General features: G+C 44.5%; 7 protein-coding genes and 1 long non-coding RNA gene across 13 annotated transcripts; 3 read left to right on the top strand and 5 right to left on the bottom strand.

Annotated features, from left to right (window-relative positions):
* Positions 1-20,028: 20,028 nt before the first annotated feature.
* On the bottom strand, positions 20,029-21,670 carry HOXB13 (homeobox B13; the record flags this gene model as incomplete). Its single annotated transcript, XM_084496114.1, has 2 exons — positions 20,029-20,282; positions 21,070-21,670. The coding sequence occupies 2 exons, from the start codon at positions 21,668-21,670 to the stop codon at positions 20,029-20,031; spliced, it is 855 nt and encodes a 284-aa protein (XP_084352240.1).
* Positions 21,671-31,854: 10,184 nt separating this feature from the next.
* Positions 31,855-46,364, bottom strand: LOC311423147. Its single transcript, XR_014685593.1, has 5 exons — positions 45,248-46,364; positions 44,049-44,187; positions 40,285-40,541; positions 37,650-37,732; positions 31,855-32,370 (listed from the first exon to the last, which is right to left on the bottom strand). It is a non-coding gene; the product is annotated as an uncharacterized lncRNA (long non-coding RNA).
* Positions 46,365-53,512: 7,148 nt separating this feature from the next.
* Positions 53,513-65,789, bottom strand: CALCOCO2 (calcium binding and coiled-coil domain 2). The gene is made up of 13 exons (XM_084496060.1): positions 65,547-65,789; positions 62,621-62,809; positions 62,000-62,102; positions 61,500-61,633; positions 60,655-60,780; positions 60,041-60,168; positions 59,840-59,930; positions 58,943-59,065; positions 58,118-58,204; positions 56,975-57,070; positions 56,137-56,278; positions 55,701-55,738; positions 53,513-55,163 (listed from the first exon to the last, which is right to left on the bottom strand). The coding sequence occupies exons 2-13, from the start codon at positions 62,801-62,803 to the stop codon at positions 54,987-54,989; spliced, it is 1,428 nt and encodes a 475-aa protein (XP_084352186.1). The 5' UTR covers positions 62,804-62,809; positions 65,547-65,789; the 3' UTR covers positions 53,513-54,986.
* Positions 65,790-65,929: 140 nt separating this feature from the next.
* Positions 65,930-68,087, top strand: ATP5MC1 (ATP synthase membrane subunit c locus 1). Its single transcript, XM_084496061.1, is given in 6 exon segments — positions 65,930-66,134; positions 66,137-66,176; positions 66,298-66,346; positions 66,985-67,062; positions 67,339-67,514; positions 67,843-68,087. Coding segments are annotated over 6 exon segments (648 nt in total). The 5' UTR covers positions 65,930-65,944; the 3' UTR covers positions 67,958-68,087.
* A 1,566-nt stretch (positions 68,088-69,653) lies between these two features.
* Positions 69,654-80,445, top strand: UBE2Z (ubiquitin conjugating enzyme E2 Z). Its single transcript, XM_084496773.1, has 7 exons — positions 69,654-69,997; positions 71,531-71,603; positions 73,396-73,583; positions 75,468-75,579; positions 76,186-76,298; positions 76,827-76,917; positions 79,953-80,445. The coding sequence occupies exons 1-7, from the start codon at positions 69,669-69,671 to the stop codon at positions 80,121-80,123; spliced, it is 1,077 nt and encodes a 358-aa protein (XP_084352899.1). The 5' UTR covers positions 69,654-69,668; the 3' UTR covers positions 80,124-80,445.
* Positions 80,446-82,757: 2,312 nt separating this feature from the next.
* Positions 82,758-87,378, bottom strand: SNF8 (SNF8 subunit of ESCRT-II). Of its 5 annotated transcripts, XM_084496768.1 has the most exons (8): positions 87,279-87,378; positions 87,039-87,089; positions 86,481-86,619; positions 86,058-86,162; positions 84,444-84,516; positions 83,703-83,844; positions 83,418-83,492; positions 82,758-82,997 (listed from the first exon to the last, which is right to left on the bottom strand). In XM_084496768.1, the coding sequence occupies exons 1-8, from the start codon at positions 87,330-87,332 to the stop codon at positions 82,860-82,862; spliced, it is 777 nt and encodes a 258-aa protein (XP_084352894.1). In that variant the 5' UTR covers positions 87,333-87,378; the 3' UTR covers positions 82,758-82,859. The 5 variants fall into 5 exon arrangements, with proteins under 5 accessions (XP_084352894.1, XP_084352895.1, XP_084352896.1 ...); XM_084496769.1 differs by lacking the exon at positions 87,039-87,089 and having other exon boundaries at positions 87,279-87,366; XM_084496770.1 differs by lacking the exons at positions 87,039-87,089; positions 87,279-87,378 and adding an exon at positions 86,813-87,032.
* A 370-nt stretch (positions 87,379-87,748) lies between these two features.
* On the bottom strand, positions 87,749-95,737 carry GIP (gastric inhibitory polypeptide). Its single transcript, XM_084496706.1, has 6 exons — positions 95,627-95,737; positions 93,459-93,586; positions 92,267-92,413; positions 91,805-91,936; positions 88,888-88,980; positions 87,749-87,897 (listed from the first exon to the last, which is right to left on the bottom strand). The coding sequence occupies exons 2-6, from the start codon at positions 93,530-93,532 to the stop codon at positions 87,888-87,890; spliced, it is 456 nt and encodes a 151-aa protein (XP_084352832.1). The 5' UTR covers positions 93,533-93,586; positions 95,627-95,737; the 3' UTR covers positions 87,749-87,887.
* Positions 95,738-106,469: 10,732 nt separating this feature from the next.
* IGF2BP1 (insulin like growth factor 2 mRNA binding protein 1) lies at positions 106,470-136,672 on the top strand. 2 transcript variants are annotated; one of them, XM_084496083.1, is made up of 15 exons: positions 106,470-106,670; positions 107,713-107,773; positions 127,397-127,445; positions 127,959-128,010; positions 129,244-129,307; positions 131,106-131,387; positions 132,116-132,250; positions 132,517-132,639; positions 133,143-133,278; positions 133,409-133,531; positions 133,839-133,955; positions 134,154-134,228; positions 134,578-134,709; positions 134,894-135,007; positions 135,516-136,672. In XM_084496083.1, exons 1-15 carry the CDS (start codon positions 106,496-106,498, stop codon positions 135,606-135,608), a joined length of 1,731 nt encoding a protein of 576 aa, XP_084352209.1. In that variant the 5' UTR covers positions 106,470-106,495; the 3' UTR covers positions 135,609-136,672. The 2 variants fall into 2 exon arrangements, with proteins under 2 accessions (XP_084352209.1, XP_084352210.1); XM_084496084.1 differs by lacking the exons at positions 106,470-106,670; positions 107,713-107,773 and adding an exon at positions 109,245-109,371.
* Positions 136,673-140,964: the final 4,292 nt, after the last annotated feature.

Raw genomic sequence — 140,964 nt, forward strand, 5'->3', positions numbered from 1 at the left:
AAAGCTCTTCAGTAAAACGACACAGGCCAGGTCCTGCTGTGCTGCTTAAGCTCATAGAGCCTTTTCCCTTTCCAGCCCAATGGTAGGGAAGAGAGGGAGGGAGGGAGGGCGGGGGTCGGGGCCGGGAGCAGAGCCCTCGCCCCCGGGAACGGCCCCGAGCGACGCTAGAGGGAGCCATGGGCTCAATTGATTAACGGGCGCGAATTAGCTGGGGAGGATAAAAACACTGGACCTAGGAAAGGAAGTGAGAATTGGGTTACTTGTGTTTTTAGGGAAGGAGGGGTTCAATCTGCATTTATGCCAAGTTACATCAAAAATGTAACGAAAATGCAGCATGGTGCTCTGTGCATTTGTGATTCGAGGCAATTTGGGCTCTAATTGATTTAAACGGCTGTCAGTCCTGGGAAAACAGAAGGGATCAATCTGTCTCAAAAAAGCTTTTTTTTTTTTTTTTTTTTTTTTTTTTTTTTTTTTTTAATGCGGGTATTGATTATTCAAGTGCCTCTGTAGGAAGGGGAAATGTAAGGGATAAATGTGAAAGAGTGAAACATCTCCTGTCTTTGTGAGCCACAAGCTTATGCACAGGGAGGCCAGAGCAGAGCTGCTCCAGGGAGGTTCCCAGACCTGGTCCAGTCCCCAGGCCCCAGTCAGGCCACCATGGCATGGTGAATGGGAACTGTGTGTAGGATGAGATCTGGCTGGAGTTTTAGCAAAATTGAACCAAAAGGGAGTTCAGCAGAAACCAGGTCATAAAAACTGCTGTTGGGATTGTTTATTATTATTTAAATATTATTAGCATCCCATCCTTAACAGTAAAGAAAAAAAAAGGGGGGGGGGGGGGGGAGACAGTGGGGGCTCAAGCCTTCTGAAGTTTTAAATTGACTTTTTAATTAACTACTCTAATATTGTTGGAAGGGAGGGGGATGATTAGGAAGTAGCAGAGATTCTGTAAAAGGTTTCCTTTATCTGATGTCCTGAGTATAAACAATATTCCTGTTAATTTAAAACCAAGTCTGCCTATCTTTATGACTTCACTGCACTCACATTAGCTCTATCTTTATACAGTGTCATGGTTGCAAATCGATTGGGTTGAAAACTTCCCCTAGAGCCACTTTAAAGTGACGTCTAATCTTTCCCTTTAGTGGTGTTCATTCAACTTCAACTTCACAAGTGTTATTCTTCTGCCATTAGGCAGAGAAATGAGCTTTCTCTCCTGCTTATCTAAATAGTAACATTACAAAAAAACAAACAAACAATCCCTCCTCCCCCAATCCCCATTTCATATTAGGCCAACTCTGGGACTCCAGAGGGCAGATGAAATAGATGTAGGCTTCTTTTTTATGAGTCTTAAATACACAAAGGATGTATGCTTTGCATTTCTGTCTCACCGCCTGGTGAAAGTCTCCAAGCACCTTGGAAACTTCCTGGCTCACATGATGCAAGAGGAGTGGCAGTAGATGCTGAAAATGGGGACAGAAAAAGACCTGGGAACACAACCACAGAGACAAAAGCATCTACACAAACTAAACTGACAGCCAGGGCATGGTGGCATGCCACTGGGATGGATTTTCACAGTGCTATATATTCCAGTTAGAAAAGCACTGAGCACAAGTGGACAACAAAGTGCTGGGAAGCACCATGTGCTTTGTGGTAGGCCATGGCCATGTCCATATGTCTGTCTGGCATCCCACAGGTGGGTGAAGGGGGTGAGCCAAGGTCACAATATTACCTGTCATTAGTGGGAAAGTGGCTGGCCATTACCTAGAAACAGGTCTTACAAAAGCTGTGCAACCCAGAAGCATTGATGCTGCTAGGTAGAACAAGATTTGTCACGTGTTGGCTGAGAGAGTTGTTGAGCCTCACATCCTGCTTCCAGCAGAGCTTGGGAGTAGATAAGTAGGGAAAAAGAAGTATGCATGGAGTGCAACTTTGCAGCTTTGTCCCAGCCTCTGACAATCAACAGGGTAAGAAACTTTCTGACCTGGTGTCTCTGCCTGTACTGTTGTGGTTGAAAGCCAAAGGTAGATGTGTCCCTCAAATGGATCCCTTTTTGACTCTTGTTTACACATTTGGCTTCTGCAGCCTCCTGTAGCAGTGAGTTCCACGGTTTAATCACACATTATGTGAGAAACAACCTGTCCATCCCCAGAAACAGTGAAAAAATATTCCCCCGAACTCTTCCTTTTGCCTTCCAGGCTGGGACAGATCTCTATCATCCTCCGTCCTGGCTATCCTTCTATCTTTGGCAGCTTAGTCCCCAGTGGATGGTGTGGTTACCCACATTTTTGGTGGCATTAATCTTACTTTACAGGACAGCTTGCCCTGGAAGAAGCAAATTGTCCCTTAGGTCTGGCGGGTGTATGGGTTACAGCCTAAAGGGAAGGATTCCAAGGCTGTGGGATTCGACTTCCTCCTATCATCCAGGAGGGGGCAATCCCTGGCTAGAACTGAAATGAAAAACACCAGTTAAAAAGAGATACTTCAGAGGATTTTTCCTCTTTCGCTTCTCCTTTCAAGGAAAAGGTCAAATTACTGTGATGGAGTAAAGCTGTAAAATGGAAACACAGATGGGGGATCTTACAGGGATTGTGGGTTTTGGTAGCCCATGTTTCTTTACACAGTGGTATTCAATATTACAAACTGGCTCTAATTAAAAGGAAAAAAAGCAGAGTTAATAAATCGTGTTTTCTTTTAAGTCAGTCAAAACTTTATGCTGAATGATCCAATCATGAGCATAATTCACTGTTTATTTTCATTAGGCTTCTGTTTAATTAATCTTCTTTGATTTTCTGTCTTTTTAAAGACTCAGACAGAAGATGCAGGTGTATCTTTGGTGAAACAAGCAGATTTTTATAGACTTTCTCTCAACCTCCACCAAATATTTGATTTCACAGACACAATTTTATTTATGCAATACACCCTCACACTAGCAAATACATTCTTGTTCTGCCCTGTGGAGACAGGCTGGTGAGTAACACACTGGCAATTTTTATTCCAAGGTATATTCTATAACATTGTGTGAAATAGATCAAATAACTCCGTCTCTTCTCTGCTTGTTTCCTCATCTGCAAAATAAGGATCACAAAATTGGAAAATTATGCAGAATCTATGAATTAAAAAAAAAAAAAGAAGTTCATATCTCCTCTTCCCTAAGACAATGGTGAAGATCCAAGCTGATATTTGAAAAGTGCTTTATTATGAGTGGCACAGGTGTTACATATGTTTCAGTGAAATTGGTTTTGAGAATGATTATAATTTTGCACTTGAATGTGTCTAGGACCTGGCAGAAGGGGAAGATGGGAAGGGGAAAGGATTTCAAGATGCTTCTGAGTAAAAAAAGCACCCATTTGAGGAGAGCTGCTAAACACTTCGGTGACTTTCCAACTGCTTCCTGAGGGAAGGTGTGAAAAACCTAATGTATGAGCATTGGGACACAAGTGGGCATCCCACTGGGCCACTTCATCCTGGTGAGGGTGTGTGGTCATGAAAAGAATGGGTGCTCAGATAAAGAATATCTGAAACATCTGGAAAAAAAAAAATGAAAAAAGCCTGTTTAAAAAGTCCTTTGTCCATCTTGTCTCTTGCTAACTGTTGACTACATAAAGAAAGAAGAGATGAGGGGAAAAAAATCAACACAAGCCACTCAAGTCTGGGAGAACTGGAATGTGGAGCTTTTTGGCACAAGCTGAGCAGGAGAAGTTTCCAGAAGAAACAATATGAGTGAGAGTATTATTGCAAAAGGCCACAGTGTCAAGTCTGTGCTGTGAGTTAAAAGGAGCCCATAAAATCTACTCATGAGGAGTGGAGCCAGAACAAGGTCTGGAGTTAACTCCTTAAAGTCTTCAAAACAGTCGATAACCATCAGGAGTGACTTCCTTTTTGTGAGGTGCAGAGTCTGGGCAAAGTCCCCTCTTAGCCATCACCCAGAAAGCTGTAAGAAGAAAAAGGCAGATCAAGCAGGCTGATGAGTGTTTTATGCAATGCAATAAATCCTTTTTCCAGATCAGCTTTTTAATTTAAACTTCAATTTTCATAGCTATTTTTAATGTTTCTTTCAAAAATAAAGAATCATAACAATATAATCCAGTTATATTGTAACAATACAACCCATACACATCTCATTCTACCATCATTGTTAACGAAAATTATTGCACTCCAGTAGCTGCACGAAGCCAAACCCTACAATGGACTTTCAAACTGATAACAAAGTAGGAAAAAATAAATTCCAATAGCTTTATAACTTTTTTTTTTTTTTTTCCCATTCAAACACTTTGCAAACACTGAGCAGTGAATGCCTATGTTACACATCAATTTCTCCTCCTCTCTATAAGTTTAATGAGTCCTTAAAGATATATGAAGACTTACTAGTCTAAAGAAGTAAAGTAGAAAGAGAAATTTCAGACCATTGTCTAAATAACATAGGAAAGTGGCTGCAAGACTAGTGTGTGTCATGTTTGTCACTTTCATGGTGGACAGGACATGTGATAATGGTTTAGATCACAACCAAGAAGATTTATATTACATGTTTTCAAAGACTTTTTATTTACAAGGAACAGAAAGCATGGATTTGGAGTCTAAAGGCAAAGTGAGATCTCTGGCAGTAGGAGGATACGTGTCATGGTAGTAACAAGGTAAAATTGTCTGAGACCATGTAGAAAGCTGAGATGGGAACTAAGATCTTAGGCAGAGTGTATGAGTCTCATTCTCACAGTTCTCACCTTCTGCTTACCTTCCAGGGTGCCTTTTCTTTGCAGAGTGCCTCTGATCATGCAGACCAGGAGCAGCTGATCAGCAGGCTACAGACCAGCCCTGGCCTGTCCACACTTCCCCTTCTGTTTCTGTGTTTTGGACATCCCTGTTTGGATCACTGGTGTTGATAGATATTTGGGGAACAAGAAGAAAGAATATGGCAAAATTTGGGAAAGATTTTGTGTGCTTCCCCCAAATGGCAGGTGCTCAGTATCTTTTGAAAATCAATTTACTTAATGCTGACACCTAAACCAGAAAGTAATAGTAAATGAAATTAATCTTACTGTTACTTTTGCCTCATAACAACAGAAATAGCTGGTGTTTAACACACACAAGAATAAATATCATATCTCCATCTCATAGGGGCAGAGCTTAAAGGGGCAATCAAACTGAAATGCATTGGAAAGGCAGAAAGAAGTGTAACACAGAAGCAAAGGCAAACTAATGAAAGTCAGAATGAATTTATGAGGCACCTTAATGAAACAAGTGGTTATGCTGAAGATGAACCAATGGCATTTACTCTTTTAAGTCTACATGTAGTACGGAACTCACATGATTCGAAAGGTAATAAATTTCATGGCAAATGGTCATGATTATATTTGCACAGAGAAAGCCTTTGCCCAAAGCAAGTGGGTGTGGTTAGTGAAAGATTCAATTAGGCTATTTAATGCTAGTTGCACAACTGTTTTGTTCAAAGACTTGTACTATGTTCTGTCAAAGGTTACACCCCTGAAACGGTGACAAAAATGAATTGAATTTGAGCAGCTTTTCTCTGCCCAACAGATGGATCTTGTTCTTTTAAAGAGTGATATCATACAGAAAATTATAAGCAAATGAAGTCCAATTCCATATGCATTGTGACAGAACATATATAATAAATGTTACTTTTTACTTAATCACCCAGAAAATGTTCAGACAATACAGTCTCAAAACTTGACATGGAACCACTGAGCAGTGATCAGAAGTATTTATTTATTATTTATTTATTTATTAAATTAGCATTTATTAGTGGTCCTGCAGGAACACCTGTGCCTAGATGCAGCTCAGAAACCCCACCTCACTGTTAGGCAAACATGAAGCAATACTCCACCCCGGTGTCAACAGGAATTTACAGTCTTGGCATGCCAGGCAGCCTTTGCAACAAAGCTGCACAGCTCAGCTGCTGTCCAGGGCAGTGCTTGAACCCAGGGCCTGCAGCACCGTGGAGAGCTCCACACCCTACAGAGCAGCTCTGCCTCTGCCGGCCCGGAGGATCACTCATCCTGGCGGGAGATGACTGGGAGTTAGGTAGATGTCTGAAAGCCTCGTTCTGTCTGGGCATGACCAGCCACAGATTTTCTGTGACAGCACAGGCAGGTCGGACACGGCCATGCTGGCTCTCAGCACAGCTCCACCTACACCATCAAGGTTCTTTTCCAACCCAATGCTCTTAGCAAAGGAAGAAGGGGAGTCCACAGTGACAGTCTGACCTCCCTTTCCTTGGAAGGCAATTAACAGTAATAATGGATATGATCAGATGTATTGGCTGTGAGTCCTCATCAGTCCACAACTGGGAAGGGTCCTCCATGCTCTGTGTGCACCCAGCATTGTTATTCACTTTCCTGAAGCAACACGGGCATTAAATAACTCCAGTTATTTGGGTTGGTGCTTTGCTTTTATTTCCTGCATTTATTAATTAGTAGTAGTGCATGAGGTCACTATGCAACAAGACGGGAGCACCACCAAATACATTAAGAAAGTAAAATAACACAAACAGCTTGAGTTACAGAAGTAAAATGTAAAAAATAAAGCAACAATACAAATTGAACTAGCTTACCTTAAGCGATGTTTTGATGTACTGAAAGAATGACTTGTAATTCTTCTTGAAGGGTTGGAAAAGTCTAGAAAATAAGTGGTTAAAAAAAAAAAAAAAAAAGGTAACACAATGCTGCTGCATTTGTGCTTTGAATAGAAGCTATTCAGATTCATCTGCAAATAGACAGAATGAGGGAGCTGTTGCTTGGAAAGACGCTGTGTACGGGGCACAAGCAACTTTGATTCCTTGTGTTGTGCTTAGAATATAGTTTCTTGCAGCCAAGATATGAATGATTGCAAGTGTCTTTGCGAGCCAAATACATGCACAAGGAAAATTACAAAATAAACTTTGGTTTTACATGGGGAAGAAATGACCTTCTTTGTTTTATTTTGTTTTCCACAGATACAATGCCAACTTTCTCCAAAATGAGAATTGAGGATGAAGCAAAGTGGCAACAGGAGATATTACAGCGTAATTTCAGATCTGCTTCACATTTCACTTACCATCCTTGTTTTTCCTTGTGAAACTTGGGGCTGCAGGACCTCCCCTACCATGAGTTACACCTTTCTATTGTTTTTTAACTGTATGTACCCCTTTACCTTTACTCTTCTTCAGTCAGACGGCAGGCAAAGGAAAGCCTTCCACACATGGAATCAGTATGGATAATTTAATTCACACTATAGGAAGTGTAACTGCAAATAGAGACAAGGAATTATCTGTAGCCTAAAAACTCTGTATCTAATAAGAGGTTGATTTCTGGTTCTGGAAGGAAAATATTGATGATTATGTGGGAATTAGTGCAACATTTTCTACAGAGTGAGTACGATTATTTTTATGGAAATATTTTCAAGGCTGAAATATAGGAGCGTTTTGTGAAATCATTACTACTGTGAGAAGGACACGTCTCTGAGCTTCCTTTGAAATGCCTCCTTATTATTTGTTATGTGTGCATGTTAAAAAAAAAAAAAAAAAAAAAAAAAAAAAAAAAAAAAACAGAAATGAAGGGCTTTATTATTATTATTATTAGAGGATTTGCAACGGTGCACAAGAAGCAACCAGCAATGTGCCGAAGCCACACTGCTGCTTTCCGCTTCAGCCTACAGACAATTTTGGGATACAGATTTGAAGGGTATGTGAACAAAATGGCAGGATGGCAGGTGGGGCTTTAAATTGTGTTTTTCTGGGGCGGGGGTTACGCATTACACAGTTGCTATTTTCAGAAATTAAATTTAAACTGGCTCAATTTGCGAGTTTCTCTTTTATAATGAATCAGGGATTTTGCTGAAACTTGTTTGTTTTTGTTTGCCTTTATTCCTGTATTTTATTGGAAAAGAAAATGAAATCGTGTGATTTCTGTGCTTCTAAACGTTCACCAGGCTGTTTCGGAGGTGGGAGAAGACACCATCTCCCAGCCCCGTGTGCTGAGTGACTTCCACCCAGCGCGCCGACAGATCCAAGGCAAACGCTTGTATTTACGGCGATGACTTTTATCGTCTCCGAAGAGGAAAACTACCGGGAGAAAAACGACGGGCTGGGGAAGACCTCGAGCTCCGTGTCGTTTATCGCCGTCCGTGCTGCTGGAGGAAAAGCCAGAAAGAAAACCGGGCGGCCCAGTCCGGAGAACCCCAGCCCACCACCCGGCAGAGATTACACACTGCGCCTGCACCCAAATCTTTCCCGTTCATTCCTGGCCGGCTGCTGCCCTCAACCGCTTCTCCGAGGCTTTTTCAGGTCGTTTTGCCGGGGCCGCCGCTGCCCCCTCGCCCGCCAGCCCTGGCTCGGTCGTCGGACGAAGCACGGGCCGGGGACTGCACCCATGGGGCTCGGGCACGAGCATTATTTCCTTTATTAATCGGTCATATGCGGCACCCCCGCACACTTCCCCTCCCCCGGCTCCTTCCACGGCCAAAGCTCCCCCGGCTTTGCCTTTCCTCTTCTCCGAACGGGGCCGCGGACAGCAGAGCGGAGGGGGGTGGCGGCGGGGGAGCTGCTTGCCATCCTTTGGAAACCGAAATACCGGGCAGATTTACTGCAAAACGCTGCGGCGGCCTCTCCGGAAGGGACTTGAATCTGAGAATGTCGCTTAGCCAGAGGTTTTAGCCAAAAAACGGTGCTCTTGTTCAGGCAGCGATAAATTTCCCCTCTGGCACGCAGCAAATTGAACCGCGGCGGGGGGGGGGAAAGGGGGTCCGATTCGTGATGGGAAGGGCTCGCTTCTGTGGCCGGTTGTTTCTCGGCAGCTTTGTCCTTGCGGGTGGGACCCCGGCTCCCCCTGGAGCACACACACACACACCCCGGCAAAAGGGTTGCCCCGGTGCTGTCAAACCCCCCTTCTGTCAATCCCTGCACACGCGGGCTCTCTGACGGGGAAAGGATCCTGATTTATACCCAAAGCATTATTGGATTGAATTACGCTTCCTGAGAGCACCACCGGCCTGGGAGGAGGCACGAGCCTTTGGAGTGGGTTTGGGAGAACTCGGCCCAGATCCACCCCTCCCTTTGGGGCTCTTATGCTGTGCCTGAGGCCCTTCTGCTCTCAATGGGTGATGAAGGGCTTGATGGTGAAGTGAGCAGCCAGTGTGAGAAGTGTCCCAGAGTGGTAGAGACTTATAGAAGTATGAAGGGAGAGAACAGAGAACTGGTGTCCACAAATTTCTTGAGAGAATTTTGACATCCGCATATTCTCCCACCTGCATCTGACATTGCAGCAAAGGGAAAAAAAAAAAAAAAAGAGAGAGAGAGAAATAAGGAGGAAAAGGGGTAACTCCCTTTGGTTATGCTGTGTTTCTCTATTTTTCAACACCAAATAGGGAGATAAAAGGCAAAACAAAACGAAACAAATGAACAAAGAGTTCTGGCTAAGCAGAGATCTCTAATTAGATTCTCCCTCTTTTCATGCAAAGCTGCTCTTGGAGGTGGACAGATGCTTCAGTGGAGAACTAGAGCCCTGAGGAATGTGACAGACCTGTACTTGCCACCTCTGTACTGCTCAGCACCAGCAATGCAGCTCTGCTCAGAGCAAGGGCTAAAGGCAGCAAAGCAAGAAATGCTCCTGCCCAAATTTGTGTGGCAGAAGTACGAATAAACTGCTCTTTTCATAGAAACTTTCTAGAAATTCCACTTACTGAATCGGTCTTGTTCTTCTCTGGGGTTTTGCTGAAGTCTGGGTTTGTTGCTCAGGTATCACTGACCTTGCCAGGCATGGCTGGCATATCCCCACTTTGACCTGGAAGAAAAAGAAGAGCCCTGTGTAACTGGCCTTTTCTTCTTGAAATCTGAGAGAGGAGGATTTGAGAAAAATGGATTTTGGGATTGCTTAAAGGTAACAATTAATGGTGCAAAGATTTATATTTTGGGAGTGTGCAGCCCTCTAAGGTGGATGACATTCAAGGCTCTTAGTGGCCTGGTTTGTTGTGCAGCCATTCTCCATGCTCCAGCCAGCATAACTGAAATGCTGCCTGTTCACACAGCATCTTTTCAGACTTTTTTATGAACTCTGCTGTCAGACAAACTGGAGGACCCTACAGGTTTGCCAAAGTTTGTTGTGATTCTGGCCTGCTGCTGGCAGTCAAGATAGACACTGGGCAGATTTGGGAGGTCCTCTTTGCAACTTAGACTATAATAGATATTGGCCCTTATATAGCTGAGTTCCATGGAGATCTCTGAGTATTTTACAATGGCTGTAAGAACTGGGAATAAATTTAGAGGTCATGGTAAAGCCCAAAGTACAACTCAAATCTCTCGAGTAGCCAGGATAGTACCCCAACCACTGGCTTCTTGGGTCTTCAGAAATACATGAATTCCTTTCAAGCAAAAGCTGTAAACCAAATGCAAACCAAATCTTGGGATACATCTTTTAAGAGCATTCAGCCTTAGAGTTTGAATTCATACTGAGAACAAAGACAGACTACATTTATTTTTGTCTTTGAGGAATCTCAGACCCTTTTCTTCTAAAACTTGCGTGGGGAAGGAGAAAGAACAAGCTTGATTTTGGGAAATATTTTGAAAAGAAAAAACAAACAAACAAAAACAAAACCAAAAACAGTTCAAGTCCAAAAACTCCAACTACTACATTAAGATTTCTTAGCTCACCTACTTTACCTCTCTGTGAAGTTTAAAGATATGTAACATAGAGGAAGGTGCTGGCATTGGTGGGTTGTGATCAAATACAAACAAAACAAAACAAAACACATTGTGTTTCCATTTCTGCTCTGTACATCTCACGTTGTTTCATGCTTTTGTGTAACCTTAGGTTTAGTGGAATGTGTTTGAATGATGGTTGAGCACAGATGTAGGAAAAGACTGCCAAAAGCACTCCAAGAAAGGACATGGGATTGGCAATGAATAGAGCCGCATTAGCAGGAATGGAGCCTATGAGCCCTGGAATCTCACTCCAGATTTCACATCCTTTACGGAATGATGATGATGGGGAGCTTGGGAGAGAGACAGGAAATTAGGTGGCTGGTGTCCCAACATCAGCATCTCAGACATAAGCTCAGCATTAGATTTGGCAACAAAAGCAGAGCAAGTGAGAAAACAGAAGTGAAAAATCTGAGGATAACTCAATGGTTTGAGTTAAAAAATACTGTCTCCACAGATTTACAATGATGGGGGCTTTGCTCAGTGCATGGACAACACCGTGCAGATGGGCTAGGACTACTGTGTTCCCTGGATGCCAGTTGTTCAAAATGCAGCCAAATTCAGACTGAAGGGGTAAAGCAGAATAAACACAGGTGTAAGGTAAAGTGCTCTGTGCATCCCTGTAGGAACAATCTTTGTCCTTTTTTCATTTGTATTGAACTGAGTCATTGCAGAGGATAAGCTTATTTGGTAATGAGAACAAAATTGTAAGACTGAGATCAGAATCTTTTTGATTGCCATCAAAAACAACTACTAACTTCCTTGAGGTTCCTCTGAAAGTCCCCACAATTATTTCCACCCTGGGGGACTCATCAGTGCACTCCTCACCTGCTAATGGGGCAGAGGGCAGCAGTGTTCTTGGATCCAGCCATGCCCAGTCCATCTGGACAGACAAGTGTCTGGGTCTGTGCTCAGGTGCCATGGCCAGGCTTATGCTTCCCCCTAGAAGTGCAATAGACTGTTCGTGAGAGCAGGATGCACATCAGTGACCCTAGCCTTGGATCACCTGGACAGCCCGTAGACAGAGCCATAAGGTATCATAAAGATTAAGGTGTATGATTTTTATGTAAACATTTATTTAGATGCCAGTTCTGTGGTCAGTACAAGAGACTCTGTACCTGTGGCATGTTTGCTGCTGTGTACAAACTTTCATGTTTCTTTGAAAACCCTTGTAGGTTATGAGTTATTCAGGATTAAGGAGAAAGAGGTTTCATGAAAACTGGAAGAGAAAAACAGGAGGCCTTATCAGAGATGGTAACATACTTTAACCAAGGATTGCCATAAAATCACTACTGACCTTCCTTTGCTTGCAAAAACCTTATGTCTGAGGAGCTGCAACACCACAGTGTTTGTTTCCCTGTTTACACAAAAGCACTTTCTCTTTTAACTGTCATTCCTCCTCTCATGGAGGTGAAGGGACCAGGGCTGGGCAAACATGCTGCTGTGAAATGCTGGAGACTGGAAGTTTACTTCCTTGGGTTTTGGAAAAATATGCTGAAGCTATGTCAGTGCTAAATTCTGATGCTTGACTTCTTGGAATGAGAACTTAGAACACAACAATTATTCAGAGTTTTATAAATAAGAATCAGATCTTTTTCAGGAAAATATTTTGAAAACTGGAACAAGCAGACAAAGAAAAGAAAAATGTCAGTAGTTGAAATATTTAAGAAATATGGAGATGTTAAGTACTGTTTTAAAATTGACTATTATAAAATCTATGCATAGATGGATGGATGTTGCAAGCAGGGTGATCCTTCAAATGACAGGAAACTCACCCTAACCTGCCATGTAATTCAAGAGAAGAATTTTAACAAGAAGCACCTGCCTGTCTCTTCTAACTCAGCACTAGCCTTTATGGCTTTACACACATTGTTAAATTTAATCAAGCACATCAGTTTACATATTGTTTCTAATGATTAAATTCCCTGTCGCTGCTTTTTTTTTTTTTTTTTTTTTTTTTTTTTTTACATATAGGTGAAGGTACTGGTGGTGCATTAAATTCCAAAAAAATATCCATAAGCCAAAAACATTCAGGCTGTTTACATGCTGTGTTCTCAATCAGTAACTTGTATACTCTCAGCACAAGCATCCGAGATTTCACACAGACGCTTTAGGAATACTGTAGACCTGAAAACATGGGCCAGTAAATGCGTTTCACCCAACAGCTGATCTACACTTTGTGTTTGTTTGACACCAGTAGAAGCAATAGCCCAGCAAATGGTCCTGGCGGCTAGCCCTGCCCAACTGCTTGTGCCACTGGATCCAGTAGACTGTGGATTGCAATCTGTTTGCTATGAAGCCCTTCAAGTTCAGGTGGGGGAAGTTAGTGTTGGAGAGAGGAGGGGCAGGAAGGACAGTTACTGCTTGGAAACCCCCAGCACAAAAAGATCTTGTACCACACAGTATGTCTGAGGGTGCTGAACTTGCTGCTTGTGTACTGTACAGACTGGCTCACAGGCAGTAGGCTCCTGCATGTTCTAAATACATCAGACTCCTTGACATTCATGGAGTTCATCCTGTCTTATGTTCCTTTGTTCCAGGTTTCTGAACATCCCAAAACCATTATCAAATTCCTCATCTTATACCAAGACAAATTTTCTTGGTGAATTAAAATATGAAGTCATGAATTTCCACCTCTTTCTCAACTGTCTGGCTCAGTCTCATCTTCACAGGCCTTTGGGGATTGTTTCTGGGTGCACATATGGAAAAACACATGGGCATATGCTACTTTGGCTACTGCAGGTCACTAATCGCTTGTCCATCTGAAAGACATTGCCTTAACAGGCCACTGCTTGCACAGGACAGATGGAGAGAAGAGAGACAGAAATTAATTGTAGGAGAAAATCTCTGTTGCCTGAAAGAAGCACTTCTCTTTGCACTGAAAGAAGCACCAACTCCATCCTCAGTGGAGCTGCAGCGTTATTAGGTCAGTGTTTCAGCAATGTAAACCAAGAGATATTGTGGACTGACAAATAGGAGAAGCTATCATAACTTTCATGCTGCGGAAAGGCTCTACTTCTTTGCTTGCAAATGTGCATGAAATCATGTTCCCAGTCTCCTCTGCACTAAACCTGGAGAGGTTGCTTTGAACTTAAACCGATGCAGGAGACTGCAGATTTTTTCATGTGAACTTCAGGATAATAGCTGTTTTTTTCACATCAGCATAAGCCTGGAGCTTAAAGAGAGAGCTGGAGGGACATGCTGCACCAAGGCCACATGACAAAAAGAAAGGCTCACCCTTGACCTCATCAAGGCCAAATGAGCTTTACCTCTCACAACTCCTGGCTTTTTAGTGCATATTTAGACCTTCTAACTTGGACAAAGGATGGGGTGCTCCGAAATTTCATCCCAAACTGAGGTGCAATCTAGACTGATTGGAAATGGTAGGTGGGTAATAGTGACTCAGTCACTCAGTGTCTGCAGATCTCTGTCATGCCCTGTTCTGGTTGCATGTGTTGCTCTCAAAATGTACCCCATTTTAAAGAACTTGTACTGCTGAAAGCTGTTGCTTCCAGAGTTCATCACTGAATGAGCCCCAGTGGTTTCAAACATTTCTCGGTACAGGAAAAATGATATTTAACATAATTTAATGACATTCCACTTCTCATCTTCCCTGTTTCATGTAAAAAAATGATGAAAACCAAAATGTATTGGTTTTTTTTTGTTGTTGTTTGTTTTGTTTTGTCTTTGGCATTCTTACTCTTTCTCTATTTTTTTCTTAAGAAAATATGAAATGTTTTTGTTTCTGCTAAACTTCATAAAAATTGGTTCTGGGCTTAGTGTGCAGATATGAATGTTTATGCAGGTACCTGACCCAGTGACTGCTAAAGTCAAAGGAAATTTAAAGCTCTTCACTAATTTGTTGGGGGTGGGGCAGGATGAAGGCATATAGCTATTTTAGTGGATTAAAGACAAGTTTTTTCAGTAGCAGATTTCTTCCAGGTAGACTTTTCCTACTGAAATTTTCCAAGCCAGAAATGCTTTTCTCCTCTCTTTTGTCTGCCAACAGCACTTCAGGTGAGCAATGACTGTCTTAGCAACCTTGGTTATTTACAGCCACGTTTACCATGACAATTGCAGCTGCATGGGTGCTAAAGGACAATGCTAGAAGCCCCATATCCCACAAGGTGTTTGAAAGCTGCCTGGTCTTATGCATGATTAATCTCCTGCATTTAATTTACCTGATAACAATGCAACAGATCCTTTCATTTGGTTGGTTTTGTTGCTTTGTGAAATTGAAGATAAGCACAGCCGGGACTTTCTTTTCCTTCTCCGTGCAAAACGACAACAAAAACTGCAGTCTCATACCAACCGATGCACTGATTTCTACATATTTTTCTTCATTAGTTATTACCCTTCTTGTGGCTGTGAAGAAAGGTTTTATTTCTTGCTAATAAAAATAAAAGCAAATGGGCATGTTCTCATATTAATTAATAAATAATAATAATAATAATAATAATAATAATAATCACAATAATCGAATCTCAGATAGCCTTGGAAGTTAAAGATTAAAATCAACCAAACGAAAACCTACAGATAATGGACAAAGTTGTTGAGCTGCAAATTGTTCAAAGGGACGGGAGACACGTACAAGGTGAGCGCAGACACAGCTAGGGCTCTACTCTTTCTGTGTAAAATTCTGCTTCAAAAGTGATTTTTTCCAGCCTCGGGGCCGCAGCCGCTCCCGGCGATCTGGGATCCCACGTTCCCGTTAGATCGGAGAACACGTTTGCGGTGCCAAAAGAATAAATAGGGTTTCTCGCCCTCGGCTCTCCGCCGGGCTCGGATTTCTCCTCCCTCCCCGCAGGACGGCCGAGAGCAGCAGGAATCGCCTCTTTCTTGCGCTGCGGTCCCGCCTGCACCCAAACCGGCGGCGATTCTGTGAAGGCAGTGGTGCAGCCTGAGCGCGGAGCGGTCGCAGGCGCGGAGCAGCTTTCCCGAGCATGGTGCTTTACCTCGCGCTCTTCCGCGGACATGTGGCGAAATGCAAATAGGTAGTGGAGACAAGGTTTCCTGCTTGTTCATCTCTCCTCCTTTACAGCAAAAAATGTGTTTAGCCATCATGCTGCAGAGCAGACGGAAATAAAGAAAAGGTTGTGCTTCAAAGGAATTGAAAAGAGCACCCTTTTCTCCTCTTTTTTATTGCAACAGAAAATCGTACATGGATCTATAATGCATATATTTCACAGTTCTAAAGTGTACATTAACATTCAGCACACGGCTCTCTTCGGTGGGAATGAAATGGTTTTGAGTACTATTTAACAAAAAACAATTCCAAAACCATGACTACATTGAATTTCAGCTTCGAAAATCGAAATATTTCTCACTTGGAAGCTGGCTTCTCTATATTAGAGCGAGAACTCTAACGAGAAGGGAGGTTTAGGAGCTGTTTAGGAAATATTTTATTGCAGTGTCTCTTCCACAGTGGCGTGAGACTCATCATTGTTGAGTTTGCTTGCAGACAATAAACCTGTTTCATCTTATTTTCTTTTATGTAAGGCAATTAAGCCATCTAACAGAGAAGGATAAAGGCGATTCTAGTATAAACTTAATAATACTTTGCTTTTGTACAGAGTGTAACGGTATAATTTATCGAAATGGCATTTCCTGACACTGCTTTGTAATAACGAATTTTATCTTATTTTTATTGGGTGCAAGTACAATGAAAATTTTCCTGTTTTGTGTACAGATGTGAAAATGCATGATGGTGTACAGCGGCACATTCACTAGGAAGTCACATCGTCTTCGTGTTTGAAAAACAGTACAAAATAGGAAAGAGAGACAGAGAGATGGGGGAAAAAAAGAGAGACTCAGAAATTCCGAAGATTCCTTTTACATTGTATTTTATTTTTGGACTCGGATTAGGAAAGAAAAGGAGTCAGGATGTAAAAATCGCACCTTTGATTCTGTCATGAGGTTTAGATAGGATTCTGTTATGAGCTGCATAAAGGAGAAGCAGGGAAATGCACAGAGCAGTCTGAGGTCCTTGTTAATGACATCTCATCAAGATGCTTGTAAGACCCAAGAATGTTTACAACGTGGGCTCAAGTTCAATGACAAAATCCTTTGAAGGGGAAAAAAAAAAAAAGTCCAGACACTTTGTGCAATGGGAATGAACTTGAACAAAAGAAAGGAGTCAAAGGCTGGGGGAAAGAGGAGGAGGCATGAAGGAAGGACTTGGAAGACGCTTCCCCACTATTTCTATCTTTTGCTTGTTCATGGGTGTATCTGTGTTACATTTTAAGTTGACTAAAAATAAATAAATAAATAAATAAAAAGGGGGAAGGGGAAGAGAAAGGGAAAGGGGAAGCAGAAGGATGCCATACTCGCAGACCCTGCGGAACCGGGCTCGGCACAGCTCACCTGCTCAGAAGCACCTTGGAGCGGGCCGGTGGATGAGGGTGCTTCTCCAACAACCGTGTTTTAAAAACAGTGCTCCTACTAAAACCATACCTGTGGCCCCCGCCCACCCTGGACCTCCTAGGGCTGCTCTGCCCCGATTTTGGGGTTGCTCTGCCCCAGGTTTTCTGATTTTCAAGTTCAATGGCAAAGGGAGGGGGCCAGGAGCCTTCACCTGGCCCAGGCAGCGGCTCCTTCCCGGAGTTTTACGAGAATGTCAAGACTTTCTTGCCTTTTGCTGAGGCCGCCGCGTAAAGGTTTTACAGCTCTCCCTGAGACTTCCCTCCTCCCCTTCCCATCTGTATTTTCCGCCTCGGATTCGGGGCCAGAGCGGAGGACAGGGATCGGGGAGGAGGGGGTGGTATGTCTCCTGCTCTCAGCGCACTTCCCCAGGAGGAGGGGGAGGCGGAGGTGTCCTAACAGGGCTGGAGGTATCTGGGGTCCACCCACCACGTTCCCGTGCACGTTTTGGGACATCAGTGAAAGATTCCAGCTGTAAAAAAGAATGGGAAAAAGATACATGTCTGTAAAAGGATTAACCCTTAACTTGCAATAGAGGGGCGCTTTGAGAGGATAATCCATTTCCAAACCCTTGAGTAGACCTGGTTTCTTTTGAAGTCACTCGCAGGTACAGGCCGTTGGAGATCACAGATGGATTTCTTTTTTGTTTTATTGTATTACTTGTTTTTCTTTGGGGAACATCCGAGGGACTTCTTATCGGCTAAAGCCGCTTCTGCTCTACGGCCTCTACAGAGGCATGGAAATCAGGGCTAGAGATTCATGCCGGTAATACAGGTTTAAAGAAAAAGATACTTTTGAGATTCTCATCAACCAGCACGTTCAGGAAAGCAGAACAAACCCTTCGAGACGCTTTCCAGAGTGGCGGGAACGGAGGGTGCAGCCGTGAGTCGGTGAACCTCCGACCCTCCCTCACAGCCAGAAACTGGAAAACAAAACTAAAAAGTAAAAATTAAATTAAAAAAAAAAAAAAAAAAGGCACAACTGGTTCAAAACAGAGCAATTCGGAGCAGAATCTGGATGGGGAAGAGCAAAGCGTAGTCGGTCACCGCACGACAGCGCCTGCGCCCCTGTGCGAAGCCCGAGGAGCGTTACAGCCGAGTGCAGAAGCCTTCGTGCGTCCGCGGCGTTCCCTGAGAGTTTCCGCGCCCCCGCCGTGCGTCTCACCCGTTTTGCTCCTTTTTCACCTTTATTTTGCGGTGCCAGAGCCGGGGCCGGGGCCGGGCTGCCCTGCGCGCCATTGGCTCCCCCTCCTCGCTCCCCGTGACGTCACGGCGGAGGGGCTCCCGCCCGTGTTCGCCTCCCCCCACCCCCCACTTTCCGGCGGGGCTCGGGGCGAAAACACCGGGGGGGAACGCGCAAAAACGGGGAGAGCGCGGCAGGCCCCGGCCTGCTCCCCGCCAGGGACCTGGTGGGAGCCTGCGCCTGCCTGCAGTATTAAATACACGTGGTATTGGAAACGGGCGAAATCGCTGCTTAAAATAGACATTAATTAAGGCACGCTGCGGCTTAACGCTCCGAATCTGTGAAAGAAAAGGAAGGAAAAAATTAAAAAATAAAAATAAACGCGGGTTGTGGTAACGGTGTTTTGAAGTTTATTCGTCCTTTCAGAGGCTGTTTTGGGGTTTACAAGCAGACTTAAACACGATGCTGCTGCGGGGACTCTCCAAGGCAGCACTCCGTTGCCTTTAAACACCGAGATATTGAACAGATTCTGTACGTGGTTTGCAATCGTGCACTGAGCCCTTCCCCGAAGCCGTAAAATACAAGTGCAGAGAAAAGAGCATGTTTGAGTACTTCCACCCTATTTATGCTGTTGTAAACGATCACGAAGTTTCTTTATACTAAACGATATTATTTAGTAATATACGAAGGTTATCTCAGACATGCTATGAAACGTATCGCTATAATTCTGCATTATTAAGAGAAGGAAAATGTGGATACAAATATATGTATATATGCACAAACGAAATCATGTATGAAATTATACGAATTGCATTTACCTGTATCAAAATATATTCACGAACATACATGTAACTGTATGTATATATGTGCGTATACAAACACGTGTGTATATTTATATATATATATATATATATATATATCCACATAGCTGGTTACTATATTGCATGTATATACGTGCATACGTTTGGGTATCTGGGTATATATAAACACACGAACACCAATATCATATACGATAAAAGGTAAAATAAAGCATAATCCTAAATATGTGCATACCTATATGTATATTTTATATATAACAGCACAAAACGTATTACGTGCCTTCATAAATGTATGTATTTGTACATGTTGTACACGTACTGTGCATTCACGCAAAACCGCACGTTTATACCAATGAAAAAAAAATCACGTGTGTTTCTATGTAACACACCTGGAGTATACACACACATTTTGATACTTCTGCGTGTAGTTAAGGAAATTTTATTTTTATGCTCTGAGTACAGCTTTTCTTCTCTAAAGACCAAATTCCTTGTGAAATTCCCCACCCCTTCGCCCCCGGACAGCCCGCTCCTGCACGGAGGCAAGACAGGAGTTGCGTGTTTGGGGTTAATTAAAGCAATTAATTTTTTTTTTTTTTTTTTTTTTTTTTTGAACGCCCTGACGATGCAGTTCAAACAAAAGCGGTGGGACATGGAGAGCACGATATCTATAGCGACGTTGTAAGGCGAGTGGGCCCTCTGCATGCAGACCGGGCAAGAACGTTGTATCTTCTTAAGTTGCCCTCATTGGAGGCTGGGTTTAACTCCTCGGGAGTCGAGCCGAGCGGTGCCCAACGCCCCGAGCTGCGCCGGGCGTCTGGGATGGTGCGGCCCGCCCCGGGCGCCGCTCGCTCTCGCCGCTGAAGGAGCCGGAGTCCCCTTGCAGACGGGGACTCTTCGGGGCTGCGGTGCGGGGTGGCCGTGTCCTCACGGAGTGCTGTTGCTTTTGATTTTGGCAACGACTTTCTTCTCTTTCACCCGCCTGTTCTGGAACCAGATGGTAATCTGTCTCTCCGTGAGGTTGGTGGCGGCGGCGATCTTCCTCCTTTTGTCACGGGTGATGAATTTGCTGCTGGCGTACTCCTTCTCCAGCTCCTTCAGCTGCCCCTTGCTGTACGGGACCCTCTTCTTGCGTCCCCGGCGGAAGGAGCAGCCGTCGGAGGGCAGCTGCGTAGTGGCGTCTGGGCGCAGGGAGAGACGGGTCTGAGCGATGCCAGGACCGGGGGTTGGGTGGGCAGGCATCCCCACCCCTTCGCCCCCGGCACCCCTCTCCCACCGGCTTTTCCTCACAGCAGCTGCACCTTTTCCCTGCCTCCCCATTTCTTCCCTCGAGCCTCCCTGTCTCCTGACAATTTATTTCCTAATGGAAGTCAGCTTTTTTCTTCGCTAAATGTATTCATATCTGACTATTTTTTTGGGGGAGGGGGAAGGGGACACGACTTCATGTAACAGCAACCGACGTGAGAGAGCTGATGTGACGTGCACTGATTCAACGCGTACTTGCTCCGCGGGTTCAGCGCGTAACGCGGGGCCGGTGAACGGCCGAGCAGGACCGGGGCAAGTTCACTCCCAACGCCGTGGCATGGGCAGCGGATGGGGGACATGGGCATGGCCCTCCTATTCTCAGAACCGCGTACACCCAGCCTTTAAACCAGCTCCGTTCCGTTGCTTGCGGACTGTGGCTGGCCCCCAGCTACCCGGATCATTCCTGAACCCGGACTGTATCACCGATTGCCTCTGTTCTGAGAGGGCGATGAGTTGCAAAGAGCAGTGTTAATCTAAATTGCTGGTTTTGAAGCCTGCCTACCGACTAGAGTGGAATCGCTCACGAACAAGCTTTACTGGAGCTGCAGCAGCAGCTCCCCAGGAGGTTATTTGAAGCTGTGATCCCAGCTACCCGCACGCACGGCGAGCACCCCACACCTCCCCGCTCCCAGCCCTTCCGCAGCTCCAGCCCAGGGACTTTACCTGCAAAGGCGGATTTCAGGAGGTACCCGGCCTGGCCCTGCTCTTTGGGGCAGCACATCTGGCCGCTCCAGCTGCCGCCCAGAGCCCAAGGCTGGTGGTAACCGTCCACGGGCAGCAGCGTCTCATGCCGTGCCTCCCCGGGGCCGCCCAGCCCCGGCACCACCGACACGTCCAGGTACCCGGCGACAGGCTGGTAGGGGGCCCCGTAGCTGGGGTAGAAGGCGAACTCCGCGGGGCGGCTCTGGAAGTCCTCGCTGCCCGCGGGGGGGTCCAGGTACTTCTCGGGGGGGAAGGGGCCCTGGGCCGGGCCAGTTTTGAGGGCGCTGCGGGCGACGCGGCAGGAGTAGTAGCCGCTGCCGAAGTATCCGTAGGGCAACGGGGCGGAGGCGGCGGGGCCCGGCGGGGCTGTGGGGCCCGGCGGGGCGGCCAGGCACGGCTTGGCCGGCTCCTCCGCCGGGTAGCTGGGGTTCATCCCGGGGGGAGGCGAAGGGCCGCCGAGAGCCGGGGCGGGGGGCAGGCCCCTGCCTTGGCCGCCTGCGAAGCCCCCGGCTGCCAGGAGCCCCTCGAGGCCCGAGGGGGCGCGGGGCTCCGGAGGCTGCATGCGGGGCGGCGCGGGGGCCGGGGCATGGGGAGAAGCTGCTCGACAGCACCCGGGCGCTGTCCGAGGGGGGTCCCCGGATCTTTTTAAAAGGCTGTGAGCTGCCGAGAGCTGCCCTTCCCCGCCGGGCTGTCCTGACGCAATGGCCAGGGCCTGCCTCATTGGCTGCTGCTCGGGGGGAAAAGGACGGAGAAGGAAGGAAAAAAAACAAAACACCTCCCCCCCCAATCCCTCCAGTCCTAATAAACCCTGGCTGCAGAAATAGCGAAAATACTTTTATTGCAATAGAAGAAGGCGGGAGGAACCCCCCAAACACGTGACAGGTGGGTACACAGGAGGTGCCTCTTGCATCATGCCCCCCCCCCCCGAAAAAAAAGTAGAAGGAGGAATTAAGGGGGGGTGAGTGGGAGGATCAAACCAGTGAGGGGGAGCAATCCTGGTGAAAAAATACAGGCTTAGATTAAAGCCATCTATCAGCGAGGTGTCCCCTTCTTCCCACTCAGGTCCGAGAGTTTCTGCCCTTGCAAAAACTCCAGCCTGACTTGGAGATACCTGAGGACCCCTTTGGGCCCTCAGCTTTGCTCTTCGTGAGGCTGTGGAGAACCAGCACTGCCGTGGAACAAGGCTTCCCTTCTGCCCCTGCCTTGCTCTCCACTCATGCTCAGGGATTGTGTCCCATTGTCACGCATATGCACCCCAATCTTTCCCATGCAGACAGAAAAAACAAGAAGAAGAAATAAAAATAACTGCAAAGAGTGAAATCAAAACAAAACAAAACAAAACAAAACTCTTTACACACAGCTATTGCCTCTTTGCACAGTGCTGGCATGGAACTGGACCTAGTCTGCAGGCCAGTGTGGATCCCAGCTAAGTAGCTCAAAGGGAAAGAGTTTTGGAAAGAGGGTGGAAAAATAATATAGAGACCCCTTTGGGCCCCAGAGTAACAGACAGGTGGAGAGACAGGAAGAAGGGGTAAAGACAGATGGATGTAGTGTGAGGGATTACATCAGCATGGAAAAGTTTGGAGTAAATACGATGAGGCCTGTGCATAAGTGCCTATTAATAAATCTTTTGGTACATGCATTTTTCATCACCTGTACACACAGTACAAACACACACAGCCTCATTTCTCCCTCCTGTTTCTGTTTTTCTCCACAGTTACTCAAATAACAGTTGAGTTCATGCAGTGTTTCTGGATTATTTCCTTCTTGCAAAGAGATCAACTCAAGAAATCGAGATTTTCTCCTTGCTTATTAACAAATAATAGAAAATCTGCTCCTTCTGCCATGTCTTTAGGCCACCAAATCATGATCCTTCCTGGAGGAGCTGCATCAGCCTTACACACACAGAGACAGAAAAAATGTCAGGAAATAGGGATTGTGATGCTGGGCCAGGCATATAGGAGCGTTACTGGGCCCGAAATGCTTTCCTGGAGGGACCTCCCCAGGCTTGTGGGAAGTAAATCTTGCGCCGTGTCTGTTCCGGAGCTACTTGGTGGTGCCCAAACGGACACGATGGAAAAACACCGGCTTGACAAGCCCCTGGCTTGTGGCTTCCTACCTGTGTATGTGTCTGGGGGCGCTGGGTGAGGGGCCCTCAGTCTGCCGGGGCCGGGCTGCGGCCCCGGGGGCAGCTCTCGCCGAAACGAGGGGTAGGACTGGCTCGATCACTTCCAACCCGACGCGGAAAAGCTCCGTTCGCTGCGGCAGGCTGCCTCCCTCCTCCCATACCTCTCCTTTCAGCTCTGGAGATCTGCGAGAGGGGTTGTCCCGGTCTGTTTCTTCGAGATCCGCTCCTGCACCGCGTCCTTGCCCGCCGCGTTTCGCAGGAAAACAGCTGAACCACAGCGCAAAGCTGCACCCCCAGCCTCGGCTCCTCGCTCGGCTCTTCTTGCTCTCTGTTAAAAATCTCGGAGTCTTGCTGAATCCGATGATTTTCTTTTCCAGAAGAAAAACAAACAAACAAACAAACAACCACCACCACCAACAACAACAAACAGAGGAAAGAAAATAATAATAAAAAAAAAACTCCTGTCTTTTTAGCCTTCACCTTTCCGATTTCAAAGCTCCTTTCTTCCCTTTCTGTAGTTTAACGACTGTACTCCTTCTTTGACGCTCTTTTTATGCTCTGCCCCTGCCCTCTCCCCGTTTGCTTTGAACCAGCGCTCACAACTCGGGCGCTGGGACAAGGCGGCCGCGACGATCGGCTAAGTATTTGTCGACGGGGCCGCAGCTCCCCCGCGTCTCGCGGTGCTTCTTCACAGAAAGGTCGGGTTTAATCCGGAGGTCAAGGCCAAGTTGAAAGTTAAGGGCCTGTTTACTTCGGGGGCTTCTCTGCGGCGGGAGCTGCGGCCGCCGTCGGGGCTGCTTTGTGGGTCCCGGCGGCTGCGAGGAACGGACCCGCGGCGGCTTTGCAGGAGGAACCTCCGAGGTGGCCCGGACTGAAGGGGATCCGCGGACAAAGCGACTGGCTGCAGTTTTTCCTGCTAGTTTGCGTCATTTTATTTCTTTTTATTTATTGATTATTCAAAGCGCGGAAAGAAAGGAGTAGGATCCACCAGCAGAAGCACCCAGGCAGCCCAACGCGCACAGACACACTCATTAACAGAGGGAAAGGAAACGCTGGTTTTCGGAAATGTGATTTCACTCCGTTTCACAGAAACCCTCGAGCAGGCCGGTGTGTGGCAGTTGGCAGCTGCGGACCCTGCCGCGCTGCTCCAGCAGAAGCAGCCTCGCCTCTGCCTTCCGCGGGTGTGGCGGCCGCAGGAGCAGCGTCGGACTTTGACTTTCCACCTGGCTCCCCGAGAATTTGCATTTGGGCTAATTTATTTAGCGGCATTACCGAATTTCGATTTTATGTCATACCGCGTGCTTCTGAGATCTCGATTCCCGCCAGCTATTCTTCTTTATAACATGTTGCGAAAATTTTGAGCCCACTTTGCCGTGGAAACAGTTGAGTGCGGCTTCCAAACTGATACTAACATTTCCGTTCTTCGACGATTTTACGCAGAAAATTCAGTGTAATATTTTATGTCACAATAAAGCAAGAGGAACGTTATTATTTTAAAAGAAAAGAGTGATTTATTTTACCAGTTCCTCTCTGCTCTCGACAATCGTGCTTAAATTTATTAAAAACGCTTATTAGTTTGCAACTATTCTGCTATTTTTTTTTTCTCGATAGGATCCATTTAATATTTATGTCATCTGGAATCTGAAAAAGCTTTGAAATAACTCTTAACTGTCTGTAAATTTTTTAAGCAATTGAATTTGAAGTCGTTGTTACAAAATACGAGGGAAAAAAATCAAAACCAACCCAAACCCCCAAGCAGTTTGAAAGGGAAAAATTGGAACTACTTAAAGACTTAACGTTTGGAAATAATCAATTGATGGAAAATTGAATTCTGGGTCTGGAAGGGAGCCCAGCTCTTTGGTTTTTGATTTTGGCAATATTTCTGGGAAGAAAAAATAAATAAAGGCAAACATTTTTTTTTTTTTTTTTTTTTTTTTTTCCTCCCTTCACTGCCGGCCCCTCCTTTCCCACCCCACAGGCATCCCCGGAAGCCCAGGGGTGGTAGGTGCGAATATTTCTCTCCCTGGTGACTGGAGGGCCAGAATCTGCACTTTATAGCACATTTCTCTTGGATCCTTTGAACAAATCAGCTGGCATGGGAACAGAGAGCATGGCCTGACTCCTCTTTGCTTCTTTTATCCCTGTATATTGCTGCCACTCCACGCTGAAGCCCTGGCCAAGCCCCCGGCACCACAATCACTGCAGCACATTTTTGCACACACCCCCTTTTTGGGGTGAAATATGAGGTGACTTCAAACTCGTGGCGTTTTGTTTAATCCGGTTCTCTCCATCCCTGAACTCTCCAGGTCTTTTCTCCCCTCCCCAGCCTTGACTGGAGGCTTCTTCCATGCCTTTTATTTTCCCTTTGAGAAGCCTGGAAGGCTGAGTGCTGCTGTGCACCACTTGTGTCTTGCTCTTGGACTGTCAAACCTGAAATCTCCAGTTTGGGTCTATACCTCCCTTTTGCCAAAATGTGAAAACGAAATCCTGTGTGGTTCCCTGAAAACTGCAGCTGTCAGTGCCCCAAACCCTGACGTTCCCTCAGAAAATACCCCCCTTCCAACTTCCCCCTGCCCATCTCCTGCATCCTGTCCTGCAGCCCTGGCCTCTCCCACACCAAGCTCCTCAGGCAGGGAGGCTGAAACCTCAGAGGGGGCCAACTCTGAACTCCTCCTCCCACTATGAGAGGAAGAAGCATAGATGGAGTCCACGATGACTTTTCCTGCAGGGCAGAAGCCCGAGGAAAGTGGAGGGGATGTGTCCTGGGCGCAGCTTATGAGGCAAATGCTCCTGCCCTGGAGCAGAGATACAAAATATGAATGTGCATCTGCTGCTGCAAATAGAGATGTCTGCACATCCTCGACCTGGAAACAGCCTCATAAACATTCCCGCGTGTCCCTGCTTGTGTCAGCTCTGTGTACAATCCAGCTCTTCAAGTGCACTTCCTTTAAATATGGCAAAATGTGCATCTCTGCAAACCCCTTCACATACCCCTATGTGTGTGTACATGTACATGTACGTGCAGCATGCACTGTGGCTGTGTATCCTGTTGAGTGTCCCACCCAGATGGAGCAACTCTTTAGCCCGAGCATGTGTCCCTGCTCGGCACCGAGCCCAGCAATGTGCACCCACCACTGCACGCACCACAGCCCTGCTCATGTGGGGCCTCGCCCCAGGGACTAACTTGGTGTTCCTCAAGTCTCTGCTCAGCTAAAGCAATTTATTTCAGCTGTGGGATAAAAGGGGAATTATTTTGTGCATGGTGTTTAAGCCCGGCTTCTGATGTTCAATTCATTGGGAACTGTCATATTCCTTTGCACTTCCCTGCTGCTCTCTACTGCTGATGGGAGCCTGCAGCAGGGTGTGGGTTCTGCAGGCAGCCTGCAAAGGGGCACAGCTTGATGACATGTATGGAAGGGCTCACAATAAGGCAAATTTTGGGTGGAATCAGGAGTAGTTTGAGACTTGTTCTAAAAAATGTGCCCAAGACTGGGATCCCTCTGAGGAAGGTGAACCTAGGTGGTTATCCAGACACTTCAGGAGCAGCTCTCCCACACCAGGCATGCTGCTACCAGGGCAGCCTGGAGGCGGGAACCAGAGTAATCCCCTCCCCTATAGGCAAGTTTGTTGCTGAGGAGGGCTGTGGGGCTGCAGTAGAGCTCTGACTGCAGAGATCTGCCCAAATTTACTGCAGCTGTTGAAGCTCTTTATGCCTCTGATTCCCAGGTGGGACCGTGTCTCCTCTCTAGCCAGGCTCCACTGCAATTGATCACTTTCAATTCTAGCTTCTCTGATAATTCAGAGATTTCTTCCTAGGGCAGAAAGCTAAACATGGGACCTTTGTTTTTTGGACCAAGCCACCAACATGGTGATCTCCACCAATGGCCAGGCTCTAACTCATGTGCCAGGTATGATTCATGTCCTATATTCAGGAAAGTCTTACTGAGTTCAGTAGGATGGACCATAAATCAAGCAAGATGGGTGATGTCTGCTTCAGCCTCAGGCTGGACACAGAGGTGGTGATGGAAGCAGGATGGTGACTGAGGTCCTCAGACCCTGTAGTGCCCATAGCAATGGGAATTACGCTTCCTGCTATTTATGGCAAAACTATCCAGGCCTTTGGGGCTACGGGCTTCAGAGCAGAAAAAATATCGGGGATATGAACCAGTGTACAGGTTGTGGCACTTCATAGTCAGTGGAAATCTGGGACAATATATATATATATTTACTTTTTTTTTTTTTTTTTTTTTTTTTTTTTTTTTTTTTTTTGGCTGAACTGTGTATGCTTTTTACCTGCACTGCTAGGAGAGATTTGTATATATCCAAAAAGTGGCCAGGTGATTGACTCAGGCTTACTCTGCCTTCCTGAGTTAGGCGGTGGATCGATAGTGCCTAAGGAGAGTTACCTATAAGCACAGGGGTGAACTCAGTGTCCCCTGGCTAGAGCAAAAACCACAACAAGTTTTTTGGGAGACATTTGTCTTAGTATATATCTACTTTCATTAGTAGATAATACTGCAGTCACAGGGAAGCAGGTTCTTGCACTGCCTTCACCGCTGCCATTGCCACTGCCAGGCCAGATCTGGGGAGGTCTCTCCTACCTTCCATACCCACCCTGCGAAGTCTAGGTTGGAGATTCAGACACATGCATTGTGGCATAAGGTGATTCCCAATGAGAACAGATGACTGTAGCATGGAAAGACCCCAGTCATCATGACTGGACTGGCTCCACTGCATCCTGGGCTGCAGCCTTGCGGGCAACACGGAGCAACATCCCCAGTGCCAGTGGGTTTCAGTGTATTTTTACTTATTCAGCAGATTAAGGATTGAGAGCAGGGCTCCTTCCCTGTCTCCACCTCAGCTCTTGAGTTTAGTTTGAGATCAGGTGTGAAGTGGGAATAGCGATAGGGAAGGACCAAGACTACAACGTGAGACGCGAATCGCTGCATACACTTTGAGGCCGGGCTGGGTCTGCAGAACTCCCCTTCCCCGATGCTGCTCTGATTTCCCTCGCCTCTCTCGCCCCCCTTGCTGGGGGAGGAGGAGAGCCCCGCGGTTAAACCGGACGGGGCGGGCAGCGAAGCCTCCCCGCCCGATCAACCCCGGCGGCGGCCGCGCTTCACCCCGGGCTCCTCCTCCCACCGCTTCGCCCGCTCGTCCCTCGCGTCTCTCTCCTCTCCGCGGGCCCCGGCTCTGCCCGCGGGATGCCCGGGTGCCGGAGGGAGCGGGGAGGTTTCAAAGGGGGACCTTTGAAACCTCCCGCTCCGCCCCCGTCCTTATCAGCCGGGCGGCCCAGCCCGGCCGCTGCCTTCAGCGGGGAGCAGGCGGGAGGAGGCAGCGGGGGAAGGACCAAAGCCGCCTCCTGCCCCGGGCTGCAGCCAGGCTCCGGGGGCGCTGAGGGTCCGGGACCTAAACAGCTTTAACCCTAAATGAAAGCCGAAATCCAAATCCAGCTCCTGGCATTTTCAGCGACAAGTTCACTCGGACAAGGCTTCAGATGCTGCCGCTTAAACGCTGTGACACGTCCCGGCTGCTAGGACTATTCAGCTGATGTCCAATCAGTTTGGAGAATCAATGCGCTGCTATGAGTCAATTAAGCACCCAAATGATACTTGCCAGAATGGTGGAAAATACAACGCCAAGTATCAGCCGATGGGTTAGTGATTTGTTTCTTTTCAACTAGTGCCAGGCTACATTAAGTTCCATGCTTGAATACAATGGAGGGATTATTGGTTTACGAGCCGTATAGGGTCGGATACTTTATATTACGCTTTGCAGAAACGCAATTCTATCCTTTTCCAAAGGGTAAAACGCAAGGAGATCTCATTACCTGATACCGATGTTTGAAATCGCTTTTCTTCCCGTCTTTTTTATCTTGGGAGAGATGACGGGAGCTCCTGTCCCTAGTCCTGCTAGCTGTTGGCACCAGCGGAGATTTCTCAGGCAACTCTGGCCGTCTGAACTCAGTTCAAAGCCCCACAGGTTTCAGCGCACAACGAGGGAAGCTGGATCAGAAGCTCAGGTCAGAACGGTGGAGGAAGCAGTTCCTGTCGATTAAGGTGGTAGTTGCTTTAGGATTGAAGACATCACTCTGGAAAGTTTACCGCAGTGGCAGTTAATTAAAAATAAATAAATAATAAAATTAGTTGACTCTTCCTATCTACGCATCTTACTCAGCTAAAGAAATCCGGTCACTGAATTAATCAGTGGTGGTACAGGAACACACATCTCCATTGTCGCAGAGCAGGCTAAAGGTTTTAATAATCACTGCTCTTAACGTCCTTCTGATAAATAAGGACGGTGGCAGAACAGTAAGGACGTTACACTGTCAGACCTCACGTCAACATAAGCATCAATGCCGGAGACTTTTTAACTCGTTTTTCCAAAAAGCAAGGAAATTCCTTGCATTTTTCTTTCTCTGTTTCCCTGCAGAATCACATCTATGCGAGTTCTGTGGCAAACTGGCCGGAACAAGTGTTGCCACGGCCAACTTTCCACAGATTTTATTTTTCCAGCCCAAGAGTTGACTGAATGATAGGACACTGGACTGTCTCACGCCGTCCCGGAGACCCCGTGAGCCCGTTCCCCACCCGGATTCCTCCTCCTGAACTTGCTGCTTTATCCCCTTGGTTGGGACACAGAGCACTGAGCGTCCCACGAGGGTAGAAACCACTGCATTCCTCTCTGACCAATGGAGATACAACAATTAAGACTCTCCAGTTAAAGACCCAATATCCCCTAACGAGCTTTCCTGAGAGGTTTGTGGAACTTAAACATTGTCATCAAGTATTAAATTAGTATGAAGTGTTAATATTGATACAATAATGGTAGTATTGATAAATACTAAAATATTAATGCATTTTATGTATTATTATTATAATTGCTAACAATTATAATTGCTAACATTTATTTAATACCTGTAACTCAGATGTGTACACCCGAAGTGTGTGCAAAGCTGCCGCGAGGGCAGCACAGCACTGCGTGGACCCAAAGTGCTGTGTGTGGCCGGGTGCGAGGCTGCGGCGAGGTGCCTTTGCCGACTTCGGAAAGAAAGCAAATTACTAGATTCACAAATAAGTATCTTCTCTATCAGTTAACAGAGCGGATAGAAAAGGTTTCTTTCTGTCTCTTCCCTTAGTTTATTCCTGCTTGCCAAACCGGAAAGAAAACCACCACCAGCAGCAACAAAAAAAAAACAACAAAACAAAACAACAACAACACCCAAAACGAACAAAACAAAACAAAATCAAATCAAATCAAAACAAAAAATAATGAAGTACCGAGATATCACTGCAAAGCAGCGAAATCATTCTAAAATCGGTTAAGAAATGTTTTTACTTTTTTTTTTTTTTTTTTTTTTTTTTCCCACTTACTTCTTGTGTTGCCCGAATTACACTAATTCCCCCTGAACGGGAGAGAAGGCTTTCCTTTCCTTCCTCTATCTTTTCAATATTTGAGCGCTACCTTTTTATTTTTATTTTTTCTCAATTGTCTGGGGAAAAATGTTTTTTCTTCTCTCATTTTGGAGCCACCAACCTTGAGGCTCCCCTGAGCACCTGGCAGCCCCCGCTGGACTTCGAAGGGGGTACCTCCCCACCCCTAAATCCTCTCTCGAAGGGGGAAGGTATCCTCAGAGGCAGGGAAGGCAGCACACATTTAACTGCCGCTAATAACTAACTCCTCTCTCGTGGGCTGTTAAAGGGATCGAGTTCCCTTCTGCGAAGGTAAATAATTTGTTTTGTGTTAATTATTTGGATTATTAAAAATAAGCAGAAATTGAAGATGCTCCTTTATTCTGAGCGGAGCCGGAGAGAGCTACCATCGGACAGGGAAATTGCCTTCTCGCTATTTTCTCGTTGCCCGAGGAAGCCAAAGAAACAGATTTGTCACCGGCAGGTAACAACCGTTTTCCACCCAGAAAAGTCAAGTCGTGGCTTTCTACCACAAAGAGATCACCGATCGAGCAGGACCTGGGTGCCAGGGGAAAAAGGAGGATTTTGGTGATTTTGGGGTGGATTTGGAATCTGGCCGTCTCCAGGACGACATCACAGTCCTGGCGAGGAGCAGGGCAGGGTGCCCAAACCCAGCCCTCGCCTCCAACTTGGGAGGGAGCCCAGGAGAGCTCCGGTCTTTCCCCGGGCAGCCCCTTCCCCTGCTCTCCCCGGGGACTCCAGGGTTCGGGAAGTTCCCACAAGGTGCCAATGTAGCCATTCACTTAAGGAGAGGATGGCTTGTGAACTACTCAGATGGGAGCACCTCCACATCTAACTTGTGTTTTATTTTGGTTTCATTTTTTTTTTCCCTTTTTCTTCTTCCCAGTAATTTTATCATGGAGAAAACTATGGAGGTCTGGGTCCTTGAGATTCCAGGAGGTGAAGAAAGTGGAGATACCCTTTGGCCTGGTAGGAAGAACTCAAAACTTTCCCCACTGAATCATTCATGTCCTCAGGAAACCTTAATGGAAATGGAATAACGCATTTTTCAGCAACCTTTCCCAACACGATTTATATCCTTTCACATTTTATTTTGAGGTAGTCTCTACAGCTTCTTGTCCTTCAGCAAGGAAAATCAATCTTATTTCCTAATTATCAAACAATCAAGATGTAAAAACTGAAGCAGGTTAAAGCACAATAAACAATAAAAAGTTAAAATATATGCATGCGCAGTATTAAAAAAGTTATACACAAACTGGACATTTCTTCTACCGTTTATATCTGTCTGAACCAGTTACTTTTCCTTGTTTCTACTGACCAGTACATTTCTCTTACCTAGAAGCATTTCTCAGTGTCTTTGTGCTAGATGCTTATGTGCTGTCTGGAGTTGTCTACACAGTGTGATTATTGCTCAAAAATTCCTCATTTTCAGAAATCTGTTTTTTTAGCTTGCATGATATTCTTATAAGTCTGGACATTGAAAAACCCAGAGCACAGATTTTCAAAGAAGTTGTAGTTTTAATATGCCCAGCTCTGGACATGCAGTCATATACACCCAAGCTGCCATCCACCTCCCTTCGGTGATATCCCACAGCCTTCCTGGGGAACATGTCTTGGACCATTTTGGTGGTCTCCAGCTATGTTCTTCCTTCTCATGTTAGTCCAGTCCTTGCTGCTGATAAATGCAATCAGGGAGTAACTCTGATTTATGAAGCATAGCATAGGGGAAAAAAAAAAAGAAAAGAAAAAAAAAAAGATTCACAAAGCCAGAGTTATTCACTGCCACAATAAAAAGTTCTTTAAAAAAAACATTTAATTCATTCCCTTTGTCAAATCTCCTTCCAGCGTTGCCCAGAATAGTTTCTTTACAGCAGAAGAAGTAGACAATGAACATACAGTTGAGAACACGCAGTAGGAGACCGTACCTGGCTAGTCATTTTCTTCCCATTTCCAAGATAGCATAGACTTTTCAATACCTGAGACTAAATCATTTTATATTGGCCAGATGGAGAGGCAGATCTGAGTTTTCTCCTTGTGTAGTGTGTACACCACATCAGAGTACTCTTCTGACAGCTGGCTTGCAATTAATGTTGCCTTCCCACTGTCATTATGTACAACTTCTCCTGCTGACTAGTCACGTACTACAAAACATCAGGCAGAGCTGGATCATTTTATGAATGTCAGGACCAATAAATGCTGCTTTTTGGTACTCAGTGGTTGTTACCAATGTTACCACCCATATGACTTAATGCAATAATAAATATCTGTATCCAGGCCCCAACTGTTAAAAATGGTGTGATATTGCCACCAGTGGCTTAACAGTTTACATTCACTATTAAACTTGTCAGAAACACTACAGATTGTTATATAAGAAAATAGATTAAGAAGTAAATACTGTTTCCTCATGACTGGCTTACTGTAATAACCTCTTCTCTTGACTTCACATATTTAACTACAAGTAGAAAAAATATAAAATACTGAAATATAAAAAAATATAATTTACTTAAAATTATATAAGTATACTTAAAATATATAAAATACTTCTTCCTCATATCATAATATTGGTATCCAGATAAAGGGTTTTCATCTGTATTACCTCACCTTGGCTCCTACACTTCTCAGGTATAATATCCCAAGTATTTTAGACCATGGCTGACACAATGCCTTTTCTGGCTATGCTGCAGGGAAGGAAATCTAGAATGGTTTCATCAGAAAAGAGTCAGAGCACTCCACAAGCTACATCCCTCCCTGTCTCTGCTAGAATATAAATCTTCAGTTATATGTTGTAATGAAACAAGCCATCCCGTATGCGCTGGAACTAATTAAACCTGAATCATATGTTCCCAACACAGGAGATGTGCCTTGGGAACAGCACAGCTCATTCATGCACACAAGCGGAGACCAGCACCTTCTTATACAGGCTACTAGCCGGAATTACATGCCCCTGAAAAATGCTGAGCAAATGTTTTGGCTCCTGGCCTGTGTTAAGCCTCTCTTATTCTGCTCTTATTCCTAATTATACTTGTTCTAAAGCTGGTGTGGGTTTGTTTTCCGGTGGTACACATACTTCCTTTTGTTAGGTGATCATATCCCACCCTAAACCTCCAGTAGGTTGTCCATACTGCTTGTGCTGGACTGCAGCAACTTACAGTTTGGTATCTGGCACCAGGCAGGGTCACCCATGTTGAAAGGATTGTATGAAAATTGTATTAACTGATTAGCTCCTAGCAGGATGGAGGAAGACTGACCTGCAGCAGCTTAGCCTTGGCAGACCAGCTGTCTAAGGAGATGTCTGAACTCAACCTGAAAGGACCAAAATACCTTTAATGCACCAGTTCTTTCCGGGAAGCAGGAAAAATGGATGCTGAGGCTTGTTATGCCACTAGCTTTTGAATTGAGGCCACCAGAGGACAAATATTATCCACACTAGCTGAAAAGCAATATGAATAGAAACTGATGCAATTTTCACATGCAGATAATCACTTTAATCTCATTTTGCATGATTGTATTATAGTAAAGGGATTATACAGTATTGAAACTACAGCTATCCTCTAGCCTACCTCATTTCTCAGAAGCCTTTAGTTGACAGATTTGCTGTATATAATAATTACAGCTTATGATCATTTTACTTTGCCCATATGTTATTGATTTAACTCATCAGCCAGACGATGTTCTAAAAGCATACTGATAAACTGAAAACTGCATGCATACAAAATGTGACAGAGTGAAAAATAATAAACCTGTTACAGTGAGTGATCATAACAAAGCAATAGCTACATACAGTGAGACATTAAAGCCTTCAAGAAAGAGAAATTTACTGGAATTGTTTCCAAAATGTACAACTGAAGGTGGGCAGAGCAACAGAAGCTTGGTTTATCTCAGCAAGAAGTCGATAAATACCAAAGAAATCAAGGAGATGCTATTTGATATTTTTACACAATAGGATATCCTAGCTATACAACTCATTTACATCTTAGTTCCTGGGGACAAATGGCACCAAAGGAGGGGTGAGAACCTCTCTGTGCTTTATAATCAATGAAGCTGCCTGCTTATTCTTGTGAGAATATTCCTTCAGCAATACCCTTTTCCCTACCTTTCCTGCAACTCCTCTTTGCTATCTCCCATTTCACAGGAATTAAAATAAAAAATGATATCAGCCTCCTTTTTCTGCAGATTTTATGTTTAAGTGGGAAGCACTCAAAAGACAGCACCCCTCCTCCTTGTCCCCTGTGAATGACTAGCAGCAAAGTTGCTTATGTACAAGTGCAGATATGGTAAAATACTACTTCACAGCCAAAGGCAACTGAACCTGTACTTGCCCTTAGCTGAAGGGCAGTGTCAAAACTTCATTTTCTTTTTGATTAACCCTCAGATTAAGTAATTTAAAGGGAATGAAAGTGATTCTGCTGAGTGACACTAATTTCAGTCTGATTCATTTTACAGTGTTGTAAAAACAATTATGTGCCTGGCACCCTCCAGAACATTGAACACTGTTCAATAACCATCAGATCTACTGAGATGAAACTGATACAGCTTGCTAGAGCATAAACTTATTGAAAATGTGCTTTGCAGCCAGATCAAGTGGACAGTGGCTTATTTTTGTAATATGAGCTTGGCTGGTTTTCTGCCAAGTGAAAAGGTGCAGTTGCTATAGTCTCTTTTGATCAGATATTTAAAGGATTATAATTCTAATTTGGACATTTTTATTTAACTGAAGCAATCTGACTTTTCAGAAATATTCACAATCTGGAGGACTATTTCTAAGGGGCTTTCAAAGGATTAAGCTTTTGCAACAGCTTGGACAGATTTTTAAGCATTTGGCAGTTATGTAGAAATGACCATTTCCCATTTAAACTCTTGTATAACAAGTACATTGCCAATGCACCTGCTCTCAAGGATATGCCATCCTGTCCTAACTCAGTGGTCCATGTCCTGCATGGCACACTGAAGGTCTTTCAAAAATCCAGTTCTTCTGATAGTAACTGCTTTGATTTGCTGTTTCCTGACTACATTTACAAATCTGGCTGTTATAACACCTAACTGATACCACTGTTGAAGCAAAAGGGAAAGAAGTAGTTCTGTATCCCTTTGCTTTTTTCACAGTGGCACAAGACAATGAAGAACCATACAGCTTGTAAACAGACTTTTGTAGACAGAACCTCTTATATTTGAAACAGATGACTTAGAAAAATAACTGTGTGGAACTCATTCTTCCAGAATTAAAAGGCAAGAGCTGACTTAGGGACTGAATGCATCCTACAACACCGTGGAGGTTCATTATCAACTCTGAATTGGTCAGAACAAGGCTGCAGAAATGAATGTTATGGGATTTCTCATTGCCTAAGAGTCAGTAAGAGCTAAAACCACTAAGGGGTATCTTTGCTATCTGATCCAAGCCTGTGCTGTTAATAGCTGAAGCATGAACCAAAACCAGGTTATTATCTACTCCATATTGGAGAGGGTAAGAGACTTGGTTCTGTTCCTCACTCGGTGGATCACAGAGAAAGTTAGAGAGAGGTCCAACAACACGGATAAGCACCTCTGCCAACTTTCATCAAACTCAGTGTCTCAGTTTTCTTACCCACAATACTGTCATAGCCATATTCTCCCAACCTATTGGTGATACTTTGTATAGACAGTGTTTCTAATATGCCTTACTTTATTTCCACATGGATAATTGGTTTCAGAACTGAAGGATACGAGGAAGACATACTAGCCTTGATCGCTGCCCCTCAAGCCTGTTTTACACAATTGTTCAGAATGCCTTTAGTTATTATGTTGAATTAGTGCTTCTCCCTTCTCCTTTACACTTAAACGTTCTTCCAGTCTTTAGAAGGTTTCTGGAAAAAGCAGAATTTATCCTTCCACCTTTTCTGTAGGCAGATCTCATTTCAACTGAAAAATCCCTCTATCTTCCACTGCATGGGCACAGGACAGCGGATCATTGCACCAAGAACCTAGCTACTACAAAAAACACAGGGAGGCAACTCATGATCACTTTCCAGGCTCATACAACCACTTCTCTTCTCACAGTGAACTGATTAAATACGTACAAAGTATGTGGTAGTTTCCAATACATTGTACTGTATTTCTTTACTGGAAGTAGACCAGTTTTGGAATGGGTAGCCTAATTTCTAGTAAAACTTCTATTAAAATATATTAAAAGATTAATATTTTATAGACATCTTGCATTAGAATGGTCCTCCTTGAAACACAGACTCATTTGTCTCACAAAGCCAAATAACTTGCATAGGCTAAATTCTGTCTTGATAAAATGGAGAACATCCACCCAGTCTATGTTACAAACTTAGCTACTGTTAAAAAATTAAAAAAGTGAGGATGAGACACTGATTAGCTTTTAATTTTGTTTCATGTTAGAATTCTGCAGGGTAGAGCTAATGCTGAGGTTCTCATTCCTTCCTCAGTCAGCTGCTTGCTCCCCACATTCCCTGAATGACTACCCACTGCGAATAAAAACAATTGAACAGTGAACTACTTAACATTGTCTGTTACATCTAAAGGAGATCTGCAAAGTGCTATTGTTAAAAATCACAACCAAAAAAATAAAAAGCCCAGGTTATTTTTTCAGCATTTTTATAACATCATTACACAGATGAATTTTGTGGCATGAGTACTGAACACCAAACTGATACAATTAACAGAGCAGTAAGCTCTGGACACAAGGATTAAGATCAGGTAGAATGAGACACTGGGTTATATTTGTTCAGTTGCTAGTAGAAGAAACATGAAGCCATAGCCTTAAGTCTTTTTCTTATTAGGGCAGATGTTGTAAGTACTTTGGACAAGGAGAGTGCTTCCTCATCTGCTGAAAAGTGCGCATAAAATAAAATAAAAAATGATAAAACCAATTTGCTTGTTCTTGACCAATCACAAATATTTGAAACTTACAAGTGAGACAGAATGACAGATCTATGCACAACCACAACAGACCTGTGTGTTATCTAATAAGCATTACTTACATTTCCTATATTTGAGCCCCAGCAGCAGCCATTCCATTACTCATCCACTCACCTTACCGCCATTTTCTGGATAACCAGAGGATCTGTAGTGAGTATTAATATGAATAATCAACATTTTTGTTAATACATAGTAAATGAAAGTATATTTACTGAAATTGAGCTAGAAAAAGAAATCACCCTATCAAATGAAGAGATATATGAGGTCTTTTTGCCTCTAATCAGATGAAAACTAGGCCAAGGAAGGGCATATTTATAAGTAGGTGAGTGCTCTCTTAACAGAGTTAAGTGCAAAATGAACAACCCCCACTGGAACAATATAAATAAGCCCTTCCATACCCCCATACTTACAGGATCACAATTGTTCTTCATTTTGGCCTCTATCCTTTACTCTTTGTGAGCCTGAGAAGAGAAACCCTAATATACCACATTACTGTATTTGGTTTTATATTCTTTACAGTCTTATGAAGAATAATAGATGTATGTATTCTTTTTGTACATATCTTCCCTTGTAAATAGATTTTATTTTTTTCATATCTACACCACAGACTGAAGCTTTAAACAACCTAACTTAGATTTAGGAAACAGTAAAGCCAGGACCAGCCATGCACATGCATGATCATTTGTCAGTGAAATAAAAGATAGCTCAGCTATCACCACACGATGGGATTCCTAAATTAGGTTGCTCCTCCATGCTATAAACCTCCATGCAAAGAAATACTTCTTTATCATTTTAGTGGTACTTGCTTATCATCTTAAATTGCCTATGTACTATATGTGCTCATAAAGACATTGCAGTTTGAGAATGACTACTCCATTTTACCCCTGTAAGACTGCAGAACAGATACATGCTTTGGAAGTGGACTAAAATCATTTGTTGAAAGTCAAAAAAAACATTCCTGCTGGCTTGTGACACTTCTCCCGTGGATTCTATTAAACCTGTGCTTTGAGCTACTGAATAACTTGCATATGAACACAATCCATTCCTGATTCCAATTTACTGTAATACATAAAGCTGAATTTTAGACAGACATAATTTGCTTGATGAGCTATTCAGTTGCCAATGATTTAAGGACAGCAAACTCTCAGGGAAGAGCATGAAAGACTGCTGGATTCAATACATTTCATCCATCGTGTTTTAACTTCCCTAGTTTGCTTAAGTTCAGATGCTACAGTATATTTGTCCTATACTGTCTCCAGTGACATGATGGTCAAAAAAAAAACAACATCAGAAGTTAGCACCTTCCTTGTCAAGGTTTTCCCTTCTAACTACAGCTTCTACCACATCAATGCATCATTTCTGAGACAGTTATCATATGCTGAATATTGCTGATTAATCATCTCATGCACAAATCAAAGCAGTTCCCCCTTAGCAGTGTTCAATCTTTCATTCCTAAACAATTTTTACATTAAAATTAGGAATTGTTTGCTCTTTTGACAGTTTGCCTTCGCATATGTAAATAGGCTACTAAGGATACAATATTGAACCAGAGGAAGAAAAATCACCTGCTAACTCACATTGTTCCTACAGTCTGAAGTCAAACCTAACAAGAGAACAGGACCACTGAAATGTGCTAGTCTTCAATGAATGCATTTCACTCCTGGATAGCTAGTGTCTATTATTTGCAGAATACTTATGGAAGGTGATAGTTCTTGGCTTCTTGGCCAGATAGATATTACCACATAGTTTCTCCTTCTCCTCTTTTTTTTTTTTTTTGTCTTCAAATTTATTTGTGGCTTCCACTGCTTGTAACTTAGTGCACACCATAACATTTTTTGCATCAAATAACTGGTATGCTGCTGTCACAAGTCATTTGGCATTTTCATAAGGAGATTAATGTTTTAGAGGACCAGGAAAAACAAAACACAACACAACAAAACACTGTGAATATAGTTCTCTGAGTGTTTTTCACTTGCTAATCTGACTTCCTCATGTGCCTGTCTCAAACGGTATATAAATTAAATTCACATTTAATTCACATTTAATTAATTAAATTCACCTAGAACACAGTAGGTATGTTGTATTAGAAAGTTAGATATTTTATAGGTGATAGAGTTGCATGGAGCCACGTTGGGGGATGTACTATGCTTGTCTGTCCCTGTATCTACAGGTCTGAGGTAACAGGAAAACTGTAGTTTTTCTGTTGGTTTCACCAAGGACTTTTGAACAAGTCACTTGAGCTGAAAAAGATGCCTTCTTATCCAGCATGTTCTTGACATTCCTCAAATCAACAACAACAAAAAGTAGTGAAACAATCTGGTTTTGTTTACTTGTTTGTTTTATATATGGCAAAGAGGGAACTAAAGAGTGACACAAGCAGTTTGAAATTATGGCCTGAGACTCAATGTAGAGTTCACAGAATCATAGAATCATCTAGGTTGGAAGAGACCTTCAAGATCACCTAGTCCAACCTCTGACCTAACACTAACCAGTCCTCCACTAAACCATATCACTAAGCTCTACATCTAAATGTCTTTTAAAGACCTCCAGGGATGGTGACTCAACCACTTCCCTGGGCAGCCCATTCCAATGCCTAACAACCCTTTCCGTAAATAAGTTTTTCCCAATATCCAACCTAAATTGATGCCAATCTAGTATTTGCTAGGTGTAAAAGAGGATGAACTGGTATTATCTTACTGTCCTCTGAGAACCACAGGCTACACCCTCCATTAGCAGGTAAACTCCACATTGGGTAATGGCTAACTCTGAAATACTTCTGTATGCAAAGAACTTGAATGAAGCTGTCCACAACTGTGAGGACTCCTGCAGGCAAGACATGTTCTATGCATGTGTCCTGGAGCACAATTCAAGCCGTTTTCACACTGATTCAGTGTAGTCTATCCCCCTCTGCCGGTCACCCAAGAGCCATTCTTCTCTGGTAACTGCAGGAGGTCCTACAGAGGATAACCAAAACAATTCAAAACTGGTGTTAAAAGAGAGACTGATCACAGCAACCAACAGGCTGAAAAAGAGACCAGTTAATACATGAACATATTTAGGTCAAGTAGACATTTTATCAGGGTTCTTACCTCAAGAAATTAGGGCTTGAATTTTTGAATCAAGATAACATAAAACCCCTGTTTTTCAAATACAGGGATTTTACACGACCCCAATGTAATTAGGGAGGCAGATGTGATAGTTGTATTTCATAATAGAATGTGCTGATCTCAATGTTTTAACAACAGTATCTGCTAATATCTGGCCATATCTGGTAGGTATCACAGCCACATTTCTGCACAGAGTTATTAAAAGTGGACAGTTTCCTAGAAATGGTGAAACACTGGAAACTTTGCTAACACAAATACAACTGAACTGGTGTATTTCTACCCTAACATTGCAATAGATCAATCTGTATACAGCTTCTTTATACCACTAAAGCTGCATTCATGCCTTGAAACTTCCATTGCACGAACTATTACAGAGTTATAGCAATCTCATTTCCTAGTGCAGAAAAGACTTTTGGGAAGCATTGAGTTGGACTCAATGATCTTTGTGGGTCCCTTCCAGCTTGGGATATTCTAAGACTATAATTCTAAGGCAAATGGAAAGAACAAACCTATACTCCTGGATTGTCTTACAACTGTTAAGCCTCACAAAATCACAGCACTGCAGCTGAGAAACTAGTACTGTTAAGAGTTTTGCTGCTATGAACAGATAACATTTAAATATTGTTAGCAAAGGATGAGATGTTAAGCAGAACTAGACAAATGCAAGGGATTTCAGTATTTAGAAAGAAGGAAACAGAAGTAACATTTCAAGAGAAATGTGTGCAACAGGAAAAAATATTATGTCTAGGTAAACTAATGTAAAACTACCTATCACAGCAGACAATGATAATAAATACACTGAAGATGTGGAGATCTGTTGATCTTCATGTGAAGAGCTGTTGCAGCACAATGATCTAGGATTACAAGCAAAGTTTGGAAGGAGTAGCAATATCTCATTATACAAATCCATAGCTAGGTAAGCATTTAGTCTTAAGAGAAAAACTGAAACAAATCCAGTGTTGCTGTCAAGCTTGAGTCCTTACTCCCCTTTGCAAAGTTTTCCTCCCTGCTTTTGGTGTCCAATTCTGTAACTCATCTGAATTTCTTCACTTGATGAATTCAACAGCAAAAAATATGCTGCATTGGGGAAACATAAAGAAATACTTTGAAGACCTAAATCAAGCATATGAAGATGTACCAGAAAAAGTAAATACTACCCTTTCTGAGAGTAGCTTAGAAATGTTTTCTCCTTTTTACTTCTTACCATCAGCGTCTTCTTCTTTAGCAGAATTAACACTGTTCTTGTTAATGGAATAATTTGTCAGATGCAAGCAAACATTATATATAAATGAATGAACAAGATACAGGGTTAGAAAGGTATTAGCCGCCTCTCTTCTTTTCTACATGATCCTGGTCACACTAGGTAATATACAAAGCATCTTAATTAAGCACAAAAGATTTAATGGCACTGAGTATGATCAGCTCTATACTGATCTCATTACTCTAAAGAACACAATAAATGAGGCTCAACAGCTTCAATTTCACTACACTGCAATCTCATCAGCATTCCAATTCTATCACTTCTAAGAAATCAGCAGTTTCAATTGAAGATAACCCTCTTCCTCAGTCAGGTCCCATTCTAAAATTACTTATTAGTAGAGCTAATTCTGTGTTAGAATGATCCAGAACTACGTATCAGAACCTTTTCCAGACATCAACTAAACTATGATTTCATTTTATAACGAAGAAAAATAAAATATCATGTAGGCATTTTTTTTTCCTTCCAGAGTTTAATGTCTTATTACTACCTTTTTTCCCCCACAATATTTCATAAAAAAAGTACCAAAATTATGCAAAAAGTCAATTAGATATGTATTTATAGAAGTATTAACAGGCCTAAAACTTGTATTCAGCATGGATCTGGATAATATAACACATGCTGTATTTCTACTAGAGAATCTGCTCAAATATTTCATGCATAATTTTATTTATGGTACTCCGATGCTACAAAGACAAGTCATGAGCATTTATAAAGTGCTTGGACATTCTCAAGAGAATGATATTTTGGAGTCAAACCATTATGGTTTCTCTGTATTTCTGGTTGCAATGTATTGAACTGTCATTAACTTCTGCTAATAGGCTTGTTTACTTATGAAGCTATTATGCAAAGGGTCAAAGAATGCTGAAACAGCAAAATGTGTAAGTTCCTCATTAAAGGCAAACATCCTCAGAGTTTCACAGGACATCACCAGCATGTAAATCTTCAGATCAAACTTATATTTACCAATCATAAAAGTCTGGGAAGGAGAACATGAAACCAATTTGCTTCTAAAATTGCTTGAAACACATGAACAACACAGGTAACTAATTAACCACTGGAACAGAGGTTATAAAGCCTAGTTAAATGTCTCTCCTGAACTCTTTCCTATTCCAGATATGCTTCCGGCATGGTCTAGCCCAGCTAATACAGAGCTAGGAAAGATATTGTAAATGTCCATTACTGGGGCTTATGTCCCTAACGCTGACCAGACCAGTACTTGGGTCTGCACCATTGGAAGTGTTCTCACTTGATTTAAAGCCTTAGCTATTCTTCATGCAACTCACTATGTGTTTGAAATTCACTTCAAGCATGAATGGTTGAAGGAATGAAACACTAACAACATAAAAGGAGCCTATGGGTCAGTCTAGCCTATCTCCTGCTCAAGAGGATCTGATTTCCTACTTTCTCTTTCAACAAGCCAGAGACTCCATTTGCCCTCCCCTTTATTGCTGTTTTTCAGATTTCCATGGAGTTTCATTCTTTTCTTGATACATTCCCTAAAAAACAATAAAGTCAATGCAAAGTCAAGCAAATTTAGCCCTTAAAATAAAGTGTGTCTAAATGTGAACAATAAACCAGAGTAAATTAAGGTTCTTCCTCTAAAATTATTAGAAGTTCAAACAACTTGAGGCTTCCTGAGGTTTGTATATTAGACTTCATTAGGAACATGACTTAAAGTATCAATTAAAAACACTTTGGTGAGAGAATGCTAGGAACTGCACAATAGGGCTTAACCAGACTCATGAAAAATGAGTATTGCTTAAGTGCCCATTCACTCATGAGGGATAAACTTTTCTCTGCCCAATTTGTCTATCCTGAATAGCCTGAATTCTTGTCAAGGCAATTCCATCTCAAAATATTAGAAGCCATTCCTGAACAAGAGTTTACGCAGTAACATGTAAAGTAGACATTTTTCTTTTGACAGTGATGAATTCTTTTGACAGTGATGAATCTGAAGAAAATGACCAGTGAATACTATTGATGGCTGACTGACCACATCAAAGCAAGGCTAAACTGGATATTAAAACAGTAGCTCAGTGACAGAACAGCAGTCTTGAAACATGGAATGGAGTGGTTACCCTTGAGATGTAGACCTGGCAGATTCTATCCTGCCCAGGTTTTGTCCTTCTCAGTTTTGGTGACGAAGTTGCTTCTCCACGGACAGCCAAAGTCCAGTTTGCAGATATAAGTCTGTGTTTCCTTGCTATGCTATTGGGCTGCAAATTGTCATAACTATGAGGAGGAAAACAGAATAGAGAGACTCTTTAAAAGTTATGAAATAATTGCATTAAAGCTGCTTTCTAAGGTAGATTTTCTAGACCTAGTTTTTCAATCTTTTGCAACTTACTGTAACAGCAAAATAGGATTGTAAGGCACTTATAATGGTGAAAAATCAGGACAACCTTCCCTCCACTCTCCACACTTAGAAAAGTTTTAAGTGACAATTGGGTATTTTTCCGTATTTATTTTCCAGCACTAGTTTAACAGAAACAGAACTATGTGCTCTCCTCCAGCACAGAATATTAATCTTTGTCTAGTTCAGAAAAGGTTTCTACTGTTATGTTTGAAGTTCACAGAATCATAGAATAGCTTGGGTGGGAAGGGATCTTAAAGACTATCTAGTTCCAATCCTCCTGCCATGGACAGGGATGCCACGCACTAGATCAGGTTGCCCAGGGCATCCAGCCTGGCCTTGAACAATTCCAGGGATTGAGCATCCACAACTTCACTGATCCAGTGCCTCACCACCCTCTGCGTGATGAATTCCCTCCTAACATCTAATCTAAATCACCCCTCTTTTAGTTTAAAACCATTCCCCCTTGTCCTATCATTGTCTGCCTTATCAAAAAGTTGCTCTCCATCTTTTTATAAGCTTCTTTTAAGTATTGAAAAAGCTGCAATGAGATCACTGTGGAGGCTTCTCCAGGATGAACATCCCCAGCTCTCTCACCCTTTCTTCACAGGACTCCTACGAAGTTTCTTCATAGGAGTTCTAAGAAGTTTATTAAGTTAGCACTTAATAATATGCAAATAAGAAATTAAATCAGACAGGAAAAAATAATTGTGCCAAGAAAGTCAAGCTTTAGAAAGCATTTACTCTGCAGAAAGACACTAGCTTTACCACCCTGCTCTTGTTACTAGCCTGGAACTCTTTTCTACAGATCTCACTGCTTCTGAGAAAGCAGCTAATTTTCTGAGTAAAGAAACAAGGAAAAAACCAAACCAACGAACTAACCAACCAAACAAAAATAAAACAACAAACAACAATAAAAACAACAACAAAAAAACCCACCTGAATCTTGATCTTTTTTTTTTTCCAATCAAAAAGTGACCATCATACGTATAAAAAACACACTATCCAGCTCACATTCATAAAGACTTGATTATTTTTCATTTCCATTAACCAATCTGTTGAGATGGTATAGCCTGTTCAGTATGCTGTCCATTCCTCATTCTCTCTTGCTCCCTGAAAACCGTACCATCTAGCAGCTCCATGCACTACATCACAAAGCAGAAGCAGTTTCAAGAGAATGAATATTTGCAGTTTCAGACTCTGTCCTCTGAGGGAGATGTATCATCACCTTTCAGTTAGACCTTGGCAATAAAACAAGGTGGATTGCTTCTGTTTGCTGTGGATGTATTATTTACTAACTGCCTGTTTTAGATGTCAATCTGAGCAATTAGCCATAAATGACTACCAAGACAAACAATTTCTCGCAGTTTCAGAAGCCTCATAGTAGCCAGCAACAACTGCTAGGACAAACAGCTCCATTGATATTCCTGGTGAGTGGTGGAAAACAAAGATTCCTAGAATATGAGCCTGAATAATGCTTTATTTGAATTGGGAACAGAGCCATCTGTAGTGCTTCTTCGTGTTCTGCACTCAAGGCACCAGTCCAGAAAGTGCTGGCACGAACTCACAGGCGTATTAAGTTTTGACTTCTTGCCTAGCTTCAGTCATTATGGGAGAAGTATGTATAACACTCACAAGCAAGTCCTTTAAAAGGATTAAGCGTTAGGGAGAGCGCACGCTTGCAAAGAGCAAGTGTCAGAACAACAGAGGACGCTCTGGGGGCAGTAAACATTTGGCTACCGATCGGCTGCGTGCGGCGGCAGCGAGCTGCAGGAGGGGAGCGCTGAGGCGCTGCCGGACCCCGCCAGGCCACACGCAGGCTTTTGGCGAGCCGCGCGCCCCGCGGCCTTTTAACGCCGCTGCACTTCTCCTCCAGGAACCGACCGCAGCGCGACACAGGGGCCCCAGCGCCGCCTCCTCGGCACCGGCGCCCAGCCCGGCAGCCCCGCGGGGCCCTGCCCGGGGTACGGCCCGGCGGCAGCGAACTGCCAGGAGCGCCTTCACGAGGGCCGCCGCTCCCCGAAGCCCCCCGAGCAGGCTCGGGGGCACCGGGAGGCGCTGGCACCCGGCGAGCCCCGGAGGCGGCCGGGCCGGGCCGGGCTGTGCTGTGCCCGCGGGGCCTGCGGCAGGCCCCGCCCTTCCCCCCCAGCCCCACCTCACGCGGCGGGGCGGAGCCGGAACCCACCCTGTTCCCCCCCCGACACCTTCTGATTGGGCAAATCGAGGAGCGTACCCTCCGCCCCGCCCCTTTATTAACATATTGCCGCTCCATTGGGCCGAGCGACCGGGAATGTCTGTGATTGGGCATACGTAGCAATGGGGAAGGCAACGAGACGACGTGCTGGCATCACTGGCGTGCGCTAGGGGCTGCCCATGCGCATTCCGGCTCTCCCAAGTCCCGCCCCCGAACGAACGGCTCGCTAACCGCCCCCCTGCCTTTGAACGGCCGCAGCCAATCACAGCCGCGAAGCTCGGGCTTATTTGCATATTCATGAGGCGCCGGGGCTGCGAAGGGCGTCTGGGAGGGGCGGGCGGCAGCGGCGGCGCTGCTGCTGCTGCTTCACGGCCTCTGAGGCGGCCCCGCTGCGGCCGGGGGGGGCGGAGGACCGCGCCTCTGGCCCGCCTGGGGACCGCTGGGGGGAGGCCGGACGAGTGGCGTGAGGGGAAGCGAGTGCCCCGCGAGGCCCGGGCCGGCTTCGTGGAACGTGCGGGTGGCGGAGCCCCCGGCGGAGCCACAGCGCTGACGGTCCCCTGCCCGTGAGGCCGCGGCGCCGGGCTGGGCCTTCGGGACGCGGGTGTGAACAGAAGCTCTCGGGCTCGCCTCAAACATTGAAACGGGCACAAAAAACACCCGAAAGAAGCGATATCGAACCCAAACGGCCAGCTTGGGGAAAGGGCAATGAGATGCTGAAGTCCGTTGGAGCCGCTGACACAACGGGCAGCGCCGCCCACATCCAGAGTTTGCGGCTGTATTAATTCTGTTGCCGTGGAAACGGACGGAGAGTGCTAAAAATGGAGCAGGTTGGTCTAAGCTAATTGTTAGACACACAAAAAAACTTGGATTCCCCCCACCTTTTTTTTTTTTTTTTCCCCAAGATACTGATTCCTTTAAACTAACCTTCTCCATTTCCATGGCAGCCAGCAGCAGATTTACTAGAATTCATTTTAAATTTTACAATCCTGGCATGTGTCATGAGGTTAAGAGTTTTCCGACATCTTCTGTAGAGTTAAAGATCCCGTGAACTCCTTAGATTTATTTCAGCAATATGTAGCATACCCAGTAAGATACATCCAAGTGATACATTGGTATAGAACTCCTACGTTAAAGCAGTGTGTTTTTGTCTTCTGCTGCTTATAAACACAAATGTTAGAGCCTTTATTGGGACTAGAGAAATTTTCATTCAGGATCTCACAGTGATGCATCAGATCTATATTCTATCTCCTACTGGGCCACATGTTTTAGGATAAAATGCAAGAATCTCGTGTTTAGGTGTTGTCTTAGACAAGTGCTCTGAGAAATATAATTTAATATATCTTTCAAAGTTAATGTATTTTCCAAAATATATGCTAGCACTACAACTCTGAGTATTCTTATTAAAATTATTCTTTTAAGAACAGAGGGGTGTTCTAGTTGGTAGCTTGCAAGAAAGTTCGAGTGTCACCATTTTGACTGGTTCATTAAAAAACAAACAAAAACAAGCACCCACAATACAGGTAATTAAAATTATTTTGTAACAACAGAGAAGAAACTTCTTGAAGGTGTAGAAAACACTGAGCTGCCTCAAAGAAGATGCAGTTATTCTCTGGATGATTTAGTGAAGAGCCCTTCATCCAAATCTTTCCAACATTTTGTATCAGATCGATCCTCGCAATCACACTCTTTAAGGAAGGATTGTCAAATTTAATGAATTCATTAAGACAAACATGGATTCATATACACTGCTACAACCATGCAATAACTTTTGGGATTAAAAATCCATCTGGCTTTCTCAGCTGTACCGTCTAACATGCAGTACCTGCTCTCAAAAATATGCTAATAACTGTTAATAAAAATAGAATTAACTATAATGCTTACAAAAATGCAGCTTACTATTATAGAAGCAGTTTTAGTGTAAAAATAATGTTCAGAATCTTCAGACACCATCTTTTTGTCTTTTTCTTTGTCACTATTTGTTTCTGGTTGCATTTAGATGCCATAATCATGACCAAGGCCCCACAGGAATACACACTATAAAAGCACATGCAATATTCTAGTCTCATCCTGTTACCGGGGAAGGGATGCAGGCAGGGTATGAGACATACAGATATAGGTGCCCCAGGGCTTGAGTTATCAACCCTCTCTCAAAGCAGCTGCTCCCACTGGCAAATCTCTTATGGCTCAGAGGAGAAGTACAGACTGATGAACCCCACCAGGTTTTTCAGACTGGGAAAACCATTGGGAAGGGTTAAAAACTCCCTGGGGTTTGAGGGACATCAATCTCTTTTGACAGGCATCCATTTTTTTCTCCATCCTGGCTCACTGCTTGTGCTGTGCAGCCTTTCTCAAAATGAATGTTAAATCTAGTGAGGGAGAGGGGGATTATGCCACAAATTTTCTGTGAGATTGGCTGAATTCCTTCATGTCTACATAGCTGTTTCCCTGTCTATTACACAGAGTCAATATTTAATCGTGTTTATATATATATGTATATAAATATATATATAATTTTTATATATATATGTATATAAATATATAAATGACCTACTTCTTCAGTGCTTGGGAGGTTCATAGAGTCTTGGAACCATAGTAATGTGGAAGGAGCTATATTTTAGAGTAATTAATTTAGCATCTGTGTTGTTGATGGCTTTACAGTATTTTAGGCTCTCAGTACCAGATTAGTAATTATATAAGACTGTAAGCCTTGGGTACTCTGAAGCTAGTGGAAGCTTTGTCGTCCATTTCATTTTTTTATTTCTGTTACATGGTAAGCCAAGGTGGAAACCTACATTTAAGCCAAAAGTGATCTTGCGTACAAATTTTAGTAAGTTATGGAGCTTAAGAGGAGAGAGAGTCCACGTGATCTCTTAAACAGGGGACCATGCAGTGCCATCTACTTTGCAAGTGGGATGGGCACCAAGTATTCTTGATCCAAGCCAATCATATTATATCCCATAATGTCATACAGTCAACAGAGAATGGATGAGTGAGCTCAAGCTCCTTCCTAGAAAACTTGAGTGTTATATGCAGCAGGGTGCTATGATCTCTGCACACAGCTAAGCTATATTTCAGGGTGGATGAAATTTGGGTCAAGGGACATCGTATTAACCCAGTTTCTGGCCAGGTTCAGGGAATCACAGAAACATTGCTATTTGGGTCAGGATGCAGTGTTAAATTTTCCCTGAAGGCAGTTTGGTCTGGCTAGGAAGGTTAAAAATTTAATCTTGAAAAGAGTTCTCTCTTACTAACAGCAAGAGATTGTCTACGCAGTATCACTGCAGTAGCTCTACTGCTTAAATTGTGATGAAAAAATACCAAAACGCTGTATTTGCTGAGATTTACTACTTCACACACTAACAGAGCAAAATGTAAACTGCAACACAACCATCTTTATTCTCTGGTTCTGTTATTCCCCTTCTCAAGTCCCCCTGGGTGAATAGCCCTTCCCCCTCACCACACTGAATAGGCCAGGTGACTCAAAACCAGCCACCCAGCAGATGCTTCCGCAGTACCAACTGTTCTGAATCCCCCAGCCCATCTCCAGCTTTTTTTTTTTCCCCTCCTTCCCCTGTGTCCTACCAATCTAGGCTGCCTGGCACATGCTGCAAGCTGCAGTCCCACTGGAGTGATATTGTGATGGAAATGAGGGAGGGGATCCAGGCAGAACTGCACAGATTTACAGCACTCTAAGGGTTTCCATTAAAAACCTTGACAACTTGTTATTTATGAGTAGACGAACAGCTCTTCTAATACCCAGGGCCTAGATCCCATTCACTTCAATAATGCTGGTTTGGAATAAATGAGCCAGAGGATGGAAACCAGTTCTGTTAGTATAATGGAGGTGGCTAATAGCTGTTTAGAGAAAACAACTGATGTAATTCTGGGACCCAGCCCTTTCACCAACAAAACTATAAAGGTTTGATTCTTCAGTGCATTTCACGTAGTGATTTAATTCGGTACAAAGAGAGTCATAAAGAGTAGTGTTCTGATTTCATGCCATTATATACCCACTTTGCACTCTCTATTTGTGCTAGTGCACTGGAGAAAAAGGGACTCATTGTACAAGCAAGAATGTCTCAGTTTGGATCTCTACAGCAAAACAAAGATAAATAAATTTCTCCTTACAAAAGATTATAAGCAAAAAAAGAGCTCTGCGTAAGTATAATATCTTCATTTTTGATCCTCACAGGGACATGGGAGCATTTCCTTTGCCAGATTTTTCTGAGTTGCCCCATCTAACCCAGCATGGCAGTCTACCGGTGTCATTTTAAAACCATTTTTTTAAAACCACAATTACATCCTCTATTCTCTTCCCTTTTCCATCATTGACTTGACAAATACAGAAGCAGTGCCACATACTAAGCAGTACAGGCCCAATCCCTGAAATAAGGACTTTGATGATCAAAACACTTTAAATCCTAGGACGTGCATTATGCTGCTGTAAAGAATTACCCATCTCTTCTGCAGAGTCTTAAAATCAGACACATTGATTAACAAGTGAAACCACTCAATTTCTGGCTTGGACACTGCTTTCCTTTTTCTCTATTGTTCACCTGTGTCTTGTCTATTTACATTCATTTTGTTGGGAATCTTTTTATTTCCTTTCTGTTTTCTCTGCTTTACATTAGAGCCTCAGTAAGGTGAAGTGAAGAGAAGCAGCAGCAGTGCTGCCAGACTGTGTTCTTGCAGCACTGCCAGAATGGACTGGGCTCCATGCTTCCTGTGTTCTCCTGCACCCGGGATCTCAGCACTGTGATTTCAGGGGAGAAGGACAATGCTGAAGGGGCAACTTGTTCTGCAGGAAGAGGGGGGGAAGACACGGACAAATGAGGAGAAAACAGGAGGAGAAAGGGCGGAGGTAAGAGGCTGCTAAAGAGAGAAGGTGGCTGTAAGATTGTGAATATCACTTTGTGAAAGGAACAGAGACAGCAGCAAGTTATCTTAGCAGCCTTTCAGATACTCCGTCAAGGCTGAAAGAGTTTGAGACTCTGGAATCTGTAACTGTCTCCCTTGTGGCCAGTCTCTTTTTTTCTGCAGTGAAAATAACTTCCCAGGCAAACAATGGCCTTTCCTATGGAAAGAACTGACATCAGTTAGTATGTGATACCCTCTGTGGCCATAGTTGGGATCCACAGCATGCCTTTGCAGCTCGAAGATGTTATCATCTGGTTTGTATTTTACACACAAAAATACCTATCAAGTTAAAAATGATTTTACATGGAGAGAGATATTCAAAATGTACTCTATATGAGTGGGAGAGAGAAGGTCCAAAGGAAGAACCAACTTGTAAAACATGGCCAAAAGAGCTGACAAAAAGTGAGGGAGAACCAAGCAAAGCAAGATGAATGTCTGAGTGGGTTTGCCTAGTTGGGGGAACAGAGCACACCATGCTGTGCTGGGACAGTGGCTGCTCACAGAAACCAAACCTAAGCTGGACCAAACTGATAAGCCCTGTAAAGGTGCAAGGAGGTAGTAGAATTTATATCCTCAGGCATTTGGCCCACAAAGTATAGCTCCTTCCTTTTAGATACATTTATAATAAAAGACCATTCAGATTCTATGTGAGTTTGGGCATAAATTATGCCAAACCCCTACTGTCCCTTTTGAAAATTTATTTCAATGTCCTTATGCGCGATTAATATCAATGTAAATTCGACCTCATCCAGAGTATAACTATACCTAATTATCAGCCATTTGAGCTACTTCTGTATTAAACTATCAAATTGAGGTAGGATTGAAGCCTCTTATGATTCCAAATGCTAAGTACAGCATTAGCATAAATAAAACTGTGAAATACAAGCAAAATGAAGATTTACTTAGAAAATATATAATGTAATTTGTGCTTATGGGCAAATTGGTTCCTGGCTGCCCAGGATAGGGAAGGTATGACCTGCATCAGGCTGAAGTATATGTCTTTGGAGTCTGAATCTGCATTATTATTACAGAAAACAAATGACATACCTTAAAACGTTTAAATTCAGCATCCTTATGAGATTTATTGCAGTCTGACCCCCTCTGCTGGCGACGTGCTTGCTGCCAGTGTACCAGAACCTGCACTCCAAAATAGGCTCTGTGATTTGTAGAGGTGATGGGTGCTGGCAAGCAGAAAATGATAGGTACCAGCATAAAAGGGATGGAGACTTGGCAGTGCAGGGGCACTGACAGTTCAAGGACACAAACAACATTGTGACATAACTCTAACCCCAAATGATTGGGTTTGGCTTTAGGATTTGAGCCACTAAAGCCAGTTCTAGCAGAAGCGTAGAAAGGCAATAGGTCTGGTAACTGGTATTAGGGTGAACTATTGGGGTTTTAATAAAGACTGCTTTTGTGACTCTCCACATTTGTTTTGCTTCTGTCAAGATGTAAAGCAGTAAAAGGCAAATGTAATTTGAAATGAGGACATACAGAAAAAAGTTGAAGAGGGGATTTTCTTGAAAAACAATGGGGCATTTCCTGAGGAAACAGGTGCTCAGTTAACAATTGGCCTCATTATGATAGAATATTTGTCAAAATTGGGAAAAAGTCATGTCAGGAATGTTGATATATACTACAGTAACCAATAATGTCAAAACATGCACAATACCAAGTATACGCACAATATTAAAAAAATATTTTAGTGTCTAGAGTGAGCATTTTTTCAACTTTTTCTTTTAGTCTAGGGAAAAAAATAAATGTTGATACACTGGATGTCCCTATGACATAGCAGAAATTCAGCCAGCTCTAGGCTTTTAGATCAGCAGTACTTGGAACTGATATGAACAAACAGATCCCATACAACTCATTCTACTTTCCGGATTTGTTCATGCTACCTCATACTTCTTTGGCTTTCTTGATATATCCCCATGCTGTGAAGAACCAGTGAGGATCAGCCAGTTAAATATGTCTTGTTAAACAGAAGCAGTCCCACTAACCACAGAGATGCTATGTTACATGCTAAAAAATATTCAGAGATGTGATTGAGTACTTTGTTCAAGAGAAGCTTCACAAAGTAATTAAAGACCCCATCAATTTCCCCAATTTATTTCAGAAAAATAGACAGTCATCTTTTTCAAGGATTTTCTCAGTACAGTTTTCATTTTTAACAACTATTTTCTGTTACATTTTCTTTTTAAAATAATGCTTTCCAGTATAGTACATCTTAAAGACAGAAATACTCTATTTAAACACAGGTTGATAAAAAATATGTATAAACAAAACAGTAAAACATTTTGAAGTCTTTCTTACTCTTAATAGTCTTAAAACTCTACGTAAACTTAGGATTTTCTATTGCTTCAGATATTCAGCAGGAAATCCAGTCTAATACAGCTGGATAATAAAATTTCACCCATTTATGTTTGCACAAACTAAATAACTGTTAATCATAACTTGAAAATCCTAAAGCAGAAATAAGAATAGTAACTGGATAATCTGTTTACAAAGTATTGTAATATTCCAAGGCACTTAGCAGTTTTGAATCAATGTTTTGGTTTCAGAATAAGCTCTTCTTTTTAAATCAATTAGGTTTAGAAACATTGAAGGGAAATAATCCAGATTCATCACTTCCTTTAAATGAGGATGCCCAGTTTCAAGACAAAGAGGCCATTTATCCTCACCACTGTTAAGAAAACTCAGCTACTGCTTTCCTATCAGCTCCATGACATGCTGACCTTTCCTGTTTCAGAAATTTCAGGGTTCCTTCATTATGAGATGTATGCATGACAGTGTCAGATTGCACAAGCACAGTTTACGTGTATCACCACTTTAAGTCTGGTCATATAGAGAAAAGGGAAAACAGTGCATGCACCTTGTTGTACAAGCTATATTGCCTACTTTGCTGTAAGAAGAGCCCTAGACCTTTAAATCTAGAAACAGGTATTTAGTCTCTTTATAAATATATTTCACTTGTTCTATGATTGATGACAAAAGAAAGTAAAATGTATTTTCATTTAGAATTTATATTTATTAGCAATTAAATCAGTGTTCCAGAAGCTGAGCTGGACTGAAGGTGTGATCCTAAAAGACTACGCAATGTGTCTTGTCTTTGGTTAGCAATCACAGTGCTATACTGAAGAATAAAATCGTTATAATAAAGATTTATCAGCCAAGTACAGAAAACTGTTGCATTACATCTATTATTTGGCCCTACCTACATAAACAGCTACATAGACAATCCTGCTATGAAGAACTGGTACCACATTCAACTACATTACTAATGATAGGATTTGTGACTCATTTAAAAAGCACATACATTTGATCCAAGATGGAGGACTTAAGTTGATGACAATTCAATTTCAGGATATGGATATTTGACCCAATTTATGTTTGACCCAATTATACACATACTGCATGGAACAGAAAGCTCAGAATCACAGCACTAGTAGCATATGCAGTTTTGTCAGGTTGCTCTTATTAGTATGAATCAAGTCTATAGAATACTTTTTCTCTATTCTATCCTGTGGCCTCTGCCACCTATTCTACAGAACAGATAGGAATTCAGAATTATTCCAGGCCATGGCAAAAAATATGGTCATCAAACACCTGCTGATTGGACTTTTCAAAGGTCTCATTGCAGAGTGGGCACTCCAGAAGATGGCTCTGCACATGGGCCTCATAGTCACTTGCTTCAATATCTTCAGGAAATATGTCATTACACATGGGGCATTTCCTTATAGAATCCTGAAGTACAAAGGAAGTGCAAATAAAGACAGTTTAAGATTTGTATTCACATTCAAAGAGAAGAAAAAGTTCATTAGTCAGACATTATCGGCTTTGGACAAGTCTTTCTTACTTGCAATACTCTCAAGTTTTCAAATGTTTTCAGGCTTCTGTAAATAGTACTTACAAGTCAAACTTCTAAGAGGTATTCTAACTTTCCATCCTAAATAACACATGTCCATGTCTGCAATATGAAATAAGGCATTTAGCAGCTGCATGCTTCTCATTCTGACACTGGATGCTGCCAAAAATTGTTCCTTAAAGATTAAGGTGAACAGAGCTTCCTTTCTCTTTCCTAACACCACCAACTGTTATTACCACAACTTAATCCTACAGGTTAAGTATCCATGATTCCATTTTGTTGTCCACTTTATTACCAGGACTAAAATGGTATGTAGACAATAGGCTACAGAGCTGAACATGTAGCTCCTCATTTCAAATTGTTAATTTCTGTCTGTAAACCACTAATTCATGTCCATTCACATCCACTTTACTTACTGTTCTGGCAACTTTTGACTCCAGGTTTGCTTCTGCAGCTGGAAAAGAAAGAAGTTCATTTAGCCACTACAAATGATTAACAATGTAATGTGCTGATAAATAGTAATTCTTGAAACATGAGTATGTGGCCCTGGTCTGGACCTCTATACTTGGTCTATGAAAACTGGACATAAACCACAGAACTAGCTGTCTCACAGATTAATAAACTATCTAACAGTTGTTTCTCTTCATAGAAGATGAACAGACAACTGATGATTTAAATCAACTCTTAACACCTGGCAGCATTTTGCCAAGTCACCTGCACACATGCAAAACTATGCAGAGGTACTGCTAAGAATTTATTTTCCACAGCATCCAATTCAAGAGGGAGGACAATTTGTTGAGACTTTTACTACCATGGATTTGTGATTTCAGACAGACTGCCAAGTACTCTTACCATAATATGGATTACCAAACACAAGGCATCCTGCTTCAGGAGTTGGAACTGGGGCCTGAGCTTGTGAAGCAGCAGAGAAAGAAGAAACATCTCTAGTCTGAGAGAGATGCCTCAGAAGGGTATCATTCTCTTCCCTCAGTTTCTGCAAAGGGACAGGAGGACAGAATCAATTTCCAGAAGCTCGGAAGACCATTTCAGAGAGGTTATACTTTGCACTAACATAGATCCTCTTAGACCAGAATCAAAATTGCTCTTCTTTTAGATAGCTCAGTCTTAGTCCTGCTTGACAGAATGGGAAAGTGAGGTAAGGAAGTGCAAGGATCTATTCTGTGACCTGCTCAGGAAGGTAGACAGGATGACTACAATACAGTAATACACTTTAAAAGACGGAAGACTATCCTGAAGTCATGCAGATAATGGCAGAGTAAGGAACAACACCACAGAGTCATTTTCTAGACTGGATGAAAAAGCTACATTCATTTAAATGAGAAAGTCCATTCATTTCAGTGAAATAACAGGAGTTTTTGAAAATTCCCACACTATTATGGGTGAACTGGTCTCATCTGTGGTGGGGGAAAAGGGTGGAACTTTTCCTTCCTCTTAGGCTGTACAGCAGTAGCAGCAACAACAGACTGAGAGTGAGCACATGGTCATGCGGACTATGTGAGCACTATGTGCATGCGGACAGCATGGCAGCCTTGTTTTAGGTGATAGTCCACGTACAGACACAGTTAGAGATCAGCGTGATAGAAGGTTTAATGGAACTGGATATTAGACTAAGATATTTGTGTCATACTCAATGCAGAAGAAAGGTGAGGGAGCTGTGCCAAGTTCTCACCTGTTTTTCCTCATCAGATTCATTCTTTTTTGCTTGCAACATCTGAAACAAATGCCTCTGCTCTTCAAGTTCTTTCATTAAGTCCCTGTTTTGTTGCTATAAAGGAAGAGGATTATTTGGTAAATTGTGGAAAACTAGCAAACAAAGAACTATGACAGCTCCAGTCATTGTTCACATATACAGGCCGCCTCTACCTGCACTTATTACCAACAAATAAACCTTTGCTTGCACCACAAGTCTTACCATTTCATAGTTTGTGACCTTGGATATCTCCGCATTACCAGCCACTTAATGTCTGCATTTTCAGTACAACCTGAGAGATGACATGTGACCTCCAAAGGGGACATATGACAGGTCAAACAAACTGGGAGGTTAAAGAAAGGGAACTATGGCTGGTGAAAAATCTACACCGGCACATGAGAACTCTCCAAGTCTGCCAAATTCTCTGGTACTGTTGACACTTGCATTGACTGTGGATAGTTAGTACCTCCTTAGGAATCAGTGTTGTACCTAAATCTTGATTTAAATCAGTAAATCAGATAGGCTAGAGTACTTAGGGATTCAGCAGTCATTCTCAAAGTATCACTCTAAAAATCCTGAACATTTGGCATCACAATGGAGGTACTCACATAATGTATTTTAGGCATCTAACTTTCAATGTCAGAAACAGAGTAGAGCCTCCAAAAGTGTCCTGAGCAGGACACACAGAGAGAGGAGCACCTTTAGAAGGTTACTCAGGGCAACAGGCTTAAGAAAATGATGGGACAGCCTCAGACATCACCAGCGATAGTTCAGTAGAAAGAAAATGTCACTGCATGTTTCCCTTTTCTAATGTTCACAGTTCTTCATGTAGTGATTTTCAGTGCTGAGGTTTGTGGATTACTTGTCAAAGATCTGCAGAAGTTACCTAAGAAAAGCAAGCCTTTTGACCATAAATTTAAATTTGTTACACATATAGGCATCTCTAACATCTCAGGGAAATTCTGATTGTTCTGCAAATTGAAAAAGGGTGGACAACGTTGCTTTAAGTAAATGTGAGCTTCCCTACACAAATACCAGCAGATTCTATACAATACAGCAGAGCTCTGTGCTCAGCTCTTTTGGAACCATCTCCCCAACTTCACCCCCAAAAATGCTGGGCACCTGCTCACTCTGCAGACGAAGTGACAAGTTGGCCTCTGTCCCTTTCAAGTTCTCCAAGCGATGTTCGAGCTCCTTCTTTTGCTCTTTCTGCAGAGAAATCCCAGATTTTCAAAGGCAATGTCAAAGAAAAGAGGTGTCAGGTAAGGATGTGGGGCAGAGCATCAAACTATAGAATAGAAACTTTGTATTGTTTACAGCTTTTTGGGGGGCATTCTGACCATATTTCATCTTTTTATTTTATTGATTATTCAATGCTAAATCTATGATTGTAAAGATGAGAAAGGGGCAAAAACATAATCAGACAGTAGACCACCAAGGTTGCTGCCTCTCACCAGTTACTAGTAGCTTCCTGTTGGATGCAAAATTAATGGCATATAGTCTAAGCAGATTTAGGATAACTTGTCTTGTTTACACATAAGTCCCAGTCCTGAAACAGTTTTGCATATTTGCAACAATTTCCACTCAGCCAAATATCAGTTCTGAGTTCCCAATTACCTACTTCATCCCTTGAGCTGGCTCAAAAGAGATGAAGACAGAGACTGAATTTTCTCTCTAGAGAATCAGCATTACAAAATTTAGTTATACAGAGATGTTTCTTCAAAAACCACAACGTATGTGTGTACCATAAGAATTTGTCAGATGGTTCATTTGCAGAACCACCTATGTGGATTCCCATGCCACCATGGAGACTTCCCTGTTTGTCAAGGAATCTCCCAGACTTTTCATAAGATTGAGCAATATTTGTGCCTGGTTACTGCCAAGGACACCTCTCAGCCTCTATTCCCTGGCTTCCCCAAGCACCTTGATATTCAGGGAAGGTTTTACCTGTTGAGTTACAGTCATGCATAACTGACGATTCTCTTCCTTTAAACTTTCAAGCTGCTCAGTCTTGTCATGGTCCATACGAACCAGGTTATCCATGTCTTTCTCATAATTCAACACCTGAGACTAGGGAGAAAGAAGAATGGGCAGAAAGTGAAAATTTAATAGCTATGAGTGAGACACACAGGCCCCTTTTGCTGCACAAAGAAAATCACCAGAACCCATGGCTACTTATTTTTTTTCCATTAAAAAAACTTTGTAGAAAATGAGAATAGTTACATGGGGATATATCAGAGTTGATAAATGCACTAAAACTTGGTATTCACTCATATGTTCGTTGAGGAGCTTTCTACATTTTAAAATGTCACTTCTAGTCTTGGAATTCAGAGAGTAAAGAGAAAAATAGTGGCTGTTTAGCCAGATGGTTAGCCTATTATTCTGAGTTTCCCATATCCTACATATAACAAACAAGCTATTTTCAGTTTACCTTCTACCTTCACATACCTCCCAGATTTTGTCTTTTCACCCAATATTGAACATAATTTTAGAAAATTTTTCAAAACAGAAGTGTTTTCTGCCTGGATCCTTACCTAGCAGGAGGTGAACAATGGTATGATTTTGGTCAACTTAATAAGCATGCAAAGGGAACGTGTTTAGGGAGTAAAATCCTTGTAATTTCTTTTAGCACATCCCACACTACCTTTCCTTCCATAATATAGCTTTCTTGCGGTTTCCTGGACATAAACCGTATCAGAGGCTGACATTTTCCGAAAAAATCCATATAACCAGAGAAGAAACTTATATATCACATATTTGCTCAAGATTGCACAGCTCTCTGTCAAACTGAGACCATCAGACCCAGTTCACAAAAGCAAAGGAGGGCAGCTATATGTTTTCTACCTGCAGCTGGTCCATGTGATCCAGGGCTGTTTTCAATCTGGTTTCCAAGTTTACCTTTTCAGAGGTCACATTCTGAATTTGCTCTTTGAATCTACTCAGAACAAATCAAAACACACCATACTTTCATAAATGGAAATTTAATCCACAAAGGTAAGGTGCTTAATGAAATACTGTTTTAAGAGATGCTGTAAATACACTTACTGGTGCAGTTCTGCCTCTCTGCACTCATCTAGCTCTTTTAGATGTTTATTTTCCTTTTTCAGGGAATTCAACTCCAGCTCCAGTTCTTCTTTGCTTCTCCTAAGAGACTCTAAACCATTCTGCAGCTTCTGAAAATCAAAGACAGGTCAATAGGAGGCAAAATGGGACCCAAGCAATAGTCCTGCTCTGAAGTGGAACTGCAAAATCCCTCTGATGCAACACTTGCAGGCTGCCCACCTTAAGGAGAAAAACCTCTCCTTTGCATCTTTCAGACCCTGTTTTATTTATACTAAGTCCTGAGCTAAACTGAAGGAGGAAACAATAATGATGAAGAAACATTAGGAACAGGGATGGCCTTTCAATTTTGGGACAGCCTACAGAACAGTTTTGAAAACTCCCCTTCCCATATGTTCACAATCCATTTTTCTTGTGATGCCTCTTGTTCAGCATTATCATTTTTATTGTAGTAGAGGTAATGTAATATTTGGTAAATGATTAAATAAATAATACAGGGAGAAACTTCCTTAATTTTCTCCTGGAAGCATACAGTGAAGCAAGACCTGACTCAGTCTCTCTTCATGTTTCAGACTTAAAGCTTCTGACTTTTGTTGTACCTGTGTCTTCTTGAGCTCTTCTTGCAGTTCTGTGTTTTGTTTCTGGAGACTTGCGCAGGTTGCTTGCAGCTCCTTATTTTCTTTAAGCAAATTTTTGTTTTGTAGTTCAATCTCTTCCACTTCTCCCTGGCAAACAACAAATTTGTTTAGTCGTCATGGAAACATCAAAAAGCTATCTTCTGAAGAGCACAATATGATGAGCTAAAAAAGATGTATTCTGCAAAAGGGAACATAATGTACCTCCTCATGTTCTTATTATTAGTTCAGACCAGACTGCTACTTCACTATCCATAGTCTGTCCGAAGCTGACCATCAACACAGTCCTTGAATACCAAGCACACACTACCTCTGATCTTTTAAGATGCTCAATCTTAAAGCAGAGGCAGAAGTCTGCAATTTTTTTTGTAGTTTGTAAGATTAGGACCACACACTGGGTGTCTGTGTAGTAGTTAATAAAAGGGCTGCACACAAGACACTGCAAAATAAGGGTGCTTCACAATACGTCAATTATTGTCCATGTGTATGTTCTTACTCCCATCTAATGGAAGGCTGTTTCTATGAACATTACATTTCCACTAAAAATATTCAAAATGCCCTGAACCACTACGTATTTAGTCACTCCCCATTGAGAAGAGCTTACTATCTAAGTAAACTAGTTTGATAAATGTTAATTAGAGAAAGGCTGCCCAAATTTGGGTGACAGATGAGTAGCAAAGCCAGGAATAGAATCCAGATCTGCTGAGTTCCAGATCAGTATCCGATTTACTGGATCCCTCCAACTTAGCAATGAGCAGATGCCAATAAAAGCAAAGGCAGGAAAAAGCAGGGGAAGAGAGGACACATACCTGTGTGGTTACCACCAGGATATCATCCTCAGTCTCTGCTCTGAACTGGAAAGGAACACTGGCTCCACGGACCATACCATCCTGGTCGATGTAGCAGAACTGGTAGTATTCATCATCCTTCGGTAGGTAGTAAGCTTCAGACAAACACAACAACCCTGTCATATGTTTGTAATTACTCAGGTCTCTTAACTACATAGCACAGAAAGTCAGCACCTAAGAAAACAGACATCTTACTTCAATATTGTTCCTCCACCACTAGTAAGTCTTTGTGCCAGTGATAAGAACACAGACAATATCACTCAGTTAGGATGGCAGAATCCAGTAGATTTGCTCTTTTTGGCTGTAGTTATGGGACTTGAAGTTTACTACAGCATGTTACTACAGATTTTCTGTAATTCTGAATGTAATACTTATTAGTGGCAGTAGTGTGGGATTTTGTGTATGTGCTTGTGTGTACACATACACATATATTCTCTGAGTGACCCAACCTCCCAACCCACCTTTGAACTGGATTTGTTGCTGCACAGCGGTATCACCATGGACATCACTGGGCAGAGGAGCCCACATGAATGTGTAATATTCCCGGGTTGTTTTCCATCCCACCTGCAATAACAAAATTCTTAAAAGGGACCACATAGTTCACGCTTATCCTATGGCAACTGGACTATATTTCCACATAGATCAGTTAATGGGAAGACTTTTGCATTGATATTCTGACTTCACAGAGTTGTGGTCTATGCATAAATCAAAGCTACTCGCTAGCATCTGCCTTATTCTGAGGTCTATATTAGGGGGGCGAGGGGAGCACTGAAGTAGGAAATGTGTTGGAAGGGATGGTGCCAACATGATGCAATTATTCTTTACTGATTCTGTGAATCACAGTCTGTTTAATTAGTCTTGAAGCTGGTCAAGTAAGAACGTGCCTGGCATTTTGTCTCAAGGCACAAGAAAAATGCTGTATTACACAAAGTTATTATTGAAAAAAAAATCTCTTACCCTGTTCTACCAAAGCCCTAAGGCCTTTCTTAGAGATGAAGTATGAATTAAATGTCAAATTATTTGTTTGTGACAGCTGCTGCCTTCTCATACTTGGCATATCTGGTTACACAGTATTCACTTACCCGGAAAATGCCCACCCAGTCCTTCCCACGAGGAACTATGTTGTGTGTGAGAGTATAATAACAGATTACATCTCCTCCAGGAACATAAAACTTCTCCACATTGTTAAAGATGACCTGGGAGAAGTGGCAGTTGTCTAAGAGGACAGCAGAAGTGGGAGGTTCGTCCGAAGTCTCATCCATCATGGAAGCCTACAAGAGGAAAGCTTAATGTCATTATCTCATCTTGGATGTTGCCAACATAGTTGTGTCCATGAAGGATATGAAGAGGTAACAGCTGATGAATGACATAGCTGTAAGGTCCTAACCCCCTGCAGACACACCAATTTTTCTCAGCAAGGCACCTGCACTCACTACTGCTGCGATGAGACTGCTCCTTACATCCATGGCAGGTTGCAGATTCTCTTCAGCAGAGCGTAAGGCTGACCCCTGCTTCCTAGCCACAGCACCGGGAGCTCTGAGGCTGCCAGTGTGACACAGCAGCCTGTCTCCTGCATGGGACCCCATGAACCAGACCCTGTTGACCATCCTACAGATCTGCTACTCGAGAGAGGCAGTGGTACCTCGTAGCAGCAAGAGCATGCATGCCTACTGGTGTGATTCCCTGCTTGACAACCCAGCTGGAACACAAGCTGTCCCTACATGCAGCCTTATACCATGTTTTTAATGTGATTTGACACTCCACACACATCTCCACTATATGTGGTTAACGTGGGGGTGCATCACCTCTTCTGCAATCTGGAGACTAGCATATTGATTGAGAAAAACAGAGGTTTTGCTGCGTCAGTGAAGCGCTCCTGCAGATAGCAGTAATAGACAAAAATAGCAGCATATGATCCAAGCTAGGAGCTCCAAGGTTGGTACAGTCCAAGCCCTGACACGCTTCACCTTCACTGTCTGACCATGGTGAGACACACTAGACACACTCATGCTGGTGATATGCAAACTCAACGGCCTGGCTGTTTTCTGCATTCAAATCCAACATGATTATTTGACCTCCAAATACAGCATCTTTCATTGTAAGCTTTTTTGCTCCAAGAAAAAGAGGCACCTTGCTAAGATCAGCTCCCATGGAAAAGCACAGAGGAGGTCCAGGTTAGGCAGGTTGTTGTAGTTCTGTCTCACAAGCCTGTGTTATGAGGCCATAATAGCCTTGGTACTTGTGACTGTTACAGTGAAACTGCAAGATGATTCTCAGTATCAAAATGATTATGTTGCATGGCAGCAGGGTCAACAAACAGCATTGAAGCTCATGCATTAGTTATCTACACAGAAAGCTTTTCAGTGCATTGTGACACTACAAATGTGTTATGCACGACAACATAAACATGCAGTGTGTGCATCTACTGGATCTGAACTGCCAGATGTCCAGGCATGACTAGAAATGACACTCAATTACCCTCTTTGCCACAGTATCTTGCAGGCAACCAGACTTAAGCCCTGGCAATCTGTCAAGAAACAGATCACTGCTGAAAAAAACCTGCCTCCAATCCCTGACAATTCAGTTCCAGGAATTCAAAGCAGAACCTTCTCAGCCAATTTTAGTGACAGTAGTAGCAAATAGGTATTGACCTCAGAAATGACAGGAAGTTCATCTTGAAAAACTATCCTGCTGGATGATTTAAGGTCACCTCCAATCCATGAAACCTTTCATTTTTTGTCACGACTGAGGACATCATCTGTATTCTGTGCCAAAAAACAGCCTGAAAATCAGGCAGAAGCATAGATGGGCATTGTGGGGTTGTGCTCAAAACGGAAATGGTACCCGTGCACCTGGAAAGAGCACTAATTACAGCACTGATATATGCTGCTTTAGGAGCATGGCTAATTAATTCCTCCTGCCAGAAGCTGAAGGCATAGAAATGGGTGTGGCTCAAACCTCCAGGGAATCCAGGAGGTGCAGTTTATGTTTTAGTTAGTAAAGCATAGCAAATTATATGTGCCTTATCTAAGCCTCGGTCTTTATTTGGCTGACGTCAACCTCTCCTACCTTGACGTGACTTATGATGCACTCCCCTAATGCCCTGGGACCTCCTGACAGCCAGCAGACCAAAAAGAAAAAAATAACAACTTAAGAATAGCTCCTTAATAGCTTCAGGATATGAGCTCTTGCTGCCATAAGACTTCAATGTAACTTGCAAAGAAAATGAAGCGTCAAAGCCTGGATGCAGCAAAACAATGCATTCTGCTGAAAACAAAGATGAAGAGTGTTGTTTTTTGTAAAAGTAATTGTGAACTTGAAGAAAAGAAAGCCCATTGGTCCTGCAGACTGTGTTGACAGCACACTATGCACTTCACTTCAAGGAAAAGACAGGAAGTAGGAAGATTTTATTAACATTCAAATTTTTGTTCTATGAACAGTCTGTAAGTCATCAGTGCAGGAAGGAGAGGCCCCGTGAGGCTGCTGCTGCCCAAGGAGATGGGGAAAGCCGCAGCTTCAGGGATGGAGGCGCAGCAGGCAGCCCCAGCCAGGTAACGCGGTGTGACAGCACACACGGAGGAGGGCACGACACACACCTCTTCCTGTGATACTCACGGCCCAGCTTTTCTCTGGGGGCTTTTTTTTTAGTGCTGCTGTTTTGTTTTCACTTTGCTGTTGCTGTTTTCTTCCTTTCGCGGACGGCAGCGCCCTAAGAACGCCGAGAGCCGCGGATCGCCCCTTCCCGAGCGAGAGCAACTCCCAGCCGCAGCTGGGCACCGGGACACCGCGGCCCCCGGCAGCACCGGAGGGGTCCTAGCGGAGGCCGGGCAGCGGCACCAGGGCGCTCCCCGCGGCCGCACAACCTCAGCTCCGCCGCCGGGAACCGAAAGCGAAAGCGCCGCCGTCTCGCAGCGAGCGAGCCCCGAACCTCTCCCCCCCCGGCCCCCCAGCCCGGCCCCGGGGGCAGCGCGCGGCGAGGCCTCCGCGTCCCCACCCCGGCTCACTCACCGAGAGGCTCGGCCGCAAACCCCGGGGGCGGCGAGGCGGAGGGCGAAGCGGAGCCCCCCCCGCCCCGCCCCGGCCGCGCTGCGGGACGCGCGGAGTCCCGGAGCCCGAAGTCCCGGGCACGGCCCGCGACGGCCCCTCCCCCCTCCGGCCGCTCCCCCCGGCGAGCCCCGGCCCCGGCCGCGAGCCGGCCCCGGGGCGGCTGCAGGGATGCCGCTGCCGAACGAGGCGCGGGCACTGCCCGGGGCGGCTGCAGCCACACTAGGCCCGCCCGCCCACTCCCCGCCGCCTCAGCGGCTCCTCTGCGGCTGAAGCAGCGGCCCCGCGCCTTATGAGCTTCTGGGAGAGAGTCCTCCACGCCGCTAGCCAATCAGAAAGCGCGCAACGAGAACAGCTGACCAATGGAGACCCGCGTAGCCACACCGCTCTCCCGCCCTGTCCCGCTGTCCCGGATGCTGGTGGGAGGGGACTTGCTCGGCCGCAACCAATGGGGAGCACAAGTAGAGTCCCAGAATGCCGCGCGCGGCGCGCGGCGACAGCCAATGGGCGTGGAGGACGCGCTGGGACACCGCAAGGTGAGCGGGGCGGGGGCGCGCGCTCCTCTCACAGCCGCCGCCAGCGGGAGCCGCGCAGGTGGGGCCGGGGCCGGGGGCTGGGGGAGGCGGGACGCGGGACGCGGGACGGGCGGCGGGGGGGCGGCCGCGGGGCCGCGTTCTGCTCCCCGGTTCATTCGCGGCGCTGTTTTGTCCCGTAGGGAAACCACCATGCAGACCCCCGTGGCGCTCCTCGGCTCTCCGGCTCTGGTGCGTGGCGTTCGCTCGGAGAGGGATAACGGCGCTCAGCGGGGATGTGCAGCCGCGGAGGCGTTCCCCGTGGTGCTGGGCTCAGGACGCTGCTTTGGGCAGCCTGAGCTGGGGCGGCGTCGCCTGGACTTGTTCCGCTGTGCGATGAACGAGGAGGGGAAACAAGGTGACCTCTGGTGACCAGAGCGTTACCTACGGCTTTAGGAGGCACGCATCAGCCTGCGGGCCTGAGGTTTTCTTGAATTATAAGATAACTGATCATCGCAGAGATACTCAGTCATCTTTTTGTCTCAAAGTGCGAACTAAGAATAAAACAAATGGAGTCACAACGACTGAACCGTGCAGTAGCAGCAGTGATACTCGCTGTACTGCCGTGCATGGTCTGTGGCAGTATTGCTTGTGGATTTCATCCAACTGGCTAAGCTAGAAATACTCTAAATTAGTACATACAGTCATACAATCATTAACACATACAGCACATACAATCCTTAACATGATTGTTATCAGTCTTGTTTCATTCTTGAGATGTATTTTAAAAAAATAAAGCAAAACAAGATTGTTCTTCATAAAATATCTGTTTTGAGAATTAGCGTGGACATGTCCAACTATAGGTGTTAATTATCTGTGTTCTGCTTCAGTTCCGGTGCTGTTCCAGGGCTCTGGCCAGGCCTGTTCCAGTGTCTGTTTTCAGCAGGCCTGAGGCTCAGACTGTACAGGTAAGACTCTTATGTGGTACGTTGACTCCTTTATCTCAGTGCTTGCGGTCTGGGGTACTTGATGGTTTCTCCTGAGGTGGAAGAGTAAGTTTGTATATCAAGAGGATAGCTAGTAAGAAGACTTATCACTGATCTGGGCTAGAAGCTGGCTTAGCAAGTTTGGCTGTTTCCTACTCTCTTGAGTAGCTAATAAATAGTGATTAAGAATTTTATTAAAGGAAGTTTTGTATTTATGATTAAGTGTCATTATTAATATGTATCTTCTGTATCCCGCAGCCAGCCGGTGTTTCCTATCCACAGCTGTCCCGCCGCGAGTTCCAAACTAGTGTTGTCTCCAGGGATATTGACACTGCTGCTAAGTTCATTGGGGCAGGTGCTGCCACAGTTGGGGTGGCTGGTTCAGGAGCAGGTATTGGGACAGTGTTTGGCAGCTTGATCATTGGCTATGCCAGGTAAGTAAGGTGCTAAGCTGGCTTGAATTTATTCCTTTCTTATATCACTAAACTTGTTAGATGGATAGAGCTTTTCCTAGAATATATGTTCAACTCCACATGTGTAGTGTGTATAAGCAGATACTGTGTTTAAGTGAAGCAGTCCTTTCTCATTCCAGCCATTGGCTGCCTGCCATAAATCTGGTTTGTGCTCCAAAATTTTTTGACTGTATGGCATAATCCTGGCTTTTGGTGATATGAGGTCTGTTTGTTTTGTTTTCCACTCAGCATGGATCTATTTTTTCTTCTTTTTTTTTTTTTTTTTTTTTCCCCCTTGTGTCCCATGCAGGAATCCATCTCTCAAGCAACAGCTTTTCTCCTACGCCATCCTGGGTTTTGCCCTGTCTGAGGCCATGGGTCTTTTCTGTTTGATGGTGGCATTCCTTATCCTCTTTGCTATGTGACAACTTCTGGCCCTGGCTGTGGCTTTCATCACTTTGTCCTCTGCAGTTTGAGTCTGCTTCCATCAAAGTGTTCGAGGCTGATAATTAAAGAAAAGATTTCTCTAAATAAACTGGTGGCTTTATTTTTTTCTTATGCTCTGGTCCATCAGTGCGGAAGCTCCTGGGGGTCATTTTTGTATAAGTTGAACAATGTTATATCCTAAGTATAGGGGTACCCACAGAGAAAGCAGCAGGGAGATGTGAAATGGTGGTGAGAAGAAGGGATGATAATAAATACAAAGGCAGCCAGATAAGAGAGGATGTCCTTGAACAGCTCAAACAATGCATCAAATTTTCAGAAATCCCAAGAAGTTTTGCCCTAGTAAAGCAAATACTTATATGAACTGATAAAGCATTGTTTTCTCCACACACTATTAATGAAAATGCTATATCCACTTTATTTTGCGAAGGAAATATTGAAAAGGTGATGGGTACAGATGAGTGTACTTAGAATTGTAGTGTATTAAGGGCATTTGGAAAATTAAATAAACAGTAAATACACAAGGATTTACCATATCATCTGAATTTTCTTTCACAAAGAAGAGCTGGTTTCAAGGTCACACTATTCATAGGCTTCTTCAAAGCATCGGTTTAAGCAAAGGACCACAGCTGTGGTCTTCCCCAACAGTTTTATGCCTCAGTTGTTGTTGAGATTGGAGTACACTAGGCAAGAGAAGTTTTAAAATCTAACCTGAATCTTGGACCTTGCGGTAAGTCAGCTGTGCCTTTAAGGAAGGTAGGAAGGTGACCATTTGAGAAGCTTGTCTGGTTATCTGCTTTAGGTAATTGAATTAATGCAGCTGCCGTGTATACTAAAGCATCTGAAGCATGGTTGTGACCTCCTTGGGGATGGGAGCGGGGTACAGTAACTGTCCTCCTTTGCAAGAGCTGCTTGTGCCCTGTGAGGGTAAGGGGGTGAGACAAGGATTTTGACTTGTGCTTAAGAACAAACAGACAAAAACCGTCCTTGAGACTATTTGGAGAAGAGTGGCTCTGAAACCAAAAAGAGCCCAGAGGAGACTCACTGGCTGAAGAAGGGGAAAGATTCTTTGCAGTCAGATGGTCTGGCTGCTAGGGACAAACGCGTAATTGTGCAGAGGAGCAGTCTGTCCTCTCTGCCCTTTTGTCTACTCTGAGGCTCAGCTTTTGTCTTAACGCTGCCAAGCAGCATCCCGGGCTGCAGCAGCAGAAACCCCTCCTGGCACAGGGGGTGATCCACGAGCAGGGCGGCCCCGTCCCGGGGGGGTGCGGGAGCGGCCCGGGGCCGTGCCGGGCGTCCGCCCTGCCGGGGGCTCGGCCTGGCCCCGCGGGCCGAGGCGGGGGGGACGCGAGGCCGCCGCGGGAGCCGCTTCTCTGCGGCCCCTCCCGCGCCGCCGCGGTTGGGAGCTCGCGGCCTCCGGGGGCGGTGCGGGGAGGCCACCGCCGCCCGCTAGGGGGCGCTGTGCCCTGCGAGGGGGAGGGGGGGAGGAGGCGTCTCCGCGGAAGGGCGGCTCTGGCGCCGGGGGGAGGCTCCGCGGTCGCTCGGGGGAGCTCGCGCCGGTAGCGGGAGGGGGCCCGGGGGAGGCGGCGCTCTGGCCGGCGAGCGGCGGAGGCGCGAGGGGGCGGCCCCTCTGGCCGGACGACTCGGTGGTGCCGAGGCCCGGAAGCGGCGTTCCCCGAGGCCGGGCGCGGAATGGCGGAGAGTCCGGCCGCCGAGGAGGCGGCCCCGGCCCCGGCCGCGGTGCTGGCGGCGGGCGGCGGCGGCGGCGCCTCGGCCGGCCCCGGCGGCGGCGCGGGGAGCCCCGGTGTCTTCATCCCCGCCGAGCTGTGGGCGGCCGCGGGCTTCGGCGCCGCTCCGGCCAGCGCCGGCGTCGCCCCGGGGAGCGGCGGAGCCCCCATCGCCGCCGCGGCCGCAGCCGCGGGCGCCGCGCTCCTCACGCACTCCGCCTTCTGGGACCCCACGGTCAGCGGCGACTGGGACAGCGAGCGGCCCAGCCCGGCCTGCCTCCTGCGGATCAAACGGTGAGAGCCGCCCCCGCCGCCTGGGGGCCGAGCCCCGGAACGCGGCGGAACCGTCGGGCTCGCGGCCGCTGCTCCCGGGGCGCCGGTCACCGTGCCCCGGGCCTCGCCGCCCCCTCCCCGCTGGGCCCGGGGACGAAGCCCGGGGCGGCCCCTGGGCACCGCCGCGCCCCGGGGCTTTCCTGAGCGCGGGCCCCGGGCCTGGTCTCGCCCAGGCGCTCGGGCGAGGGCGGCTCCCGTACCGCAGCCGCCCCGGAGCCGCAGAGCTGCGCGCCGCCACCCCGGGCAGCTTCCTTGGGCTGCTCTTGCCGGTGCCCGTGGCCGCTGAGCGCTGCCCAGATCCTGCCCCCGGGCTCGCCGCCTGCTGCTTCCAGACGCTGTTAAACGGGGAGGGGAGCGGGCTTCTTGCCCGGCCCCCACCAGCAGCCTGGTGGAGGTTTGCAAGGCATTTATCCTAAACTTCCAGTAGTGAGCCTCTTTCCTGGTGGTGCCCACCTAGTTGTCTGCTCCCACTCTGTAAATAACCATCTAGTTAAATCTGGTGTGTTGATAGCCTTTGATGTTATGAGCAACGTGGTCTTTTATTGTTAGAAATACTGGCAACGTTTCAACAAGCTCTTCCTCTTCCTTCAGAGCAAGTATTGCTGCCTGCTGGGCTCTTGCCCATCCTTGTCCTGTTGCCTGTTCTAGAGCTTGTATAATGTCTTCCAAAGATGGCACTAGGTGTTTTGTCAGTTTCCGATCCAAATGCTGAGCTGTGGTTGCTTCCTGAATGGGAAGGTCTAGTGATAGCTTGTCCTGGAGCTCGGTGCAGCCCTGATTATGGGGGGAACCTTTTGGCAGTAAAAGGTGGTGGGTATCAATCAGTCTATCTGTGAACTACACAGACCTGTATGGGATTTGTTATTTTTCAGTTTAGTTAGTCCAGGAAACAAGGGCATTGTGATGAAGTTGCATGTATATACATCCTCATAATGCTTGAACCTACTGTTCGATTAAAACCAAATCTGACAGAGCAGTTATATTCTCAAAGACAGTTGAGTCACTGTATGTTTGGGGAAAACAAGTGACTGGGTATACAAAAGGGATCCTGTAGATAGTCTGAGTGGGGAGAGAGAAAACATGGGGGGGGAAAGTTGACTGTTAAGCAACAAAATTCACCTGAGAGAAGTTTTACGTGCTTACCTTAGGAGAAGTTTATGGTTGGAGTTTTATATGCTGGAGTTGATCTGTGGTAAAACACGAGGCAGCAGGTAGTCAGGGTGCGCTCGGGCTGATGTCTTGCTTATCGACCAAGTGAATGCTCCGTGTACTCTTGAACAGCCTCAACTATTGTTTAGGACAAGTTAAGAGAGCTCAGCCAGAAAACAGTCAGACTAAAGAAAAAGAACATCTTTTACTCTGAGTTACAGGTTTCCATCTTTAAAATCTGTGCCTTTGCATCTGTACACAGATTTGTCATCTAGAACATTCCATGCATCAAGGGCTGATGAACGTCAAGGGAGATCCTGACTAATTTCTGTTTCCTTTGTTCAGGGATATCATGTCCATTTACAAGGAACCACCCCCAGGAATGTTTGTTGTGCCTGATCCCCATGACATGACCAAGGTAAGAGAAGATTGGGAACTGCTTCAGCTTCATGCTCTTCTGCGTGTTGCTGTTGACAGCTGCTCTGAAGATTCTCCTGAGTATTTCCGTAACATTTTGAGAGAAGTCAGGGGGAATCTTGTAAGAGCACAATGCACCTCTGGTTTTCTTGGTGATACTGAGATGGGCTGCATTTTAAATGGGAGGATGCTATCAAGGAAACTAGCTTTGTGGAGAGAGAACATCACAGCAATCTGAGGAGTTTCCACAGATAAAGCCAGCACTGTTTTGTGGCCGTATGAACTCTAGTGGAGTGCTGTCCCAGACTGTTTTATTCTACTGATGTTTGAAAACAGTCAATAGAGCAGCTCAAAGAAGAGACTTGCTCTGTGGAAAGCTGTCAGCCATGGGGAATTTCTCGAGGAGTTGGAAATGAGAAGCACCTACCAGTTGCAGACAGTGCTGGAGTATCTGTAACCCACCTGTGCAAGGTGGAGGTGTTTAACTGTTGTGAACTGGTAGTGGGATTTGTCTCTGGGCCCAGATCCCGTCCTGCTGTGGAGCTGCCTGCCTGGTTCTCACCGGTACCAGGATCTCGTGCAAGTCCGACCTGCACAGCCACTTCCACCACGGTGTCTCTAGTGCACCTGTCCCTAGGGGCCGGCATGTCTATGGCCTCTCCTGCCCCAGTTCTTCCCCTCCTGGCTTCCTGGCTGTAGGGAGTTTCCAAAACTGGGAATTTCCAATTACGTCTGAGGGAGTGCAGTGATCTGGGAGGGTGAGGATGCTCAGTGTTTGTGATCCAGTGCATTCCTTGTCTGGTGCTGCCCTTTTTCCAGCCAGTGTCACCTCATCTGGCTGTGCTGGTTTCTGAGAAAGTTGTGTGTGCGTGTGTGTGGGGTTGCTTTTGGTTTCTCTGTTGTGCACTTCTCCCACCCCCCTGACAAACTTGGCACGCCCAGTAGAAGCACCTCCAGGCTCAGGGCTCTTGGCCTGTTGGAGCTAGCACAGAGGAAGGGGCTTTGCACAGACAACTGCTGCCTGGGGCGTTTGGCTCAGTTCTGGCTTCCCTTGGCTTGGAAGCCGCAGGTGCCAAAATGCCCATCAATTGAAATGCAGGTTTGTAGAACACCAGCCTTGGGGCTTTTAACTAAAATCCTAGGCTAAGTAAGAGGATCATTTAAGGAAGATTGCTTGGATCACTTTGGGAGGATGGAAAAGGAGAAAGTTTCCGTAAGAGCCCAGTGGGAGAAGATTTCCTGGTATACTATTGAGATTTTTGAGGGTAATTAGCATGGGGAGGATAGGGTCTTAACTTCAGATCCTGGCAAAGAATTTGACTGGTTACAATACGACCAAATCAGCACAAGACCGTAAAATTGAGAAATTGAGGATTGTTCCAGTATTGGCAGAAATTCTGACATCTTCTTTCTAAAACTAGCTATATGTTTTTTTTCATATGTGAAATCTTTTTTTTTTTAAAGCAGAGCTTACCAGCTGAACTGTGATCTGCTCCATTTGGGCTGTATAGAGATATATGGGAGGGGAGGCAGCTGTTGTGGACTCTGGCCAAACTTCACGTTGGAAGCACATTGAGTGCGGCAGAGGGGAGAGAAGTGCACAGCAGTGGCTCCCTCTGATGAGGGAAGGAGGGAGGGTTAAGTATGGCCCGTGTAAGGTGTGTGCTCGTGAAAGATGCTGCATCCATACTGCTGCCTGGGTGGAGGTTTCTTGCCTTCCGTGGGCTTTGTTGAGGATTTGAGGGTGCTGCACAGTTTTGAAGTGGTGCGCAAGATGGGCTTTTGTTTTCCAGATTCATGCATTGATCACAGGCCCATTTGACACGCCTTATGAAGGGGGTTTCTTCTTGTTCCTGTTTCGCTGTCCTCCAGATTATCCTATCCACCCACCAAGGGTCAAACTGATGACAACAGGAAATAACACAGTGAGGTTTAACCCCAACTTCTACCGCAATGGGAAAGTCTGCCTGAGTATTCTAGGGTAAGAAGAGACTTTGGCTATTTTGGTGGGAAACCAGGAGGTAGCTGCAGGTAGTGTTCTGCCTCATGCATCTTTCTCAATGCACAGTGCCCTGATCTTGCCCCAGACATGTTCGATGCACATTTATGCTTCTGTAAAATCATGTGCTAGATCAGAGTCATAAAGCAGCACAAGTTCCTTTGAAATAAGAATCTAATTTGTCTTTAAAAGAGCCTGAGAATGGAGCAAGGGAAGCACGGAGCTCAGTGGACACTGCTATTTTTCTTCTTCCCCTTGCAAAGTCTTGGCCTGAGCACTGTGTTTCTTCTGCTCTTGCACTTTGCAACCCGATCCTTAATGCTGTCTGTATGTAGGTTTTTGCGGTTTTAATTTCCTTTCTCCATGTGGCTGTAAAAATAAATAAATAAGATTAAAAGCCACTAAGAACTTCCTTGAGAGCCATTTGACTGCTCTGGGCTTCCACCTACATGTACGTGGGGCTGAGCGGTGGGTGTAATGACTTGCAAGCACTGCTCCCATGCTGCCTGTTCAAGCAGGCTCCACTGCTGCAGATGCTTGTTACTCACGTACTTGATTTTTAAACACGTGAAAGTTCTGTTTGATCCGGTGGCTCTTAGGGTTCCACCAGAGGAACTGTGGCCATAGTGTGATATTCCTAATGCCAGCTGTGACAGTTTAATCTGCCAATAAAGAAAGATTTTTGCTGAGACTCTAGACTGGTGCAGCTGGGGTGTCAGTGTCACTTTCCCTTGGCTGCAGACAGATACAGGCAGCCAGGTGGCGAAGGTAGCTTGAATTGCTGTAGGAATTTTATCAAACAAAATCTGAGCGTTGATGCAGTTTATAACGTTGTCTTTGCTAGGATCATTTCTGGAGTTCTCTGCATGAGCCCCTTAAACGACAGCTGGTCCAAGTAGTTGCTACTTGTCAGCTGATAGTTAATGGTCCATGGCTGGGTGAGAGAGACAGTGTACTGGGAAACATCTCGCTCTGTGAGGTTTGTGATCCAGTAAGCTGGATGCCAATGCCTGTGAAGCACTAAGGTGTGTTGGGCACATCCATACCTTGGGGGTCTGAAGGCCCAGCAACTTCCATGCAAGCTGCATTGTTGCTCATGCAGTGTAGCCCTGTCTTGAAGAGTGAATAAAGAGTCTCAGCCTTGGCAGAAATGGGAAGCTGTGAGTGAAGGGATTTAGGAAGAGGATATATGGGTCAGTACATCCTTGTTCAGCTCACTGGGAGACAAGTCTATATCTGGAACTAGGATGTTAAGGGCAAGCAGCAGAATGGCTTTTCCTGATCACGTTTGTCTATTCAGAGTTTTTTGCTACCTTGTATGTATTAAACGGATACCTCGTTCTTACAGCAGAGCATCAATTAGTGTTTTTGGTGGCAGACTTTGTGCTGAATGTCTGCATTACAAACTGCAACAGTGATGGTCTTGTTCAAGTCTTCAGAGTTAGATTTCAGTTTTTAAGAGTTGCAGGCTTTGATTTATTGTAGTGCTTGTAGGATGTGTTGCTTCAGGGTGCTGTGTGAGATGATAACCATAGTTTTAAGGTGCCCTGTAAAGTGTTTGGAAATGTTACTTTTGCTCAGCTCATGTGTGGTGCCCTGTGTATGTTGGCAGCAAAGTTCACCAGCCTGCTGCATGGCTGAAGCTAGCATACTCATCTGGCTGAGAGAATAAACTGCCTTCAACCTGAAAACTTTCTTAGTGTCCAGTGCTTTGTATATCTGTAGCAGCTGTTGCTTTTTCTGTCATATTTCTGTAAGCTATAGAGGTAGTTTCACAAGCTTTTTGATCTTTGGTAGTTGGAGGGATGGTGGTCACTTGGCTGGTCCTGTGTTGTTAATTGATGCTCTTCTGTTTTGATGCCTCAGCACTTGGACCGGGCCCGCATGGAGCCCAGCACAGAGTATCTCTTCGGTCCTCATCTCCATCCAATCTCTGATGACTGAGAACCCCTATCACAATGAACCCGGCTTTGAGCAGGTGAGACCTGAAGGTGGATCATCTCTGGTTCTGCAGCTATTCGTGTGTTCACTCTAAACCTTGCTCCTAATGGCAAATTCTGCTCTGGAAATGGGGGAGAAAACCGGGCTATGTCACGTGGCTCCTTTACAGCTTGCTTTGCCTCTAGTCAGATCTTGAGGAGGAGTTGCAACCCAGCTCTGTACTGGAGGCTGCTTAGCTCTTGTATGTGTTAAGTAACAGAAGAACAAGAGGCATTCATGAAGTTGCTGAGGAGATGGGATGGCTTTTCATTTCTCTGCTATGTGGCTCCTAATATGGCTTTCTTGAGATATAACATCATGCGGGAAACAAACTGCTCAGGTTTTTGTGTCTCCAGCATCCACGAGAGGCAGGTTGCTGTGCTGACTTTATCAGCTGTCTGTCTCCACAGCTGTGTGAATCCAAGGCTCTTTAGACTTGGGAAATCTTGCCAGCTTTTCATTTGCAGTGTAAGTTAGTTCAGTGTACACAAAACAGACAATGCTATAGTGGGTTCTTGCATTAGAGAAATTCATCGGGCCCATGAGAGAGAGACAAAGAATGATTCCAGTCACATGGACTTACTGGCCCAAATTCTGTTTCCAGGAGAGGCACCCCGGGGACAGCAAGAACTATAATGAGTGTATTCGGCATGAGACCATCCGAGTAGCAGTGTGTGACATGCTGGAAGGAAAGTGTCCCTGTCCTGAGCCACTACGGTATGGAAAGGAGGCAGGGAGGGAACATAAGAAAGTGGGTGTGGGGAAGCAGGTTAAAGTTCTCTGGTTGCCCTTCCTGAGAACTGCTACAGGAAAGAGCAAGTCTTTAACTCATCCTGGTGCAGTGAAGAGTGGTTTTGTTTCTTTTGAAATGGGTGGCTGCATCTGTGCGGTGCCCAGGAGCTGTACATTGACAAAGGCTGTGATACTGTGCACACTGCCTGCATCCTCTGACTTTTTTGAGGATAAATGTGCCTTCTCTTAGAGAAAAAAAATAAAAATCTGAGGGAGAGAAAAGCAAAGCTGTTGTGAAACCACATGCAGAATCTGTTCGGCTACAGTAGCAGTGCTGTATTTTGTTTTGATCTGTGTCTTGCCTCGCTGTATCCAGCCAGTTGTCTGGGATGCCCTGTGTGGGTTGAGCTGTGCTGATTACATGGACTGCTGCTCAGTGGGGTGGTGCAGCCCTGAATGATGTGACCATTGTAACACTGTCATTCTCTGACTGTTTGCTCTGATTGTGTTCAGGGGTGTAATGGAGAAATCCTTCATGGAATACTACGACTTCTATGAAGGGGTGTGCAAAGAGAGACTTTATCTCCAAGGTCAGACAATGCAGGTGGGTGGCAGACAACTTTCTTGTTGATTCAGAATTTTGATTCAAAATACCTGAAGTCACTTGTAGTTAGTGATAGACAATTGCAATGGGTGATGTGCAACAACTAAATGTATGTGGGGTGGATTTGGACCTTTTTCTATCAACTGTACATTTCAACTTTGGATTAACTATGGAACTTGAGACCTGAGACATTCCTGTGAATAAAAAGCTACCTCTCCCAAGTCCAGCATAGGCACATGGTGTTTTCAAGGCTGTTAGAGTTCTTTCAGTGCTGAACCTGGGTCACTCTCAAGGCAAGCAGGTGGTGCTTTGGGCAGTGGAATCAGTACAGTTTGTTTTCATGTGGATTTGGGGTTAAGCAGGGGAGGCACATGTAGGTTATCCAGTCCCGGTGACAACTGAACTCTATTGCAGCGTTTTCCTGTTGAGACACCAGTGGGATTTCTTTTTCTGAGGTGTCATTGCTCATACAGTAGAGAGGAACTTTTCTCTGGAACTCCTTGTTCTCTCAGATGAGGTTGAAAGTGGCTGGCTGGCTGAGACTAAAAGTTCCTGGAGGAGGAAGGAGTGGGGGGAACAGTGACAATATGGCAGACACATATAGACAGGTTGAACAAAGGAGCTTATTTCTGCAGGGAAGTACAGTTTAAAGAATAGGTTGCCAAGCCATTTGCATATGCACATGTCTTCCTCCCTCATCAGGCACCTCTTGTTTGACTCATTGAGAAATTACACTGTTAAGAAAAGATGGAGGCGATTGGTTTAACGATCTAGTGTCTCTAAAGATCCTTCTTTCCTGTGTACCATCATTGACTGTTTAATTCATAAAATGAAAGCACTCCTAAAACAGGAGAGTTCATGTTTGAAGTGAGAAATTCGCATAATCATGATCTGCGACAGACATACCTACAGAGTGCTGAACAGAGAGGCTGCAGTTTGTTGAGGGTAGAGGATTGTAAGGTGTGGCCAACTCTTCTTTATTCTTCAAGGATACAGGGCTCAGTTGCTTTCTCCATGGGTTTATGAAGAACATTGACCTGGTACTGTGTTGTGCTCAGTTCCCAGAGATAGTGACTGCCTCGGTCTGTTTTCTGCTTGCTTGTAAATAGTAGTACAGGAAGTATGAACACAACATGCTGGAGAGATGCCATTGTTGTCTTTGTTACCCAATATTTAAAATGAAGTCACTCCATGTTCAGTATCAGTTTAGTGCTTGCCAAATGTGCTGCCTGGTTAACTCTGGGGCTGCGTGTTGGCTTGCACCAAAGAACTGCATCTGATGGGACAGGGTAAATTCCACCACCACCTTGTATAGCTCTGGCAACGTGTCTTTAACCAGGAGTAGGGTTAAAAGCAAAAAGTATTAAAGCAGCTGGGTGCCTTGATGAAATGACAATAGCAAGGCTTTAATTTGGAAAGGGTCTGTAGCACTAATATAAAGTGTGGTCAAGTCTTTGGCCTCTGGATTTTAGAGGCTTTCATTTGTAATATTTTCCTGTCTCTTGGAAGTGAGCATGAGACCCGATCTTTGAAGTAGGTATGGTTTCAGAAAGGGTGAATTTTGCCTGACTGATCTGATGTCCTACAGTGAAATCACTGCATTGGTGGGTAAGGAAGAGTTAATGAGGTAATGTACTGTGACTTCTGTAAGGCCTTTGACATGGTCCCACACATCCTTGTCTCTCAGTTGGAGAGATGGATTTGGTGGATGGTCTATTCACTGGATAAGGAGTTGGCTGGATGGCTGCATACAAAGAGTTACAGTCAGCGGCTCAATGTCCGGATGGAGACCAGTGGTACGTGGTGGCTCTCAGGGCTCCATATTGGTACTGGTACTGTTAAATATCTTTATCAATGGCAATGTGACTGAGTGCACCCTCAGCGAGTTTGCAGGTAACATAAGGGAGGCTGAGTGGTGCGGTTCATATGCTAGAGGAGAGGGATACCATCTAGAGGGACTTTGACAGGCTTGAGAGGTGGACCCATGTGAATCTCATAAGTTCAAGGCCATGTGCAAGGGTTGAGGCAATCACTAGTATCAGTACAGACTGGGTGATGATAAATGGGTTGAGCAGCCCAGTGGAGAAGGACTTGGGGATATTGGTGGATGAAAAATTGTACGTGAGCTGGCAATGTGTGCTTGCAGGCCAGAATGCCAATTGTATCCTGAGCTACATAAAAAGAAGTGTGGCCAACAAGTTAAGGGAAGTGATTCTTGTCCTCTACTCTGCTCCCATGAGACCCCACCTGGAGTACTACATTCAGCTCTGGGGCCCCCAGCAGAAGAAAAATGTAGACTTGTTAGAGCAGATCCAGAGGAGAGCCACAAAAATGATCAGAGGGCTGGAACACTTCTCCCATAAAGAAAGGCTGAGTTGGGGTTGTTTAGCCTTGAAAAGTCTCAGGGGGGAGACCACATTGTGACCTTTTAATACTTGAGGGGTTATAAGAAAGATGTAGAGAGACTTTTTACCAGGGCTTGTAGTGGTAGGACAAGGGGTAATGGTTTTAAAATAAAAGAGGGTAGATTTAAATCAGGCATAAGGAAGAAATTCTTTGCGATGAGGGTGGTGAGGCACTGGAACGCATTGTCCGGAGCACTTGTGGGTGCTCCATCCTTGGAAGTGTTCAAGGCCAGGTTGGATGGTCTAATGAAAGATGTTGCTGCCCATGGCAGGGGGGTTGGAACTAGGTGATCTTTAAAAGTTACTTCCCATACAAACCATTTTATGATTCTATTAAATAGTTTGCTTCTTCAAGCCTGCTAGGAGAAATCCACTTCATATCTGCTTGGCCTTTTAGCTGCCTTTGAAGTTTGCTTGGGTGTGTAAGGTTTCCCAAAAGACTCCAAACAGAAAATACCTGCAGTCCTCGACCTCTACCATGACACTGTTTAGAGGCCTCTTGGTCACATGACAGGATTTAACCTTTAACTATTTGTTTGTTGCCCAGTTACTGTACAGCTTTCTTATTTTTACTTCTTGCCAGAATGATAAAGGTCTATATTAATATATTTATCTATGGCTTCCTTCCAGGATCCTTTTGGTGAAAAACGAGGCCACTTTGACTATCAATCCCTATTAGTCCGTTTGCAAGGAATTCGGCAGAAGGTGCAAGAGAAACATCAGCAGGCAAATACAGAAATAGACTCTGAGAGCAGCTCCTCTGAGACAGAGACAGACGCTCAAAGTTGCTCCAAAGCCTAGAGCTGCGTTACCAGTGGAGAGGCCAAGCTGTGGGAATGTTGTCTTCATGCTAGAGTACCCCTGACAGACTCAACAACCAAACCAATGCCAGAGTGGAGAGAACTACAGGATGTCTTCTTCTGTCTCCTTTTACTGCTCTGGTGGATAACGCTGAATGAGAAGACTTCATGCTAGACAAAGCCAAGCTTGTGACAGGCTACTCTTAAAAGGTACTTACTCTGATAGAAAGCCAGAGCATGTGGCATCAGGTTATTTTTTGAAAATATCTACACTGGTTATTTTTTTGTCTCCATTTGATTAAAGAATGAGATCTAGACTGCGACTCCTCTTTACAGCTTTTCTGTTCCTAGACAGTGAGCCCTTCCCTGGGGCCATGCTGAATACAGAGCTGTAGCGGTGGGAGCGCTCTGATGAGTCTGGGGTGTGACAGGGCCCAGGCACTATGTGCCTGGATGAAACCTTTTTCCGCAGGTTGGGAGAGATGGAGCCTCTGCTCTGTTGAGCCCATCTACCTGATGTCTTTCTTCTAGATGCTGTTCTAGACAGACCAAAGATAAAGAGCAGTGGTGGAATCTGGGCTCCTTTCTGAAGGCTTTACACAAGCCCTGGGTGACTTTGTCCACTGAGACTTCAGGCACAAAGGGTAGGATGAAAAGTGGAAACTGCAAGAATCCATTAATTGAATGCAGATGTGTTCATCCTGGTGTTTTGGGAAAGGGAGAGTGAGAAAAACATTGGTTCAGAGATGGGGGGGGCACTAAAAATAAATCTACTTTGTCTAAATCTTTAAGGTTTTGATTTGAATTTAGTATTCTAGAAATATTTTATTCTGGCTGCTCTGTTTGGAGCTGTTCCTTAACTGAAGTAATTCTCACTTTCCACCTCTCTAGTCAATGTAATATTTTATTTTCCTCCCCCTTTCTTTACTACCACCTCATTCCCCACTGGTACCTTGATCCATCAGATTGAAATGCTAGAATAAGGGGCAAAATCTAGCTAAGGAAGCCACTGTTTCTGGGTGGAGCTTTTCAGAGGTGTACACCTAGTTACTGACTGAAATTCCTTTGCCAAACTTGGCTGAGTACAAGCTAGACAAGTGTTGTAAAGTTAACACTTCGGTGCTTTGAATGTTTTAGACAGCAGCTTTTTACTGCCAGGGGCAAGTGTGTCAGAGAAGTATCTGCTAGCTGCGAGTACAGTTACAGCAGAGATGTATTCAGTGCAAGTTGGATGGAGAATAAATACAAACTTTCTTCAGGTAAAAGATCCTGGTGATGATTGATTGCAGTAGTAAAATGTTTCATTAATAAATAGCTTAATCTACTTTTTTTCATAGGAGCTTTGATAGAAAGCACAAAGTTGCACATTATCCTAGGCCCTCTCCTTAAACAACTTCCTCCAGTGTGGCTCTATTTCAGACTCCCAGTGGTGGTGGGAGAATGTCCAATGGTCATCCTTGTATTTTGTTTTTTAAGAAAACACAACCATAGAAGTAAGGGTCAGAAAACCCCTGCCATGCAATGTACAAAAAGGCAATGTCCCATATATCACTGAATTATTTAATTATTTTCAGTCTCTGATTTATATCAACTCGTGTAGAAGTCAGAAGCCAGCACACTGCTCCTTAAGCAGCTCTGATACGCTAAAAGGTGGAAACATTTCTGAACTGTAAGTGTGCCATTTAACAACTTGGGAACCTTTCCCTTTTAGCAAGCAACACCCCCAGGGTCTGTCATTGGTATGAGTCTGACTTAAACCCTGTCTTCCCTCAAGGGAAAGCTAAACTTACATAGGACTCACTCAACACATACACCAGGTGAGAGTAAATAAAGCTGTGTTCACCTTGAAATAAGGTCTCAGGAGGCAGCAGGATCTCCTGGGAAGTCATGAGCTGTATGCTACTCTTCCGCCTCTGTAATTCCATTGTAAATGTCACGTTGTTTGTCACCATTCAGTAGCATTGTGGATAGAGCTGTGACTCTGCTGCCTTCTAAAGGCAGAGCTGGTTCTGAAATCTGTTTGTGATGCATGTGGCGTTACCATCCACTGATACAACAAAACAAGAAAATGCCTTATTGTGGACACTATTCACATAACTAGCATGTGGCTGTAAAAGAGAAGTATTAGTTTTATAGCTCTAATGTTGTCTGTCCTGCCATTTCTGAATGTTTCCATTTCAAAGTGACAATCCTCAAATGACTGCTCTAGGCAGAGATGTTTTAGCAACAGATTTTTAGACCTAATTGAGTTGAAATATATGCACAAGAGTCACTCTAAGATACCTTGTTTATATACTATTGTACATAAGATTTTTTTTTTTTTGTGCAATAAAGTTTGTTTTGGCAGAATCTAGACTGTGGTACTCCTTAGTGAAACAAAGGCTCATTCACAGAGCAGAGGACTACAGAACAGTTTCTAAGATGCTTTGGAGATGTCACTGCTGGCTCTAAGATTCATTACACAGTCACATATACATCATCTGAGACTGCAGTTGCAATATCAGCTTATATATTTTTTCTCTTGCTGTGACAAGGTAATTAGTGTTTTAACAGTAAGTGGTATTTCAATTCACAACACAAGAGAAAATCTGAAGGTAAGCAAGTATGAATTAGTCCTATTAAACTTCTCAATCTAGACTTTTTTAAAAAAATTTATTTCAAGTCCATTGTACCTGTGTTTTAGGTGATATGCAAGTAACCTCACAAGAATTATATACATGCATGGAACACTTAAAAGTCAAGGTATTGCCTCCTTAGCTTCCTCTGGAGTGATCTCCTGAGAGTACAGTTCTGTAAAGAGTGCAGGCAGCCAGTACTGAGGTTCTCCAGCTGCCTGCGTATCCAGCCAGGCCATTCCTTCCTTCAGCAAGTGTTCCTGTTGAAACAGCAGAAACTGTGAGTAAAACTTAACTAAATGGCTGAGAAGCCATTCACAGGCCTCATCCCACTTTTATTGTAGGGTAATGGAGTGTGTAGAACTCAGTACTTTTACTCATCTTGAGCAGGGAAAGATACAGTTTGGACATCCAGTCAGATCTACCCTGCATGTTTATGCAGGACCTGAGCTAACAAAATTCAAGTTTTAACCAAGACTAGTGAAGCCACAGGAATATCTACAACTCCTGAGACTCTACTGTCTTTAACCTATGTTTAAGTAGTATGTACCCTGCAGGTCTATCACCTGCGCATGCTATGGTAACACAACCTCACCATAGTGTATGCAGCTGTGCTGCAGGAACAGCCATTCTACCCCAATCACTGAACTCCACTGTGCACAAGAGACCTTCATACGTACCAGTATTTGCTTTGCACGTTCCACCTCCCATTTCAGACTGGACCTGATCTCACTGACTGTTACATAGCCCTTTTTCTGAAATGAGAGAGAAAAATACTGTGTGCTTATAGTCAAGTCCATAGCTGCACATGGACAATTTTGCCCACAGGTCTGATCTAATCATAGCACAAGTTCTAGATTCATATTTGTCCTGGAATTTGCGCTTTCTACACCATGCTTTCCCTGTCATGGAAGTAATAAGATTCCTTCAGGGTGGTCGTACTTTAAAATAGCTTGGATCAGTACCTCTGCCAGCTGCAAGACGACTGTGTGATCCATGTTCAGTTCAGCTGGTACAGACTGGACCAGATATGTTCCACCAACAGGGATAATCCCAAAGCCATTTCCCAAGACCTTCAGTTTCTTGATTGCACGAAGGAGATCATCCCTGAAAAGCAAGGGTTAATGCAAGGCTTTACACCAAGAGAGCCTCTCTCAAACTGCTTCTTTAATTCTGCAGATGAGAAGAAGCTATAAGCTATAGCAAGTGGCTACTTGCTGCAATTTCAGGTAATCAACAGCCAAAAAAATTCTTTTAGTGTTTATATCTTTGCCCCTCTACAGAAGTGCAGAGTTTCATTAAAGACATTTGTAGCATCTAAGCTGCAAGCGCTAAATTTAAGATTCAGCCCAACTTACTAATTATGGTGAGTTGGGTCCTAACATTGATTTCTGTAAGGGCATGTATTGGTCCCTTCCTTACAGTTCAGACCACAACAGTTTCAGCAGACTGTGACAGTAAGAGAGCTGGATTTGCAAGGAACTCATCTTCTCCAGCTCAAGAGGACAGTTCTTCATGCTTTAGTGCTCACTCCTGCTTTTTGAAATATTTAAGTCATTAACTACAAAGCATGTGTAAGTGGCTCAATTGCTAGAATTTGGAGTCAAATTAACAGCAGCAACTTCAAGCCTAGTTGAGATCAGTCACCCTCTTTTCTTCCACAAATGCTACTCGATTCCACCCTCCTGTAATATCCAGGCACTCACTGGCTTACTTCCTGAGCAAACTTCCCTCTTCCCTTCAGCACTTGTTGATGAAGTTCTTCTAGTGTTATCAGACCTAGAAGTCAACAAAAGGGGACAGGAAAACCTTACTGCACAGAAAGAAAACTACTCCAGCAGAAGTAGTAAAGGCTCCTTTTTGTGTTTACCACTGAATCACCCCTGCCTTACATTACACAAGTGGGTTCTTCATTGTTCCCCATTTCAAGCCTTGTATGAAATAAGCATTTAGTCACTTCTGTTCCTACAGTTAACCTGCAGCACCCTGGTGCTGCCTTCCTCCACAAACTTGTCAGAGTTTCAACTGGACTTTGCTGTAGCCCACTCTTGGTCTCCGATTGCCCTTTTGGAGTGAACACCTAGTACATTTTCATTAGGCACTTACCACTAGTAATCAATGAATCGTTAAGGTTGGAAAAGACCTCCAAGATCACCTGGTCCCCTACCACCAATGTCACCCACTAAACCATGCCCCTAAGTGTCACGTCCAACCTTTCCTTGAACACCCCCCAGGGATGCTTACTCCACCACCACCCTGGAAAACCCATCCCACTGCCTGACCACTCTTTCAGAGGAGAAATGTCTCTGAGTTTCCAACCTCAGCCTCCCCTGATGCAACTTGAGGCCATTCCCTCTAGTCCTATCACTGGTTATCTGTGAGAAGAGGCTGACCTCCAACTCCCCACACCTTCCTTTCAGGCAGTTGCAGCGAGCAATGAGGTCTCCCTGAGCCTCCTCTTCTGCAGGCTAAGCAATCCCAGTTCCCTCAGCCACTCCTCATAAGACTTGTATCCAGGCCCTTCACCAGCTTCGTAGCACTTCTCTGGACATGCTCCAGGGCCTCGATGTCCTTCTGGTAGCAAGGGGCCCAAAGCTGAACACAGTACTCAGGTGCAGCCTCATCAGAGTCAAGTACAGGGGGCCGATCACCTCCCTGGTCTTGCTGGCTACACTACTCCTGATAGAAGCCAGGATGCTGTTGACCTGCTTGGCCACCTGGGCACACTGCTGGCTCATGTTCAGGCAAGCATCAACCAGCACCCCCAGGTCCTTTTTCTCTGCACAGCTTTCGAGCCACTCTGCCCCAGGCCTGTAGTGCTGCATGGGGTTCTTGGGGCCAAAGTGCAGGACCCAGCACTAAGCCATGTTACAACTCATCCCATCCTGTCCAGGTTCCTCTGCAGGGCCTCCCTACCCTCCCACAGATCGACACTAACTCTTCTAGATATTGCTGCGATCCTTTAGAGACAGTCTTACTGCCAGTCTCAAAGCAATAGCTTAATGGTTTTGTACTTCCAGACTGTCATTTATCACTGTTTCCCTTCCCACCGTACCAGGAGTTACAGTTTTGTTATCTAGGAAGGGCAGAGTTGGTTGATTTCTGTAGAAATCAGTGAAGCTAGGTAATTACCAGTGGTACAGTGATAAAATGTTGTAGAAACAAAACAAGCGTTTTGGGGGGTGCAATGGAGACAGAACTGTCAGCTCCATATTCTGGGAAATCTAGTAAAGAATGCTATGCTGAGTGATGAGACTCGTTTTTACGTGGACAAGGTATACTCCCATTCTCCTAGAAAACAGACACAGAGCGATTCTCACCTCCATTCCTGTGTTTCAGAGCCAGGCAAACTTCAATAATCTGCACGCCCAATTCATAGTAAAAGTCTCCAACTCCCAGCATTTCTGACCAGAATCCTTTACCAGCTGTGAAGCGAGAAAGGGGAAAGCGATTGGACCACTGCCAAAAACATCTTCCTTGACAGTTACTGGTACCAAGCAGCCTGCTCACAAACCTCACTGTGAGGACTCAGATGCCTCAGTGAAGAGTCTCCAATTTGGTCATCTCCACCTCTTTTGCTACCCTTTTAAGTAAATAGGACCTACAGGCATATTATACCAATTCACAAACCCCAAGAATCAAAATGCCATTAGCTTTCCTCAAGGAAAGCTCCACTAAAAACCGTTTACAACAGGACAGTAAAGCAAATCTTTAGTCGTTGACCCCTGGTGCCTGCTCCTCACATGCCAGAGGATCCACTCCAATTGTTGCGCACATATCCTGGAACTGGACCCGGAACGCTGGGCTTTTACGGATCTCTTGCTTGTGTTTGCTGGCAAACTCTTCCAAGTTGGTTTTAAACATGTCCAGCTGCTTAGACATCTGGAAGAGAATTACAGAAAACTATTTCTGTCTTAACGCTTTTTTAACACATTTTTGGTGATCACAGCCCCCATAACGCGCTAAGTGGACGTCGTCCTAAAGCAGCAGTCAAGATTCACCCTGTACAAATGGCACCGGTGGACTCAAAAAGCAGGAAGCAAGAAAGAAGCGCTCGATAACAATTCACACGCACATGCTTTAACGCCGAACATAAACCAATACCGAACAAGAGCGAAGACAAGGCTATTGCGAACCCGCGGCTGGACTCAGGACGGCACCGGGCTCTCTGCGCCCCGCAGGCCGGGGAGGCCGCGGACCTGCCCGGCCGGGAGGCGGGACCCGAAGCGGGACGCGAAACGACGCCGAGGGCGGCGGCCGGACCCACCGCCACGGGGCACGGCGCGGCGGGGACCTCCCACCTGGGCCAGCTGGTCTTCGGCCAGGACCGTCCCTCGCTCCTTGTACTTGGCCTGCGGGAAGAGAGGAGGCCGCTGGGGAGGGCGCCGGGCGCCAGGCGGGCAAACCCCGCAGCGGAGGAGGTGCCGCTCCTCACGGACTCGCAGCCCCAGGCGAGCGAGGAAGCCACCGGGGGGCTACCGGGGGGCTCCCTGCGCTGCGCTGCGCGGCCCAGCCGGCCGCGGGCCCCGCCGCCCCCTCACCTCCGCCAGCTTCTTCTTGGCGACGGCGCCCGCGCCCACGCCCCGCCGGTGCATCCCTGCCCCTCCGCCAGCCGCGCGCCTGCCGACGTCATCGCCTCGCGACGCGCGGCGCCGGTGCGGGGCGGGGCGGGGGCGGGACCTGCGCGGCCCCGCCTCGCAGAGGGGCGGGGCCGGGCCGGGCGGGGCCGGGCCGGGCCGGGGGCGGGGCTGCGGGGGCAGAGCCTCTGCGCCTGGGGCCGGGGCTGCGCTGCGGGAGGAGCCCGGGGGGGTCGGGGTCGGGCCCACGGCGGAGCCCCTGTGAGGGGGCTGCCCGCCCCGCGCGGGGCTCCAGCAGCCTCGGGCCGAGCTCAGCGACCCCCAGAGCGCGGGGCGACCCTGAGGAGCCTTGCTCGGAACGACGCCTTTTGTAAAAAAAGTACTTTGGTAACGTGTTACAGCCCGTCCCCAAATGAAGCCTGAACTAAATCTCATTGCAGCTTCAGGATAAGGTCTTTATTTCTCACATTGGCAAAGCGGACAATATGCACAGAGCAGAATGAACGCCGGGGGGCTTCCTCCGGGGGGAGTCCATCGACAGAGTGAAGGGAGAGCTCCGTGAGGGTCCTGGAGTTACACGGTCCTAACGAAGCAGAAGCGGGAGAGAAAAGCATAAATCCCTGTAGGGCCACACTTAATCCATTTTATTTTGGTTTCTACAGGAAACAAAGCATAAGTTACTGGCTTCTTTACCCACCAGCCCCCTCTGATACCTTGGAAATCCGTTTTGATAGCAGGACAGGCGTCTCAAAGTTAGTAACTATCTAACAGCAAGTATCTACAGCTTTTGAGAGAAATCAGCAACTGGTTAGAGGAGAGAAATGCATTTTTTTTTTTTTAATTTTCTCCCCTCCTCTGCAGGATGAGCTCAAGAGTTAATTGTTTTCTCTGGCTTGCTTGCTTGCTGGCCACTTAGTACACGTTGTCTGACCAAGGGGCATGGAACTGGCTGTAGCACAGAGCTGCCTTTTATTTCCAGCCTATCTGTGGCCAGTTCATCCTTTTTCATTCTTGTCTAACTTTTGCCATTAGCATAAATAGCTGTTCTCTCTGTTTGTTTTAATAGATGGTGACTTTGTTTCTCTCAGTCTTCATTTTACTATAGCCCCTAAGATGGGCTCTCAATTTCCTTGAGCCTTCTCAGGACCTTCCCCTGGACATTTTGCATCCCAATTTCTTGTTGTATTTCTTTCTGAATGTCTTTCATACTTAGGTATGTTGAGTAGAAAAAGAAAAGTATTTTCTGTAAGTGGTTAGATGAACATCTAATTTTCTCATAAAAACAGGGAAAAGAATTTACTAACCTGCCTTCTCTAGACAGTCATAACTTGAAATTTGTCCATCCCCCAGTTTATCATATCAATGATTTGAAGATCCTCTTGCAGAGCCAAACTCTGGCCAAAGCTCTTAACTCTCCAATGAAATTCATCTGAGCTACACCATGTGAGCACTCAACAGCTATCAAAAAATGAGCACTGCATCAAGGACCTTTGGGGCAAAACCTTTATACAATGCTGGAATGGGATCTGAAGGGATGTTTTTAACAACAGGAACAGGTAGAACAACCACTCACGTTGGTCTGCAGAGGTCAATCGACATTAGCCATGTCAGAAACTCCTGGTTCAAAACATCCTTCAAATCTTCTGAACCTTCCAGAGAAGTAAAACTGCAAGAAATGTGCCATGCCATAAAGACAGAGGAAAGGAAACCATCCAAATGTGTATATAACAATCTTATCTCCATTGCATCAAGTTCACAGGTATATTTTATTTTCCTTGTCTTCTAATACCTTTGACTTAGTGCATTGCTTGCCACCTTGTCAATCCTACCAACTTTTCCCTTTTTCTTTCCCTGCTCTTGGGAAATGAGACTGTTCTGTAACATTAGCAGTGACAGCGGGGAGGAACTGGGGGATGAGCTGACTCAAAGAAAGAAAGCCAGGAGGATTTCTTTCTCTCTTCCTGGGTTTCAGTTGAGCATGATTCAAACCTCAGGCTCTTGTCTCAGTTCATCTTTCTTCATTGTTCACCACTTCCTATCTCCACAGCCAAGAGGATGCATTTTCTTCTTATTTTTCAGTACTGTGCAATTCTTAACTAAATTTATTTGTATATATAAAAAACTTTTAAAATCTTTAAAGGAAGCCTTTCCTCCCTCTATATGCTGAAACAGCCACGTACAAATCTCTGCCTAGATCAAGGATTAGTTAACTAAAAAGATCTGAATCCATATGACATTTTCTTCATCATCTTTTCCTCCAGGCACCAGTTAGATTTTTGACAAGGTTAGTCATTTGCTTCTTAAGAGAAGTCCCTCTGCTGCCTCCTGGGCAGTGCAGTAGAGCCATGGACTAGGAGAGACAGTTTGAAGGAAAGGACACTATGCTCTCAGTAACTGTTTTTCTGTTCTGTAAAATAGAAGTGCCAGTGAAGAAGAGTGAATAAAGGTACATCTTGGTGGCTGGGGGTGTTCCCCTAAGTATAGCAAAACAACAACACAACAACAAAAAACAAAAGAACCTATTTTTGACATGATGAGATCCTGCTACAGAACACTGCTTTGATCTTGGTCAGTCTGGGATATCTAGCACTGAATATGTCTGTCAGGCTTAGGAGATGAGAAGGAACAGTCCTGTAACACCCCCCGCCCCCCAATCCTCTCTTAAACCCAGCAGGCATCAAAACAAAGGCAGAATGAAGCAGCATCTATGCCCCAAGCTCACAAAGGGAAGCCTTTGTTTCTGAGAAGGACTTTTTCACCCTACATATTGTTTTTTTTTTTTTTTTTTTGCAATTAAGGAGATTAGGGGAAACACTGCTTTTTTTTTTTTTTTTTTTTTAAATATTATTATTAAATGAGGCTAATCAAGCAGATTAATCTCTAGCACCAAAAGTGTGTGTCATTCCCCCTCTCTTTCCCTCCCCCCCAATCCTATGTAAGAACAGGTTAGAAAAATATCTGTCAGGAGTAGTTTAGAGCAAGCTGATCCTGTCTTCTAGGAGAGGTCAGACTAAATGACCTTTCGAGATCCAACAAAGCCCTTGTTTCTTTGGTTCTGCATTTTCAGTATGACTAGCAATTCTCAATGTCTGATTTTCTGGGTGCTTGGCCTTAACACCTCTGTGAACCATAACAGTGCTCGTTTCCCCCAAGCCTGGGTCATCCCCCGCACCCTTGTTTCTAAAGCAGTTTTCATTCAAAGGCTGTAAAAGACAACAAATGCCCTGAGATTCTTGTTCTGAGTGACTGTCCCATGACTCCCTGTAAGTTAGAGGTTTCATTCTTTTATCAAGAGACGCTAGAATTGTGCCTGAAGGATGTGAGCTATGTGCAGTAAGTGCCTGTTTTCCTTCCTGACACAGTTTTGGTACTAAGCAGCAGCAACCTGTTAGGTTTTGTAAAATCCCCTTCATGTTAAAGAAAGGAAATGTTTCCATCATTTGTTGGCTTTTTTTTAAAAATAAAAATAAAAATAGAAAGTGCTTGAGAACAGATTTTTGTTTGAACTCAAGTGTCTAATCTTTTTGAACATTTGCAACATGAGGTAAGATTGGGGGGCAGTGAAACGCTATTGACAGGCTGTGGATATGCTGACACAGCACAAAGCTGCGCAGCACAGAGAAGGCACTCTCAGCCAGATGGCTTGGGAAATGAAGGCACTAGCTGGAACAAGAGAGAGCACCATATGGACTAAGTTACTTTCCTGAGAGGTACCTTTTAAGAATTAGATTGCATCTCCATCATTCCTGTAACCAGTGTAGATACATCCAAATAAAACTGCAATTGTCTCCAGTGACATAGATCGAAAACAAACTGGGGAATTCCTTGAGTCACTCGGGTGTCTCTACTGCATAATTTCACATTTAGATCTCATGCTTTTCATAGTAAGAGTGTGTAGCAGTGATACAATGGCAGAACTGTTTTGTTTATTTTTGCCCTGTGGGATGATTTGATCAAAAACGTTTTGCAGGAATGTATCAGTTTCATCCCAATTTTCACTGGAAAGTTTTCTTTTGATAGGGTTTTGAATAGAATAGAATGGAATGGTTTTATTAGGTCAAAGCACTTCAATTTAACTTCTCCATTACTGTAGTGTTAGTATGTTGCAGGAATGGATGTGCTTCAGCCCTGTCAAAAGACAGCACTTTGACTTTTTTAAAGTGCTGGGTTTTGATGAGGCTGTTCTCATACTTCCAAAGGGGAAAAAAACAAAACAAAACAAAAAAAGCACTTTATATTTTTGAAGTGTGTGTTTTGTGAGAAATTGTAAAGTTTTAGAAGCTTTTTTGTCTTGGTTATTTTTGTCACTCATGAGACAATGGCAAAATATGGAATTCCCTTTTGAAACAAAAGTCTTTTTGTTTTTCTATGCTGACAGTGTTATCACCAATTTGTGCCCTAAAACATCCCTTCAAAAATTGAACATTTGGGACCTCATCCCTCCCTTGGGGACCAGACTTTGTATTTATTTCCTATTCTGCCAATCTCACCTCTGATTTTTCTTGTTTTTTAGAAGCCAAGCAAAGAAGTCTTTGGCTTCATGGTTGTGCAGGTCCAAGCTTTGGCCATTCACAGCTGATACTTGTGGCTCAGCTTCTCTCTTGTATGTCTCAATGACGTTGCTGAAAAGGCAAAAATGGGAAGAAAGACATCAGCCTGAGATGCCACAAGAGGGTGCTGAAATGCTGCTTTTCCACAAAACCCAACTCCTTCCCACTCCATCTACCAAGCAGAGAAGAAGGCAATGTTGGATAGAGAAAAGGATAGTTGTTCTGTGTGCCGACAGACAAGAAACGCTTCAAGGAGTTAAGAAAAAAAGAAAAAAGTCCCCAGAGAATCACTGCTGCAGTCCAAGGAAAATATCCTCAGCTCTACGTTATTCTGTAGCCATCAGTTGCCTGACAACAGCTGCCAGTTCAAATCACGGGAGCGTTGAAAGTCTATGTACTTACTCGCTTTTCTTCTCTCGCCTGGCTAGCAACCATTCCACAAAGTTCTTCTTCAGCATGTTATCCATTGTGCGGCTGTAATCACTTGCCAGGGTGGCCTCAGAGTAGCGTTTTTGCACTGGTCTGGCACTGGGAGTCCTTATACTTATGCTACAGTAAGAGTACAGATAGAGTGAGTCCTGCTCAGACAAAGAGCAAGCACTATGCAGTTTTGCTTGGGTTGCATGGGATTGCCCATGCATCCCCTAAGGTCAGCAAAGTTTTGTGATCACTTTTAATTCTTTTTTGGTACAGGTGATTGTTCCTGCACTGTAAAGTGAAGAGTTAACTGAGAAGCAGCTAGCGATCTCATTCATGTTTCTGGCTGTTAACACATTTGCTGCTCACATTTGACATCTCAGGAGGAGATGAACTTGGGATATTTGCTGATGTCTGGAGTCAGAGTAGCTTTTCTGCCATAGCCTGATGGATATAGACTTTGACTAAGTGAGAAGACACTGAGTATACTCAGATTCCCTTCTCTAGTGAGCTGCACACATAGGGCCGAGGGAATCTCTTCCTGTGTCCTCAAGAGCCTGAGGGGTGGACAGCAGGAGACAAGGTCCAGAACTTGAAGCCAGTGATGGTCTGACAGCATAGACGTACTTGGTGGCTAGCTAAGTTAGCAAAAGATATCAAGGCTGACCTTTTTTTAGTGTTATTATCTGGAATTGCAGCAACTCTTGCTGCTCTAATAGGGTTTCTTTTAGATCTTCTCATGTAGTAGTTGGAAGAATCAGAGAAAGAGATGGAAAGTCTTTATGTACCTGCTTTACGTAACTGGCCACATTTTCAGAAGCTTTGAAATATCAGATGCCCCCTAGCCTTATTCATGGGAGACAATTACATTTTGTTTCTATTTCCCAGCCAACCTTCACTTCCTGGTTGACTTCCAGCTTGTTACTCCCAACCTGGAGCAATGTAGTTTTTAGGGAAAACTTGGGAGTTCTTGGCTCTGGCTCACAGGCTTTAATTTGAGACCTCTCTTATCATTTGCTCATCTCTGTATGCTTTGCTGTCTTTCTATTATCCAAGAGCTACCTCAGGACTTATGTTCTCAACTATTTACCAAGATGCCAAGGGAAATAGTCTACTTGCCTCCAGTAGGAAGCTGGAAAAGGCTCAAAATACATTGTGGGCTTTCCAAAACACTTACCCTGAGACGTTCTCTTCCATCAAAACAAAGCTCAAAGAAGCAAAAAGCAGAGAAAGAACTTTCAAAGACATCATTTTCTTGGCTGATTTCTCTGTTCAGAAGCAGAGGGCAATCCAGATGCCTGGCCCCTGGGATACATAAGTGAATGACAGTGAACCCAGAGAGCTGGGCAATGGTTAGGCATGTGCCTGTGCTTGTAAACATGTTTCTTTCCTTGTCCTTGTGCTTGGAACAGCCTTCTCCAACCTACAAAGCTCTCCTTTGCTATTCACAGTTAAGTTACTTTTTCAATAACAATGCTCTTTCACCACAGTGGTGTTTTTTAACGTCTGTGATTTGCACACTCGTGGAGGAGAGGACATTGTATTGTTCCACATTTACAAGCTGACCCTGTGGGTACCTCATTGTGCTTTAAGGGTCAATTCAGTCTTAAGTATGTGAACAAGAACACACATTGGATCAGGCAATTCAAGAGCAAACAGGAGTTACATCGCATCCTGCTTATCCCATACTGCAGTTCTGCAGGATTTAGCAGCCTTATCTAATTCCTGGGAAACTTTCTGTAGGGATGGATAATGCCTTATGTCAGGACTGATGCCAGAGTCAGTGAATATCTGTTATGAAAAATATCTCAGGATAGTGACAGGATCAAATTCCAAGATTTATTAGTTTCAAGCTGTTCCTAGTCCTCATGTCCACAGTCCAGCTCAGCAGACCTTGGACATTTGAGGACAAATTGGACAAGTAACTATTCCAGCTCTGCAAACTCTGTACAAAAATGGTTTTGATCAAGGCTCATGGATGTATTTTATTGTCTCTCACCTCACTCTTTGTTATCAATATTTCTGGAATGTGCATTGCACTGGAAAACTACTGTTAACAGGCATAATATAGTAAAGAAGTCTAGATCAGGACTTAGATATCCTTCAAAAATTCATTCATACATAAGTGAAACTTTACTCATAAATAGCAATTTGCATTTTTACAACTGCCCAATTATTATTCTGGAGAAAACAAGAATTTGTAAGTTTGGATGTTGTTCATAACTGAGACTTTTCTGTTTGTTTGTTTCTGGAAGACTGACTTTTTTTTACAAATGTTTTGGCCTGATATAGGCTGAATACTAGATGTGTTACATTATCTCAGAGATATCAAATTGAGAGAAATACTTTTAAAATCAAAGGTGTTATATATTGAACAATGGCAAAACTCATGAAATATTTACAGCTAAAGCAGTAAGAGGCAAATAGTTATAGACTGTATTAATAGGAAAAGTAGGTTTCATTATACAAAAAGCCAAGGAGTATTTTAAATTAAAGTTGAGAAAAGTGTCATGATTAAATAAGAAGTTTTCCCTCTTATTTGCTATTCATTACATATATTACTATAGTTATGATGGTGAATCTGAAAATAGCTAAGTCATTCAAGAATATTGTTCTGCTTAAGATAATTATTTATGAAAATAGGAGAGGACATATACTGTAGCCTTAATTTTAAGAAAGGGTAGCACTTATTCTCTGCAGAATTTATCTAAGCAGCAAAGAAAAACAGTCTGCATTTCTGGAGATTGTAGAGAAACCATTCCTGAATTAATACAAGACCCCTTTGCCTGTATGATACTCAAATCAAGCTTAGTTAGTCCCACCTGGTGTGTCGTTTACTGCTAACTGTAGCTGTCATTACACTGTTTTGATTTTACAATTTGACTCCTTCACAAAAGGAAGAGTAGTATCTACCTGTGGGATCTTCACTAGGGGAAGGTCTTCAAATCCCCTGTGCAATACTATCTGCTTTGGAAGAAGAGTTATCCCTGTTTTATTCATAGCTGAAAGGATACAAAAAGCAGCTAAGAACCAATTTCTCATCATTTCCCTGTGTAGGATATGTTTAAAGGGGCAGATCCCAGCCTGAGGCTTGCCATGTACTGAATCCTCCTCTGAAATAACAGTCTTTCCCTTTACAACGTGATGTGTACTGCAGCAGTTCTTTTCCACCAAACCTATCAAGGAAATTGCTAGTCGTACACCACTTTAGGAAAAACTCAGCCAAAGGTACAGCTTGTTCCTACTCTGCTATAGATACTGTCTGACACTGTCAAGCACTCCTCACTCTCATCTTAGGAAAAAGAATTAAAGAAAAAGAAAAAAGACTGATATAGAGCTTCTTACCTTTCTACTCCACTGAAGCTGCTCAGAAGATTTCAACCAGTTCTAGTGCTTAGAGGAGACCCTTCAGAGCCTTTATAAACATTAGCAGTGTGGGACCAAACCCACTTCCATGAGGTAAACAGGAAATCAAGCACCTAATCAAAGTAGCTCAAGCCCACTTAGATCTGCTTCATTAGGTCCATTGACCTGCAGAGCAGGAAAATAACCTTTAAAAATATATTTACATTAATGGCAATTACACATTAGTATATCACAAAATCAAGAATGAATGTGTATTGTGGACATAATGCATATGGTATTGATCTAAACCTTAATTCCACATAACACCTCCTTCCCCAGCAAAAGTTTTACTAATATCCATCTCTTCTTTTGAGAAGCACAAGTATCATCTTAGAGGGATCCAGTTTGCTTCTTCTCTCTCTTAAAGTTCAAATAACTGTGCTAAAACCAAGAGCTTCGATTGTTATTTTTGTCATCATCAGCATTGAGTCTGGGCAACCTGACTGTGGTCTGCAATCGCCTCATGCAAACCTAGATACTGAAAGCAGTATCTATCCCCCAAAATCTGTAATCTAAGAGGACAAAATTTGGGATGGATAGCAGCAGGCAGGAAGCTATCAGGAAATAGTGAGGCAGCATTGGTTAACGAGATGGAGGGTGGTGGCACAGCAACAGCCTATATGGGATCAAGGATGGCAGCAAAGTTAACCTGAAGCACAGCAACTATTTTTACTCCTGTCCTGAATAAGTGCTTTATTATGGTTCTGTAGCTGCTAGAGGTATGTGTCAGTAAGGTAACTGCTTCATCTTGCCCTTGTACAGCTGGATTTAGGAGAGCAGATGTACCCCAGATGTTAATTACACCATTAAAGTGTAAGGGGTTAAACCCCACTCCCACCAGTTCTGCTGCAATCCTATGCCCGGTAAGATGTTCTCTGTGGTGTCTGACCTGCCCTATCCAACCCAAGTCCTATCTGGGAGGAGAACTGGGCCTACTGCATTTTAATATGTGAGTTCTGGTCAGGGGCTGCTCCAGGGGTGTCTCAGCTACTCCAGGATCCTTGTTGCACCCAGGTCTAATCTGTTGAAGGAACAGAGAAGGATTATTTTTGTGCTATTTTAACACACAAGCTAAGCTCTATTTGCATCTTTCCTGAAGCAGTGCCTGTGGCTGGTTGTGCTGACTTGTAAAACATAGTCCTGTCTGTGGCTTAGTTCCCCTAAGCTGCCTGAACTTTTACAGGAAGTTATCCAAGTTACAACCTTCCCCTCAGGTCTGCCAGCACTTGTTTATGGAGTTCAGCTGAGCTGCTTGGAGCAGTAACCCTACACACCTGGATTTAGGAGGGATATGTGGGCCTATTCTCCTGGACTTGGGCTGGCTTAGCTACATCATGGATTTGTGCATGAAATAAGTAGACTTCCTTGTTGGGCTGTGCAAGAAGCAGGCCTTAGTGGAAATGCAGTAATAATGGCAAAATTGAAGTGTATCAATGATTTCACTGTGGGAGAGGGTTTCACTGTGCTAGCACAGTGTCCATGACGTAACTTGTCCTGAACAAATGCAGAAATCCAGCATGATTGAGGTACGTGTCTCTGTGTAAAGCTTCCTACTTTGAAATTCCTTCCTGAAACATACTTTTTCTGCCCCCTACCCCCCCGCCGCCCCTTTTTAAAATAAATAGAATCATAGAATATCCTGAGTTGGAAGGGGTCCATGAGAATCATGGAGTCCAGTTCCTAGGTCCTCAAAAGACCACCACCAAAAAATCAGACTATGTATCTGAGAGCATTGTCCAAACACTTCTTGAATTCTGTCAGGCTTGGTGCTGTGACAGCTTCCCTGGGGAAAAACTGAGTAATCTTGTTGAGAAATGCTGCTGTGACACACTATCAGGCATAGGTTTGCTTCAACCATCACCTGTCTTCCTACACCAGGAGTGCACAGAGTGCAGAATGAGCATGCATCCAGCTTACTGCAGCCCTCCTTGGCAGAGCAGAACTCTTGCTACTCTGTAGTTACACAGATCCCTGGCACAACCAGCCTCTTGGGCAAAAAGTCTTGTGTCTCTATTACATTAAGATAAAGGATCAGAAGGATGTTTTTAGGGTAGATTGAGATTTCAGTGCTATTAGGGAGTAATTATTATGTTCACAGGAACTACTTAACATTTACTTTAATCCTCTATTAGTACACAAGCATGCCAGTGTGTTCAAAAGCTTTTCATCCATGCAAAAACGTCATGCCTACTGTACTAAATGATGTACTGTAATAGTTACAAGTAATCAATTCACACTCCTATCACAGTTGCTAATCAATAAAGTGGAGTAGTTTAACCTGGCAGCTTTATTATATGTATTCTAGGTACTTCACTCCTAGCCAACTTGGATATCTTGTGTCTCCAAAGTATAACCTATTTGTTTTCCTCTCATTAACTGCCTCTGTACGATGTGAAGTTAATAGAGTGAAATAAATATCCAGCAACATTAAATGTTGACCCACTGTTCGCAGTTATGGTTATTTCAGGGCATCTGCTCATGATCCAGTTTGGACAGCAGCATCGCTCTAAAGTTTCTCACAATCCTCCAGACAATAAATAAATCAAAACCAACCCAATCAAACAAACAAACAAAACAAAACAAAAAAAACAGGTACACAGATTCCTATAGACAGCCGGGCACTATCTGCATTTCATTCCATCAGTGTGATATCCACTGATCAATGTGTAAAAGGATGAACCTTTGCCTGCCAGTTCAGCTCTGAAAAGTGCAGGGGCAAGGAGTGAATTGCAGGCATAGAAAAGGGCCACGTGCCCACATTTGCTTTTTTTCCTAACGTAACAGAGGGTCTAATTAAAGATGCAAACCTTGCTCCTCTCTAGCCTTAGCCCATCACAGCTACGATATAATGCTATCCATAGCATTACCTGTGATCTGCTACATTCTCTAATAACAAGTGGTTTCATGAGCTTCAGCTGGATCCTGGCTTGGAACAAAGAGCACTTCAGATTAGGTTTCATCCAGCTGGGGCAGTTGTCTCCCTGCACATTAAGCAAGAGAGATGGTGCTGTCCCATTTCACCATATTCTGCTGCAGAGCACTTAGTGAGTGTGACTTTGTTAGACAGAGTTCTTCTCTTGTCTGTGGCAGACCTGGCTTGGAAAGTTGTTTCAGGAGTTTGGGAGTGTTGGGAAGGTCACATCTGTTCTCCTGAAACACCCCTGCTCTGCTTTGAGACACTGGAACATCTCAAGGGCAACTTTGATTACAAAGTGTTTCAAGTATTAGATGTCCCCATAATCATGGAAAATAGGTCTTGAAGTGACCTTAAGAGGTTATCCATTCACTCCCCTGCTGCCAGATGGGGTCAACTCTGTTTAAGCCATTCTGAATGGGTGAGAGTCTGATCTGTTCCCAAAAGTTTTCAGAAACAGAAATACTGTGAACTTCCCAATAATTTGCTTGCAGAGTTTAGCTGTAAGCTCATATTCAATAGCACAATTTACACCTGTCTTTTCCTAGTGGATATGATGAGTAAGGTTTTCCCTTTCCCTCTGGAGTAGTGCTGTTTAATTGCTGTCTTGTGTGGCACCAGTTAGGGGATCTCTTACGACAGAGAAAGATTTCAGGTGCTGCATGTGACACTTGAAAATAACACTTTCTGCTCCATTTTGTTTGCAAACATTGGGCTGATCTGAGATTCCTGGCTGTATCCAGCTATGATTGATCAGTATTAGCATCTGCCCTACTCCTCAAATCAGAGGGACAGAGAGGAAGGGAGGATTTTTAGTTGCTGTTTTCCCTCCACCCTCATCCTCTCACTGAAATCACAGACATTGGAACAGCTTTCAAACTCCGGTCCTCATTCAGGACTGTTTTTGTTCTTAAATTACCTTAGCTGCTGTCAGAGGCACAGAGGCTTGAGGCTTTTTTGGGGGGCTCATTTCTCTCCCTAAGATACCAGCTATGATGTTGTGCAGGGATGTAACTTTTACATGCTTTGGTTTTGCTCATCCTAATCCATCTTGGCAGACCACAAGGTCCTGAATATCAGCTTCTTTGTTCCAAGCCCTTATCCCACAGCACAGATCCATCTTTCCCCTCTCTCCTCCAAGGACTGCTTGGGCTCTCACTGCCTGCTTATAGCCTTGGCCAACATACATGGATCCTTTATATCAGAAGTAGCAAAGACTTCTGCCCGATCCCAGGTGCCAGAATTCTGTCAGGAGACTCATGTTTACCAAAATGCACCATAGAGGCAGCTTCAGCTCTAGCTGAAGGCAGCGAGCATTTGTCTGGTTCCTCATCTCATCTCTGGTGCTTAAAACATCTCATCTCTGGTGCTTAAACCTCTCCAACATCCTCATTTAGCTGCATATGAGACATGAGTAATGTTCTGGTTAGAGTTACAGTGGATCTTTCAAGCAATGAGCATCATTTCATCCTCTCTTCTGGGTTCAAACCTGCCTTCCCTTCCTGGGCTTGCAGGAATAGGTTTTTTTAATTTTTATTCTTTCACAATAGCAAAATACCAGATATATTTTTAAATGCCAGTACTCCCTTTTAACTGAAAAACAAACAAACAAACAAAAAACTAGGGCCTTTTAAAGCTTTTAGTGTTTTCTTTATTAATTCAGCTTACTAGCGTGGCTGTCTCTGATCCTTCATGACTGGTTTTTATTTTTATTTTTATTTTTATTTTATTTTTATTTTTATTATTATTATTTTTTTTTAAACAACAACCCCAAAACAACCAACCAACCAAAACAAACCAAAACAAAAACAAACAAACAAAAACACTCAAAACCGGGAACCACAAAATATAGGAACTATGGACTTCTACATGTCCCCCTCTGCATCTATTTCTCTTTGCTCGAATGCTTACTTTACACACCAGGAACAGGGAGCTACAGCACAGTAACTAGTGTAGCAAAAAGCCCATGTAACATCAGTGCATGACAGATTTATTTGGACCACAAAGCTGTCTCTAGAGAAAAATCCAATGGCTGCACCTTTTACCACTGTGCAGCTGTGCACCGTCATTGTTTCAAATATGTGGAGAGGTGATCTGCACTTGCTATAGCATCAAAACTTGTCCTTTTAGTTCTTTACCTTGTGGCAGCTATTTTAATATTAAACATACTTTGCTCCATCTTTAAGCAAAGGCAGAGCCAGAACTAAGCAACTGGAGAGAGTAGAGCAGTGGAGCTCCAGGAAAGGAGAAGAAATAATCAGTCCTGATAAATCCCAAGTATATACCAGCAGGACGAGAAATTAGACAACACAGTCAATGCCAATGTGCCTGCCCAAGTGGCTGGTTCACTAGCATGAAATTATTTCCACCTTGTGCCTTTGCTAACATCACCTTTCCAGCAGCCCAGCGGTACTGGTGCCCCGGCACAGGTGGTGGTGTATGGCTCAAGGTTTAGATTGTGAAATGACCTATACTTGTGACCCACAACAGAAACTGTTGCTGCAGAGTTACCCACCTCCCAGGATAAACTTGTTTTGGGTCTGAGGTATTACACAAAAATGAAATGGTATTAGTGGCTGAGCCTTTCGTTGCCTTCTGGACTTCAGGGACTTCCAGAAAGTGAAAGTGAAGAGCAGTGAGTGCTGCAGTGCCCTCATTTCTTCAGGGGATTTAAATGGTGACTCGAAATTAAAAGACCCCCAAATTTGTACTCATGTAGCATACATCTGATATAAATGTATTTCTTTCAAACTGGAGGAAATTTGATACACATGCCTACTGTTACAGAGAGGAAAGTGTTTAATCTGTGCTTTAAAAATGCTGTGAATGTTTGGAGGGGGGTTCAAAAGATCAGCTCTTTCTTGAAATAAGGTCAGGAGGAGTTCAGCAACGGCAGGATTCATCCCCCACAATGCTTTCTGAACTACGTGAGTTTTGTTTATCATTATACCAAGACAAAAACTTTCCTCCACCTTTCTAGCCATCAGTAGGAGAAAAGCCTGCTCCAGCTATCTGTCCAACTGCTCACAGTGATTTTGAGGAAGAAAAAAACCAAACAAATTGACATGTTAGAGAGGTCTGCTATAAAGAAGTGGTGGTATATTCAAAAGTAAAATTAAGGAGGGAAATGAAAAATTAAAAGGATTATTTGAACAAAAAAAATCAGGATTCATTCCAATACGTGTTTTATTTTCCTTGCATTTAGAGTTTACCGCTTAGCCAAAAAAAAAGACTGCAAAATCAAAACTGAACCAAATCAGTTCCATTGTGGAGAAAAAAATACCTATGCAAAGCAAGTTTGTTTTGTTTAAGTTTGAACAATTATCTGAATGTTTGCAAGACCCAATGGAGAATTTAGGTTGCTGAGAGAGATGAGCACCCTGCCCTGAAGTGAACACAGAAGTAGCTAACAACCAGATGTAGAGAGGAGAAGAAAATAGTTTTTTTTTTTTTTTTTTTTTTTTTTTTTTGTGGTTTTCTTTTTTGTTTTAAAGGGACTCCATCTTTTAGTACCAGAACAAAAGGATTTTTCAGAATGTGAATTGATTTTTTGGAGCCTGAGTTTATTGCAGCATTTGCTCTGTTTTTAACTGAAGCACTAAAATGTGTAGGGAATATCCAGATCTTCAAACAAGTTGCAGGCTTAACCTATTGCATCTTCAAAACTGTTTCTTTTGAGCCTCCCATCTGAATAGCTCTTCCAGAGAGGAGAGGGTGTTTCCCATTGCTCAGCACCTTCCTTGGGGCTGAGGACACTCATGCTCCTGAGCTTTTGCAAAACAACATTTGAATGTCAAGATTGTGTTTCAAATGCACAGAGAATCAGGGGATTATTAATAATCTACTTCAAACCCTAATTTTGTTTTAAATCAAACTAATAGTTTCATAGTAAGTTTGATTCTTATCTAATTTGTCCACTCAAGTTTTAATCAACTGGATCAACTAGATTTTCTTAGATATGAGCTGCTTTTTCCAGTGAAGAATGTTTCCACATAACAAAAGCTGAACAGAAGTTGGTTTAAACTGTGATTCCACTTAAGTAAAAGGAAATGTTTCCAACTGCAACCCTCACACTTCTTATTCTGTTGAATTCTCACATACATTTTATGGACAGGTTTGCTCTATATTCAGATTATTTCTGTTAGCTGAGGTTTGTTTGAAACAGATTCTATGAAAATAAAATTATTTTTTTCCCCTCTGTGACCTATGTGTTTTACTAAAAACTTTCATCCCATAAATACTTCAAAGTAACTAATACATACATTTAAACTTTTGAAAATGAAGGTTTTTCAAAGTTTCCAGGGTTTCCAAGTATATCTTTACTGTTGTTCAAATTAAACATTAGTGATATCACCAGAAATTAAAAACAAAACCAAACAAAACCAAACAACAAAATAACAACAACATTATTTAAAACCAAATAACTGGCAGAAAAAATAACAATATATTCTGTTCTATTTTACCACTAATCTGTCATAAAGGTTATTTCTATTTTAAATATTTTATTCCTCAGATCAACAACAATAACTCACCAGACTTCAGTAATTACACCCTTGCATTTGAAACCCACATTTCATTGAAATCCTAGTTGTATTATTTACCATCCAGTTTTAACCTTGTACCTTAAAAAAAATCCTGAAGCTGCAAAGTGGCAACAGTGATTATTTGGACTTACAGATAAATCGTAAAAAATGATTAAGAACATTTCTGCATGACTCAAAGATTTAAATCTTAAAGCAAAAAACAAACAAACAAACAAAAACAAAACAAAACAAAAACAAACAAACAAACAAACAAAAAAACCTATACCCCAAATCCAGCAACTTTTGCCCAAATTAGAATTTATGTATAAAATCATAAGCAACATTATGTTGATACCGAGTGTGGCTATACAAATGTGAAAATGCTTGTAAATTCGCACAAAGGAATCAAGTACTCTGAGTGATTTTTACAACTGCAAGAAAATCCTGGGGAAGGAAAAAAGGCCACACATGCTTTTAGAAGTGACTGTGCCTGGGTGAAAACTTGCTCAGCTCTTCCCTAGCTTCAGATATCCCACTGGATTTTTGTTGCAGATCCTGGTAGCATTTAAATCTGCAAGAGAAGAAAGGTTTCTCTTTTGAGATGATTTTGCAGAGCTTGTTTTGCCCTATCTCAGCTGGGGCAGGGGTGAATGCAGTTTGGGTTGGAGGGCAGCATTCTCCCTCATCTCTTGCCCAGGGATGAATGCAGCTCTATTACCCCCAAGCAGATCAATGATTTAGTCTCTGCTGTTTGCATTCTCTAAATACCTTGCATCTGGAATGCTCTACCAAGGCGAAGGAGTTTGACTGATAGCCTTCTTTTTTCAAATCTAAATTGAAGATTTCCCTCTTTGTTTCGATTTTTTTTTTTTTTAAAGTTGGTTTCTTTCATTTCATTATTTGAAAGGATTATGTTACATGGGGAAGGTTCTCTGTAAACCAGTAAAAGCAACAACAAAAGTATTCTAGTCAAGATTATAAATAGATCTGAAGCAGATAGTGGATCATTTATTTTAGCTGTATTTGTTTGTGATGTAACTGTGGAAGAAAGTGAATATTCCAGGTTTTCAGTCAGGCATGGCTTGAAGTGCAGTTTCCAAGCTGCATGAAATTTATTTCCAAATTTAATTTCTATATTCTTTTTACCTATGAATTTTGAGCATGGATTATTCATTGGTAGCTTCAGAAGCATGCACATGGACACGGCAGTTCTACAAAAACTCCTCTGGTGAGTTTGGTTTGGTACTTCCAGGAGAGCCAAGTAATGCAGCTGGAAGTATGGGAACCAAATTTCTCCTGGTGACCAGCACCTACATGTTTTTAAAGCAAAAATCCCAGCATAGTAGAATGGATCAGATACAGGAGGGAAAGCTAAGGACTCTTTGCTTTAAATTACTATTCCCCAGTTTTGTTATTATTCATTTTACTGAGTTTCCTAACTGGCTGTAGGACAGAGCACAGAAACGTCCTTGGGTATGTGCATCTATTTTTTAAGGTTTACTCAACTTCTGATTCTTGAATAACACCAAATTTATTTACTAACATATTCTCCACGTGGCTTTTCCCCAGCACTGCCGTGGGTGGCATACAAATAGTAATAATAAAAAGAAATGGTTAGAAATATAAAACAGCACAGCACATCTGCGTGGTACTGAGAGAACAACCAAAGAACCCGAGCGTGCTGCTAGTGCCGGTCCCCCCCCCCCGCGGCCTGGCCCCTCCGCGCGGCCACCCCGAAAGGCGGCGGGGGCGGGCGCGGGCGCGGTGCCCGCCGCGTGCCCGCGCAGAAGGCGCGGAGCCGCCCGAGATAAGCGCGCACGGAAAGCCCTGAGCCGAGCGTTTCTATCGATACCCCAAAAACTCGTGCGTTCGGAAATCATTTGTCTGTGTTTGTTGTTTCTTTATCGGGGGGACGGGGAGCGCGGGACCTTCGGCCCGGCGGGCAAGGCAGGCAGGAGCGCGTCCTGCTCGGGAGCGTTGCGTTTAATTGCAGGCGCGGAGGGGCCGGCCCGTGCCTCTACTTGCAGCGCGGCGGGAGGGAGGCGCCCTCCCCGCCCGGCAGCATCCCGGGCAGAGCCCCCGGTGCACCGGGTGTCCCCCGCCCGCCCCGTCGGGGGAGGCAGCGAGGCAGGAAGGCGGCCGGGTGGGTGAATGGGGGAGGGGGGTGTACTGCTATTTTCAACCCATCTCAAACCTAAATATAAAAAGTCTCCAGAAAAAAAAGCAGGCGCGGAGGGAAAGAGGCAGGGTCTCGGGAGGGGGGGTGTGTGCTCCACATAGGTCACTTGGCCGACAGGGCGCGCCCCCCGCCCGGCCCGGCCTCGTCCCCGTCGGGGATCGGACCTTCTCCATCGTGGGGCCCTTTTGTGCCGGGAGGAGCTCCCCTCCCGCCCCCCCCCCGAAGGCTTCCGCAGGGCTGCACATGAAGGGCTTAAAACAATACCGGGGACAATAGCCCCCCCGGGGGGCTCCCCTGTTCACCCGGCCGCGCCGGGCTGCCCCCGGGGGGCGGGAGGGCCATTCTTCCACAACCCCACTCCCCTGGCGCCAAGGGACCGCCCGGCCCCTTTGATGCAGAAGTTTTTTACACCCAGAAAAATCCCATTGAGGCACCGGAGAAGGCGTGGGGGAGGGGCGCGGTGGGGGAGGGGCGCGGTGGGGGCGGGGGGCTGTAGCAGATGGTAAAGTGCCTCCGACGGGACGGGCGGAGTTGGGGGGGACAAGGGATGGATGCGCTCCTCATTCCTCTAAGGGTGTGTGTGCGTGGAGGTAAATAGCGTAGTATTTAAATTAAAATAAATAATTAAGTGGAGGCTGCCCCCTCCCCCCCGGCCCCTCCCCCCGGGGGCCGGGCCCTCCCGCATCACCACGTGGCTTCCTCCAGCAAACATTTTCACTCATTTTCCAGGTCGGTTTTATTTAGAGGCGGTGCCCGGCTGCTGAGAGGCGTCCGGTGACACTCTAGTGCCACTCCACCGACTTGGGGGCCCCCAGAGCCGACGCCACCGCCTCCCTGCGCTCCGCCACCGCCCGCCGGAGCCGCCCGCCCCGCCGCCCCCTTCCCTGGGATCCCCTCAACAGTCGCCGCACCCCTCTCCAAAGACAAATCCGTCAAACCAACAAATCAAGCCGAACAAACAAAAACAAACAAACAAACCAAAAAAAGATAGAAAAAAAGGAGGGGGCTTAAAAAAAAAAAAAAAAAAAAAAAGGACTCACCGAGCCCCCGCCCCTGCTGTGGGGTGGCAGAGCGCGGCCGGAGTCCGACGGTGCGGACGCACGGTGGAGCCCCCCCGGCAGCCGCGCTCCGAGCCCCGGCGCGCCGCCGCCCGCCCGCCGCCCCCAGCCGCCGCCGCCCCGCCGGCAGCCACCATGAACAAGCTGTACATCGGGAACCTAAACGAGAACGTGACTCCGGCCGACTTGGAGAAAGTCTTCAACGACCACAAAATTTCCTTCACGGGGCAGTTCCTGGTCAAGTCCGGCTATGCCTTTGTGGACTGCCCCGATGAGCAGTGGGCCATGAAAGCCATCGAAACTTTTTCGGGTAAGCGGCGTTCTCTGGCCCTCTCTCCCCTCTCCGCTTTCACCTCCCCGGCGAACTGCGGGCACCCGCGGGGCTCAGCCCCCCGCCTGGGCCTCGCTCCCTGCGCAGCGGGGACTTGGGGGGGGGCCTCGAGCCCTCGCGCCCCGTCGGGGCTTGCATCGCGGCGCGGCGGGGGCAGACCCCGCTTTCCCTCCCAGGCGCTAGCGACGAACGGTGTGGGGGTGCGGAGCGGGGACCCCCGCAGACTCCTGCCCCGCGCCGCCCCCCCCGTCTCTGGGGGCGCCCCCCGGGGCAGCCGTGGCGGGGGCAGCGCGGCGCCTGTCCCGGCGGGGCTCGGCCTGGGGGTCCCGTCGCGACACGGGCGGTGGGCTGGGACTTTGGCCATTTTGATTTGAAACTGGGTTTCCTGGGGCATGTGATGCGTGGAATAGCGCGAAGGTCGCCATGCTGCTCGCAGACAGAAAAAAAGCTCCCCGGGAAACAGATAATTTCTAAAATTTTTGAATGTTTCCCCATGCCCGGGGCTCCTCCCGCTAGGCTCTTCCCATCGCTGCTCCCCTCTTCCCCTCCCTACCCAAAAATAAATAAATAAACGAACGGCAAAGAAAACCACCCCATTTTCAAAGAGAAATCCATTTCTGCCGTGGAGTTAACATTTCTAGCCTTTAAATGGGGAGGAAGATTTCTGCCTAGAGGAGTTCTGGAGGGATCAAACATACGGAATTAAATACAGACGAAGATTATTTTCTCAAAATACTATTCTTCATTTTCGTTTGGTCAAAGCAGACCAGTATGAACTAAGGAATTAAATATTCCTAAGGAAGACTGTCCAGACAGCTAACTCACCACTCCCTCCCGCTGCTTCCCATTTGAAGCCAGTCTTGTATTTGATAAAATGCACTTGTGAAGAAATCAGAAAATGTATTTTTGTGTGCTTTGTGGTATTTCAAATTAAATCAAAAGTTTCACGTGATAGAATGTTATCCAAAGCTTTTTGACCCCTTCACCCAGATTATAAAAACCAGACACATTTTGTTTTTAGGGAAAGTGGAGCTTCATGGAAAACAGCTAGAGATTGAACATTCAGTACCTAAAAAGCAAAGGTAATACAGTGTTTTATTTTTTTTTTTTCTGTTGGGGGGGGGGGGGAGGGGAGGGAATTGTAAGATACAGGAGGCAAAAAAAATATATATTCAAATATGTGCATGTGAAATTAGGTACGGTAGATATTTTACTTTAGGTATGTCCCCAGTGAGATAAGAAGGCAGTTTTGACGATAAGCGTTTGATTTCTTATATTTTTTTTAGCATTTGATTTCTTATCTTTTTTTTTTTTTTTTTTTAATAAAACTTTGTGATTAAGATTTTGTTTGTTTGTTTGTTTTAAAAAATGGTTAAACAATTATCCAGCAACTCACCCAAGGTGATGAGTGGCTGAGATGTTTTGGGTTGGGATTTTCAAACTTGTGGCACTGAAAGAATTTCCCAGCATTGCTCTTATCTTCCTCTGCAAAATGGGTGAAGTTTGTTGTTTTCTAACAGAATTGTAAAGTTTTTGTTTGATTGTTTTTCGTTTTAAAGCAAAATTTGCTGGGATTGATGGTGAAGACTTGAAAAGAAAAAATATGGGGTTTATTGCTCTTTGCCATGCTGGGGAGGGATTTAAACCCTGGCAAGTGCAGGGTGCTGGCCTTAGCTTCTGGCTACTGTCAGCTTTTCTTTTTGGGGCTGAAGCTGCATTTCTTCACATTCTCGGTCTACCTGTGAAATGGCTTCACGGGCCGCTGGCCTTGCCTAGTCTAGCCTCTCCATGTTCTTGGCCCTTTGTTGCGTGCTCGGCTCATGTGCAGGATGCCAAGCCTTAGAGCAGCTCTGAAGAGCTCAGAAACTGAGCTGCTGAGGGTGCTCAGAGTTCACGTTTTTGCAGGGGCCCCTCCATGGAGATGCTGCACCCCTCTCTGCTGGGTGAGTTCGTCCCAAACCCCAGTAGTCCACATTGGACCACGCAGCCTGATTCTCCCACGTGATGAGGCAGCTGCTTCAATGCCTGGGCACAGAAGGAGGTGGAAGAGCAAACTCTTCCTCCTGAAACTTGTGGGGCTCCCTCACCACTGAGAAACCCATCTTGGGACCCTATTTTAGGGCCCTGACCCCCTCAGGGGGCTGTGAAACTCTGCACTGATTCCTTCCTTGGAGGGGCCACTCTGCCCCCCTCAGTGGAACCACGAGTCCTGGAGGGCTGATCCCAAAGGCAAAAATCCATTTAACAATTTCCTATCCAAGGTTTTTTTTTTTGTAGCAAGACTCACCTCGTGGAAGGATGATCGATATTGCTCGTTACAGCACTCAGAGACTTGCTGTGGCTTAAATATCATTGAATGCAGGGGTGTTATTGGAAAGCCAATTACCCTATGAAGGGTAACATAATGACACTCAAAAAAAGGGGGAGGGGGCACACAGAGAGGGTCGCCTTCCCACCCTCCCACCCCCCTCTTCGTCTCCTAGTGCTCTCCTAGTGAATAATCAATAGGTTGTGGGGAGTGGAGCAGATTTCAGGGTATTTCCCAGCTCCCTTCTTCCCCCTCTGACTTTTCCTAAGAGCACTCCGGGAGAAATTCAATGGAAATGTAAATATTTCTTTGGTGGCTGTAATTCAAAGAAATACTGGTTGAAACTTTACAATAGGTGGAAGCAAACGGAAGGTTAGTTAGCACGGTTTAATGAGAACCAGGAGAAATGCAATTAATTATATTTTGTTGCTAAATCCCGGGGTGGGGGGGAGGGAGAGGGTGGCTTTTAATTTTATCCCCATAGCCCTTGTCTGTTGCCTTTAAAGATACAGGAGACATTTTTTGCTGTTGACTTTCCTCATGTGCTTTGCTTGAAATAACTTTGTTAGCCGAGATTTGGTTGTTCCTTGCTCAGTGATTGCCTGCTGCAATGGAGCAGTTGCTACAGTTACTTTGTCTTAGTTTTGGGAGGCAAGTTTGTATTTCTGGGTCAGCAAAGGCAACTTTGGCAGCAGCTCCTAGACTTTGCTGGTTGTTTGCCCCCAACTTCGGTGGTGTGTGATGTTATGGTGTATTTTGTTATCCTCCCCCTCTGCTCCTCATTCTGAATGAAGGCTGAAATGATGGGATGGACTGCCTCTGTTTTGAAGTTGGTGGCTTCCGCCCCCCCCTCCCCTTTTTTTTTTTTTAAGACTGGATTTTCCAGTTTAAAGGCACATACGATATGGTTAAAGTATGAGCAGTGAGGACAAAATCAGATGTTTTTGGTGTGATCTGAAAAACTGCCCCCCCATCCCCCAACCTGATATTATTTTTTCGAGTGTAAAAATGTGGGAAAACAAGTCATGATCTATGGTATGCTTCCCAGATAATTTATAAAAGAAAAGCTTGTCTTTGTGGTTGTTTCTTTTATTTGAAACTGCAAATACAAATGTTCAGAAAAACTGATCTGGGTACTTTTATAAATAAATGTGTTCAATGAGATTACATATTGTAAGGAAATCATTCTTGCTGGTGTATTTCCTTCATTAAATTCTCTCCCGTCCTTAACAGTGTTGCAGAAATTAATTTAAAAATAGAGAATTTGTTTATATGGCATTAGAAAGAGTGACTGGTGTGTAACTGCTCCAAAACTTACAGAAGAGTAAACTGATTTATAGCTGTTTAATTACAGTAAATTCTTCAAATAACACTTAGAGCTGGAAATTATCCTAATGATCATAGGAAACCATTTTGAAGAAAAACTTTAAAAGTAGTACTGTAAAGGAGAGCCATTGATGATAAACATAACATTTGGTTAAAACCCCTCAGTTTTAAAATTTGTTTAGACTTATTTTAACTATCTTGTTTTGGAGTTATTTTTCTGTAACTTTGCTGATGGAAAAAGTTGGGGAAACCTAAGAATATTTTTTTTAACCTGAAAATTTCTATGTGCTTTATTCCTCAGAAGGTTAAACAATAAGAAGTTTTAAAGTTCAATTTTCCAACTCAAGATTAAAAATCAGTTTGGGGGGCTGGAGCTCCAAAACTGAAAAGACCTCAGTAGATAGCATTAGAAGGAATGAATGAAGGAAGGAAGGAGGAGGGGCAAGGGGGAAAAAAAGTGAATCCATCAAGCAGACATTCCAAATATGAGGAATGTGGAAGTGAGTCGACCAGAGAGAATGAAACCAAGTAATTGGGGGAAAGAGGGAGTTTGGTTGATAACCGGCAGTAGACTTAAAACTAGAAGTTTTTGTGCAAGGTATTTTTATGTAGAGGTCATTCATAAACAACTCTTATTTAGAAGGGTCAGTGAGTTCCTGAGTAGAGGTGGGAATTATTAAATGTTGTTAATGACATGAAGATACAGTGTAGCACATGGCATCAGATAGGGAAATTCTGAAATTGCTGATTTTTAAGTCTTTGTTTAAAATTAATGTTTTTGCACTGGAGAAATACTTTGTGTGTGCATAATCATACAATAAATATTTTGTAATGAAATATTTTAATACTTGATAACAGCTACTATGTTTTCTTTGTTTATATTAATCAGAAAATGTGCCTTTTTCCCTCAGATCATTTGGATTCTGTGGACAAAATGAACTGAAAAAAAGTTTGGTAGTTTTTTCATGTAAAATAAAGACTGAATACTGAGACAAAAAAAATCCCCTTAGTCCATTTCTAAGGGCATTCTCTTCCTGTTACAACAGGTGTGCTTTACAAGTTATAGTATCATTACAAAATTAGCAATACCCTTGTACACAGCAGTGTTTGAAAATTGAAACACAGGATGAATGCTTTTTTCTGAGGATGTTTAATGTGATTTGATTTGTTACTACTTTTCTTGATTACCAAAAAGGGTAATAATACTGAGTTTCTCTATTTATTTTGAGTACCCATCTTTGAGTTGAACTCTGCAATACTGAATTTACACTGCTCAGAACTGTGATCATTTTGAAATTAATACATTTTAATATTTTCCAGCTGTAAAAAATAATTTGTCATTCAGTGATATATTAATAATTTGTAAGCAAATTTCATCAATTCAGTTTAAAACTGGGATAATTTGACTAATTTTAACAACTTGGGAGAATGATTGTATTTGACAATTTGCAGTTTGAAGTTAAAGAAATGCCTTTACATGCACTTCCCATTTTCCAAGTTGGACCAGTAACTGGGAAATAAGTACAAGAAACTGCAATATAACAATAAATTTTGTAGCCTCAAGTTTTGAACCAATGGAAGATGGATTTTGTTCTGTTCAGACGCCTGCTTCAGGTGTCTGATTTTTAAATTCAGAAGAAAATAATTAATTTGGTGGCAAAAATAAACTGACTGCTTTGGTGACAATTGCTAGATCTCAATCTGCTTCTCCAGTTTAATCTGCTTCTGTCTTTGTCTTTTAGGTTAAAAAACAAGCAAACAAACCACAGAGATATGGATAAGAGAAGTGGGGTTAAAGTACTCACTTTGAAAATTGAGACCTTTCATAATTAAAAATCTAGAAGGTCTCTTCCCTCTCCCCCAACCCAAGCTCCTAGAAATGTTAATGTTTTCCAAAGTTACCAGTAGGGTTTGGGAGAGTTCAGGAGGCTCAAGAGGCTGCTCAGGATGGCACAAGATTAGCCCAGAAGTATGAAACTCCAGCGTGGGGCAGGAGGAAATGTCTTCAGCGCCTTTTCCTTCTGGAGATGGCATTATTGACTTGAGCACATGCCTTTCCTCTTGTTTGCAAATTTGGTATTTCTGCCTACTTCAATGCAGCCAGAAATGATTTTTCTTGCTTCTCTTAATGATGCTACTGGTTTACAGCTTTCATGGCAGCTATAATACTCTAGAAATGGGGCCATACCTGTATGGCACAGGGAGAAGTGGGAGCTTAAAGCAATTGCACAGAGAAGCACCTGGGGGATGCCAGTGTCTACCCCTTCCCCAAAAGTGAGGAGGACAGCAGATGAGCAGGAGGAAACCCAAATAATTCAGGGGACCTAGAAATGGAGGTTGCAGGTTTCTTTTGAGGAAAAGGCATTTTGTAGAAGTTGCAGAGACATTTCTGGGGTTTTGATTCACCAGAGAGAGCACTTTCAGAAGTTTTAGGTGAAAACTCCCATTTTCAGCATGCCTGAAGGCATTTAGTAGGAGCTCAACCTTCACTTCAGCTAAATCACCGAATCCTGAGCAGTGTTAATGCACGCACCCAGCTGCATCTTTCAGTTTGTGTGTGAGGGGTTTCCCAGACACCAAACTGAGCTAAAATAAGGGATGGGGGGTTGGGGGACGGGGAGGAACAGCAGAATTATGAGTGCAAGATCCATCCATCCTCCTCACTGCAAGCTGATGGTGCTGCGCCTTTGTGCACCTTTAAATTCTTATTGTGGCCAGTGTGAAGTATTCAAATGTTGTGGAAGAATCCTTCAGTGAATACCTGCAGATATTTAAAAATGCACTTGCTCAGGGAAGGAAAACAACTAGCATGGGAGAAAAATGCCTCAGAGATGGGGGGAAATGTCCTGCAGCATTCTGCCTCTGCCTGGGATTGCTTTCACCTGCTCCAAGAAGTGTTGCAGAGGCAGTTGTGGGATAGTCCGCTCAGTGGGAAAGTTCTTCACTTTTTTTTTTTTTTTTTTTTTTTTTTTTTTTAAAAAAAAGAAGTTAGAAGCACAGACCTGGGCCAGCAGTATGTTTCTCTCCTCTCCAGTAATCTGTATTTTGTTTTATCCTGACTGCATTCCCAGGTCAACTGGTCATTACCTGCACGTGGGAATTTAGTTCAGAAATCTTTGCTGGACTTTACCTGACAATTGCCTGCTTATCCTAGATGTTGTGGGGTTGGGGGAAATTACAGAGGCCTCCTCTTTTCCTTGTTTCTGTAAGTGGTGCTGCGGGTGTGCATATGCTTCTCTTCTCTGTTGTGTGTTTTTTGTGATGTGCAAGCCATTCTACCTGAGCAGCTTCGAAACCTTTTTATCTGCAGATGGGATGGCTGGGAGAAACACTGAGGTTGGCCTGGGATACCTCCTGGGTTCCTTCCCACTCGAGTCATGCTGTGAACCTAGTGAAGATGTCTCAGACCAAAGCGGGCTGGAGGTTTTATACTGCTTGTGTATTGGTAACGCTCCTGGGAAACTGAAGTGCTTCTCTGTTGGAAAGTTAGTGTCAGGTGCTGTTTTAAGCTGTATTTCTTAAAACCAGAGTATGTATTCTTCTCACTGAATAGCTTACTGAACAGGAGTGGAAACCAATCTGCCATCTTTTTTATGTCCAGTGTCCATAGCACACTCTTGAAGATGCTGGAGAGGTCTTCATGATCCTAAGCATAAGGATTGAAAAGAAAAAATATGCTTTAATTGAAACCTGCTCAGTTTTCTCTTCTGGACGGAGGCAGCAATGAATGGGGCTTTCTGCAAAGGGTCTTGAAAGGGTTGCAGCCCTCTTCTGGCTTGATGCCACCATGCTGGCTCCTGCTGGCTCTTCCTGTAGGGGACAGTGCACAATCTTTCCATGTTTCCTGGGGTTTGGCTTAATTTTGAATATTGTGTGTGACACTGGCATGGCCTTGGCTTGTGGATAGGAGGTTTTGCAGGGTGTGTATGGTCTCTGTGGGTGGGTGCTGGCTCTCAGGAGCTGCAGGTTCTGTGCAGCAGCATTTTCTGGAGCAGGATTCTACCAGACTGCATTTCTGTAGTACTGTGGCTTCAAGGTGCCTGGGGTTATTCCAGTGGTCTGTGTGTGCTGTGGAGGGCTTCTGTGCTACTTGTGGTGCCTTTGGGAAACCATCGGCTACCACTCACCCTTCCCTGAGCTATTGCCTCTGGTCAAACCTTCTACAGCCCCTGCACTGGAGCTGCTCCTCAACATGGCTAATAAACCTGAAGAGCAGAGGACATTTCATTGATTCTTGCTCAAAGTGGGCCAGGACCTGGCAAAGCCTTGGCAGAGGGAGGCATTACTGAGGACAGTGCAAGAACAGTCAGGAGGGCACTATCAGGGCAGTAGCACAAGCACAAATGCACCACCTAGCCTGCTCTGACCTCCTGATGCCAAAGAGCAGGGGAGTGCAACCTTCCCAGCAGAAAAAGAAATAATAAACAAACATAAAAATCTGTCCATCTGTTCCTCTCAGAGGAGCCCTTGTGATCTGTCAGGAAATGGGTCATTTGTTTTATTGTAACTGACCCTTGGGAGCTCTGACATGGTCAGACCTGAAACTTCACACTTTTCTGGCTACCTTAATTGTCCGGTCCTTATGCAAGAAAACAGTTTAAAGACATAAAATGTAATCCACCTGCATCTGCAGCAGAACTGGGTCCACACTTTTTCAAGAGTAATACACCACATTGAGTTTACCATGCTATGAGCACAGTATGACTAATAAAAGTAGCAGCAACCTCATGCACCAGGAACCACTCCAAGCTGACAAGGCTCCATGCAGAGCACAGCAAGATGCAAATCCTGCACCATCCAGGGGTAACTGTGAAGTGTAAACAGCACTTGAGGTTACAGTGAAACTGATGTGCACAAAAAGGAGAAAGTTTGATTCTGATGCATGTCCTGTAGCAGGTTCCTTTCATAATGTAGAAAGTGTAGCTCTTAAGGGAACAAACTCTCATAGTGGAGTATAAAATGGGGGAATGAGGATCTTGAACCAAATAAAAGGAGATGGGGAAAAATGTACTCAGAGCCAGATTTTTCAAGTTGTACTTAATCATCTAAATAAAAGCAATGTTTTCAGATGTGATTAGCACCTGATATGCTGAGTACTCTTGAAAAATCTGACTGGTGTGGTTTCTTCTTCTTTTATTATTGAGATTTTGATCCCCTAGCTCTGCCAGATGATGCCTGGGAGGTTTAAGCAGTGACTGTCCCACCAGGTCCTGTGTCTTCAGCCCCTGATGCTGCCCCAAAGCATCTGAGGTGGGGGATGAATGCCATCCATGCAGGCTATCAAATCCGGAAGTTACTTGTCCCCATGCTTTTGTGCTTCTAGCTGTGTTGAGAACAATTACATATAGTGCTTGTGCTGAAAAGCTTTCTAACTGGGAATTTCAGTAGCATGGTTTCTTCTGGTGAATGTGCATTGAAAAGAAATCTGGATTTGTGGATTAAATGCAAAATAAGGGACACTAAGTTGTTGCACAGGGAGGTGGGGATGATTGTCCCTTCTAGCTCTCAATTTTCTCTGACATGTCACCTGCAAAGCGTTGTCTTTCCTTAAACTCTTTCATGAATCAAGGCTGTGGGATCAAACATCCTGAATAGGTTGCATACAGAGAACTACCTGCAGATAAATGATACCTATATTGTAATATCACAAACAATAAGCAGCTTTTACCTGAGATGTTGGGAAACACTGTATCCTCAAGATGAAATGACCTCTTGAGTGACCTCTGCTGTTCTGCCTTATATCCAGGACTGTCAATCTTATCCAAATTATTCCTTGTTTAATATTGGTCATGTCCAAGCAGGCTTGATCACTGGAGTGGGTAGTAGTCATGTGTACAAGCGTTTATATAAATATATGTGAGAATGTATGTTTTCTTTGCTATGAAGATGCTAGCTTGTGTTTTGTGATCTCCTGTCCTTCAAGCCTCTGGCATAAAAGTGTATACAAATTGGTCAAATGAGCAAAGAATAAAAGAAATTTGTTATCTCCACTATACGGAAGAAGATGTGGCTTCTATACTCTTTTTATGGAGTTGTTTGTTAGGGTGTAATTTCATGGAAAGCCATGAACCTCACATAAATTTTATGCTTTTAGGCTCTTATTCACAAGTCTCCTAAGGACATGCTTTTTAAAAGGGAAGTCATCCTTTTGAAGTTAATGGGGCTGCCTCAATGTTAAAATGAGGCACATGCTGAATTTGAGCCTAAGTATACAACTTTATATAGTCATTGTTTAGCATTCAGTTACAGCTGAACTAATAACAAATTTCTCTGACATCTGTAGCCTATTCTTGATTATGGCAAAGATGCAAAGTAGCTGTGACTTTTGTATTTGATACTTGTTGTGGAGAGTGAATTTCTGCAATTTCTTTAAAACTATGGCTTAAATGAAGACTTTGCATCAATGAGTTTTTATCTGTCCTGTGATATTGTTTCTGTGCCTTACTGGTTGCACATGCCTGCATGCCTGGCATGAATATTTGCACAGTGCAAATATTTAGTTTATTTGGGGAAACTTTAGTTTCCCCAAAGTTGTTCATACAACTTCAAAAGCTACTCTCTGCTGCTGTTTGTACCAGTAAAACCTGGCTTGTGAATGTTTATGGGAGGCAGACAGTAGAGAGGGCATGAACATGTAGGGATTTCACTTAGGAAAAAATCCAGATCAGATATTCAGACAGCTTTGTGCTGGATTCCCCTAACTGTGCAATGAATTTATTTGGTGTATGTGTCAGTTTGGCTTTTAATGGTGTCTATGCCAAAGTAGTACTGGTGGGCTTTAAATGGCTTTGCTTAGGCACCCCTGTAATAAGATGAATAGCAATCAAGTAGAATAGCTTTATTTTTGCTGTTTTCAGCTCTTGCTCTGTCCTACCCAAGCTTCAGATTTTTCCTTTTCTCCTCTTAATCCTGACACTCTTGCTGTAAAAACAAAAACAAAAACAAACAAAACAACATCAACAACAAAAACAAACAAACAAACAAAAAAAACAGGACTAACAAATATAAGATGTAAACTTTCCAGATAGGGAAAGCCATTTCTTCTGCTGAAGAAGTTCTTCTTCCAGCTTTGGGAGAAGTAAGAAGCCAGAGTGGTTTAACCATCCTGTTGTGTAACCTTCTCCCAAACCATTTAGATACCTAAGGAGTAGCCACAGCAAAAAACTAGAACATGGCCACATCCATGTAGACTCTGTGGGTGACTCTGGCTTCTCTGTGAGTTTATTGGCATCTTTTCTCCTGCTCCCAAAGGGTGATTTTTGTGGGCTCTGCATGGGAAATCCTGTTTTTTAGTGAGAACCCTAGATCATGTTTTCTTGGAAAAGTTTTGCTTTGCTCTCACCTTCTTTCTGAAGAGGAAATACAAGAGAAAGGGAGTCTGGCTTCAACTAGATTTGGTGAAGAATTCTCCTGTTTAAAATTTATGTTGGAAATGCAGGAAAAGAAGTCCCACTTTTACTTTTTCATGTCAGTTTGTTTCTTCTCTTTACCTTCCCTTAGAAAGAACAGAAGCATTTTGCTTTCACTTGTCAGTGGAAAAAAGTCACGCTTTTAACCCAGCTCATGATCAACCATAGTCTCAACCTGCTCTCACATTTCTGTCTTCCTTGCTTGTCTGATCCCTGTACACAGACCCGTGAAAGCTCGAAGGGGCTTCGGGAACTTCTCACCAGTCTGTGTCAAACTTCATGTCTGATGTGATGGGGGATGCCATGAGGGATGCTCACAGCTGTTTTGCCCTCTACAGGCTGTTGGAGGTCTGAAAAAAACCACACCACCTCATCAGCCAAACTGGGAGGACTGGCAGGCCTGAGTATGGCATCACAGGTTTTAACTTGAGTTTTGGTAAAAGATTCTCCACCCTTGAGTTAAGTTCATAAGATAGTATAATCTGTGTTGTAACTTCTGGATTCTCACTAGACTCCCTTGACAAGTTCACTTTGATCTTTGAGAGCTTGTCTGCGTGCAGTCATTACACTAGTTTAACCTGATTTAGCTTGAAAACAGATTCAGTGCCATTGGCACAGAGCCATGCATGGAGACTCTTATTGATTTTTGTTGCAGCTTTCTCTGACAAATCTGTACCTGCCAGCATGAGGGATACAGAGCTGTGCCCCCCTCAGGGAGTATGGCGAAGTGAAACATCAACTCCTGCTGTACTGCCACAACCCTCAAACCTGCACACCCCTGTGCTGCCTTTTCTGCCTTCCTCATCTTCCTTGTGGCACAGACCTACGTCAGAAATACCTCCAAGTTCTCATGTAATTTTGCTTCCTCTTCCTTTCTTGCATGGTCCTGGTGTGTGCTTAAGCATCTGAAGTTATGAGGAGCCTGAATCTTTGCAGCTCCCCCTAGTTGCAAAAAAATAGCTCAAAGTACTCTGAGCCTGCAGTGTTTGTAAGATCTCTCCAGTAACAGACCAATACCCCACTGTCCTTGGTGGACTGGAAGCAAAGGAAAAAAAAAAGTTGGCCATGGCCACTTTCTCTGAGCAAAACTACATGAAACAGGAGTGACAACTGTCAATCACCTGGTAAAGATGCTTAAATATAAAGAAATTAAAATGGTCTGAGACCCACCATAGAGCATGTATTGATGGGGTTTGGTGTTTCCACTGATGTCGGCTGCATGGGGGCTGCGCTTGGCTGCATTGCAATGTTTGTACTCAAAGTGAAGCAGCCTCAAGTCCACAGCACCATTAGAGCCACTGGAAAACAGTTAGGCAGCATGTCCTGTTCAGTTTTGGAGCTGGGTTGCCAGTTGTGGGCGCTTACCAAATTTAGCTGGGCTTGGCTTTGGGTCATGTTCATAGCATCAGAAATAGCTTTTCAAAAAATGGCAACTTGCCAGCAAATTAGAATTGGAAGATAATGGATGCATTGTATAAAACTCATCCATCTTTTCTCTCTATTACTTACTGTTAAACTTGTCCTGTCTGCAGATACTTGATGTATTGATTTGGCAAGGACTAACCCCAGAAGTCTCGGGGACGATTAGAATCTTCTTCTGGGTGCGTAGAATATAAAGGTTTTTGAGATTTCTTGCATCTTTTGAAGCATGAGGTGTTGACTCCTCTCAAAGATTGACACTTAGTTGGGTGGACATGGCATGTGCTTCATGCCAACACCATCTACCTGGGATCAGTGGGGAAAATGGAAAGGTAGCACAGCAACTTTGTAGAGGAGGGAATTTTAGTGTGTGTGTTGTTGTTGTTGTTGTTGTTTTTTGTTTGTTTGTTTGTTTTCAGCACTGGTCATCAACCAGTTCTTCCCCTGCCTGAGATTCAGCAGTTCTTTAAAAAAAAACAGGAATGAGTTCTTTTGGTCTTTCAGAAGCATGTTTGTGGACAACTTCTCATTCTTAGCAGCTCTCTGAAAAATCATGTCAATTATTAGGTATGATTCTCTGTGTATAAAGCAGTTCCAAAAAAGAGCTAATGGGGAGAAACCAATTAAACAGATTTATTAGTCCAGGATCAAATTCTGTTTGCCAAGATGATTGATGGAAAGGTTTATCATGTTCTGCTTGCTTGTCAGAGATAACTACCAGCCAGGGCAAGTTGGTCTGTATGATATTTGTGCATGGAGGATGCATATGCATTTCTCCAAAATCCCATGGCAGGTTCACTTCTGTGTTTCTACAAGAAGCTGATTGCCTTTGACTTCCCAAAAGCACGATCTCAGAGAGGCGTTTTGGATCATTTCTGTTGGCCTCATTAGTAAATCTTTAAGGAATGAACCAGGCTTTCTCTCTGCCTTTTATTATTTTTTGTTACTGCTGTTTTAATGCTGTCATATGTATTTGCATATTTCTTTCTCGACCTCCTCTTCCTCTTATTCCATCCCCAAATCTCTCTCTCTAGTTAGCCACCCTGCAGCTCTGGCTTTGCTCTTGCACACACAGCTGGAACTCTCATCTCTTGCCTTAGCTGGGATCCCCAGCTAACAGCAATCACTGGCCTCAGAGTTTTTGCCACCATGTGGTTTATGGATACGTTATTGCTTTGTGAGGTTTTAGGATATGAGGACAAGCAAGTCACTGGAGTTGGAAAGAAGCAAGATAGTGGCTCAAAATAACACAAGATGGTTTTAGAAAAAAGGGTGTGATAAGAGAGGTGTGTATTGTGATGAGGGATGTTGCAGTAATTTTGCTTCAATGATTACATTAAATTAAGGTCTGGGAGAAGGTGTTGCACGCATGGAGACGGTTCTCCTTTTGCTCTGTGGGTGTGTGTATGACTGTGCCTCACCTGTCCCACTTCACAGTCCAGGTCATGGTCCAAGTCCACCTCAGTTAGCAACTCCAGCAGTGAAGCCAGGCTTTGAAGCAAGGGACACAAATGTGCATACGGGAACCCTAGTGATGCTGCTACTGGGAGATCTGTGGTGGAGAGCAGCACAGCCAGGACAGGGCAGTGATGACCTTAACTCTGGCAGAAAAAATCAATATTGTGGAAAAAATGCCCTTAATTTGGGAGTCTCCCAACACTCCCACCCCCCACCTCCCCACCCCCCGCTCCAAACCAGATCTGCATTTTCTTTTTAGCTCGTGCTTCAGTTTAATACACTTAATGTTTCATCTTGATGTTAATGCACAAAGCAAATACAGTACCTCTTAATCTCAGAGCTCTGAATTTAGGCTTTTCGCAAGCTCAAGGGAGGACTTTCCTCTGGTTCCTTCCCATGCCCACATTCCTACCAAATCACAGAGGCTATGAAAATTAAACCTGGACCTCCTGCACCTCTGAGAGGTTTAGATTCAGGGAAAAAAAAAAAAAAAATCAAATATCAGCCTCTGGGTAAGTATGTCTCAAACTTTAGTGATTCTGCTTCCAAGTAAGGAATGTGGATCTCTAGGCTTGCTTCAGCACCATCTAGTGAGTTTGTTTTTCTCTTTCCTTGCTGATGTGTGCCTCGTCTCTCTGGGAAGTCCATGTGTCAGTGGGTTCACTAGTACAAGAACTGACTGGCATGTGGGGAAGCTGAGAGCCATGTTCGATTGCAGGGTGAAGCAGAAGGTAATAGGCAAATTGGCTGAAGCCTGGAGGCTGATTCCACCTGAGTGGGTGGACAGCTCCTGTGGTGCCATGTTGTGCTCAAAGGCATGATAGAGACCTGCTGTGGTCTTTGAGCAGGTACCTCCTTTTCTGTGCTTTTGTTTCCTTGTCAGTGAAGTGAGTATAGGGATAATATTCGTGTCTCACAACTACAACTTTTCTTTGAGTCCCTTGGCAACATTTGTGTCTTAGCAACCACATTTTCCTATTTAAAAATGTTTAAAATGTTAAAAAAACAACAACACATTAAGCACAGGATTAAGTGTTTTCCTGAATCAAAACTTAACTAGATAAATGAAATGCTGTTAATTGAATCAGGGATGCACTGTGTTTTCAACCCCCAAATTTGCATAACATTTCCATTTGATTGAAAAGCCCTCATTAATGCTGTTCAGTTCTAGTAGGTTCTCCCGGTGTCTCTGTCTTTGGCCATTCTCTTGCCTTTAGGAGTTCCAGAAATGGTTTCAGTGGGAGATGGTCACACTTGGTTGGTGTTCAAGGCTGTGAAGAGCCTAGAGCCTGGCTATACTTTGCTTGAGTTGCTTGGTCCCTCAGTGCTATCGTGCCCTTAGTCACCTTTGCTTTGAGAAATATGTGGTAAGGTATAGAGAAGATCCATGAGACATCGGATGTAAGGGAGATGCTGTAGCCAGTATCACACAGAAGCCATGTCTGTTGCATGTGCAGCTCTGGTGTGTCTGCGTAGCTCAACCCACCGTTACTGGCACTGTGATACAGACAGAGGGAGGAGAGAGCATCAGGTACTGTGGCAGGGGGGTGAGAACTAGATGATCTTTACAGTCCCTTCCAACCTAAACCGTTCTATGGAAAGCAGCTTTCCTGGATGTTCACTGCCACACTGGTCAGGTGCCACCTCCGAGTGCTTGTCCCAGGACAGCCCTGTGCTTCAGTGTGACCTGCCACAGACCCTGCACTGGCACCCACCTCGTCGGTGCATGGCATCAGCATGATAGGACTCCTCCATACACTCCCCACACCAAACCCTCCAGTTGCCTCCTGCAATGCTCAGGGCTAAATCACATTGGAAAACAACCCAAATCCCTCGGTAGTGTCCCTGTCTGCATCACAAAGGTCCATGTGCTGTGAGGGGGGAAAGAGGTGCGTCTGCAGGTTCAGGTGGGGAGATGAAGGTTTTATTCTAACTCCTGCTGCTGACCTGCTGTGTGAGTGCAATGATGCTCCTCTCCAAACATCCATCTCTTCCCCTTTTGAGGGAGAGACTGTCTGCCTCATCTCGGTTGGAGCATGTGGTCAAAAGTTTATTGGGAGGAGGCGGAAGCAAGTGTCACTGCATCTCCTTGCTGAAAATACATGCACCTGTGCTGGCAATGCAGCAAGGAGCAGCTCTGTCCCTGAAAGCATCCTCATGAAAATACCACACGAAGCTCATGCAAAAGTGAAGGGAAACTTTGAGCAAGAAAAGGTTGTACCAATTCTGCTTTGCCATCGTTTGCAGCAGCCAGCCTCATCCTCCTGCTGGCGCCCAGCCAGGCTGCCTGCTTGTAACTAGCTAGTGCCCTTTTCTTGGGTCACTGCCACTACTGCTGTGCCAGTCCACTCCAGGGGAATTGCAAGCAAATTCTTAATTAAGTGGGAGGCTCTGGCCACCCTCTTGAATGCCAAGGGAGATCCCGACAGCTGAATCTGCACTGGGATATTTCCCAGTGAAATTTAAAAACAAACAAACCCATCTAATTTTGGATTGTTAACAATGATTCTGCCTGTGGTGTGATCAGGGTTTTCTGTGAAGGATGCAGTGGATACCAGCACTATGTGCTGAGTGGGATGTGCTGCCTGTAGTAGAGATGCTGTGCAACTCAAGAGTGCAGCTGCTGCTGTGGCACTGACAGCCAGCAACAGTGTGAGTAGGAGGGCTTTGGGTGTGTTAAAAACAGAGCATGGTTTCCACCTGGTTTCAGGGCTGTCAGAGAACAGCAGTGGGTATTTTCTGAATGAACAGAGCTCTTGTTTTGCTGCCACTTCTTCAAAAAAAATATCTGCATTATTTTGTCCATTCTGGAAAAGTGGTTGCTGCTAATCCACTTGTTCTTGAACCATGCAGTCTGTCCAGGTGCTGTATTGATAGGCACATTATGAGAGGGCAAAAAATCTCTGTGGTACTGGATATTTCAGAATAGTCCATACCTTTTCTGGACAATGCAGGTTGCTTCATGGCACTTTGCTCCATCTCTTCACTTTTGTGCCCCTGTGAAGTTTAATCTGGTAGTGTGTTCCGCTCTTTAAAGAGAGACAGTTGAAGGAAAAACCCAGGGAAGACTTTGACAGAGTACCTCATGATGTTCAGGAGTCACAAATACTAACCCAACTCCATAATATGGAACCATCTTAGCCTCCTGTTACAGCCTGGTTGTATCAGGATGGGTTTTTATTTTTCTAGTGAGCCCTGTCCACAGCTCATGAGGATTTGTGGAAAGCATCAAGCTTTTCTGTTTGTGATTTCAAAGGTCTTGGTCTGCCTCCTGATTCCTCAAGAGAGCCAGGACATCTGTACTAGGCTGCCAGGCAGCTTTGCGTGTTTTTGAGGGCTGAAGAACTGACATAGTTGAATGCTAAAATCCCATTATCACAAATAGCAATATAGGCATGAAGCAGGAGGACGGTGACACTGGGATCCCTTCCTGGGACTCACATTTCCTCTCCCCTTAGAGCCCTACAACTCTTCACCCTCATCTTTCCTTCCCCCATTTTTTCCCTTTTCCTTTTTTATTTAATTATTATTTTCGTTATTTAAAAAGCTACCAGCGCATGGACAGGAACTGGCCAGACTTGCAAATAGACATTTTTACCAGGTGGTTTGCTCTGCATCAGATCACCCCAAGGATTTGGGATGTTCCTGCTTTTGGCATAAGGCAAGCAGCACAGTTGGAGGCCGTGGGGACCTCCTGCTGTCTCATGCCAGGTTTATCGGGTGATTCCTGCCTGAGGGATGCAAGCACAGGTGGTGCTACATCTTTGTGTTGTACAGAGCCCCTGAGCTAGTCCCAGCTTGCAGCTGAGGTCATGTATACTGAGTTAGATAGCTGTGCAGAGGGAGGAGCTCCCTGGGTTTGGCACATTATGAATAAAAAGCTGGGAATCACCGACAAGCAGAGTTATTTATTTGGAGTAAAGCTTAGCGCAGGGCAGAGGCTGTAGGGAGCAGAACCAGGTGTCGTATTCAATGATCTGAAGAGTGACATTCACAACAAGGTTCAACATACAGTGAGACCTGCTTATAGTAAAGCAAATAAGATGGATTTATTTATTCATGACTTCCTCTGTAATTCTAACCACAGATACTGCTGAGGGCTTGGAAGGAGCCAAATCCGAGCAGTGGTAGCTCTTCAGATGGGGTGATTTCCATGTGCTGCAGGGAGAGTCCATATCGAGCCAGAACCTCAGATCTTAGTGAGAGGCAGATGGCTGCAGTCCCATTTCCACCTGCCTCAGCACAGAATGGGCACTGCAGCACTGATGCCACAAATATTCAGGGTGCTGGCTCCCTGGATGGACTTCTCTGCAGTTTTCAGTGCAGGAGGGCATTTGGGCTCACAGGAACCTGTTTTGTGTTTTGCAGCTCTGCCAGTTGGGCTGATAAAACTCATCTCTCTAGCCAAGCATGGCCTTGCTGGAATTTAATATTTGTATATTATTATATTTATTTGTATTATATTTATATATATATATATATAAAAATAATAGCAGTATATAATATATACAATTGTATGTTATATAATAGTATAATATGTGTATAATATTTAATAATTGATAAATAAATATTTTCTCTCCATGGTGCATTTGGTTCTGGTCACAAATGTGAAGAATGCATGCTCTGCCTGTGCAAATGCTTGTAGGTAGCTAGGTGGAGATGTTTCTGTGGCAGGGGTGGATGGTTGGAAATCTAGTTTCTCTGTCAGTTCAAATCCTTTTGTCCCTCACTGGACTGTGACATTCTTTGCTTTCTGAATTTCTTAATCTCTCTCCTATTCATTTTGGGATGTAGATAAGCATGTAAACAAAAGATCTGGTTTCTTAGTGTCTCTACTCTCCTCTTTCTTCCTGCACCCCTCTGCTATACCTTGAATTTTAAGGGTTTGGGTTATCTGTCTGTGCTCCCCCTCCCGCAAGTTTGCATCCATAGTAGCAACAAAATTTGGTGTTTCAGAGCCTTGCTGATGTTTGAGCTGATGAGAGTGCTGACTATTTACATATTTATTTCTGTGCTTCTTTAGGGCTTTCAGATGGCAGGGCAATCCCACATCTTTCTGGATATTTCATCCCTCCAGTATGAATCTAAATGACTTTGGGAAACATCCAAAGTTGATTTGTTTGAAACCAACCAAACCAGCCCTTTCAGGCATTTTTATATATGTGAATTTGAATCTGCAGTGTAGATCAGAGGATGAGCTCAAGACAGATGCTTTTAACTGACAGGATAAAGGTGCTTATGAGGAGTCTTTACCTGTGTGTCTAAATAATACTGATTGCTTTTGACCTTTTCATGCTGAGACCAATTTCTTCTTCTCATTGACAAATGAGCTGGGCCACCTTCTGAAGTTGTGTAATTAGAACAACAACAACAACACTAGAATCGAATTTTCTCTCCTTTTTTGGACTACTTAACATATTCACAAATAATTTGGGTTTGAAGTTCGGGTCCGTGATGAGCTTGTCCAAGTGTATTTACCCCAAAACAGTGCTGCCAGTGCTGAGATGCCTGTGGTGGTCGTGCCATTTCATCTCCCTTTTCTTTAGGGATCTTAAAGTTCCATGTTCTGCTGAGCAGCTTGACTGGGTATAGGGGTAGAGACTGTCTCCCACTGCGCTTAGGCACTCATTTCAGATTGGGCCTTAAAATTAGATGCTGAACTTTTAGAGGGCTAAAAAGTCAATCCCACAGGGTGTTTTGCAGAAGACATTTGCACCCTTAACTCAACTCTTCTTGGACCAAAGCTAGCCGCATTTGTGCATTTGCCCTCACAAGGCTTCATCCTCCAAGGGTGTAAGCAGCACTGGGAACCTAAGGGTGTTACTGCTGTGAGATTAATGTCTCACTGGGTGTTGTGAATTAGGAAATTGAGGAGGCTCATCTGAGTGATCTCCACTTCCCTTTGCTTGTGCACAATGTGTTTTCTTCTCCTGTGGGCTAGCAACACTGCAGAAGGTGGCAAAACCATATGGTGGAAATATCACAATGGTGAGGGGGAAAAAAACAAAAACAAAACAAAACAAAACAAAAACAAAAAAAAAAAGAAAAAAAAAAAAGAAAAAAAAATTTCCTGGCATTTACTGTTGGCAAGGGCTCTTGGGGTACCAGCAGCAGCAGTTTGTGTGCTGGGGCTGGAGTGTCCAGAAGGGGTCACAGCTGCCCACAGCTGTCTGTGGCAGCTGCTGGGCGAGGAGTGGCTGGCAGGCAGCAGCACCTCCAGGGTAAATTTGACATCAGAATTAAAAAACAAACAAGCAAACAAAGTTTCTGCTTTGGAAAAAGTTAGGTTGGGAAGAGCCAAAAATTTGAGTGGAGAAGTGGCCTGAGACTAACTCAGATGCTGGAGCTGAGTTTCCAGATGTCATGGCCATGCCCTGTAAGCTCCCTGCCAGCATTTTTGACATCCCCAGACTCTCCCCTTCATGGCCCGGGTTTGTCTCCAGTGTGGGGGGCAGGTTAAATGAATGCTGCTTCCCCTTTTGCTTTCTAATCATTGTAATGAATCTGTCAAAACTCTGCATTTTTAGCTATGCCCTTGCTACAGCTATAGTCGGTTCAGAAGGGTTGGGTGGATTTTGGCATCTTGTTCTCAGTGAAGCTCACAGCATATATCTAGCACCTACCAGGCAGTAAAGCAAGGTGTAATTAACCAAACGCCATCAGAAACCCTGGAAGCATGTGGGAATGCAAAGCTTGATTAGATACATCAATGAGGAACAGTTCAAGGTGAGATGAATGAATTTCTGACACCAAATCTGGTTTTAATTACTTTTCATTTATTTCAGGAGCCGGAAAATTCAAATCAGAAACATCCCACCCCAGTTGCGATGGGAGGTAAGAGGGGCAAGCAGGGAGAACAGCACAAGGACTTGCCATGAAGAATTTTAGAGCAAATTTAAGGCGTAATTCCCCCGCAGGTTTCTGTACTTGGGATTAAAGCTGATTCATCCTTTTCTTTGTTTTTATGTGGGTCTAATTATACTGGACCCTTGTGTCCACATCACTTGTTCCTCTTCTGCTACAAGAGTAAATTCAACTGGTATAAGCAATGTAAGCTACATCAACAAAATCCCCATTTATAATAGTGTTATTTGATTTATCTATTGCAGGAAAAATGGACCCTTTCTTCCAGCCAGCTGCTGGGACTTTTCCCTGGCTCTTTTCTACCTCTCTGCTCCCCACAGCTGGCTCTGAGGCTCGTTCACCCGTTATCCTGGGGCAGACAGGACCTTTGTTTCTCAGATTGCTTATACTATCTTAATGTCTGGAACTCTATTGATTGACTGTGTTTCCTGGGTCTGTCCTGACTGTCCCCATGTAATGTGATTTTTTTTCTCTGTTTTCCAGGTCCTAGATGGTTTGCTAGCTCAGTATGGCACTGTAGAAAACTGTGAGCAAGGTAATGCTGAAAAAAGAAGCCAACTTGCTGTTACTTAGATATATTCTGCCCTGCCTGTTTGGGGTGGGAGGATGGAGAGGACAGACACATGTTTTTTGTTTGTCAGCTGTGTCCCTGGCTAAAGGTATCAGGAGGTCTCAGCCTGGTCACTGGGTCCTTTTGTTGTTATCACTCTCAACCACTAAAAGGCAAGTCCAGCAGAGGCTGTGGGTAGTGCACATGGGTCTCCCTCACAGGTTACTGGCCAGCATCATTCTGCACCCTTGGGTCCCCCTTCAGTGAGCCGTAAAGGCCACACAAATGTGGCTCACCAACAGCTCCTCCAGGGAAGGTTCAGGATCCTCTGGAGGCTGGTGAGGGATTACTGTCTCTGCTTAGCAGATCTTATCTCACTCTCTAGTGGCATTCAGTTGAGACAGGAGCTTAAATATTGCCCCAGGGATGCCCAATGTGTGTAGAGTTACCATAACTGTCCTCAATGTAGAAAGGAGGGCTGGGGGGTGCAGCTTAGACCATCCCTGGGCTCCAGCAAGGAGTGGCAGGAGAATGGATGGAGCTGGCTTTGGCATCTTTGCTTCTTTAGTGCAGAGAGCAAGGGTGGCCTGAAAAAGAGGAGGCTGCTGAGGGGAGGCCTCATCACAGTCTGCAGCTTCCTCACGAGGGGGAGTGGAGGGGCAGGTGCCGATCTGTTCTCTTTAGTCACCAGTGATAGGACCTATGGGAATGGTGCCAAGCTGCAACAGGGGAGGTTCAGGCTGGATATCAGGAAGAGGTTCTTCATCAAGAGGGTGGTCGTGCACTGGAACAAGATCCCCAAGGATGCGGTCATAGCACCAAGCCTGTCGGGAGTTTAAGAAACATTTGGACTGTGCTCTTAGTCATATGGTCTGAATTTCTGGGTAGACCTGTGTGGAGCCAGGAGTTGGACTTGATGATCCTTGTGGGTCCCTTCCAACTTGGGATATTCTACAATTATATGACATAGTGGTATCCTTTTAATAGAGCAGGAGGGGCTGTGCTGTCTGGGAAAGTGTCCGTGGGCATTGTCAGTAGTACCAGTATGGTGCAAACCCTTGGACGATCTTCTCCTTTGTAGGAGAAAAATTTGTACACATCCTTCACTGGGATGGGACAGGACAGACCCTGGCCATCCTGAACATGGACTCTGCTTTACAGGTGTGCTTGGCCTGAGATGCTCGCATTGGCTCTAATTTCTGCCTTTTTTACTTGCAGTAAACACAGACAGCGAAACCGCCGTTGTTAACGTCACTTATGCAAACCGGGAGCAGACCAGGCAGTAAGTGCCCTGTAGCCCACCCAAGCAGCACAAGGCTGCCCTTACGTGGCATGCTGCAGTGGCTTTGTACCCCTTACTAAGTGCAGAAAATAGGATTTTCAGTGCTGGAAGTCACATTAACCCAGAATTCATAAATTTGGGGTAAAAATATGGCAAATCTTTGAGAAACACCCTGTTCCCTGTTCTGATTTCTTTTTATTTGCCTTCAGATTAAAGCCCCTTAGAAGACATCCAAGTTGTTAGGCTTTTTTTTTTTTTTTTTTTTTTTTTTTTTTTTTTCTTTCTGCAGTTCAAAGAGTAAAAACAAACAACTTTTTTTCAAGGAAAACACCGATTTTCTTGTATTCAAATGATCTAAGGAATTGTGGCTCCAGAAAATAGTAATACTGAGGCCAAATATCATAGAAACTGGTAGGTTCTTGGGTGTGAGGCAACACACGTCCTCTCTGGCTAATGGTTGTGTCACTGGGAGACTTACAACTCCAATCCTTATCCTGCCTGGGGAAGATCAGGCTTTACACTAAATGCAAATGGAAAATTAGTTGGGTTTTCACCACTGTGTTTATTTCACTTTCCTCTTGCTCTGATGAAGGGCTCTGGAAAGCTGTAAAAGTGATGGAATCAGCACTTTCCTTGGAGGACAGCCAGGAGGAGCTAATTGATAGATTTTTATCCAGGAAGGTTTACGTCAGTGAGTTGGGCATGTCTCAGTTGTGGCCACTGTGGCCATGCCACAGTCCCCAGGGACGTTGTGTGTGGTCACCCCATGAAAACATCTTCCAAATCACTGCCTGGTCTATAATGTTTCAACTGTCAAAGCTGTAGCCACCATGAACTTGCTGTGGTTGTATGTGTGGCCGCACCAAAGCTTCACTGGAGAATCACCCTTCAGTTGTACTTTCTGTAATAGCATGGGACAGAGTCCAGCACCACAGCGTGCATGGAGCACAGCAAAGGGATTGCTCCCATGCATAACCAGTTTGCCCTGTCCAGTGTCAATCTGCACTGGCCCTGTGCTTTGCACTTGGAAATGTTTTGGGTTTCCTTCGTTAGGAAGCCTGTAGCAAAAAAGCTCTTTGTGAGTAGCTTTGCTCTCAGGTCTGCAGCCTTTGTCCCCTGCTTTTTTTTTTTTTTTTTTTTTTTTTTGTGGATGCATACACTTTATCAAGTGTTTTCCTCTTGAGGCCCCCCCCCCCCATGCTGCAGGGATGAGGCTACTAGTCTCTGTTCAGACAGTTGCAGGGCTTTGCTTAGCACTACCACCACAAGTTGAGTCACCGAGCGGTTTCTGGAAACTTGCAGTTTGGTTTGTTTCTGTAGAAACCTTGGGAGGTTAGAAGGAGAGCTGTGCATAACTGTGACAAGAGCAGTCACTTTGCTCTTGCTACCAGCCCCATCTATCGACAGTTTATAGTTCTTGCAGCCAGTACTCAAAATCCCCACTAGGAGATGGGTTTGAAATGTTGACCAAAAAAAAAAAAAAAAATTGTAAGGCAGAGGAGACCTGGAAATCACTCCCTGCACATTTCTGTCCTGTACCCATTACTATAGTCCCCTGACCCAGGGTTGGGTGCTCAGAGAGAGCCACCTTAAAACATTTTTCCCTATCCCGGCTGGGTGGAAAGTCCTTCCAGGTCTTTGTGGCATTGATGGCTTTTCCATGCACCATTCTTAATGCTTCCTCAACGGACATTTGGTGCCAGGGAGGGCTTGACCTGTTTTGGGTGGTGCTTATACACTGCTGCTTGGGGAGGGACATCCACCACCCCAACCCCTTCTCTCCTTGCTTGTCTTCCAGAGCCATCATGAAGCTGAATGGGCACCAGTTGGAGAACCATGCTCTGAAGGTCTCCTACATCCCTGATGAGCAGTCCATGCAAGGACCAGAGAATGGGCGACGGGGTGGGTTTGGGGCACGTGGTGCCCCCAGGCAGGGTTCCCCTGTCACTGCAGGGGCACCAGTCAAACAGCAGCCAGTTGACATTCCCCTCCGTCTCCTGGTGCCCACACAGTATGTGGGTGCTATCATCGGCAAGGAAGGGGCCACCATCAGGAACATCACCAAGCAGACGCAGTCCAAGTGAGTATGTACTCCTCCCCTTCCCCCGTGAGCTGGTTTGCACCTTAATTAGTGGACTGATCTGTAGTGATTTTTGAGGCTGGATTTCTTTGTGGAGCATGGGCTGTGGGAGGATGCTCTGGCACTCCTGCTGTACAAGGTGGTATGTCCAAGAGCCACATTCCCCTGCTGTTCCTCAGCTCTGCCTTCTGGTTTCCCACGTGTCTCCCTTTGCCAGGACAGCCCTGTCTGGATCAGGGCCCACAGGCTCCTCAGTGCTGGGCAGTAGAGCAATTTCAGGGAGTGCGTGGGGAAGTCACTAGTTCAGCTGGTCTCGTTTAGCACAAGCCTGCTGAGCTTCACCCGCCCGCATTTGGCCTACAATCTTATGTTGATTATTGCTCTTCTCCAAGGAAGGCTTTTTCTAAGACATGAAGTGATGGACAATGTGTCCCATCTCCCAGGAACATGCTTGTTCTGCCACTTAATCACTCCTGTTATGTAATATAAATAGATATTGCCGCTTTATTTGGATTTCTATGTTTTGAACTTATAGCTATGGTGTCCATGTCAAGTATTGAGCCCAGAATTAACTCCCCTTGCTTCTCCTGTGTGCATATAACACAATGCTTGATCTTAGGGCAGTCTGCAGCGATGCTGGGGGAGTAGAGCAGCCAGCACTAACACAGCTGGAAATCCACAGAGCCTCTCCCCTGTGCCCCACCCCAGCATTTATCCTGTGCTTGCAGGATTGATGTGCACCGAAAAGAGAATGCAGGAGCTGCAGAAAAAGCTATCAGCATCCACTCCACCCCTGAGGGCTGCTCTGCTGCCTGCAAAATGATTTTGGAGATCATGCAGAAGGAGGCAAAGGACACCAAGACGTAAGGTTTCCCCCTTCCCTTCTGTGCATGCATATCCTATCCACAGCTCTTTGCTGGGCTGTATTACTGTCTTAACACCTGGACCTGTGTGGCACTCCAATCTGCATGGGGGAGCCATGCCTTGGGAGAGCTGGAGTACTTTGAGCAAGGAAACATGAATTTACCCTGTCACTCTGTAGTCAATCTCTCTTCTTCTGGCAGTAGTGCAGTAGTAATCTTTTCTTTTTTTTTTTTTTTTTTTTTTTCTTTTTCATTCCTCTCTCAAGAGCTGATGAAGTGCCTCTGAAAATCTTGGCCCATAACAACTTTGTGGGGCGCCTGATTGGCAAAGAAGGGCGAAACTTGAAGAAAGTGGAGCAGGACACAGAGACAAAAATCACCATCTCATCGTAAGGCTCCTTGCTGTCTTTGGGAAAACCAGGGCAGACCTTTTCCAGCATGGGGTGGATGGGAAGGATGAGGAAGAGATGGATGAAAGTGGGCGAAGATGCCTGTCCATCACATGGGAAACCAACCTATGGCATGGGTACTTTGGTTCCCAAAGCTGTCTTGAAAAATCCTGGTATTATGTTTTCTTTAATCACTTCCTCTTCCTCTCTGTGCTGCAGTGGCCCACAGGGCTGGCTGGGTTTTATAGCCACTGAGAATTGTTTTTTTTCCTCTTAAATTGTGTTTTTGGGGAAGGCTGGATGGATTTCCCAATGCAAACCATTATTTTGATCCCTGCTCTGACTGGCAGCAGGGCAGGTGCTGCCTGTGCAGTGCCTACTGTGATGATAGCAGCTAATCTTTCATGAGAAGGAAGGGAGGATACACACTACTGGGAAGGCATGGCAGGGAGATGGTGCTGCTGCTTCACCAGGGTAACGCTAACCCGCCCCCCCATTGTCAGATTGCAGGACCTGACTCTGTACAACCCTGAAAGGACGATCACGGTGAAAGGCTCCATTGAGAACTGCTGCAAAGCAGAGCAGGAGATCATGAAGAAAGTGAGGGAAGCCTATGAGAACGATGTAGCAGCCATGAGCGTGAGTGCAGCTTGGCTCAGGGACGGCAGCTCTGCCGGGCACGGTTCCTGCCCTACCTCTCATCTGATGTGTGCTCTCTAAGAGGATTCGTTGGTAAAAGCAATGAATATTTATCTCCTCTCACCCTCAGCTGCAATCTCACCTCATCCCTGGCCTTAACCTGGCTGCTGTTGGCCTCTTCCCTGCCTCCTCCAATGCAGTACCTCCTCCTCCTAGCAGTGTCTCTGGAGCCGCGCCGTACAGCTCCTTCATGGTAGGTGAACACCTGGCAGCTAAAATCGCTCCTGTTTCCATCTCAGAGATCTCCTCTGCATTAGGAAGATCCTTGCAATGAATGGGGCTGTGACTTTAACATCTTTTGCTGTCACCTGGTGGGTCAGGTCCAGCGTGGGTGCAGAATCTGGACCTTTAACTTATTGCAAATACAGCAGATAAAGTACTCACCCAGCACCATCAGGAGAGGCATAGCTGTCACTTGGGCTAGCAGAGTGTGGGGGGGCCTCTACTGCCCAGATCCTCGTGATGGCATCTGAGCCTGAGCAGTAACACTGTACCTGCAGCCTCCGGAGCAAGAGACGGTGCATGTCTTCATCCCTGCGCAGGCGGTTGGTGCGATCATTGGCAAGAAGGGCCAGCACATCAAGCAGCTCTCCCGGTTTGCAAGTGCCTCTATTAAGGTAGTGTCTCCCTGTCAAGGAGCTCTGTCCTGCCAGCACCTCTCACCAAGTGGGTGCCTTTCTGGTGGTGAAAAACACCTTAAAATCCCAGGTGATGTGTCTGGGTGCCCAATCCTGCACTGCAGGGGAGGAGGGCATGGCCATAATCCTACCTGTGCAACTCCCTGCTGCGGTGACCGTCTCTCTCCTCCCCTCCAGATTGCACCCCCGGAGACGCCGGACTCCAAAGTGCGCATGGTCATCATCACGGGCCCTCCAGAAGCTCAGTTCAAGGTCCCTCCCTTTGCTGCCGTCGCTGGGAGGGGGGGTGGGGGAAGGGGTCTCCCAGTGCCCTCCTCCACTATCCCCTTCCCTGCAAAGCTGGATGGGGAGTAACAAAACGGCCACCTCTTCTTAGTGTGCACTTTTGAGGCTCCCCTGGACTGTGGCTTTTTTTAACACAGCACCAGCCCTCCTGGGGGCTGAGCTGATTTAAAACCCTGAGTAACTGGGATTTGATTGCGATCTGGCATATGTCCCTGGTCCGCAGGATGGATACCTGCCAAGCTGGGTGAACTGAGGGGGCATGCGGGGATAGGACATCTTAAGCTGCACCTGATGCTGTATTCCTTCCCCTCTACAGGCACAAGGCAGGATTTATGGGAAGCTGAAGGAGGAAAACTTTTTTGGACCGAAGGAAGAAGTTAAGTTGGAGACACACATCCGGGTCCCTGCCTCATCTGCGGGGAGGGTCATTGGCAAAGGAGGCAAAACTGTAAGCAAAAGTGACATTTGGAAGGGGATGAGAGCATCGTGGGGTTGCGATGTCTCTGAGAGCGCACCCACTTTGTGCTGGCACCCAGGGGAATCCCAGTGACAGATTTCTCAGTGGGATGGCTTGGGGGACATGAATGTTCTTCCCACACCATGCAACAGTTGGTCTCTACCCTTCCGTGCAGGTCAATGAGCTGCAGAACCTGACAGCAGCAGAGGTGGTGGTACCACGGGATCAGACCCCTGATGAGAACGAGCAAGTCATTGTGAAGATCATTGGGCACTTCTATGCCAGCCAGGTATGGTCCTGGCAGCTCGGTGCTGGTAGATCCCCTAATGGCTCATAAGGGGTAGTGTTCACCTGTATGTCCTCCTATAGAAGTTTTTTCTGCACTTAGTTGTGGGCTTATGTGTCCATGCATTCACAGTGTGATGTCCCAAAATCAACTTTTTGAGAAAACCATAGTAAAACAGGAGAGGAAGAGACCTCCAGGAGTTACCTAGCCCATCTGTGCCACCACGAACAATTCCTGCCAGTATTTGATCTCACATGGCCTTGAAACTAACCAGTGACAGAGATTCCTCTTTCCCATCCCACTTTGCAGTCATTGTTGGATGAAAAAATGTCCTGAACTTTTCCTGTGACAGACTTACCTGTGCTGCCTACATCAACATCTGTCGTGACATGCAGTGCCATTTCCCTGCAGTTTAACAGGACCTGCTGGGCAGGGGGAGAGCTAGGGAGCGGTGCTCTGACACCACCAGCACAGGGGCCCCAGTTCTCCTCTTTGCTCTTCTTGTCCACAGATGGCACAGCGCAAGATCAGAGACATTCTGGCCCAGGTGAAACAGCAACATCAGAAGGGACAGAGCGGCCAGCTGCAAGCAAGGAGGAAATAAGAGCAGCAATGACACCAATGTGAAAAGTGGAACAAGCCAATGCTGGGCTTAAGAGTGGCTGGGAATCAGTTACCATAGGCAGATGCAATTTTTTCAATGACTGGTTGACATTAAAAGGCAGTTTGGTTTCCAAGTTAGAGGGCTAGGTTAAGAATCAGACCACGTAATTTGATCCATTTTTAGGTCCCCATGCCAGAACAGCTACTTAAATGAACTGAGAGGTGCTGCGGTGCACTGGGAGAACCAGCTGTGCTGCTGAGGCTGGAGCACTGCAGGGTGCCAGGGATGGGCAGTGCAGCAAAACTGCCACAGCACTCAGCCCCTCTTCTGGGTGCAATATTTGCCTTCTCATTTAAGTAGCTTTTGGAAGTACCACCCCATCCATCTCTGGCTCCCACCAGGGCTTCACTGAAGTTGAATCTCCCTGTACCTCCCTCCCTCTCCTGCCTTGGCAGCATAGCTGATCGATATTTCCAGAGAGCTATTAAACCTTTTGGAGCATTTGATTTTTATTTTTTTATTTTTTATTTTTTTATTTTTTATTTTTTTTTAAGAAACCATAGCAAACTCACCAACTCCTGTCGGTAACAAGTTCCATTGCGAGGGGGGATATTTTAAAAAAAAAAAAAAAAAAAAAGGCTGAGTGCCAAATGGATTTGGATCCCTTGGGAGCTCTGAACCTATTGAATCTTAGGAACACCCAAGGGCAAGCTGGAGAAGTTCCCTCTCACCTGTTCTGTGTGCAGTGCCTTAGAAGCCAGGACAGCACCTCTATTTTCCAGGATAACTTTTTTGTTTCATTTGTTTTAATGTTTGTTTTCATTTTAGGCTAGTTTACTTTAAAGAAGTTTCTTTTGAAGCCTTTGAAATAATAGCAGAAGTGGCATGTACAGCTATAGCAGTGACCATTTTCTCAGTGATCTTAGCTGTGTAGGTGCCAACCTGTTCCAGAGATGACGCAAACTGCATGGGGAAGGGAAGGGGTGAGGGAAGTGCTTTGGTTTTCCCTCCTTCCTTCAAGCAAAAGCAATAAAACAACAATAACAAAAGAAAAAAAAACAAAACCCTGCTTGGTAGGAAGTATGAATTAATCTGCATCTCTTTAGTAATCAGATTATGTGAACTAAATGCATGCAGAGCAGTTCTGGAGTTCAGGAGAAAGCCAAAGGGATTTGGGGGTGTAAAGGAGGACAGATATTTAGGGCTCTGGATATATCAGGCATTGAAAAAGAGCCTTGGCAGACTTGGCTCTTCAGTCCAGTTTTGCTGCTGAACCAGGGCATGCTTTTGCCCCGACATCTCTTGCATTTGGTGCAAGGAGGGGCAGCAGCTCCTTTGCAAAGTCCTCTGCAGGTGGCTGGGGATGTGAACTCAGCCTCAGTTTCCCTACCTGGAGCAAGAGACTTGTGCCCTGAAATCCTGCTGGTGTCTCCAGGGCTCAGCCACAGGTGGGTGTGTGGCAACACAACTTTTTTGGTTTTGCTTTTTTTTTTTTTTTTTAAAATAATATCCAGGGGAATATTGTTAACAAACTTGGGATAGGCCAGTTTGTTTTAACTCTCCTGGGGTTATTTATGTTTCCCTCCACCCAAATCTCTCTAGGTGGAGAAAAATATTCTTGAAATGTGGCACATTAAAATATTTTTTTTTTCCTTATTTCAAAAACAACGCAACCACCACCACCCTTCTTTCTGTGGTAAGAATAACTGTTCTCATGAGACAGTACCAAATATGTACGTCAAACACATGTAAGATGGTTACTGATTCCCGTCACTCTTATGAGGATTTTATATTTTAGATATATTTTAATGGTTTGTTTTTAATTCTGAGTATTTGGAAGGGACAGTAACTGCTGTGATTGCCTCTTCCATGCGGGGTAAGGTCTTGTCTCTACACAGGGGCTGGGGCAGGGCTTGGTGTGCATTCCTTGCTGTGGCAGAGGGGCCCTGGTCCTTTGCAGTCCCTGGCCACGGCTCTGACTGGAGCAGGGGGAGCTGCATGCCAGTTAAAGCCCCTGTGCCGTGTTTCTCTATAATCCAGCCCAAATGTTGGTTGATGCTAGTTTTCCTTCAAATTGGGGTGGGGGTTAGAAAAGCAAAATTATTTCTGGCTCTGGGGGAAGGTGGCGCAGCCTGGAGCCTGCAGTGTGCTGTGGGGAGAGGGGCAAAGCAGGCGCCCCAGGAGGCAGGAGGAGACCTGGGAGTGGCCTTGGGTGAGCTGATTCAAGGCTTAAAAAGAGGGAATTGGAAATAAACCTTGCACTGATGCTTTTACCATTTCTTTCTGAAATGGAGACCAGACCTCCCATCTGAGCAGACGTTTTCCTGGGTGCATCCTCCAAAGTGAGAACTGGCTTTGAATTTGGATCATGCAGCATCAGGAAGGCGGGTGGTTTATTGATAAGGGAACACAGCAGCAGTTACTGTCCTTTTAGACATTGCAACAACAACAAGGTGTAGAGGAAGGCCAGATATTGCTGTGTGTTTGAGCAACAAGAAAAAAAAAAAAGAGGGGAAAAAAAAAAGCTACCTCAAGGTATGAAGTTACCTCAGCAATTTTTTTTTGGGGGGTGGGCTTGCTGATATTTTATATAAAAGCTGATAGTCTTGAATATTTTATTTTTTTAATGAAAAGAGAAGTTAAGTTTCATAATTTCTTATGAGCCAGGAGTTATGTGCAGGTAACCAAGTGTTATGAGCTCTCTATGGAGAACGACAGAAACTTCAGACATAGTGGAAAAGATGGCAGCAGCATATTATTTTGGCCTTTTAAAGCCAGAAATGAATTTTAGCATGACACAAGAGCTGTCAGATGTCGCGACTCTTTGAGAACTTGGACAAATTGGAGCCCACCAACTTTTTCAGTCGGAAAGACTTTTTTTTTTTTTTTTCTCAATATAGAAACAAATAAAAAAGCCACTGGATGAAAGGCCTTTGTCCATCCAACTCCATCAGGAAACCAAATTGTTGAAGTGCTTGGAATCAGAAATCTTTTACTAAAGGCAATATGAGGATAGACTTACCATCAAGCACCATTCCTAGGCATCAAGCTGGCTATGCTAAGTGGGGTACATGGGGTTTGCTGATATTTAAACTATGCCAGCTTGGGCAATTTTACAAACAGTTGTAAGCCATATCTTTCAAAATGCGAACAAATTGGCCTCCTGTGTTGACGCAGAGGAAGTCTCAAACCATCTTCTCCACTATGATGCTGTTAAATATTTTACAGAGATTTACCTCAGTTTTACTGAGGACAATCAATCAAAAAAAAAAAAAAAAGAACAACAGAAATAAATGGGAGCCACCTTTTTTATACAAACACACACTAAGGAGAGAGAAAAAGTGAACAACCCTAATGAATGACAGGTGTGAACCTCTCCCTGTCTGCTTGAGGAGGTTCATATGCTTTTTTTTTTTTTTTTTTTTTTTTTTAAAAAAAAAAAAAAAAAAGAAAGAAAAAAGTCCTATCTTGTTATTTTTTCATTATACCTGCAGGAAAACAACCCTTCCTTGAGTATTAATTGGAAATATATCGGTGGTGGTAAAGTCAATTTGTAAATGGCCAGCTGGCTCCCCAGCCTCACTCCTCTCTTCCGCTCCTAAACCCCACAGAAATTTTGGGTGCATGAGGAACACAGGATCAGGCTCACCTGTAGTGATGGAGAAGTGCTGGCCCTTTTCCAGAGAGATGGGAACAAAGGAGCAAAGCTGGGCAGTGGCAGCAGAAGGAAACCCCTGCCCACCTGTGCAGCACCTTCACTGGTGCCCCTCCACAAGAAGGTGCTTCTGCCTGTTTTTCCTTCTCTTCCAGAGACTGGCATTTGCCCTAGGAAAAACGGTTTCTTATTTAAATCTCTGGCTCTCTACTTCTTACAGCCTTACGTAAATCAGTGTATTCAGACATCGGTGATTATATTTGTATTTTTCAACAGCAAGTGTTTTTGATAACTGGTGCAAACTATCATTGAGGGGAAAAAAAAACCAAAACACCCACAATACTGATAATCAGATTGTTGCAGTGAGAAGATCTTGACACATACCTGAAGTCTGATGATTCAGGGACACCTTTGATGCTTTTCACCAGCAAAGGGCTGCAGGCATAAAGACACCTCAAGGCTGATCCCTTTGCCACCATTGCCTGAGGCTGTCTTTGTGGCAACTGAGACATCGCTGGTGCTGTCACATAAGAGTGAGCAGTTCTTTTGGGAACATCATTGTTTCCCTGAGGGAAGGCAGCATCAGCTGTGGTTTCATAAGGCAGACCTAGTTGCCTGGAAAAGGCAAGTCTGCTGCTGGCCATTTCTCTTCTCCCCAGGTTGGGGAAGCACTTAAATACCTGCTTAAATTCCTACTGACATCCCATTGAGTTCAACAGGACTTCTGGAAAGCAACTTTGCTTTATAAAATTATTCACAGTAAGGAAGATACCTCTAAGCACCTCTGTATTTCTCCAGAGCCAATCTGAGCTGGGAACAGCTAAACCAGCATAAACCAGGATCCCCGTCCAGACTAGTCATGAGGGCCAGGGGAAGGAGATGCAAGCAAGCTTTGAATTAGGCTTGGAGTGAAGAAGCAGGAAACAAATCCCTAGTAAAACCTGAAAGCAAGCAGAAAGGAGGATAACTGCTCTTCAGTACCTCCTTCCTGACAGCTACTCTCTTTGCACTGGAAAAATAGGCAATCTGGGGGGAACCTCCCATAGGAGCCCTTCAATAGCAAGAAAATCAACCCACATCCACTGTTTGCTACATCTGATGAAGCCAGACTGGGACACAGCAGGGACCCAGGGCAGATGCTTGCTTGTGGCTTCATCTTCACTGAGGACCAGGGTGGTGAGCAGCACCAATTGCTCCTCTCCTGAGCTGCTGCCTCACTTTTGTACTAGAAGATTTTTTTCTGCCTCATTTTATCCTCTTCCCCGCTCCCCTCCCTCCCCCCACCAGGAGGTAGCAAACCCAGCCCTGCTCATCCTAGGTGCTGGAAGGGGTGGGTGCATGGCAGGTCAGTTTGTTTCTTGAAATTGTCCTTTCCTGTCAGATTAGAAAGTTTTTAATTTGAGGCAGGGGCAGGCACGTATGGAGCCTCTGGGATAGGAGAGGGGGAGTTTCTGGTTGCTGTCCTGGGGCTCATCAGATTGTACCAGGGTGGGAGCTTCAGGCAGGAAGCAGTGCATGGGTAGAGCAGGGAGTTTGTTTCCCAGCTGTGCCACTGGCTGGCTCTGAGGTCGTAGGGCAAAACAGAAAGAAAGAAAATAAATAAATATCTGTGCATCAGTTTCTCCCCAGTGGGAGTAATACTTCTTACCTACCTCGCAGGCCCGTTGTGAGGATTAACAAATTAATGTCTCTGAAGCACTT

The sequence above is a fragment of the Aythya ferina genome (genome assembly GCF_964211825.1).
Source record: "Aythya ferina genome assembly, chromosome: 23".
In the NCBI taxonomy this organism is placed as follows: domain Eukaryota; kingdom Metazoa; phylum Chordata; class Aves; order Anseriformes; family Anatidae; genus Aythya; species Aythya ferina.

Coding starts and splice junctions, on each gene's coding strand:
- IGF2BP1 (XM_084496083.1), top strand. CDS start 106,496: ATGAACAAGCTGTACATCGGGAACCTAAACGAGAACGTGACTCCGGCC. Junction 131,388..132,115: donor ACCAAGCAGACGCAGTCCAA/GTGAGTATGTAC, acceptor CTGTGCTTGCAG/GATTGATGTGCACCGAAAAG. Junction 134,229..134,577: donor CTCCAGAAGCTCAGTTCAAG/GTCCCTCCCTTT, acceptor TCCCCTCTACAG/GCACAAGGCAGGATTTATGG.
- SNF8 (XM_084496768.1), bottom strand. CDS start 87,332: ATGCACCGGCGGGGCGTGGGCGCGGGCGCCGTCGCCAAGAAGAAGCTG. Junction 83,493..83,702: donor TCGTCTTGCAGCTGGCAGAG/GTACTGATCCAA, acceptor CTCTCATTTCAG/AAAAAGGGCTATGTAACAGT. Junction 82,998..83,417: donor AACGTGCAAAGCAAATACTG/GTACGTATGAAG, acceptor CTGTTTCAACAG/GAACACTTGCTGAAGGAAGG.
- UBE2Z (XM_084496773.1), top strand. CDS start 69,669: ATGGCGGAGAGTCCGGCCGCCGAGGAGGCGGCCCCGGCCCCGGCCGCG. Junction 71,604..73,395: donor ATCCCCATGACATGACCAAG/GTAAGAGAAGAT, acceptor TTTGTTTTCCAG/ATTCATGCATTGATCACAGG. Junction 76,299..76,826: donor CCCTGTCCTGAGCCACTACG/GTATGGAAAGGA, acceptor GATTGTGTTCAG/GGGTGTAATGGAGAAATCCT.
- GIP (XM_084496706.1), bottom strand. CDS start 93,532: ATGATGTCTTTGAAAGTTCTTTCTCTGCTTTTTGCTTCTTTGAGCTTT. Junction 91,937..92,266: donor AGGCGAGAGAAGAAAAGCGA/GTAAGTACATAG, acceptor TTGCCTTTTCAG/CAACGTCATTGAGACATACA. Junction 88,981..91,804: donor AAAAACAAGAAAAATCAGAG/GTGAGATTGGCA, acceptor CATTTCTTGCAG/TTTTACTTCTCTGGAAGGTT.
- CALCOCO2 (XM_084496060.1), bottom strand. CDS start 62,803: ATGATGGATGAGACTTCGGACGAACCTCCCACTTCTGCTGTCCTCTTA. Junction 59,931..60,040: donor AGAGAGGCAGAACTGCACCA/GTAAGTGTATTT, acceptor TGTTCTGAGTAG/ATTCAAAGAGCAAATTCAGA. Junction 57,071..58,117: donor TTCGTCTGCAGAGTGAGCAG/GTGCCCAGCATT, acceptor CTTCCTTTATAG/CAACAAAACAGGGACTTAAT.